The 144,179-nt window shown below is 38.9% G+C and overlaps 3 long non-coding RNA genes across 4 annotated transcripts; 1 reads left to right on the forward strand and 2 right to left on the reverse strand.

Annotated features, from left to right (window-relative positions):
- Positions 1-4,293: 4,293 nt before the first annotated feature.
- LOC120405794 lies at positions 4,294-68,522 on the forward strand. 2 transcript variants are annotated; one of them, XR_005598884.1, is made up of 4 exons: positions 4,294-4,362; positions 39,507-39,648; positions 65,431-65,466; positions 68,399-68,522. It is a non-coding gene; the product is annotated as an uncharacterized LOC120405794 (long non-coding RNA). The 2 variants fall into 2 exon arrangements; XR_005598885.1 differs by lacking the exons at positions 65,431-65,466; positions 68,399-68,522 and adding an exon at positions 40,467-40,668.
- On the reverse strand, positions 42,428-61,716 carry LOC120405793. The gene is made up of 3 exons (XR_005598883.1): positions 61,657-61,716; positions 61,084-61,163; positions 42,428-42,623 (listed from the first exon to the last, which is right to left on the reverse strand). It is a non-coding gene; the product is annotated as an uncharacterized LOC120405793 (long non-coding RNA).
- A 26,016-nt stretch (positions 68,523-94,538) lies between the features above and the next one.
- On the reverse strand, positions 94,539-128,443 carry LOC120405791. The gene is made up of 3 exons (XR_005598882.1): positions 128,298-128,443; positions 116,960-117,136; positions 94,539-96,325 (listed from the first exon to the last, which is right to left on the reverse strand). It is a non-coding gene; the product is annotated as an uncharacterized LOC120405791 (long non-coding RNA).
- Between the last annotated feature and the right edge of the window lie 15,736 nt (positions 128,444-144,179).

Genomic DNA, 144,179 nt, shown 5'->3' on the forward strand with positions numbered 1-144,179 from the left:
AGGCCTTATCCCTTAGAATCAAGAGAAATCTTCTAGTGACTTCAGTGGGCTTTGGATAAGGTCCTATGGCCCTGACTCAGCAAGATGTTTAAGTATGTCCTTAAGCACCATTGACGTCAATGGGATTTAAGCATATAAAGTTAAACACATGCCTAGGTACCACCCTGAATAAGGAAGATTTTCTGAATCAGGACTTTTAATGGTTTTTCCTTTTGTGCTTAATCTGTGTTTTCTTGGTTTCTCTTACTGATTTCAACTGTTCTTTGAACCTTTGTATTTTTTCCTCTGGAAAGAAAACCGGCCTGCACTTGATACAATGTAGCTCTCCTGTTTTTTTAAGGAAGTCAAATGAACATTTCACAGGAGATTACCTTAATTCTTCTGGTATCCATTCTATAGTCAAGTTATATTATTTATTCTAAAGAATCTCTTCACTTCACTGTCAAACTCCAGATACTTCAGCCTCTTCCTCTCTGAAATTCCTTAAGAAGTATTCTCATCTAGCTCCCCAACATTAAAATGTATAACTAGTAAGAAAAATTATTTTTCTGTAAGCAAGTTCAATATGTTTCACCCTGTTCAATTGTGATTTGTTTATTTTAATACATTTTTTTGCTATATCAGTCTGGTGTATTGGAACATAGTTATTTGGCCTATATTGTTTCCAATGTGATTTTCTCCTCAGTGACTCAATGAAATATAGATAAATAAGGTGTCATTTAATATTAGTTTGTTTAGGAGTGAATTATGATTCAGAGGATAACAAATAAGACCTAGATCCTCAGGTGTACTGAAGCAGTGCTTGACACCACTGCTTAGGAGAGAACATAGGTGAATTTCCATCACATTTTTGTCATCCTAAGCCTGAGAGCAGCCTTGGGGATACTCTAGCTTGGTGTTATTATGCCAGCAGGGATCTCCAGAGCTCAGGATGCTCTGGCCATGCCCTCTCTCTCCCCAGCACAACAATAGCAAACCTCTCTTCCTGCCGAGGCCCAAATGAAAGATGCAACACGTAACAAAGGCCAGAATGGAGGGACACAAAATAATGATTCATGCAGGATACTTAAATGTTGTGGGATTTATTCCTTTAGTATCCTCTCTCTACAACCTCAGTTTAATGTTTTTTTTTTATTTTTCATATATATCATTTTCAACCATAAAAGTGAAAGGACAGAAAATATGTGTGGAATGTAGTTAACTCTAACATGAGTGACAAGTCTTGAAATGAGGGAAATTTGAGAGTCATGGGGCTGGGAGAGGGGCAGCATAGAGCTTTACAAATGCCACTTGGTAAGACAAATTTCTTTTTCTCCTCTTAAGACCATGAAAAGGGGCTTAGCAGGGGGCAAGGATCTAGCTGTCAGAGTAGAAGTCTCATAAAGGCATATTTATACTGAGGCCTGGGTTATATATCATGTGTATCAATTATTTGTAATTAGATTTTGATTAGAGTGTCTTTCTGTATGAGAAAGCAAGATCACAGCTGACTTTTTGTATTTTATAGCAGTTTTATTTAGAGTGTCATAACTGAAATGTTGTTTGTTCCATAAGAATTAGATTAAGTTTGCCTCTTGAAGTGATAGGGTTGCCCTCAGATCATGGAATTGAAAATATTTAAGTTCCAAGTGTGAGGTAAGTGTTTTCAGTTCAATGCTCTTCACTAATCTCTGTCTTTTTCTTTTTGCAGACTAAAGAATCAACTGGCTTCTGAAAACAAATTTCACAACATCCCCTGATGTATTTTTATTTATATTTCTTGAATTATTTAATGTCCTGTAATTATTAAGAGCTACTTTCTGCCCATTTGACTTACTTTGTGATTAGTTCCACTGAAACTGATGGGATGATTCAGGGAGTCAGGTACTACTCTTCAAGAACCAAAATGGCAGCCTCTGGCCGGAAATAGTTGATCAGTGAACTCTGATTTCTAAAAAAGGCATCATTGCTTCTCCTTGACCGGAACAGAAACTGGTCAGGGAGCAGATTTTAAAGAATCACAGATCCTGGAGCATGAGCAGATATTTTGAAGTTACATTGATCACAAGCAACAACTTTAGGTCAGTTTCACCATTAACATCAAGCCTTACAATGCCATCAGTGTGTTCAGTAGTATTGTGACAATAGCCATCATTCAAAAGTCAATCCATGTCTATCACAGCTGCCATTAAAACCAGCATTTACACACACAGTGTCATCTGTAGGTAAGTATTGACTTTTAAATACAACCACTGTATGAAACACAAAGGACGCCACAGAGGTTTTGTCCTCACAGGTCTTCTAATAAAAACAGATGTGATATGAGCAGTATGGTACTGAAAGGAGACATTGACATAATTTCTCATGTACAGCAATTTTACATGTAGATGAGTCCCCAGGCCTGCTGCAGGGGCATCTATAAAGCAGCTGTTCATGGTTTCATTATTTATCACAGAAGCAGAATAAGGTAGCAAGTCACTGTTTTCTCTTATAGGAGCTTTATATTTATTTTTTCTTTGTTTTTTTCACAAATCTTAAATAAACATTAACTAGGCTGAAAAATGCATGTTACTCTTTGTGTATGGGAATGCCTAATTGAACCTTTCAGAGTTCACATATAACACTTCCTAAGTAGCCAAAACCAATATGGCCAGCCCTATTTTGCCTTCTTACATCCTCCTGTTACAACTCTCTCTTCTGGCTCCTTGTCAGGGACTTATCTGAATTTGGCCCATTTAATTAATCAGAGTCAATGGCTTTAATTAAAATAATGTGATCAATCATTTTTACTACAGTTTGTAGTGAATATAATGATCAACAGCTGATTGTAACTGGCTTCCAAACTGACAACTCTGGGGCCAGATTTCCTGGTGCATTGTGGCTGCTTTTCACTGCACTTCGGGTGTGATCTGGCTCTAAAGCTACTGTATCAGCCCCACTAAGATCCTCTGTTGCATGGTCCCTTATGCCACTCCCCCTCCTATCTTCTATCAAAGCAGGGGAAAGGGGCATGACTGGTAGAAATGGGGTGTGGTGAAAACACCTCTATGTTGCTCTAATCCCTAGCTGCAGTTTTGGCTCCTTGGCAGCTACTCTATATTTACATTTAGCACATTTGGATTTACTCTCTACAGAGTGACAGCAGGATTAGTGTAGAGCACATACTCCAATTTGTACTTGATACAGGACAGCTGTAAAATAGAATCTGACCCCTGGTGTTCAAATTCAATCAATTGACCTCACTTTATATGTTATATATTTGAGGTCAGTGGGAGTTTTGAGTATGCAAAGAATGGAGGATCAACCCCCTCAGTGAGTGCTCTGGACAGCATAGGTATATGTTACTGGAATCATATGATCCCCCAAAGGCTTTTAGGAACCAAATTGAAGACTCTGAGTGTCCACTGCCTGACACATTGTGCATCCATTTTCACCTATGAAAAGTGGGTATGAAATGCTACCATTTTGATGTGGTAGCATTTTACACTCACTTTGCACGTATGTAAGCAGCTACACAAAATGCAAGGCATTGCTGAATTAGACCCACTGTATACAGCACATCACACCAGTATCTTTACTTTGGACACTGAAAAGCCATGTTAGTGACAGCAGCTGTCAGAAAATATATTGTCCACTACAGTCAATAATATAGAATCATGTCTAGTTTTCAAATAAAGAGAAATATATTAAACATTTTACTATGGCTGCCCTTGAAAACTGTCTTTTGCATGGGCCAAAATAAAACACTAAATAATCAATTTCTCTGTCTCTCAGTATTAATGGGTGCTTTTCACAGTGACACTTCATCTGAGCATTATCTGGACAAAAACAAGGCTATGCGTACATATAGAGTAAAATCTACTTATGTTTTGAATTTTATTAATTAATTGTTATGCAGAATAAGTTAATACTCATAAGGCTATAATCATTCAGCAGTGAAGTTTTTAATTTAAATCAAAGATTTGTCACAAGACATTAAAACTCATCTTCATATTACACCAAAAATCCTTTACCAAAGAAAAAAAGTCTCTGAGGAAACCTCCGATGATAAAACTTCTGCAAGGAAAAATACCCTTGATGAAAAGTTCTCATTAAATGCATCTGGCAGTGACTTTCTAGACATAATCCCTGCTAGGTCTATCTTCACATGAGTTTCCAAAGTGAGACTGGCATAACTATAAGCACACTTTGAACAGCAAACAGGTGAATTAAGTTACTGCTGCTCACCTCAATTAAGTTTAACAAGATCGTTTATAAAACTGGACTCAGCTGTTTTCTTACTTACTTTGGTTCATAAGTGGCTATTATGTCACAGCAATTTGAGTGTTTTTCCCTGGTGGAGAAATACAAAGAGCTATGAGAGCTGCTGTATGTTTCTGAAAGGTATCAGTTTAAAGTTTGTTTTTAATTTTCGGTTCAGAGCATGTTGTCTTGATGTAATGCCTTAAGTGGTGGGACTTCCATGCTTCCTTTGGAGGACAGTTGTGCATCCTAAGAGATCTTATTGTTAGGAAGCTTTCCCTTACTCCTACTTTTGAAGTCTCATTTAAACAACTTCTCTCCTAACCAGGTCTCAATCAAGCCCCTGAGATACCATAGGTTTTAATGCTTTGTGTGTTACTTCCCCAACATTCTTAATGCACCACTTTCAGCTCAAAGTGTGCCTAGTTGACCCTGCTGTAACTGTAGCTTGTCACTCTCATACACCAGTACACTTCTCTTCCCACATAATGCCCGGTGGCCAGCCCACGGTTTTTCTGAACTCCCATGCAGTTGCTAGATGTGTGCTAGCTAGCTGGAAGCCCCAAAGTTTCCTTATACCCACTACATTTTCCATATTGCCACTATATCCTTCCTTGCCTGCTTGACTGTATGGTGTCTACCCTATGCTGTGAGAGCCTGTTGGCTAATACAGCCCTACTTCCCAAATGTTTGCACACTAAAAATAACTTTAGATGGCTTAGATTCCTAATTTTTTTATTTCTTAGTCAAGCTACATCCATTTATCTCCTTTGTCTCATCTTGCAATTCCGTCCATCCAGTCCCCTAATAGCCCCCAATAGCATTCTTTTATATAGTATCTTTCACACCAAGCAAATTACAAACCACTACTTTACAATTACTAAAATGCAGCTTCATGTAGGATAGAACATCCCTCAAAGGCAGCTTGTAACAAAACAATTACACCGTGTTCAGTGTACTAGAAAGCACCCTTCCCACTGCAGAAATAATTTTGCACTTATTTTTTAAGATAATTTTTGGTATTCTTTGGGTTTGATACTGGATTGTCCTTACACTTCATGTAGAAAAGTGTACAAGGTGATTGCATTCTAGCACAAGTACAGATAGAGGATATACAGAGGCAGAAGTTTGGTTATGTGCTAGGAGCTGTCCTCTGCACTGTGGGGTGGCAACTTTCAAGTGTCTTCTGTGCCTGCTTTCTTACTCAAAATGCAAAGGATAAAAGAAAAGTGTGGTGTGGGTGCGTATGAGGAGACAAGGACTTAATACAGTCATGCTAATGAGGCACTTCACTATCAATTCCCCTCTTAAACTTATTCTCTTCTACTAGGCTACAGTAACGTGACATGGGGGCACAGCAGTTCTTTTGATAATGCACAATCAGGTTGCCTTGCACTCTGTACTATTTATCCTATGCTTGTTTCACATCTGTTCTTTGTGGGTTTAAGTTTTTAGCATGTAGTCCTTGGAGCCCCTTTGAGTAGCACATCTGAGAGCGATATTCTGTTAGTCTGTCCTTCTTCTGTTACTGATTCATTTCATGCAACTCCTGTTTGCCCATAAATTCCCTCCTGTTGCCTTCCAATATGGATGAAGATGGAAAGCTCACTGTATGGTGCATATACAGATTTAAAAGGGCATAATTTACTGAGCATGTAGCTACTGACTTAACATCAAGACTGTTTGAAAAAACCTTTGCACTGTTTAATGCAAAGATACAACATTTAGCAACCATGTCAACTTATGTCCAGCTGTTAAAATAAGAAGATGCAAACAAGTTTGGAAAAAGTGTCTACAAAACATTTGGGTAGAATGACAGATTATTCAACAGGTCTGAAAGGGAAACAAGTAAGGCTATGTCTATGTTACGAGGTAGGGGTACAATTTTTAGCTTGCATACACACACATACTCATGTTAGCCCAATAAGACCCAGTGCAAGTACAAATATCAGTGGAGCCATGGTAGCACAGGCAGTGGCACAGTTTAGCAGTGCTGAATACAAACAAGTCTGAACACCATGGGTATATACCCAGCATGGCTAAGCAGTGCCACTTCCGTCCATACTATTATGGTTACACTACTATTTATACTTGCATAGCTTTCATGTCTGCTTGAGCTGGGAATGACACCTCTAGCTCATAGTGTAGATATAACCTAAGATACACCTGAATTACTGCAGGTCGTTTGGTACACTTTTATGAAAGAAAAGCCTTCTATCTCTTAGGGCACTTACCTCTTCTATGGACTCGGAGTTCCACAAGTTACTACACAGCAGACAGAGAGGGAATTGTTTACATGCACATTTAATATATACATGTGCATAATATAAAAATAACCCCACACACAGAAAATTCAGCACAAAATGCTTTAAATGTCTTCCATTTGCTTAAAATGTTCTAACAAACATACATATATGGCTCCCTGTACTTTAGTATCTGAGTACCTATTTATAAGTGCACTTCAATAAAGAACTTTAAAATAAGTCCCTTTTATCTCTTAATTAGAAGCAGTATTGCTGAAAGTAGTGTATTTTTAATCTGTAATGTCCTCTGTTGAGTAAGATTTGCAATGTTTGGCTGTGTGAAGTGATTTGTGATTCTAATAGCTCTGTAATTGTCTACAAGTTTGTGTCCAATGATTAATTTTTATATTTGAACACAAGCCAGACTTGAATTTAAAAGGGCAGAGAAAATGCTTGTGCTAACACTTCTTACTGTTAAAGTAAATGGGTTACATATCCTGTAAGAAAGTAGTAAGTCCTTCTGAAGTTGACAGTTCCGAGAAGGAATTCACTACATATCATAGTAAAGCATCCGCAAGTAAATCTGAAGATATTATTTTAGTAATAAAATCAATAACTTCTGGTTAATAATGAATGACTGCTTGTAAGGTATCTACTACCTCAGTGGATCTCACCCATTACAGATAATTACTTCATTATTCCTTACTATGGGTCCTTTAAATCTATAGGTATGTGACTGTATGAATAGACAAGCCAGTTTAAAAAAGATGTTGATTCCCTAACAGTGATAGTGTACATTTTGCATTCTTGTACTATATAATATATTTCACATGTAACTTGTCTGCACCGTGCACTGCAGTGCGGACTACGGAAGTGTGAACTGCAGAGCTTACCAAAGTGTTGCCCATTAACGGCCCCATGCTGACACTGCTGGCATGAACTTTAAATTTGCATCAGCATAGCCCTCTCTCAAATAGGCCTGGTTCCTTTGTGCAGGGAAGGATTGGGGTGAAGAGAGACTGTACATAGGAAATCTGCCCCTGGTAATTCACTGTGGAATTCAGGTATGCACAGAGCAATGACAGGTGGCAGGGACAAGAATAGGATCAAGACTTCCACAACTGTATAGATCTCCCTGCAGAAACAGGCTGCTCCAGTCCCTGAGGGGCATTAGAGCAGCTGTTTAATATTTCTTTTTATCTTCATCATTCAGTGTGTGGTCCCAGGCCTTATTTACTGCATACTGACAAAACCCTGCACTGAATACAGCATTATTAATTTCCTCCTGTGTTTTTTCTTCGGTGCTCAACATTGTAGTATCTGAGTGTCTCTCAAACATTAATTAACTTATCTTGAAAACATCTCTGGGAGACAGGGAGCATCATTATCTTCACTTTACACATGAGGAAATGAGTTGCACAACCCCCCCCCCCCCCAATTGCGGCTAACATAACAAGTAATTTCAAGTGCCTCAATGATTAGGTGCCCAACTGGAGACAAATAAGGCCTGTTTTCTTTTTTTTTCCCCAAAGGTGCTGAGCTCTCAACTCCATCAGCTTCAATTGTAGTTGAGCACTCAGCTCTTCTTAAAGGTGGGCCCTTGGGGTCTCAGGTTAACACCTATACTTTCTAGACTTCATTTTAATGAAGGCAGAAATTGACATATATTTACCACTATTAAACTAACACACTAGGAGTGGTGAGTGGAATCAATTTAAAGTGATTTTGTTAATTCCTCCATCTGTCTCCTTACATCCAGCTACTACTTATGTGGATTTCTAATTTTTCTCAAAGGGTATGACTATAGTAACTTATGCTTAGTTTATAGGACAAACTTTAACACTAGCTAGCTGACTGCACTGATCTCAGTTAAGATTCTAGAAGACTTGTGAATACATGCAATGTGTCTGATCTGTGCCAACCTGCTCTTGGGTAAGGAGGCTTACATAGGTTCAAGTTTCTAATAATCAGCTGATTATTTCAAAATCTGTATCTCCATTTTCAGAGGAGACCTGCAAGCTATTTAGGATTACATGAGTGAGACAATTACAGCCTGCCACACACCTGCAGCATATGTAGGATCCTTGGTTAACTATTTAAGCAGAAAAATTAGGTAAAGCACTAAAAATATTTCATCAGGAATTTGTGGAATAAAAATAGGCCATTGGAATCACTCTACCCTCTCATTATCAGCTGTCTCTGGTGTTCCGATCAGCTGTTTTCTTCACATGTCTTTTGTTTCAAACTCATTGCTCTTTGCCTCAATTTCTGTTTGTCAATTTCCGTTATATGCTTTTAATTAAATTGCTTGTGAAGTCTCTTCCAGTGTTAAGTAACTGATCATGTCACCAATACTTTTATCCTTTGAAGTGTCTGGAGTCTGTTTCCCATTTAATTACCTATTATAGAATTCTTGAGAAAAATCATTATGAAACTTTTTATTTTTATTTGGAAAAATAGGGAACATTGTGATGGAGTTAACTTATTATTAATAATAATAAATAATGCATAGTATGTATGGCACTCTGTTTCTAAAGATTTCAGAGTAGCAGCCGTGTTAGTCTGTATCTGCAAAAAGAACAGGAGTACTTGTGGCACCTTAAAGACTAACAAATTTATTTTAGCATGAGCTTTCGTGAGCTACAGCTCACTTCTTCGGATGCATAGAATGGAACATACAGACAGGAGATATTTATATATACAGAGAACATGAAAAGGTGGAAGTATGCATAACAACAGGAAAAGTCTAATCAATTGAGATGAGCTATCATCAGCAGGAAGAAAAAAAACTTTTTGAAGTGATAATTAAGATGGCCCATAGAAGGTGTGAGGAGAACTTAACATAGGGAAATAGATTCAATTAGTGTAATAACCCAACCATTCCCAGTCTCTGTTTAGGCCAGTGTTAATTGTATCTAATTTGCATATTAATTCGAGTTCAGCAGTTTCTCTTTGGAGTCTGTTTTTGAAGTTTTTTTGTTGCAAAACTGCCACCTTCAAGTCTGTCACTGAGTGGTTAGAGAGGTTGAAGTGTTCTCCCACTGGTTTTTGAATGTTATGATTCCTGATGTCAGATTTGTGTCCATTTATTCTTTTGCGTAGAGACTGTCCAGTTTGGCCAATGTACATGGCAGAGGGGCATTGCTGGCACATGATGGCATATATCACGTTGGTAGATGTGCAGGTGTACGAGCCCCTGATGGCGTGTCTGATGTGATTAGGTCCTATGATGGTGTCACTTGAATGGATATGTGGACAGAGCTGGCATCGGGATTTGTTGCAAGGATAGGTTCCTGGGTTTCTAAAAGCTCTTAAAATTTAAACTGTTGAGTATTCATCACAACACCCCAGGAGAGTGAGTTAGGATTATTGTGTTGTATGCCTGTTTGCCTTTCTATAAAACAAGAACAAGTGGCTTGTCTGAAATGACACCATGAGTCAGTAGCAGAGAAGGAATTAAAAGTACTGACATTCTCTCAAAAACACTGCAGACCTGTGGAGAAGGATTGCCTTCACCTGGGATATTGCTTTTTAGAGTGACCTGTGTAACTTTAAAAAAGTAAGTAAAAATGGAAGAAGTTCAGAATGGGTGACATAAAATCTTTAGTTAGAGGCCTGGAGAGTCTGCTATGCTAGCAGAGACTTAAAGATTGAGACTATTGAATTTAGAGAGGAGATAAATTGAGCAGCTCATGTTTATTCATTGTCATAATAAAAAAAAGCAGTCATCCAATGAAATTGTAAGGAAGCAAACAGGGAAAAAAATAGTAACTTTAACAGATTGTGTAATTAACCTGTAAACTCATTGCCACGGGATACCAGTGACTCCAGACGTGAGAAGATTCTAAAAAGGAATACATAGCTAATAACAGTTACATTAAACAAGGGGGCAGTATATATATAAGGAAGTGTGTGTGTACGTAACTAAATACAAAAACCCCACCTTATGCCTCAGGGCATAAAGCCAACCATTAGCTGATAGGAGCTTGCATCTTTCTGTGAAGCAGCTGGTCACTGACAGGATACTAAATTACATGGACTTCTGTTCTAATCTGGTATGGCAATTCCTGTGTTCTTAAAAGAGGAGATGCCATATAACATGTGGATTTCAAGAGCAGGATAAGTCCAGATTAAAGCTGTGTGAATAATGGACTTTTTTGGTTCAATGACAATTCTGGAGAGTGGGGGTGCGGGGAAATTGACTTTTTTTTTTACCCAAAACAAATATTTAATTTAGATTTTGAGCATTTTAATGTTTGATTTTTTAAAAAATAAATTTGAATGAAACTTTTAAACATTTCAGATCAAAAAATAATTTTTCTGTTTAGAAAATGTCAAAACAATGTTTAGTTTTCAGAATTTTTTTTACCTGAACAATTTGTCAAAACAGGTATGAATTTGAGAAACATTTCAGTATTGCCGAATCTGAACTTTTCACACCATTTCAGCTAAAGAATGTCTCCTAGTTCTAGTCTTAAGTAGCTTCATTAGTATCAGAAATTATTCCAGATTGATAGCAGTGTGAGAGCAGAATTTGGTCCATACTACACAGGTTATACTATATCTATATATTATTTAGGTCTACTTCTGATTTTCTATCTGCAAATGTAGGCCCTGGTTCAGGAATTAACTTAAGCATGTGCTTAAATTTCATCCCTATTTAGGGCATCTATTAAGTATGTGCATGATTTTAAGCATTTGCTTAAGTGGGGACTACAGCATGTGCCTAAAGTTGAGCACATATTTAATTGCTGTCCTGAATGTGGATGCTTTTCTGAATCAAGGCCTTTAGAAATCTGAAGTTCAATATTATAGCTGAAATTACGAGTGTTACACAGTCATTACTGCTTTTACAATCAGTACTTTCAATTCCTCGAAACTGGCTGAATCACTCTCACATTGCATGTCTTCTCATGCTACTCTCAGAATGATGAGCAATCTTAGAATCATTATTACTGACTGGAAAAATGAAAGGTTTCCAAGAGGAATGTGTTCTTCTACACTAATATATTTTATTTATTAGTGTTAAAAACTTCTGGGACATGTCCTCAGCTTAATGTTAATGGAGATATGACAGTTTATGATTAATAGAGCTCCACTGATTCACAATAGATAAGGATCGGGAGACTCCATATAGGTGTGTGTTCTTTATTAATAATAGAATTGTATAGATACACAATAAATATAGGAAATCATAAATATGGTTGCAATAGTGCTCATATGTAAATGAAGGAATTTGGCACCGAATGTTCAAACTTAGCAAGAAGTAGTAAATTTAATAATATATCCGTCTGATCTCAGAATGGTAATTTTATTTAAGGTCTATACTCTTCTAGGAAGGGAATTTTGATACTAATATGGAATTATGGTGCTCTACTACAGTCCTTATCAATATGAAATCATGTAGTAATTCCTGGGTGCCCATCACTTGTTTCAAATCAGGTCACTTGTGTAGGTGCCTAGGTATGGAGTAAAGAACCTAGATTTAGGCACCCACTCTTGAAAATATTGGTCTTCAATGTTTGATCTGATCTTTGAGTATTTTCATTCAGTTAATTATTTTAAAAATAGTCTATATTGTAAATATATCTTCAATTTTGTGGTTATGGTGTCCCTGATGTTATACACTGTAATGCCCTCTTCAGATGACATGTGTTCATGGAGATGTGTTCCAAACTTTACATAGCCTTAACTGTGTCTGTTGTTCTGACATTATTAATCAGTTCCTCTAATTAGATAAGCTTTATTTTCTATTGATAAGGATTTATTTAAGGTATTCTCTAAATCTCCCAAATTAAATCCATCCATTTTAGATACTCATAGAAGTATGATTAAGAGGAAAAAATATTTTATTCTGGATAATCATAAAAAACACTTTCTCCTTCTGGTATAACTTTGGTCTTCTAAATTTGTACTCTAAAACAATCTCTTATGAAGCATAGAAAGAGAGCTCCTGTTTGATGCATCAAGAATCATGGCTTATATTTTTGTTAAATAATATAGTTTCTCACAAATCAGTAAATACTGATGACCCTGTGACTTTTATGGTGACCCACTAATAACCTCTTTATAGCTGGAAAATATATTTTTCCCCATCCCAAGCAGCCAGATGCCTTTAATCAGGACTGTAGAGAGGGAGGGAGTGATCTGAGAATGGAGTTGCTAGCAAATGTAATCTACCTAGAGATCAGCACAAATTACTTGAGAAAAAATTTCAAGCCTTATTGTCAACATGTAGCTGATTATTGCTTTAAATCTTCAACCCCCTACAAAGAGAGGGAATCTGAAAATTAAATGTGATTGCCTTGCTATCTGAAACATGCCATGTCTGTCCCTGATTTGACTTCCTCTTATGCAAGGCACACTGTTACTTTTGAGTTGGAGGCATAGATAATGGTGGCCAGAAGGCGGGGGAGAGAAGCCTTATTCTTTCACTGTGGTGATTGGGATAGCTCTTGGTTTCCTTGTCTACTGCTTATGAATAAATCAAACCACTCCAGTGCTTGCAGTTAATATCCCCGAAGAATTTCACTGTTAGCCAGAGAGGACTCTTCTCTTAAGAAATCACATTTGCTATCCCTGATAAAGCTGTACTTATTCAGTTGTTCTCCATCTGTCACTTTAAAATTATCTAGGGTCTGATACAAACTAACCAGTCAGTGATTCCTAGTCATGACACTTGATTCTCCTTTCATACATTCAATATTATATATTATTTTTCAAGGATTCCTTCTGAATATATTGATTTAAGTTTGCTTGTTCTTTTTCCCATAAAACCACTGAATGTCATTTGTATACCTTAGCAATTTTAAGAGGGTTTTTTGATGGCTATTTATCTGTATGCTTCTTAATTTCTTATATTTAAATCAAATGTACATTGGCTATCTCCCTTTTGTTTTTCTAAAAAATAAAACAAAAAACCCATGGTATTAACTCTACAATTCCATTATCTGTCTTCAATTTTCTTCTGATGGACAGTTTGTAGTGATTTTTATTAAATTGCCTATAAAAATGTACTTTACTTTTCAGAAGATATTGTCTTATTTTTCCAATTTTTCTTCCTATGGTAGATTTTTAGTTTTCTTCTAATAATCTACCCATTCTCCTATGTTCTTTCCATGTTTGATGCTTCCTATTTCTGTCTTTGAATCACATATTTGTCATGTTGTTTGTCTAAATGTGTAACCTTCTTTTATTAACTTGCAAACTGGTATATGCATATAAAGTTCCAGGGAAAGTAACAGCATCTGCATTATTGAAGGTAAGCTCACGGTAAAACTGAAAGGGCCCAATCTCCCATTCCTGAAGCAGTTGAAAGTCCCACCATTCAATATATAATGGAGCCATTAGGAGGAAGATGGCCTGATCCTGCCAGGTGTTGAGTGGTGCAGAGTGCCCTCAGTTCCCACTTACCTTAGTGAGAGCTGATCACATTGCAACCTCATCCAAACTTCATGGAAATCAGTAGAGACTTTCCATTGACATAAAGGCTTTCAATGAGACACCTAAGTTTCAGCCCTGCAGTATGGGTAAGTAAGCTACATATCAGTATGAGGATGGCAGACTCAGACCTTGTGTATGAAAAATAACATAGATACTTCAGCGTGCAAACAGATAACTAGGTCTGCAGTTACCTGTCCAGGCATTTGGAAATCTGTTTGCATGAGCAAATTTGGTGGGGGGTGAGGAGTGTTGGAGGTTGAAACAAGAATATTTGAATTCTTGCACACCCATTGATTGCATACTTCCTTGAAAACTGAAAAGTAATAAATAGCCAGAAAAATGTCGTCATATCTCAGTGAGGGATGAACATCATTCACATAAGACCAAAAGTTTCACTTCCTTAATGAATTTGCTTCTATTGGCCTGAGGAGCAAGAATTCTGAGGTAACTTCCAGACAAGTTTTACTGCACAGTAAAGTCCAAGCTATAGTACTAGATCATTTTAATGTAACTTTTAAACATTTACTTTTGTTTCATGTGAAATTATTTTAATTTTGCAAACAAATTATAGGAGTATTAGTCATAATACAGCATAAATTATAAAGATGATCATAAGGAAAGTTTTTAAAAAATATTTCAAGTGTAACATCTTGAAAACAGTTCAAAGAATATATCTGGGGCCACTAGTCTTAGGCCATATTAATGTTTCCATCATTTACTGTTTCCAATGACTCGTAATTTTCTGGAACTTTCTCTGTGTAAGATGAGGATTTGCAGATCTAGACTCTGTCCAAAGATTGTTTCAGGAAAAATCTGCAAAAGTAGTTTAGCCATTTGAAAGTAATAGAGATGGCAGGAGTATCAGAGAAACCTTTTTTCCACCATACATTATTTTTTGCAACTTTCTGTGATATCGCTGAGATATAAGTTGTTGAAATTTGGAATGGAAATAGTACTCAAAAGGGGAAATGCCTCTGAGTGGTCCGATGGAAAAGTGACCAAGACATGAGCATCCAAAACCAGAGTCCCTCTTGGACAGAATTTTACAATGCAGGAGCCTGTTTAGGTCAGGTCTTCAGTGAAATGAGGCTGGACTCCAAAAGTCTCAATTCAGTGCATCTTGTTAGTTTCTGAAAAAATCACATACTATGTGCCATACACAGTAGTAGATTGTAGGAAAATGTCTGATATTGTACTAGTTGAGAAACAGAATGTGATCATGTAATCAGACACTAATACTCATGCATAAGGGACCAGAGTTAATGTTGTGTGCAGGGCCGGCTCCAGCTTTTTTACCACCCCAAGCTATCAGCGGCACTTCGGCGGCTGCTCTACCGTGCTGCTTCATTCTTCAGCAGCAATTCGGTGGCCTGTCCTTCCCTCCGAGAGGGACTGAGGGACCAGTGATCGAATTGCTGCCGAAGACCCTTTCCACTGGCCACCCCAAGCATCTGCTTCCTGCGCTGGTTGTGTGGGCAACCAGCATTTCCTGATTTTAGTGCTTAATTATGCATTCTTCAATATCCACTCAATGTAGTACTTCTGTGTGTGTAAATGTTCTAGTACTGTACCTCAGTTACAGAAACACATGTTTATTGTTACTTCCATTTCTCTTACATTTTATGGGCCCCTCACTCAGCATCTATTATAGAAGTTAAGATTTTTTTGTGTAAGTCCCTACAGGCATACTTTATTAATAATGTAGAAGCAGCAAAGAATCCTGTGGCACCTTATAGACTAACAGAAGTTTTGCAGCATGAGCTTTCGTGGGTGAATACCCACTTCTTCGGATGCAAGCAGTGGAAAAAAAAATGTATTAATAATGTATGCAATTTTAAGTATTCTTATCACTTAAAGCCAGGCATATTCAAGTGAGAATTTAAAATGTTGCCTTGCCCATAGTGTGGCTTTGCAAATGACATTGATTAAAACAAAAAGATTATTTAAATGAAATAATGAAGATTGTCAGAGAAAACAGCAGTATATGATACGAACTTTTGTTCTGAGTTGTATGATCATACAGTTGAGACTGAGTGGCTCCAAAACAATAGAATATGGAGCCTTTCACCACTAGGTCAATAGAGTAGCTTGAGTGTAGGCTGAGTGGCGACTGACAGGATTAGATTAATCTCTATTTGCCCCAGGCAGTCTGGTTTGCTCTTCCACAGTGCGGATTCTCACTTGAGGGAAAGGTGGTGATAGAGCTAGCCAGGCACTCCACTGAAGATTCTCCTGGAGGCAAAGACGACCCATGTCTGCCAATAGTGGGGAGGGGGAAAGAGTGAGAGCAGCTGTGCTAATGTGCATGCCAAGTTCATGTTAGCATGCTCAGTACAAGGCAAGCAGCAAATCTGGGTGGGCAAGTGACCCAACATCCCCCACTTGCCACACAGATGTCACCTCTGCCTGGAGGAACGGATTTAGGGCATGGCTACACTTGCAGATGTAGAGCGCTTTGAGTTAAACCAGCCTTCGTACGGTGCAGTAGGGAAAGCGCTGCAATCTATCCACACTGACAGCTTCAGTCACACTGGCATGGCCACATTTGTGGCACTTGCAGCGGCATTGGGAGTGGTGCATTATGGGCAGCTATCCCAGCATGCAAGTGACTGCAACTTGTTTTTAAAATGGGAGGGGTGGGGTGGAGTGTGACAGGGAGTATGTTGTTTGTATGTGGGGGGAGAGAGAGAGCATGTCAGCATGCTGCCTTGTAAGTTCAGACAGCAGCAGACCTCCCCCTGGCCCCCGCCTCTCTCTCTCTCTCTCTCACACACAGCATTCCACAGTAATGGCTTGCATGCCGGCTATCAGAAACGGAGCTTTGAAAGGGCATTTCTGCATTCTAGAGGAGTTCAAAACAATGACAAGAGTGGCCACTTGACTTAAGGGGATTATGGGACGTTTCCAGAGGCCGATCAGAGCGCAGTAACCCAACACCTTGTTCACACTGATGCCCGAGCATTGTAGCCAAGATGCAGCAAACGTTATTCTACTCGCCGAGGTGAAGTACCAGCAGTGCTGTAGCCGCGGAGTCAGAGCGCACTATGTGCCTTGCCAGTGTGGATGGGTAGTGAGCTAGTGCTCCTGGGGCTCCTTTAATGTGCTGTGATTCACAAGTGTAGCAAAGCCCTTAGTTTTTGGTGGCTTGCTATCAGTCCTTCCAGTGGTGGCTGAAGTGGGGATGTGCTGAATCAGTAAATCACCAGCTGGTTCTGGTCTAACCCACCAATTTATTAGGTTCCTTTGATCACCTGCAGGCCCCGGGTGAAGAGGAGGTTAGGACAACAATACATCACTTACACCCTCCCCCATGGCATTGTTTCCATTTGTAAGGGACCTGAATTCTAGCTTATACTAGTGACAGTTGCATAAATCCTGGGGAATTTGGGCCAATACTGAGTGAAATATCCAATTTTCTTGTTAAGACAAATTGACCATGATAGTGCATGTTTCCTGTCACAACAAAAAACAAAAGCCCAAAACAAGCACACCTTTCAAAGCAAAACAATGACCTAGATGATAATTTTAATGATAAAAGGGTATAATCTCTCAGAGACACCTGACAAGTATTAAGTTCTTTCATTCCAGTGACAAGCATTCTTTGCTGTGTTGTTCTAAATTATATTGTGGTACCCAAAGGCCCTAATCAGATGTTGTACCAACACACGTAAAGAGTGTCCTGCCTAAAAGCATTTAGTATCCAAGGAAGAGAAATAAGGTAAAGAAAAACAAGGGAGAAGAAAAGGGGAAATGAGATTCCTTAGGGATACTACATGATTTTTTTTCTTTTGGTGGAATGATGGATAGTGACAAGTCCTCACTGCACCCTAAAATTAAACCCTGTCCATTATCCATTTCCCTTGACTTCTCTCCATTTGGAGCAAGAGGATTACTTCCCTCTGCCTGATCAAATGAGATGGTGAAGGCTCCAGTATATGCCCCTCACTAAGCCACTCTGTGTGCATGTAAAATGTTGTATTTTAAATGGACTTATAGGCTAATATATAAAAGGTGTTTGAGTCCTTGGAAGTAAGTAAGTGTGTGTGTGTGTGTGTGTGTGTGTGTGAAAATACATAAAATTTAGTCAAAATGCTTTACCAATTTTGCCTTCTACTATAACCCTCCAACCTAAGGGTAGGGTGCATGACAGCTTTGTAGCCACTGTTATTACCCTTAGCTTAAATAGGAGCTGCATATCTTGTGCAAACTCCTAAAATAGGTTGTTGAGGACTCTGGATTGATGTAAATGGAGGTCATGACCCATGCCACCCTAATCACTAACTGTTCCCAAACTCAAGCTCATCAGGAAATAACTTTTTGTGGAGGGAAAAATAACTTGTCAGTTTTTCTTCAAAAATTTTCAGGTTCTTATCAAAGAGAATTTTTGGTTTTACATTAGAAAGTTTGTAGTATTTGGAAAAACTTGGGGAGGAGATGAGATTTTTCACCTAAATTTCAGTTGTTTCCAAAAGCCATTTTTGGTTAGAAGTTTGATAGAACAGACTGAACGTTTTCCACCACAGATTGCATAGCCTGTCCAGAGCTGGCAAGGGACACCCCTCTGCGTATGCAAGATGGAAATTCCGTTCCACAAATTTTAAGTTTCAAGACCACTAATCAGTTTTTCAGGCTAATGTACCTGGCCAAGGCTACATTGAATTAAGCCTTAAATCATAAAAGTTAGTTCCATGTGAATCTGCTTCAATTAATGCACTGGACTTTTAGAATACTTTCCTAAGTTGTGTTCATGAATTGAAAAAGTTGCAGATTTATGTTAAATTGTCTCCTTATCTTTTCTTACTCACCCCCTTTTGAAACTTGTGCTTGCCCTTAGTGTGTCTCTAAACTGTAAAATGCACTAAGCTTTTCAAATAAAGTAGTAGATAAAGGAGATTCAGTGGATTTAAGTGGATTTCCAAAAGTTTTTGATAAGGTCGTCATGGCAGACTATTAAGGAAAATAAATAACCATAGGCTAAGGGGCAGTGATTTACCATAGATTAAAATCTGGTTAATGATAGAGAACAAAATCATAGGTAGCTTTCTCAGAGCGGTGAGAAGTTAATAGTGGAGTATCCCTAGGGTTGATATTCAGACTAGCAACAATTTAATGCAGGCTCATTTAACGCTGCGAATGTTCTACAGAGTGATGTTCATACACTTTTTGTTTTCTGTTTGCTACTTGATCTAACATTGAAAACCCTCTTTTGTTCTCCTAAAAATAGCAGTAAGTGAACATCCTCTTTGGGCTGGTCAAAAGTGGCAGTTTTTTCCTTAAACATTTGAATAAAACACTTTTATTTAAAAAAAATCTATTAAAATTTTAATAACCTTTAAAAATTCAGTTTTTGGTGACTTAGTTTTATTCCCTCTCACTCCCTTTCCACACTTAAAAAAATGAAAGGAAAAATTTTGGTACAAAAAAACCCAACAATTTTTCTATTCAAAGTGAAATGCAACAAAGTTTATTCATTTAACTGAAAAATTGCAAAAAAAAGGGGACATTTTTTAATGAAGAAAATTTGATTAAAAATTTCTTCAGCTGAATCTTCCTTTCTCCTTAACTTCAGGGATCCCCTTAGACATACTAGCTGCTTCACATGTGCTCCCTCCAGCTGAATTATACACAGGTTATTACAGAAACCAGTTTTGTGTGATAGGGAGCAGCCATGTTTCTCCATCTTGTATTAACACGCTGCTGGAGCAACATTGTACAATGGGATATCTCAAGATATACTTTGATTCACAAACATCTGATCAAATTTTCTTACCAGATTTTTTAAAATATCTTTTTGTCTATGAAGGAAGAATCACAATGATGGCCGTTGGTCAATGTGCTGGTATGTGAAGGAAATTCCTAGCACTGTTAAGAGAAGTTGTCCTTCTTGAATTAGACCATTTTGTCTGAATTCCCTACTGTATATTGATCTGGAACAGAAAATATACTTCACTGTTGCATTACAGGAACCTAATGCCGTGGCAAGAGCTTAGTGTTGCGGAGTGTCTCCATTTGTAACTTTCTTGCAGTGCTACGTTATCACCTTACTATTAGGCAAAACACAAAGCACTGAAGTTGCAATATTTGGCACTTTTCTCTTTTTAGTGACCAGATGTTGATAACAGGGATCTTGGCTTATCCCTGAGAGCACTGAATGGACTTAATTGTGATTGTTATATAAGTATCTAGGATGTGTTAATCTGGTGTATGTAAGGTTCAGTGGATGATATACATGGAAGCATGAAAGCAAATTGAAATTATGACTGATAAAGGAGAGTTTCTTCTGTTTGCCATGCATTATAGAAGAAACTTTTTTTGATGGAGTTCCAGGCAATCACAGAAACTGAGCAAATGTTTAGTGCCCTGACAAGTCTAGGGGAAGTGGGCAATGAGTTAGTTGGTGAAGTTTGCTGGTGCCTCTAAACTAGTTTTTATTTCTAAAACCTCTGGAAATTGATGAGATTCTTCAAATGGATTTACAATTATGAGTGAGTGGGCAGCATGATGGCAGATGTAATCCACATTGATAAAAATAGGTTAAACTTCTGTTTATTGTTGGGCTATGAATTTGCAGAATCCTTTGATTAAAAGGATTTCAGAGTTATCTGGGAAGTTTAAGAAGACGTCTGTCCTATAAGGGTGCAGAAACAGTAAGGAAAAAAATCAGACATTCATTTAAAATAAATAGTGATATTAGTCAAGCATGATGTTACACCTTGAACTTGAATATCCAGTTTTGGCAATGTTAAGAGGGGGAGGATGAAGATATGGGTCCAAAGAAAGAAAGGTACAAGAAAGGTTATCAATGCAACAGGCCTCACATCTGATAAAGATTTGCAAACCCATGACTACCTAGCCTAGAAAGAAGTGAGCCATGAAATGCAGGGTGGACTCTAAGAGATCAAGGGAGCTGTAGCTCAAAAGTGACTGGGCTGATTTGTGGCCAAATCTTGTATGGGCCAAGGAACTGATAGTCTAGTCTGCATTATTATTCAAGAACTTGGCATGTAACAGTGAAGACCAATCATCCCGGTGATGGTTAGTGCAGCATCATAAATGTTGCTCTAGGATCAGGTTGATTGTTTCCATTTGGCCATTTGACTAAGAATGGTAGGCAGAGGACAGGTGTGCATGGACCCCAAAAGATGTATGGCTTTGTGTCAGAAGCAGGATGGGAACTGGAACCCTTGCTCTGAGGTGATGTGATCAGGAAGCCATGGAAGTGGACTACATTATTTATCCAGAGCCAGGCGGTTTTCCCCTGTGGAGGGTAAACCCATGCAGGGAACAAAATTGATCATTTTGAATAAGTGATCCACAATTGTCAGGATGGTCGCAAAACCACTGGATACTGGTAGTTCCCCCAAAAAGTCCCAGGAAATGGCCTCCTGGGGCTGAGATGGGGTGTCCAGAGGTTGGAAGAGACTGCAGGGAATCTTGGTGTGGGCACACACCTGGCAGGAAGTGAAAAGGTATCTGTTATGGGTTGCATATGGGGCCACCAGAAGTACCAGCACATTAATTGTCAGTTATTATATTGCCCCAAGTGTCCCGAGAGAGTGGAGTTATGATACATTTGAAGATCTTTCAATCACAGGTCCTGGGGGGTACATAGAAGCAGTTCCTTATGAATGTGATCCCTTCATGGATGTCATATGTTTCTTGGTTGATAACTGTCATCTCATCGGGTGGAATTTCAGAGACACAGGCAGAGTAGATAAGCACGAGCAGGAAATTATGGGACTTGAAAATGTGGACTGGTTCCAGACTGGGGCCTTGTAGGCTGGAGCCATATCTTCAGTACAAGGCATCCGCCTTGCCGTGTCTAGTTCCAGTGCAGTGGGCAAGGTAAAGTTGAACTGGAAGAAGAATAAGGCCCACTGGAGTTGCCATGGTTTTAGGGCCTTGGCTTTGGCCCTGCACAGGTACCCAGGATCTTGTGATCTGTAAACACTAGGACTGGCTCCTGGGCCCCTTCCAAATAGTGGCACCACTCTTTGAACGTGGTCTTAATTGCCAAGAGCACTTTGTCCAAGATCTCATAGTTTCACTCAGCAGGGCTAAGCTTCCTCAAATAGTAGGTGATGGGGTGCAATATTTGCTTGTCTATGTGCCACTGAGAGAGGTTGGCCCCAAGCACTATGCTAGTGGCATCTGCTTCCACAATGAAAACTTGTGTCGCATCTGGATAGGTCAATAGCAGAGCATTGGTGAAGGCAAGCTTTATCTGCTTGAATGCAGCTGAGCCTTGGGCAACCAGTGGAACTGGGCGTTCTTCCAAAGTAGGACAGTGAAGGGCTCAGTTTGTTTTGAAAAATTTGAGATGAACCTCTAGTAAAAGTTTGCAACCCCAAAAATTGTAGATCATGCATACTGTCAGGGCTGTCCAGTAGTGTGCAGCCTGGACCTTGTGCAATTCTATCTTGATTCCTCCTGGGAATAGGATGAAATCCAGGATCTCACTTGAGGTCTGATTGAAAAGCATGCTTTTCAAGTTTAGTGTAGAGACCATGTAGTCGTAGTCACTCTAGGACTGTGTGGCTGTATATGGTGTGATGTCCAGATCATGTGAAAAGATCAGTATGTTTAAGTATACTGTTACAAACTAGTCCAACAGGTCTTGCAGCACATCATTAAAGCCCTAGCAACATTCCATCTTTTCATTAGTCAATCCAAATGACATGACTAAATATTCAAAATGCAGTCTTCCACTTGTCCCCCCTCTCAGATCTGGATGAGAATATAAGCTCCCTGGAGATCCAGTTTAGTGAATATGTAGACAGCCCCAAACCTGGTCCAAACACTTAGGTTATGAGCAGCTGGACCTAGTGGTCAAAGCCAGAGTCCACACTCATGAGACAGCAATTGAGTCAGCTGAGTCATGATTAAGGTTAAGATTATGTTGTAGCAGTCATGGTATCTGTGACTTCCAGAGATCTCCATGACATTTGCTGCTTCAGCCTTGGGCTGGTGGGGCTGGAGCTGTCAGGCAGTAGGGGCCCCTGTAGCTCTCACCTGCCTCAGGCAGGACGGGGACCCTGGAGCTGTGATGATGGTAGGTGCTGGACCCTCCCTACTCCCCATTTTGTCAGTTATTATTAAAAGTGAGGGACAGGTCAGAGGCTTCCATTAATTTTTGTTTATTGCCCATGACCCACCTGTGACTTTTACTAAAAATAATTGAGACAAAATCTTAACCTTAGTCATGATACCAGAAGATCAGAAGCAGGAGACAAACTTGATTGGAACTGTGTCTGCCCCAGTCAGGATACCATGGGGTCAGAGGCAGGAGACAAACTGGAGGTCAGAACCATGAATACTTTGTCAGGATGCCAAGAAATTAAATCTGGGAAACAGGAAGCACAAGGCACACAGCCCAGGTGTTCAGACAGCTTCCTGTTCCTGCTGCTGGCTCAAATAGGGCCAGCAGGACAATCAGCTTCTTCGACTCTGCCAATAAGATCTTGGGTGGACCCTCAAATTGGGGCTGGGCTTCATGAGTCCTAGGTAAGAAGTTGTCATCAGGATGCTAGGTGGAGGGTGTGGCCCCATGTTTAAGACCTGTGGGTCCTGACATACTGATATGATCCCCTATGTTCATTGTGGAAAGCTTGCTGGAATCTTAATTTTTATTATTTTCTAGAGCATTTGAACAGCCATATAACTTCACGAGTGGTTCATCTAGTTCAGTAACCTTCTGCAAAAAAAAGCCAGTATCAGATGCTTTAGAAGTATGAAGCTCTAAAAACTTGCAGATCCATGACTTTATCCATTTTTGGACCAGATCCTCATGGATACACTTTGTGAATTGCAATTGTAGGAATAATGCCATACCCTTTAAAAAGTGGAGTACTTGGTATAATTACAGAATGTTGTTGTAGCAATAGACAAAACAATCTCATTAGTTATGTAGTTTGGGCTAGCAATGAAAAATACATATTGCTAATGAGGAATACAAGCAAATATACCTACATCAGTTTGATTTTTTTTTGTACTGATCAGCTACAGATTTCCTGAATAATTGCATCAGGAGAGAAATTAAACCAATTTAATCAGTGTAAGAAACAACTGAAGAAACATAAAATGCAAATGCAATCTGAAAGTTTGCAGTAATCATATCAGGGGAAAAAATAAGAACTCAAATAAACTTTTCACATTAATCCAGTGTTTTAGACACCTGCAAAGATTGTTGTAATGGAATGTCACATTAACACTGATTATGATCATTCCATAATCAAATTTGCCTGATACTAGAAGGCTATTTAAGCACAGCTTAAAAAACATGCTTTAACATCTGAATAGTCTAACTTGTAGTGCAGAGGCATCATCACTTAGAATATGGAGTAATTTGCTCATTTACTGGCATACACAGAAAATTAAGGAATGTTACCACCAAAAATTAATCCTAGAGCTGACTGTTAACTAGATTTTAAACTATAACATGCTAGGCACTTGGCTACTATGGAGATGGGGGTGGGGCATAAAATAGCAAACTAGATTGATACACTAGCACTGTAGGGCTTGATCCTATAAGCCTGCCAGACTTGAAGCTCCTGCTGGGAGTTTTTGTATCTGGAGAATTAATGTGAATCAAGCCCTGTAAGTAACCTATGGCCTCGTTTTTCTCATGTTGAAGTCAATGAGAGCAGGTTTGGGACTACTGGCAGGTAGCTCGAGATGAGCCATGTGGGCTCCTTGCATTCTTCCCAGCTATGGGTCAGTTAAAATTTGCTCTGAATATTTGAAGTACCGCTCTGTACAATATGCTCCTGTGCTCATGATTAGAATTATGTTTTGTAGGATCTTCAGATATTTTTGCAAGGCTTCTCTTATTGCTCTGTTGATTTCAGTGGAATCGGTTATACACGATCACACTTAAGTGCTGAAAATGGCAGTGTTTTTAAAGACCCCTTTCCCTCCCTCCTCCACAAGACTCCTGAAAAATACATGAAGGAAACAACCAAGACTCATCCAAGAACTGAAAATGTTGAACATCAAAACAGTTTAAAGACTGAAATGTTTTGAAATACATTTACTTAGAAGCCTCTTCAGGGAAGGAAGTTGTATTACCCTAAAAAAAATTATTTGAATTATCTTTTGGAAGGAATGATTAAAAAGTGAATGCATTCAGTTTCTGCTGCTGTAAAGGAAAGCTTTCCAAACTAACATTTGCTTGGACCAGTTTTCACAGATAAAATATCATAGGTTATAGCACAGAAGCAGCTAAATATTCATACATAAGTCAGAAAACCTTGAACTGTGAACTCACTCTTCTACCTGTGAAAATCTGAAACTGAACACTTTAAGTTAATCTTACTTTCATTAAATGTGTGGCGATGACCTTTTATCAATATACAGTATATCAATACTTGGCATGAATTTAAATATCAAACACAAATTTTGCATTAAGTGCATGGCATGATCTCTCTATATTTTTCCTGGATGTGCAAATAGCTAAAATAAAACTGATTATTTTCATATTTAATTGAATGGGCTTTCCCTTTCAGAAACTTGATATATTTCAATATATCATGCATAAAAACAGAACTGCACATGTCTTTTGGTTATAAGCAACATAAATCAGAAAAAAAATCAGTGAGGTATTTATATTGTTAAAATTCTTAGACTAGCTCTTCATAAGCAATTTAAAGAGCTGGACACAGAATGTGCTTTTCAAAGGTGCCAAGACCTGATGTGTCAATATAAGTCTATGGGAACTATAAATGCTCAGCACTCCTGCAAATGTGTTTCTAGGGCCCAATGTTCAGAAAGGGATGCCTGAGTTCCATTCTTATGGCAGGTCTACACTAAGGGCAGGGGTCGAACTAGGGTACGCACGTTCAGCTACGTGAATAGCGTAGCTGAACTCGAAGTACCCTAGTTCGAATTACTTACCCGTCCAGACACTGTGGGATCGAAGTCCGCGGCTCCAAGGTCGACTCCGCCACCGCCGTTTGCAGTGGTGGAGTCCCGGAGTCGACTGGAGCATGCGGGGAGTTCGAACTATCGCATCCAGATTAGACGCGATAGTTCAAACTCCGAGAAGTCGAACTCACCGCGTCGACCCGGCAGGTAAGTATAGACTAGCCCTATGTTGCACACCCAAAACTGCATGTGCAAATCTGGGGGCAGATCCTCAGTTATGAGAGTTGATACTAGCTGGGAATCTGAAGCTTGGTGATTGCCTGTGTGGTTGGTTATTAGGTCATTGGTTGCCTGAATAGCTATGAGCATGTGTAATCAATCAAATTGCAACTTTGATTAAAGTAATTGAGGTAAATTCAGTCCCCTCCTCTGAAAGCATGGAGGATATTTTGGCAGTAGAACCAATATAGTAAATGCAAATGTAGAAGGGTAATGCATCCCCTTTGTGCCGTAGATTCCACTAAAAGGGATATTTCTATGACTTATCCCAAAATGGTCCCATTTTTTCATTTCAAGGAAGGGACTTTCTACCATAATGGGGCCGTGATCTCATTTGAGGAGTCGGGGCACTACCTTAATACATGAAATAACAAATAATGCAAATTGAGTCTTTCTTGCTCTCTCCCTCAATATTAAGTGTGGCTCTTAGATCTGTAAAAAAAACATTTAATTGAATTGTTTCTATTAGTGAACTATTATGAGAAGATTACAATTTGAATTGATTTGTTCAAAATTGTTTAACAAATAACTTCTGAAAATATTTCTTGCTCTGTAGCTTGTTCACAAGCACACAGATCACTTAATATCACAATTGGATAGAACACAGAGTTCCCTTGGTATGTTTTTGTGCTATTATAGGATCAGTTTTCTAATGCAAATACTCATGATTACAAAATTGAAATTAGCTTTCCATGAATATTCTGAAGTAGCCCTTGTTTCTTTAAGCATTCTTGCTAGCTAAACTCATTTGCTATAATGCAATATTTATGGAAAGCAAACACATCAAAGGGAAATGATTAAAATTCAATGAATATTTAGTCTGCGTGTGAGTAGTGTACTGTACTTATCCAGCTCCAGTGGCATTTTGAGGATAACCGAAAACACAAACATGGCATTGGACAAAATGAAGGCATGATTCAGAAACAAACATGAAGGGTAAACATGCTTTGATATGTTCTAGTAAATGTGCAAAAGGAGGTGGCAGTTCACCCCATAGATGAAATTTTGATCGTATATGTATGTAGGTATTAGCCCAAATCTTTGTGTCTGGCTGAGCTTTACTTAAGGGGCATGATCTGGCGTGGGGCACAAAGGTGGCTTTTCATCATCTTTGTGGCTCCCTGATACTAGGTGCTGGCCAAGGGCTAGTGCTTATCATGTAGTCAAGACTGCTCCAAACTATACTTGGGTCTCCATGGTCCAAAATGGGCTGTTCTGGCAGCCTGGACTAACCAGAGCACAGCAGGCTGGGGCTGCAAGAGGTGGTAGTGTTTGAGCCATTACACCAATACTACACCTGTGATTCCCCATGCAAAGGGAATTCCAATGTGGCCAGATCTGCCAGCCCATTTGCATCAACAGAGATGAACCATATCACAGAATGGGTGTATTGGTGCCAGATTAAGGAACAGTCACAACAGATTTATGTGATTGTCATACCCCAAGCTATGTTTTACTTTTTAAAAGTGGCTGCAAAGAATCAAAGCAAAAGCTGCAGAGAGTCTGAAACAATATCCCTGGGAATTGTGTGCAAACTCAGACTTCCTGCTTTGGGCAGCCCCAACAGCACCGTCCTAACAGAGGATTCAGTGTATAGCAAGAGAGGAAGAGTGCAGTAGGGTCAGTACACCCACTCAGGTAGTATGCCTCAACTGCTAGGATAAGTATAAGGCACCGCCTCTCCAGGGGAGGAAGAAAGGAGCCCTCTGCCACTGCCTATCTGGGAGGGGGGCTGGTGCCACAACTGTTCCAAGTGGGGAGCAAGGCTGTGGTGTAGACATGGGGCTGCAGTGGGAGAAGCATAGGGGTTCCAAATGATAATGTGCCTAGGAACCTGGATTGACTAGCTTGAGTCAGTTTTAGTTTGTGGAAAAGAAGTAACTAACTATACTTTGAGAAATCATGTTCTGTATCTGATCAACAGGATTAAAAGATCTATGCTCTTATACCACCCTTCTCATTGTAGTATCTGAGAGCTTTCCAGTATTTCATTAAGCAATGTGACTATTATCTGTTGCACGTGGTTTGTTCTTTTCTTCCATCTTCTCCCTGGAGAGACTTGTGTGGAGTGCAGTGTTTTGTTTTGGTAGGGCTTTTGTGTGTGTGTGTGTGCGCATGCACGTGACACAATGTCTTGCTTTTTCTACCTTGCATTTGGAGTTGATGGTGATGAGACTTGTGGGAACTTTTGGTGATATTTTAGATATACTGGGCCTAGGCCACTGAGCTATTGCAAGATAAGGAGCAAGACCTTGAATTTGACTCTTTAATCTATGGGGGCAATAATTTTATACTTGTTCTAGCTCTAGGCATAATAGTGCTGTTGACCACTTTGAACAAATGCATGTGCTTTGCTTTTCCTTTTCTAAAATTGTCTATACGGTTTAAAAAATATTTGCATTGAAGCAGTGTCTGGAGTTCCAAGTGAGACCGGTGCCTTATTGTGATATGTGCAGTACAAACACATAGTAAGATGCAGTCCTGGACTCAAAGAGCTAAGTAGAAAAGATAGAAGATTGGATAATTTTTTTTTATTTCCATTTTGAGTGGAGGAAGAAACTGAAAGATTGTGTTTTGCCCATGTTCACATAGGATGTCTGTGGCAGAATGTGGAACTGACCCGAGATCTCCTGAGTCCAAGTCAGTGCCTTAATGACGACACTATTCTTGGTCCCTTGTTAAGGTTAACTTAGTGAAAGTCTTAGGAAACTGCAGTGCATTTTCCTGGCCTTGAGAATGTTTTAGGTCAGAAGAATAATTTGTTCTATTTTTTTTCCCAACAATTAGATTTAGGCAGAGGTGGATTATGGGGTATGGAGCCCTGGGCCAGAGCAAACCCTCCACCCCATCTGCAGTCTCCTTGCCCCTCTGGCATTCCTGCTGGGGAGCAGGGTTGTAGCATGGGGCCTTCACCCACCCACCCACGTGGCACTCTTGGCAGGGAGCGGGATCAGGTGTGGAGGCTTCCCCTACTCCCTGGCAGGAGCCTGGCATGTGAGGCATAGCAAGACCCCATTCACTGGCAGAAGTGCTGGGCGGGGCACAAGGCCACCCATTTTTTGGGGGGACCCCAATTGGCTGGGGCCCGTGAGCATGGAGCTCATTGGCCCAGTTGCTAATCTGCCACTGAATTTAGGCCTTGAGCAGCAAGTGACTCCATGCAAGTGGTGTAGTGGACTGAGTCTTTAAGAGATTAAATTAAGGCCTATACTAGGACATAGAGGTGGATCTCTGGCTCATACACAGCTCCATAGAAGTCACAAGTCCACCTGAATGGAGTCAGTGGCAGCATCCCGGCCTTAAACAATAAGAATGAAACTACAGTAATCCACATTAACAGTGTGGACTTTCTCAGATTCTGGATAATTATGTATTAGCAGCATCATTTGTTAGACTCCATAGTTCTAATGACAATTAATTGCACATAGACCTGGTCAAAATATGGGAGAAAAAATTTCAGGAAATTCTGAAATTTCATAGCAGAATCCATTCTCTGTTTTTTCATTGAGGTTTATAATATTTTTAACTTAAATCAATTTTATCAATCTTGCTCAAAATTTGCATTGAACCTTTTTATTTTATTAAAAATGTAATTTTTCAGTAAGTGAAAATTACTGAAATCATTATTGAGCATATTTGTTTACAAAAATCTGTGGGTTTTTTTTAAAAAGTGTAATAATTTCAAACATGATTCAAATCCAGACTTTTAAAAAAAAAATTAAAATACTGATAAAAATATTGTGGAAATGTTTTGCAAAAATTATAATTTTGAAAAACTAAACAACTTCATTAAGTCTCTTTTTTTAAAGATCATTTTTTTGCTGATAAATCTGTGAAAATATTGACCACTGCTAATTTTAGTTTTAGTTGTTTGCGTTTGTAGAATGGTATCAATAACTAAAAATCATCATGAATGTCGGCAGGAGAGAAGAAAATACTTCACCACTTCCACTCATAGCCCTGAATTGAGTTAACATGCATTATTCACAATATCTGCTCTTTTAATCAGCAATGAGACTAAAATAATGTGCAGAACTGCAGCTTGAAATGACAGATTGTAAATTTCATCACCGCTGCACTCAATCAACTCATTTTGCACTTGGGGTGCAAAGTGACATGCACTTCTTGCTGATTCATTTGTCTCTTTAAATCTAGGTCAACTTCCAATTTCTGATTAACAAAAACTCAAAATTTCCATCCCCTTTTCTACTTTCTTTTACCTTTTGGAGTGTTTTCCCAAAAGCAATATCAACTTCAAATATTGCCAGTAAGTTTCTGTTTCTGATCAGTTTTTGGCAGCATACCTGCGATGATAATGGGAGGGAGGGAAACTTTCTTCTACAAACCCATGTGAACTGACATACTTTTAGTCCTTGTAGCAGTGTTATGGCTCAGTGACACTCTAATGACTGAAAATTCCTTTGCTTGTGAAACATTTCCCACCATTAAATGGTACTGTTCTTGCCAGCTCCCAAAGCACACCACATTTTTTATAGCAAGTAATAGCCAACTTTTCACCCATACTGTTTCTTTATCAAATATTTTGTCAGCTCCCAACAAGAATCTGGCTACCAATCCTGAGTAACTTGAATTGAATAGAATTTGGTTCTATTGTATATAGTGCCTTTAATACAAAAAGGGCTTTATTATTATTGTTATTATTTATTATTATTTTAAATCTCTGGGCCATCTAAAACAGTGGGAATCAGCCACCCTTCCTGTCCCCATCCTCCTCCTTCTTCAAGTCCATAATGAGCTCTTTTCTGGGTCAGGGCTATGTATGGGGCAGGGACAGGCAGACTGCAGTATTTGCATACATGGGGTGTGCTCAACAACAGCATCAACCTGTTTTGTGGAGGAAGGGAATGTTGTTTGTTTGTTTTCCTGGATAGCAATTATAATTTATTCCCTTATTGGAAAAACTTCACACAACATCTAGACTAATATAAATGAACTGGATATCAGATTTACACTGATGCATTTTCAGACAAGATATTTACCTCATCTATACTTCCCCTTCATTTTTGCCATCAATTCCTTTTTCATGCAAATGTAATTTTTTAGATACCTATTAAAATCCATGGGACTACTGTGTACTTTAAGTTAGGCATGTGCTTAAGCGCCTTGCTGCTGAATCAGGGTCTTACAGTAGAATAAACACCCTAGGGAACCAGCCTGAACAGGTTGGGAGATGGACTTGATACCTAAGAGGTTGTTTCACTCTCTAACTTGTGATTCTATAATTGGTTTCAGTTAGAGTTGGCCAGAAAACAGAATTTGTTTCTGACAGAAAATTTCAAATGCGGGGGATGGGGGATTTCATTCTGAATCAGGACAAAAAGCGAAAAAAGTTAGTTTTTTGATGTGAGGAACAATTCTGAATAAATCCCTTTTGGGAGAACCAAAATGAAATTATTTGGCTTGTCCCCAGCTGCCAAAGTCCCCAGGGAGAGAGCAGCCTGAAGAGACATCTGCTTGGAGATGTTGCTACATGGTAAAACAAGGAGCTGGAGAAGCCTGGGCTGACAGCACACAAGACAGGCTGGCCAGCCTCCTGCTTGCCTAATTTCTGTCAAAAGTTTTGCTGGAATTGACATGTTCCCATCAATACTGAGGGTGAAAACACTCAGTGTTTTCCAATAGCTTTTGGCATTTACATCTGTATAACAGTTGGATGTGACTCCTAGGTAAGAATGTAGACCATACTGTGATATTAAAACTAATAATTTCCCTGGTAATACATAGAGTTCAGAAGTTAAAACTGAGATATAAAGGATCTGTGGAATGGCATGTGATATATCTTTATAAATGGCCTGTCAAAAATCCTTTCTGTGAGATACTTGTGGGTGACTATATAAAATACGTTCAATAATTTACTCAGAATTCTCCATATAATAGCTAATCTGCACATAATACACTTGGAGTAAATTGAATCTTCTTGTGACTTTAGGGATGTGAAAAAAATAAATATTTGGATTAAGTCCTGCCTGTATTAAGCAACATGTTCTAGAGCCTTATTCTGCATTCCCTAGCATATGCTAATTTATATCCACATCTAGAGACATCAGAAGAGGGTGTTGAGAAAAAATTGCATAATTGTAAGTGGTACTTCTTAGATGATTCCTTCCATTTTGGAGGAGTAAATTGTTATAGCTATCAGCTAATTATTATGCAATAATATTCTCAAGCAGAAATATTACATTTTTGTTTTTTTTAATAAAAATTGTCTTGGCTATAGATAACAAAAGTAAGGAAATTTGGTGTTAAGAACGACCTTATGCCCAAGACCCAGGGGAACTAAGGGAAAAAATAATACAGGAGTACTTAGTCTGATTGGCAGGTGTAGCGTTAGGATGGTTTGAGTCTGCCACTAACAAAGACAATCACTGCTGGAGGTGGAGCTACCAGATAGACCACCATACCTATAGACAGTTAGACAAATGAAAAGAATCTGGAAACTGAAAGGAAAAAATTATTTGCAAAAAGACTATAAGGGGATACATGCTGTTTCTGAAGTTATGGGACACTTTGTTTCTAGTTGATGTACTGTGTACTTGTGCCTAGTGAATGAATAGTACCTAAGAATCATCCAGACAGTGGCATGTAGTTCAGATTTAACTCAACCCTATTTCAGAACCCATTCAGGTCGCCTGTGCCTATGGGGTTTCTCAAATATCTTGATCTTCCACTTCAGCTGTTAAATTGTAGTAGGAAGAAATGGTTCATTGCCAGATCCCATGTCTCATAACAGTAACAAAATTTTACAAATCCCTGAATGTCCCTAAATAACTTGAGTCATCTTGAGAGATTGCTTCTCTCCATGTTCTGTAGTGCCTCCGTTGCCATCTGGAAGGTGCTTGAAGAAGAGTACCCTTGGTATGAAAGAGAGCAGTAGAGCTGCTTGGAGAAATTTTGATAATCTAGGATAGATATTTTGCAATGTCTTTCTAAATAATGTTCTTTTATAAATGAAAGGTGAATTATATTTGATAATTGGAATAGACATAAATATTAGAACGTATTGTCTTCTAATAGGCATAGGATGGGATATGATAGATTTCCTGTTAACTTTTTGAATTATAAATTATTTTGTACTGAGTCATCTATTTGATCTCTTAAGTAGTAAGATTCTGCCCAGAATTTCCAGAAGAAATAGGGTGTAAACTGGGGTTATTTATGGATTGTGAAAGTGGTACTTGTGTTTTGTGGATCATGTAATCATTTTAATTTGTGGAGGGGAAAAATCCTTCTTTATTATCCTTCTTTACTACAGAGCCATGGAGGCAGATCTGACCTACACAACTTTAGAACATCTTGTTGTGACTTGTGAACTGACTAACTCTGATAGGGAAGCCCCTGATGGAGAATAAATATAGAACAACATGATGTGCATTTATGGATTACTTGCTCCAAATAAAACCACACTCTAAGATGGTTATGTTAAAATTCTGCTGAAAGACACTAGAATGAATTTCAACACAGCTGGATGGATAGCACCTTCTGTTGCTTTGGAACTTGCTTGTGATTAATGTGGAGACAAAAACAGTGAGACCCATGTGCCTATGAGCAAAGGAAGAAGAACTCAAGGCACTTTCTGCAGCCCATGCAAGGGGCCTGACATGGTGGTTGTCCTATACTCTCATGAATGCAGAGAGTATTCCCTTTCAGAGAATTGTGATCCTCAAGTCCAGGGCCGGCTCCAGACCCCAGCGCGCCAAGCGCGCGCTTGGGGCGGCATTTTGCCGGCAGGCGGCTCCGGCGGACCTTCCGCAGTCATGCCTGCGGGAGGTCCACCGGAGCCGCGGGACCAGCGGACCTCCCGCAGGCATGACTGCGGAGGGTTCGCTGGTCCCGCAGCCCTGGACTTGATGATCACAATGGTCCCCCTTCTGGCCTTGTAATCTGTGAAACATGGCAGCCTTTGCAATTGAGAATCAAGTTGTGTAATTTAACCATGGCCTAACTTGGGGGAAGTAGTGATCGGCACCATCCTATAAACAGCTCAAGAAATCTTCCCTAACAGCCTTGTGTAAAGGATACTGTGCAAACTGTGATGGCACAGCCAGTTTTCTTGTCTGCAGGCCAATGTATGCCATAGCCCTACCCCACCCTATTGGGGTCCCATGTACCTCTGAAAGGGAATACTCCCTGCATTCATGAGAGTATAGGACAACCACCATGCCAGGCCCCTTGCATGGGCTGCAGAAAGAGCCGTGGGACCAGCGCACCCTCCGCAGGCATGTCTGCAAGAGGTCCCCCGGAGCCGCGGGACCGGCGACCGCCAGAGCGCGCCCCGCGGCACGCCGCCCTGCTTGGGGCGGCGGAATTCCTAGAGCCGCCCCGATCAAGTCTAACCTCTGACTGTTAAGGCCACGTTGGGTTGAACTAATAAGTACCGTACGATGGAGTATGTTAACTTCTTGTTATAATTCTGCCTTAATAAAATTTCCAAAAATCCCTGACATTTTAAATATGAAATATTGAGGGTTTTGAAATCAGGGTAAAATGATCCATCTTCAGACAGAACTACATCAATACCACACTTCGCTTAAATTTGTTCTAGTTTAGCTTTTCTTTTGGCAACCCAGTGTGCATAGTTATGTTCCAAGTATTTTCCTCTCCTCCTTTTTTCAGTGTTTGAGATAAACATGCATTCTGGGGATTGTCACCTTTAATTTGGGATGTCTGCTGTCATTTTGTATGTAGGACATATTTGAAAAAATATCTTTCTTTTGGGTTTAGTCATATCTGCCTTCAGTCTCTCTCTAGTGTATTTTAAATGCCAAATATAACAATAACAATTAGAATATAATTATAATTTAAAAAATGCTTTGTACTTGCACAGCTTTCATGGTTCTTAATTCCTTATTCCTTTTCATTGTCCTTTACTGGTTATTTTCTGAAGTATTAGTGTTTCAGCAATCCCCTACCCCAACTTTGTCTCAGTTGCTCTGATGCAATCAATAATCTAGCCTCCCTATGTCTTCCTCCTCATAAAAACTCCCAGTAAATGATAGTGTTCTTATTCTGAATATGACCTTTCCTCTCAGCAGCAGAACTGGCTCCTGTGCTTGCAAAATTCAAATTTCTGTCTGGCTCAGTGGTATGAACTTTAGCTTTGTCTTCAGGCTTTTTTTCTTTATCGTAAGCCTGATAGGCACATTCGTGTCCACAGTGAAGAGCGAGGCTGCCAGGTCAACAGCAATATGCTGCAGACTCATGAAGCTGACTTGCTGACTCTTTGAACAGTTCACTGAAATTATGGGAAAACTGGAGGGCTGTGTGAATTAATGAAATACACATGGCTTTATATTGAAATCCCTCAAAGAAAATGTTACTTTTTCAGACTAGTAGTGAGGCAAAGCTTATGATATTTATTATACTTATAAAATATAAATCAGACTATATCACTAGCCTATTTCTCACTATTTATTCTTTTTGCTCAGCAGAAATGCAGAGTGGTATAGCTGTGGAGACTATACAGGATTTAATATAATATCTCAGCAGCTGGGAAGAATAATCCTGAGACAGGAAACAAAACACCATCTTCGCTGAAATTCTTCTCATATAGGCCCTGATCCAAAGTCCCTCGATGTCATCGGAGTTTTTCCATGGACTTTGGTTCTGGGCCATCTTACTGTACATGAAAGTTTGCAACCTACTTTCTTTGATTTTTCTCTGATAGAAATTCTGGTAGGCTTTATACATACCTGTTCACTGAAGAACTCATACCCAGCAGCTGGAGCATAGGGAAGACATTATTATTTTTATTAGTTGTTAGTTATTTAGAGCCATAAATTGTGGTAGGCAGCTCATTGAGACATGTTCTGGGCCCTGAAAATCTTAAAATCTATTTATAAATTAAGACCCAACAAGTGAGAGCAACAAGACAACATGGGAGGGGAGATATGATTGTTACTTTAGGTGTATGTGCACATCTTGATCATTACATGTCCATGTATAAACAGATCCATACACCTGTATAACTTAAGGATTTAAAATATATATTTCTATTTATAGCCAGAGTGTGCGGGGGCTTCAAAGGTACAAATGGCAGCTAGGTGCCCAACTTCCCTAGAAAAATTCAAGTTAGACATCTAGCTGCCATTTGTGCCTTTGGGAAACAAACAAAAAACAAAAACTAAAAAAAAAACCTCCCCTTAAGGTAACTTGGTACAGAAAGGGATATGTCCACTATTCTGATTCGCCTTCAAATTTGTGGATGGTGGCTATACAGGCCCTCCGATAGGTGACATTTTAGAGCGTTTGAACAGATGTATGAGTTAGGAAGGAGGGTCTTTCAATATCAGTTCACTTCCTCAGTCCATTCTAGGGCACAGGCAGCAGTGAAAGGAGGCAATGAGTCAGGGCATCCCATGAGAAGTTTCCCTCAAAGACTCCACCAGATTTTCAATCGCTATTAAGTGGCTCACATCATGTGATCTCCCCAGGGAGGACAGTGGTGGTTCTTCCTGCCAACACTGGTAAATTCACAGGGAAGTCTACAGAGTCTAATAAAGACCTGTCGAAGAAAAACTCAGTTCTCACTTTTTGTTTGGATGCAGCAAAATCAAATACTTTATTATTTTGCCCCATTCTTAATTGCTCACCAAACTGTGAGACCTTTGGGAATGTTAGTCTTATTCAAAGATGATGGGATGCAGGTGAAGAGTTGGATGAGTTCTTAGCACAGAAATGTTGCACTCCAATGATCTTACCCAGGGCAAAATGTTGACAGAGAAATATAAAACCTCTCTGTGCCATGGAACCCATTCCTTAAATAGGGATTTCAAGGGGGCCATGGGTTAGGGAATCCCTAGCAGTGCATCTACCAATTAAGATGAGCACCATAGGTCCTAGTCCCTCCTGAAGAGGAATTGTTAACAAATCAGACAGCTCTCACTCCCATGGATCCCCACCCCCAACAAATTTTGAAACAATACATGAGCAAAACTACACCGAGTTATGTTTTTCTGTTACATTCCTTCCCTTCCATCCTTCATCTATATATCTTCTTTAAATGGTTAATAACTCAGAACAGTCATTCTCCCTCTCCCCTATGTGTCCCAAGTGTCTATCACTCTGCTGTGCTATATTAATGGCCTGGCTCATCCCCAGGAGATCCAGGATCTGTGAATCTCCAACTGGGCACATCCCATCTCTTACTATTAGTCCCCTACCAGCCTCTTCATGGGTTCAGTATCTGTGTTGGTGGATGGCTTTTAGACTGGATGGTAAGGAGGAAGGGGTGCAAAAGTCACTGGGGGACACACATTTTCCCCTATTTAGTCCCACAGAGAAGTCTCTGAAATTAATGTCTCTTTTATGCAGCGTTCCCCGGGGCTACCTGGGGCCATGATGGCCAGGGAGATGCTGGAGGTTGCAGCTGATACTGAGGCATGAGGCCTCTCTGTAGGTGGTCTAGGACAGCTGTGGATCCTCCAGAATTGGGGTGGGTCCCACACACTTTTTTCATTAGAGTCTAACCTGAACCCTGAATGTGACATGTGAAGGGGTCACCACGGAGGGAATGATAAAGGACAATAAAAACAACACTGATGTGAAGCATGTAAAAAAGCAGGATGGACATAAGGAAGTACCAGTTCTCAGGGATGGCTCAGAGTAGAGGTGCCAGATTATCTATTTTCATCACGATTCTCAGATGTCATCCATGTATTAAGTGAACAAAATCTAGGTAACTAGGGGGAGGAGGGAAGAACTTTCTTAATCCACAGTGGAGATGACCAAAAATCAGTATTCAAAGCTGCTTTTCCCACAGATTTCTATGCAGAATTAGTTTCTCCTTGTTGAAATTGCCTTTGCTTCATGAGACTTGGATGTTTCCATTGTTATATCAGAGCCATTCATTTGCATAAAAATGCTGAAAAGCCTTCTCCTATTTAATAAATAATGGTGGTGCTAGCATTTTATTTGCATGCTCTTTTTAGAAATATTTCAGCGTCTGGTATTTAGGAGAAACACAAGTGTTCTTCTAGTTGTTTTGTTTGCTTTTTCCTATTATAAAATTTCTATAGAGTAAATGACAATGGTGATCAGAATATTAAATTAATGTCTTGGTCTGGAGGGAGTAAACCTTTATATATCATGCAGCTTCTTCAGCCATGGAGTTCTAAGCTTATCTCGTATCATAAATGAGTCATTCCATTCCTTATAGTTCATGTGCTCTTATGTATGAGAGAGCAATAAGAATTATACACAGTTACGCAAAGTCTGCCCTGTACCATTTTATAATACTTCAGCTACATTGGAATGGAAATATACAGACCTGCCATACAACAAAAATGGGGAAATGTCTTGGTGGTATTTTCTTTTAATCCAGATCTTGAAAAAGCATAGCGGAGGATTTATAATCATCAAACGTATAATCTATTTGTTTCCCAATGTTAGTATTCTGAAAGGCACCTGTGATAAACGAGAGGGGGGGGATAGCTCCCTTTTCTGGACACCCAAACAGCCAGTTAGCTATAGAATCCCTCTTGGTAGCTGTTCTCTGCTTGCTTTACCTGTAAAGGATTAAAAAGTCTGACTGCGTGCAGAGGTAAAAGGAAGTGAGTGAGCACCTGACCAAAAGAGCCAATGGGAGGGCTAGAACTTTTTAAAAGGGGGGGGGGGGGGAACTTCCCTTTCTCTGTGTGTTTTGATTTTCTGAGGAAGAGGGGAACAGGGTAGCAGTTATGCTGTGAGAAGTTGAAGGCCAGGTATGAAAATCATCAGAATCATACCTAGAATTGCTTATTTGGAACCCAGATGTTTAATTAAATTAGAAAATGTGTAGGAAGACACGATTAAGTTTATTTTGTTTATTCCTATGGCTTCCTGTCTGCTAACCCCAGATGCTTTTGTTGCTTGTAACCTTTAAGATGAAACCCCAGAAAACTATTTTGGGAGCTTAATTTTTTGAATGGCTCTTTTAAAAATGTATTTTCTTTCTTTTTGTTTTTAATAAAATTTACCTTTTTTAAGAACAGGATGTGGGGTTTTGTGTCTTAAGAGGTTTGTGCACACATTTTTTTAGTTAGCTGAGAGTAATAGCTAATTTCTTTTTTTCCTTTCTCAGCTCTTCCCCGGGGTGTGTGTGTGTGTGAACGGGCTTATGGGTACCCCACAGGAAGAAATTCCCAAGTGCGACTTCCTGGGTTCCCAGGGGTTTTGCATTTGGGTCGTGGCAGCATCTACCCATCTAAGGTCAGAGAGAAGCTGTGAAGTTTAATACCAGCCTGGAGTGGCCAGTATTAATTTTTAAATTCCTTGTGGGCCCCCACCTTCTGCACTCGAAGTGCCAGAGTGCGGAATCAGCCTGCCAGCACCATTGTTTCCATGACAACATATTGTTTCTATGAATTTTCTTGCAAGATCTGTAAAGGAAAAATCAATTATCAGCAGAAAACTGGTGTCCTATGCATGTCAAGAGATAATCAGAGCTTTTTTTAATCCTAGACCAGAGAGATTTTAGATTTATATTGCTTCTTTAATACGAGAAGATCTCAGAGCTCTTCCCAAACTAATCTTCACTGAAGTGTAGGATCCTCTTGAATAGAAGACAGCAATTTGGAAAATACCATAGAACCAAGAGTGGAAGGTAGGTAATCTTTAATCAGGGACCATTGGGGGAAAACTGTACTGTTATTCAAAAGTACTAGAGAGCGTTAGGACCAAACTTTCACCTAGGCCACCATGGCTCCATCTGTGTCAAAGCAGATTTTGTGGGGAGGGATAGCTCAGTGGTTTGAGCATTGGCCTGCTAAACCCAGGGTTGTGAGTTCAGTCCTTGAAGGGGCCACTTAGGGATCTGGGGCAAAATCAGTACTTGGTCCTGCTAGTGAAGGCAGGGGGCTGGACTTGATGACCTTTCAAGGTTCTTTCCAGTTCTAGGAGATTGGTATATCTCCAATTATTACCTATTTCACAAGGCAGCAGAGTTCATGTTTTTTTCCAGACCTCTGATAATATGCATGATACAGTTTACATCCACAATTTGTTTGTACTTATGGTGTGTTTTGCAGGTATATATTCCAGCATTTAAGTCTGAAAGTGTTAGTGTAACTATTTTATGATTGAGTGGCAGTGCATATAAAGTATCAGAGGGGTAGCCGTGTTAGTCTGGATTTGTAAAAGCAGCAAAGATGCATCCGACGAAGTGGGTATTCACCCACGAAAGCTCATGCTGCAAAACGTCTGTTAGTCTATAAGGTGCCACAGGATTCTTTGCTGCTAGTGCATATAAAGATAGGGGTCATATTTTGAAAATGTCCATCTCACTGCCCATCCATAGTAGATCTCCGAATTTGATATTGTCTCTGCAGTGCTCTTCATGGAACTCATTTGAACGTTGGTTCCCATAAGCCCCTATGTATCAAAAGTAATGTTTTGATTTCTGAGATGACATCTTTTTTGCAGTTTAGGTTAGGAGAGGAGAATGTTTTGAGGGAAATTGATGACTAGCAAGACACACATCTATAAGGCAGGAAAACTGACACAATGGATATGGCGCCAGCCTAAGACAAAGGATACTTCTGTTCAGTTCCCACATCAGCCATAGACTTCTTATGTGGCTTTGGGCAAGTCATTTAATTCACCCTGTACCTCTGTAATCAGTAAAATGGGGATAACATGTGAGGGTAAATCTGATTCTGAGGTGCCCAAATACTGCGGTGAGGGCCATATAAATAATGAGTTTGGAATATGCTTCTGTAATCTGTTTAAGGTTTAATGTTTTTAAAGATATATATTTATAGTCTGATCTCCAGCCTAACAAATATTAATGATGGATATTGATCAATGCTTAGTTGATTTGTGTTGTGAATCTGAACATTTTAAAGTGTTAATGACTAACTATACTGTATATGTGTACTCATTAAAAACTTCTATTCTTTCTACATTCAAACATAAATTGAGGGCAGGGCCGGCCCCAGACCCCAGCGCGCCAAGTGCGCGCTTGGGGCGGCATGACTGCGGAGGGTGCGCTGGTCCCGCGGCTCCGGTGGACCTCCCGCAGGCGTGCCTGCGGATGCTCCACCGGAGCCACGGGACCAGCGCACCCTCCGCAGGCACATCTGCAAGAGGTCCCCCGGAGCCACGGGACCGGCGACCGGCAGCGCACCCCCCGCGGCGTGCCGGCGTGCTTGGGGCAACCAAATTCCTAGAGCCGCCCCTGACTGAGGGGTTTTAAAAGAATTACTGGGTTTGACTGTATGAGAGCCCATGAAACACTTTGCTTTTCAGGCTCCCCTGAAAATACTGCTGTATCCATATTTGTATGCAGTATTTGCAATGCTGATTTTTTTGAAAAAAGTCATATTGCTTTATTGAATCAAAAGCCAGCTCTTGGGACATAAATACAGTACCTTTTCTGTCTGAACACATACCACACTCAGTGCTAAGAATGTACAGCATATAAAAACATTCAACATACAAGAAAAAAATACTCAGTTTAGATGCACATGTTCAAGCTTTTTTCCATTAAGGCCCTGATCCTGCATTGAGATGTATGTTAGCATTGATGCCTGTTCCAAATTCCATGGACTAAATACCTACCTGCAAATAAGATCTGCCTTTAATATTACTGTTTTTATCTGATGGTCTGCTCCACTTAAATGCCATAAAGTCATATCTTACGAAAATGGAATACTAGGTAATGAGGCTGCATGGTTAAATGAATATAAATATAGCATATGCATTTTGTAGTTATTCAGTTCTGAATTTGCAGTGAAACGCTCATTATACTTTTCAAGAAGTATCTAAGGGGCAGAACTGATCAATATGTAGTCTCTGATCCTGAAGTTCCTGCAGTCAGAATGATGCACTCTCTGAGAGTCAATGAATTCAATTGGGTTTTGTGTGGGTGGATGTCCCCCATGTATGGATCCAATTGCAGCTCCAGGTTCTTACTGTTCTCTCACTTTCTCTATTGGGTTTTTCTTTGAAATGAAGGATTTTCTGGGCTAAAGTAGTAGCACTCAGACACTATATGACTTCCATTAAGACAGCCAAATTCTGCCCCCATGAACATGTAACACTTGCTCTGAACTCCAATAGAAACATGCCACTCTCACCTAACACCTGAGTTTGGTCCAAAGAGTTTAATGAATTTCAAAGACAGAAAAATGTAGTTTGTACCATTTATAAATTGGAGCTGGCAGACTTCCAGTGATGAGGCTCTGTTTTGTAATTGGCTTGCATGGGACTTTCTTTGATAGGCTATTGTCTGAATAATTTTTTTTCTTAAATATGAATTGTAATTGGAGCAGATTCTGTTTTGCTTAACTTTTAAAAGGCAAATCTTAAGTATCTATTAAAAGTTTGAATATTTTTCTACAGCTCTTTAGATTCATTTTTGTCTTTAAACTTTAAAATCTAACTAGGTGTCAGAGAACACAGATTTTACTCGTTTCCTATTTTTCTTGCCTTCATTCACCTGGATTGGTATTCTCCTGCTTTCTACCCTGCAGCAATCTCCATAGTGGGATCTGTTGTTTTCATAAGTCACATGGCTGAGAGTGAAGCCAACCCTCATAAAAGAAATATGCATTGCCTTCTGAATGGTCCTGATGATGACTGAAAATTAAAATAAATAAAGGATGTGGTGAATTCCATTGCATTTCAAACAAAATCTTGTGTTTTGGTGGGGGTTGAGGGAAGGTGGGCTTCTCTTTGGACCAGAACATCACCATGATTAATGAAGTACATTTTGCTTGTAAAGATGGTAATGACATAAAAAGCAACTAGCTTCCAGTTCTGAAATACCCATTCTCATTGAGGCAGGGCTTTCATTGAGGTCAGTGGGAATTTTGCCTGAGTCAGGGCTTCAGGATTGTTCTGATAGTGTCTCATTTAATGAATTTCAAAGAGATCCCATTTCATGGCCAGACAAATACCTTTGTAGTCTCTCACACTGAAAGTGAAAATACTTCCTGTGCCCTTGATCTGGTTTTTAATGCTTTATTTTATTTTTTTTAAATTTTTTTTAACACTTTAAAGCTCATTCTGCAGGATAACATTATAATTGAAATGAATGGAATATTTTAATTGAGAGGCTAGCATGAAATATATAAAAATGCATTTTAATATGGAAATGGACATTTATACCATTACTTAGTAGGAATAGGTCTATGTAAAGACAAGGGTAAGATTGTTACAATAGCTCTCAGCCTTTCTTTCCTTTATGTGAGCCTGTTTCCTAACAGTACAGGACTTCTAATAATAGTGGCAATGACTATGCTTATGTATCCATCAATTCTCAAGTCAAGTGGGCTTGGGGAAAGTGGTAACACAACCAAAGAGATACAGCCACAATAGTGGCTTGTGTGGAAGATTCCACTCCCCTCCCCTCACTATATGCCAGGGGATTTCAGCAAGCACAGAACATTTTGTGAATCTATGTCCCTTGGCATGGTCCAGCTTTGGAGAGAAAGTGGGGAGGGGAAAGGTGTTCCCCTCTCTCAGCAACACTTGTGCTGTCTTGTTTATGTCCCCTTTAAAAGTGACTGTCGGCTTTGTACATTCCTGCTAGTTGCCCTAGTCTTCAGTCTCAACTTTTAAAAACAACATCACACCAGAACTGAGCTCATATGGAGAAAAAATGCAGTCCTTTTAGAATGCTTTTTTTTTTTTTTTTTTTTTTTTTAAAGCACAGCATGTTTGGCTTTTTTAGTCACTGGCAGTCTCAAGATAAAGCTCTTCACAGAGCTTTGCAAATAACCTTAACCTCCGGTGACCTCTTGCTGAAGTGAGAGGTAACTCATTCACCATAATGACTCAGTTCATTACTTGCACTGCCCCTTGTTCTGAAATATGTGTTTTTTGCATAAAGTGCAGTCCCCACAGTTTGAGCTGTGATTATAGTATTACACAGTGAGCTTTGATTAAAACAAAGGGCCATATTTAAAATAATTAACTAGTGTCATCAATTTTTGATGCAAAAGTACTCAAATTTGTATACAGAGAGTACTTGATCACAGAAGTCAGGAATTGTACATCCACTTTGGGGTTAGTGAGTGCATATAATAATAAATAGCAATTTATGTGTTGATATCAAATATACCTTGAATGTGATGAGTTGTCCCATATTTGACATCCATATTTGTATTTCCCTCAACTGAAAACATTAAAAAAATGCAAAACAAAAATTGAAACGCTACTTATCTCTAGGTAGAAGGCTCTCTGCAGAGGAAGGATGATCCATTGACTAAGGCACTAACCTGAAACTTGAGGGACCTGAATTCAATTCCTTACTCTGGCACAGACTTCCTGGGTGACCTTGGGCAAGTCTCTTAAACTATATCTATACAACCTCCGGCAATGAGCCTCCCAGCCTGGGTTGTCAGACTTGGTCTAGCAAGGCTCATGCTAGCAGTGTAAAAATAGCTGTGTAGACAGTGTTTTCAAGTTGCTGCTCAGGCTCTGAAGCACACTTCCCTACCTAGGCTTCAGAGCATTGTCAACACAGCTATTTTTTTAGAGCTTGTCACAAGCTCCCTAGCCCAAGCCTGTTGGGCTGGGAGTTTTACTGCCATGGGCTGTGTAAACATACACTTGGTTTTGTCTACACAGCAGCTGGGAGTGTGCTTCTCACTCTAAAAGACAGATATGCGCTAGCTCTGCTCAAGCTGGCTCACTAAAAATAGTAGTATAGTCCAGGGTATCATGAGCAGTGGCTCAGGCTAGCCACCTACATACATAGCAAGGGGGACCAGTTGGATTTGTACTCAGGTGGCTTGCCCAAGCTACTCCTGGTTTTACTGCTATTTTTAATGCACTAGTTTAAGCGCATGCCTATCTACCCAAGCTGGGACGCATGCTCCCAGCTGCAGTGTAGACAGTAGCCATCGACTCTGTACCTACATTTCCCTTCTGTAAAAATGGGGATAGTAGTACTTCCCTATCTCACAGAGGTATTGTGTGGATAAGTAAATGCTTTAGATTGTGAGGCACTCAGACACTATATGACTTCCATTAAGATAAGCATATAATAAAAAAACCCTAGGCAAGCTACATTGCAGCTGTGCTTAGATTTGGTGAGTTCTTGACCTAGAGGCGGAGTGGGGGGTTAGAGACAGTGGTTACTATGAGTGAATATAATTTTGAGCATCATGTTTCCCTGTATGTCTTGTGTATACTATTCTTATCACACACTATTCATAACTTGTGAACATATAGATATGAAAACCTGCTCTAAGGAACTCAGTTTGATTTTAGATAGGGTCATGGAGTGGGGGTAACAATGTGGGGGGAAATGGTGTGGGGGACAAAGCACAAGAGTTGGAGATCTGGGGTGGAGTAGTTCAAGGATTGGTTGCTGATCTGCTTTTTAGTTAGTATCTATATAACTGATCCAGCACATGGAGTAAGCAGCAGCAAGCCCTAGGCCAAAACTGTGTGTCAACACCCTGTTCCTGCAGTGAAACAGAAGGGGGGATTCCTGATCCATGTGGTCTGATTATGCCAAAGGTACATTTACTCTGAGATCAAGAATTCCAAGTAATTGGAGGAATAACACAATAGGCAATGCCCTTTAAAGCAAACTCTTACATTCTAGATAGTCCTCAGAGAATTCTAGTGTCATGCAGGAAGGAATTGTTCACAGTTCTGATTACTGCTTAACACTTAAATATGCTGCTGTGGAAGATCAGTGTGGTCCACAAGTGAAAGAGTGACAAAGCCATGGCAGAAATCACTGTCTTCAAAAAGCTAGTATTCAAGCATGCTAGACAACAGGAATTTGAGGAACACTCTTTCTAAAGATCAAAGTGACTGTGTAACTAGGGATATCAGTTTGAAGATTGAATCCTCAACATGAAAAATAAATGTTAGAAAAACAACTGTGCATTCCTTTATTCCTTATTTTAGTTTCTTCTCATCTGTCTTTAATCTGTTTTCTCTCTCCTAGAGAGCTTGTTCTGTTGCTCTGATTCCTTCAGGGTATCATGTTTGCTTAATTGCAAAAATAAATAAATAAAAAAGCTCCACATCCAAAACAATACTTTATCTGTAGTATATTGGCAGCATAATTGATTTTTTTGGTCTGTTGGCTGAAATGACTGATTTTTCAGTTCAGATTGACGTGCAATTATTATGCCCAGTTTTCAACCTTTCCAAAAAGATCAAGCTTTCTAAACCTTTTACCATTTTTTGTTGCTCTCCTTTGGATGCTGTACAGTTTACCCCATTCCTAAAGTATGGCTCCCAGTATTGGAGACTGTACTCCAGCTGAGGCCTCATCAGTAGGGAGCAGAGTAGGACAATTGTCTCCTGTATCTTGCATGCAACACTCTGCTAATACACATAAGAATATTAGTCTTTTTAGCAACTGAATCATTAACTAGTATTCAATTTGTGATTCCCTATAATGCCCAGCATCATGACTGGGATGAGGATGGTCAGAGCAAGAGTTGGGAGTCAGGTTCTGGGAGGTCCGATTCAAGATAGGCCAGAAGATTAACTGAGTCAGGCATCAGGAGTCCAGCAGGGTCAGGGTTGTGCACCAGGTTACAAAAAGAAATTGAATAGCGAAGCTGAGGACAAACCAGGGTCGGAAGCCATAGTCTACTGTATATCGCAACCAGGGTCTAGAACAGAGACAGGCAGGCAATCTGTGGTGTTGCTTGGACAGCTCCCCTGTATGGCTTCCTGGTTTAAGTACTGGTATTTGCCATTCAGGTCCTACTGGGTGGTACTTCCTGCCTAGCCTAGTCTTGCAGGGTCCTCCTGTGGTGATGAGGGGGAGTCAGTGGCCCAAAACCCCATGGTTGCAGGTTCTAGCTCTGCAGGTTCTAAAACCCAGCAAGCAAGCAAGCGGCTGCTTAGGGGGGGGGGGGGGCAGGGGGGGCTGGTGACCTGCCCCGCCATGCCTGCGGCCCGGGGCCGAGCGGGCGGCGACGGACGGACCGCGCCGCCCGCGCGGGAGGGGAGGGGAGGCTGCTCGGCTGGGGCCGGACCTCCCGCAGCAGCCGACCTGAGGCAAGAGCCCCGCCGCCCCGACCGCCGCCGCCGTCCGCCGTGCCGCGGAGGTTGTTGTTGTCCCCGCTTCGGCTCGAGCTCCTCAGTGCATGCGTCGCGCTCGTCCGTCCCCCCTCCCCTGGCTGCCTGCCGGAGGAGGGAACTCAGCCGGGGAAGGGGACCCGCCGCTGGGGCGGCGCAGCACACCGCGCTGCCTGGGGCAGCCTAATTTCTAGAGCCGCCCCTGTCTAAAACCCAGTCTTTTCAGCAATGCTTTTTGTCTTTATTGAATTTTATCTTGATTTCAGACCCGTACTCCAGTTTGTCAAGGTTGTTCTGAATTAATCCTGTCCTCCAACATGCTAGCACCCTTCTCAGATTGGTGTCATCTGCAGATTTTATGAACATACTCTCCACCCCATTATCCAAGTCACTAATTTAAATATTGAATGGTAGTGAACCCAGGATAGACCCCCTGCAGGACCCCATTAGATACGTGACCCCAGTTTGACACCAAACCATTGATAACCACTCCTTGAGTACAGTCTTTCAACCAGTTGTGCACCTATTTTACAATAATTTCATCTAGACTGCATTTCCTGAAATTGCTGATGTCATGTGATACTGTGTCAAAAGCCTTACTAAAATCAATACATCTAGCATATAGCAATATAGAGCATGTCTACAGCTCCCCTTCCCCGCCACCTCCTCCACTAGGCCAGTAACCCTGACAAAAGGAAATTAGGTAAGTTTGGCATGATTTGTTCTTGACAAATTCACAATGGCTATTACTTAACCTTTATGTGCTTGCAAATGGATTGTTTAATAATTTGTTCCACTATTGTTCCAGGTATCAATGTTAGGCTGACTAGTTTATAATTCTTTGGGCATCTTTGTTCCCCTTTTTAAAGATAGCTAGTGTGCTTGCCCTTTTCTAATCCTGTGGGATCTCATCCATCCTTTGAGTAGTTCAAAGGTAGTTGCTAATGGTCCTAAGATTGTTTCAGCTAGTTAGTTAAGTACCCTATGGTGCACTTCACTGCCAATTTAACTAAATAATCTTTAACCTGGTCTTTCCCTATTTTGACTTGCACTCCTTCCCCCTATGGCAAACCCAGGACAAATGGCTACAAAGGGAGGGGTAGTAATTAGTCCCAGGGGTTTAAAAGGCCTCTCCCAATCCACTGAGGAGAGATAACCAGGGGGAAATAAGGTTCAGCTGGAAAAGGGGTTACCAGGGAACTAATTAGGTTCAGCTGGCTCCAACCGCTGGAGACCTTTTTAAACCCTCCCTGGGGTGGAAGTAGGGGGGAGAGTGAGAGAAGTAGGGAAGCTGCCAGTGAGTAGGTGCAGCAAGGCTCTGAAGTCTTCCAGCAAGGAAGGCTGCACTCTGTCCCCAGAAGGGGAGAAAACAAGCACAAGGGACTGACTGAGGGAAGGATTAGCTAGACCCTGTGCTACCAAGAAGGGTTTGCTTTGCCCAAGCCTGTGTCTCCAAGGCTAAAAAGGACTCAGCCTGCTGAGGAGAAGAAGGTACTTTGCCACACCCCTTATTGTTTATTATTAAATGTGTTAAGTATCTGGTCACAGTTTATCTTTTTAGTTAAGACTGATGCAAACCAGGCATTCAACACCTTAGCCTTCTTGATGTCATCCATTATTAAATCTCTTTTCCTGCTAAGTAGAGGACCTATGCTTTTTTCATCTTTTGTTTGCTCCTAGTCTATTTATAGAAGCAGCAAAGAATCCTGTGGCACCTTATAGACTAACAGACGTTTTGCAGCATGAGCTTTCGTGGGTGAATACCCACTTCTTCGGATGCAAGCAGTGGAAATTTCTTGCATCCGAAGAAGTGGGTATTCACCCACGAAAGCTCATGCTGCAAAACGTCTGTTAGTCTATAAGGTGCCACAGGATTCTTTGCTGCTTCTACAGAACCAGACTAACACGGCTACCCCTCTGATACTTGACAGTCTATTTATAGAACCTCTTATTGCCTTTTATGTATCATACTAACTGTAACTCATTTTGTGCCTTAGTCTTTCTGATTTTTGTCCCTACATACTTGTACTATTATTTTGTACTCCTCCTTAGCAATTTGTCCATATTTCCACTTTTGGAAAATCAGAAAATTACCAACCAGCTTTATTTTTCTTTTTATAGAAGGAGCTTGACAATTATCTCCCACCCAAAAGAAATAAAAGCTTTCCCTTTAAAAAAACAATAAAACAAAATGGAGTAACTTGCAGGCACCTCATCATCAGGCTTTATTACAAAATAATTGATATTTTTTAATTTACTATAACATGTCTGCAACAAAATGGCTCTCCAGCTCTACTCACCTACATTCCTCCAACACCCCAGTATTAGGATGCAGGTTCATGATATAAACCTTTCCTAGATATAAAAAGTTCATGCAGCTTTCCTAGATATAAAAATTTTCAACTTCTGGCTACACCTGCACTAAGGTGTACAAATTGCTCCTAAGTGCTTGGAAGGACTTGTGTATCCTATATACACCCTACAAGGTTAAGATTTGTACTTCCTATCAAAACAAATAAAAATGTTTTTCAGCAAGGTGTGTAGCTGCAATGTGTTTCCTGTTCCATGAACCTTTCCATCCTATCCCAGCAGATATTGGTCACAATCTTTTTATAGCAAGATTAAAATGCCAAATATAAAATACTAAGTTAGATGCTCCCATGCTTCATACTGTTTCTGTACTTTTTACATGACTGTTTATTACAATTAAACACTGGATTTTTTGGCTAGTTTATTTTTTAACAAATAAGCAATTTGTTTTCATTTTAAGTCAATTGAAGTTTTATTTATTTGCCTGATTTATTATATACATTCTTTGCAGAGGCATGGAATGACTGGTGATGGTTTTTATTGTGCATTTTATGTGACAGAAAAGCTACAGTCTGCTCTTAAATCAGAAAGAAACACTGAAGCATATAGTATATAGAGGGGTGACATTACTAGAATGTCAGAGAGAGAGAGAGAGTCCCACAGGCAGTCTAAGCATGATGGGTGCTGGAAGCACTCCCGAAGCTAATCTCACAGATGTCACTGCTATAGAGGTTCATGGAATATATGAATTTGTCATTTGGGTTTTGTGTTTTGTAAACACACATCTCAGTTTGTGGATGTGGGTATCTCCGATTGCTTTTAGGGACTGAGAAAGAAAAATATACTATAGCATTACTAGGAGATTCAAGTACAAGATTTGAGTTTGCTGCAGTGAAATTGCCTTGGCCTCTTATGTGTGGAAACATGCTTTCCAGTGCAGGTAGCTAGACATGCACCAACTTCACTTGAGCTAATGGGCTAAAAATATTAGTGTAGCTGGGGATAGCATAGACAGCAGCTCAGGTTAGTTGCCCTAGTATGTGCCCAGGGATCTGGGTGGGTATGTTTCAGTGTCTGGGTCCAGCCATCACCCATGCTACCCCTAGCTACACTACTATTTTTAGCATGCTAGCTCGAGCAGAGCTAGCATAGATAAATCTACATAAGCTGGGAATTAAACCTCCCACCGCAAATGTAGACCTACCCAAGGATGTGATGTAGTTAGTGACCCACCATTATATAGTTACTGAACCATGCAGAAACTCCACATATGATCAGTGAGGGTGTAATTTGCATAATTATTTTAAAATAACTTTCAGTATGTAAAACTTTGGCTACGGCCCTTAGAACTCATCTCCATAAATCTGTAACAAATATAGCTGCCTCAGTTTCTTGCCCCTCCCCACTCTATTACCTAACATCTTCCTTCCTTTTTACCTTCTTATTGGTTGCTTTTTACTCCTGAGGAAGGTTAAAGTCGTCTGCACACATACATAAGTAATTTCTTTTAAAATTAGTGTTTAATTAAAAAAAGTTTCCTCATTGAGCTTCAGAAACAGAGATGAATGGGGAAGGGGATGTAGTCCAGTAACTCTTGCACAGATGCATGTTTCACCTGCTAACTAAATTTGGACTCGTGAAATGCTAACTTAGACATGGTGAATGAAGGTGGATGATGGATGATGAGTGAATGTGAGGTGGGAACAGAGAGCTTTTAAAATGCATGTATTTAAAATAAAATTATTCCCATGTGTAGAGTGTTACCCTTCCTAAGCAGTAGGTGGCTCAGAAGAGAGAAGCCTTTAATTCCTCCAAGGTAAGTGAGAGGCATATTGGCAAACAAGTATAGGAAAGTTTGTTTTGCTTCTGATTCTGCACTATTTGTCCTTCGTGTAAAAGAAGGAGTTGACCTTTAGACCACTGATCCTCTAATTGACTCCATGATCCTTTAGCCCTATAAAGAGACCCATTGAAGTCACTAGGGACATGTGTGGATGTGAGACCAATTACAAGATGGGGACCTTTCTAAGCACTATAGTTGACCAACATAGGCTACTTAAAAAAAACAAAAAAACCCTCTGGACTCCCTCATTCCCCAACACAGCAAAATTTAACCTGGAGATCACACAGCATGGAGGACTTGCATCAAAAACCATTTGAGGGGGTAAGTTAGAATATCAGACAAGAGTACAATGTCCATCTAATTTGGTGATGTCCAATGTTCCTTATATTGCAGAAGACCCAATTTGCAGGCAACTGGTACATGTTTTGCATATGTCAGTAAGCTAAAAACTAACTGCAAATACCAGAGCTCATCCATTATTTCAATTACTCTTCCCTAATCACATGTATACCCGTTTTTAAATGAAAGTAGTACAGAATATAAAATGTTCTGATCAACAATAACTCTGCTCTCAACAAAGCTTTGTTATGCTACAGAAGAACGGTAAATACTGTTCCAACAATTGTTTTGAAGGCACCAGTGATTCATTGTGTCACGAAAGCTCAAGGGCCAGAATGTTTGGCTATTCTTTGCTTCCTCAATAGTACTGGAACTGTAAATCACATCACCAAATTATAGAACATATCAAAGGGCAAGTCATTGACTGTATTTGTTTAAATTTAGACTTTATCCAGCATCAAAGTAATTCAAAGTGACCAGCAGCAATGTGGGTTTTCAGAGTAGCTTGTGCTGAACTGGTTTACTCAATGCAGCTTGCATGTCAGAATGCTGGACAACATTATGTTGCCTGCAAATATTTCCTTGTTTCCCTGACTAGCTCCAAGATGACGCATGGTTTCTTCTTGTGCAAAGATCTACATGTTGCTCTAGGGCAAATACTAAAATTGAAAAGCTTGCCATTGGTCCTGTCTTTAGCTCATTACTTCAGATTTACTCATAAGAAAATAGGGAAGAGGAGGCAGAATTAGTTGTATTCTAGGTTTAATAATGCAATTGAAGGATTTTATATACCTTCTGATGACCTATATGGTTAGTGTCAAAATCTAGACTGGTCATTGCTCTGTAAAACCAATTGCAATCCTCCTATATAGAAGATATTGGTTAATCTGTGCAGGGCATGGAAGGCTCACCAGAAAATTAGAACTAATAACACTAAGCAGTACAAGAAAGGCATAAATAATGTTTGTAGTGTGTTATGTAAAAGCAAAAATAAAATTATCCGCGGTTCATAACAATGAGAACAAAACTTATAACCTTTTCGCTTCCAGACAAATCTAAGCTATGCAGTCTCTGCAGAACATGAACAGAAGTGGGGAAATAGTTTTCACTTTCTAATCCTCTACAAAAACTCCCATTCTAGTTCAACTTTTTCACAGAAGATACTTCTTGGGTTTTCACATCCCTCTCTGAAATTGCATGAAGTTGGTTTTTTTTAAGAAAGCACAAAAATCTATCTCACTCACACAAGAATTAGCAATATATTTTGCATTATAGTTGATGACACTTCTTTCATCTCTTTGCCCAGCCCTGAATTGTAGCATCCTGGAACAAATCTCACTCTAAAGTGCCTTGCTGTAAGCAATTGTCATGGTTGTAGACCTTACCTTTAAAACTTTGCATTTCCCTGAGACATGTCCTAGAGTCAATGGAAAAAGGACTTTCACATATGAGGGAGAATACCCTTTTAACTACAGCTGCCTCGCTGAAATAGTGGAATTTCACTGTATTTCAAATCTCAGATACTGAATCTTGTAGCAAATGGATTCAATGAGACTAGTTAGTGTAAGAAGTAAATTAGAAGTACAACAGTTATCAGTATCTGAGCCTATATAGATGTTAAGAAGCTGAAAGATAATATGCTTCAATGCTTACATGATACAGATTTTCAGAGATTTTTTTTGAAGATTTTTCTCTAGGGCTCTTTAATTTCTCCAGTGCTGCCAGATTTGAGGGCATTGAAAAGACATTTTAATCTGGCAGAAACTTTTGTTCCAGGCACCTACTTACCATGATGAAATGCCCAAGATGGAGAGAGAATAATTGGTTGTCATTAGTCTGAGTCTGATAGGTAAGGTGATTGTAGGTTATGCAAGAAAGATGTAATAAGAAAGCATGTAGGTCAGTTATTTGAGACTGTTGCCATGAGTAACTGGCTTAACCACATTTTAAAATAATTGAAGATAAACAGAAGCTGGTTTTATCAGTAAATATAAGAATATTACACAGAAACAAATGAAAAGCAGTATTTCCAGCACTTTGCATGGAATTTCCAAGAATAGTCCCAAATCTTAGTTGAATATAATACAGTAAAAATGTCTATAAAAAGTCATAGAAACCTTGGGAATAGGTGGTTGTGTCAGGTTGTGTTAAAATAAATGTTCCTCACAGCCATGCAACTCCATTTGCTTGTTAGAGGGGTCATGGGTTTACATTTTGGAAGGCAGTAATCCTAGATGGGGGAAATAAAATCCAGTTGTGACAGTCTTCCTGAACCTGTCAGTCAATTTTATAATTCCCTCTTAGCTTGATCAAATGAGTCCTGTCTCTTTAAGGGAGACAGTGGGCTGGTGCCAGGTTGATACTTTAAGCAAGGACAATTAACATAATAGGTGGTCACAAATTGGGGATGGAGTGAAGGAAAGCTTTCTTTAGAAATAAGATGTGGAAAGTGTACAGGAAAACAAATTTTAAACTACTTGTTCAGTGCAGTGATTCCAATGGGGAGAGTGGCTTTGTTACAAATACAACAGGCATTCACCTATACAGACACCTGGAATATACTGTTTTGGGGGCTTGAGGACTGATGATGAGTCAGACACAACAGAGTAATGAGAGAAGAGTCATAGCACTGGGAATCGGGTGTGGGAGGGTGGGTGGGGGAAGATGACACCTATCTTCAGATTGGAAACTGTGTCTGACAGGCAGCCAAACCTGAAGGGGGTCTGTGACACAGGACAAGCTGGAACACAGAGACAAGTAGGTATTTTAACAACATGTATATAGGTTTGAGAGTTATAGTATGCATTACATAGCTACTCCTTCTTTTGTTTAAATCTGACAATTTGCCTATATTCTTAACGTGTCCTGTTTCAATACAACTCCTCTGATTTTAGGCTTTGTTTGGAGGCTTCAAATAGGTTATGAAAAACCTTTTAACCTAAAAGATTGAGAAGGAAGGGTGTCTAGGGACCACTATGCTCAGGTTTCTCAATCAAATGGACTAGACTAAGGGATCCTCTGACATATGGCTTGTAAGGGCTGTGCTAGGCTAGGGATGGTACTGGTTGCATGCACAACATCCACTTCCTTCCATGAAAGTGTCACAGATATTAATCTAAGCCTCTATCCTCTTTCCTCTGTATCCACCAATGGCGAATCTTTGGATTTTTTTTCAGAGGTGGGAATGATCTGGGCCCCCATGATGCATAAGAAATACCTCGTGTGACACTGATGTGTTTATATTTCACTTAGCAATTCTATCTAGTAGCTAGGCACTAAATTATTAGCGTACATTACTGAAAGACCCCTTATGAGATTCATTGTAGTTAGTAACGTGTCCTCTTTACTGGCCTGGATTTATATTTCGTTCTGTTTGGATTGGGACATCTACATCAGCAGCCGTTCACCTAGAACAATCCTTTCCAATTCTTGTCCTTCAGGCCTTTCCGATATGACATCCACATTTTCACCTTCTCTAGCAATACACTTTGGCACCAGCACTAACCTGTCCTACACATCTATAAGGTTATCTTCTTGTTTGCCATGCCATTTTATAGAACCTGCTATGTGAGGCTCTTGAAACACTTTACAAACATTAACATCCGCAACACTCTGTGAGAAGGCACTAGTACCTCCATTTTACTAATGGGAAAATGATGGCACAGGTGAAGTGATTTGATCAAGGCCACATAGCAAATCAGGGACAGAGCTCAGATTAGAACTCAGGAGTTTGATTACTAATCCTGTGATCATTCCTCTACACCATACTGCATTAATGCTCTTTTGGCCACATGGATCCAGTTGCAGGATTGGGATTACCCTTGCCAAATCACAAGTTTTAATGCTACCATGCCAGTTAACTTTGCTTTTATTATTATTATTTTGGATTACAAAGCCCCAAAGAGATTACAATATAAGGCCATGATCCTACAGATGCTTACTCCCAAGCATAGAGGCAATGGGAGTGAATGGGTTAAATCATGGTAGTAAGGGCTAGATTTACAAAAGGAATCAGGATTCTAACTGCCACCTGACTGGCTGGTCTACATCCAATTTCTGTAATGCTTTGACTATATTGGTTGAGAAATCAGTATAATTAAAGCAATACAGCCCTTAGTGTGCATGTCGTTATCACAAAGGTCCCAGAATAAGCTACTATGGCATAAGAACATTTGTACCAATATAACTACATCCATAGAAGGGTTTTTTATGGTTTTAAGTATCTGTTTCTAAACTGATATAGTTAAAATATTACAAAAATTACTTGGAAACTTTCCCAACCCTTGTCTGAGGTTGTAAGAGGAAGATGAGATGTGCACAGTTGTATGATTATGTACACATTGCTTCCTGGTTTTAATAATTGTTTTATTGATAAAAAAATCAGTTTGTTTTTCCTTTTTGCTCCTGTCATAGGGTGTGCCTGCCCTATAGGGCCCCCTGCTGATTTAGTGTTGCACTGCACATACTCCCTGCCTCAGTTTCCCTTCTTAGAAAGCCAATAACTCCAGGAACTCTTGACGCTTGATTAAAAAATATGATTCTCGGGGCTGGTTTCACTATAAAACCTGATACAAAAAAGTCCCAAACATAGTCTCCAGTTCCAGTTCTCCCTCTTCTCAGGCAGCACCTGCTTTCTGCTCTCTGCAGTTTTCCCAAGAAACTTTCCCCAGTCTGCCGACTGACTCTCATCAGGAATTTCCTCATTTTCATCTCCTCGCTAGGTTGTTCCCTGATCTTTTATAGCTCCCAGGTGTGGCCCCACCCTCTCATTGGCCAAATTGGAGCACCTGCTCTGGCACAGGAGATCTGGACCTATGTCACTTACTATGTCCAGCAATCCTGTGACAACTCCAATGTGTATTTGTTTTCTTTTTCTAAAAAATCTTTAATCTATTTAAAAGAAGTATAAGTTTGCATTGAATTGGGTGACTTGAGATAGAAAAGGAATTGGGTTGGAAAATGAGCTAAATCTCCAGTTCTATAACTGTATCCATGTGGGATCAAGTGTCTGCCCATATAGAGCTGTGTGCAGGATGTGACGAGAAAACATAGATTTTGGATAGCACAGGTTTGTGAGAGATGGTATTGCAGCTTAACAGACTATATCCCCTAGTACTGATCAGGCAGCATGATAGCACATACCAGCACTACAGCCCTCTGGTTCACAATAATTATTTGGAAACCCATTTGCTCCAAAATGAAATCATTCTACTTTAAATGGATTGTTAAACGTTTAAGCTTTGTTTTAGCTACTTCTTGTAATTAATGATCAGTTGAGCCAAAGAGTATAATCTCTGATACCAGGCTACTGCACCCCACCATGTTTTCCAGGTCTTGCATGCAAGTGTCGATTTCTTGAAGAGATTGAGTCCATGTTTATTTCAAGCTACAGGAAGGCCTCATAACACTAATGCTCTTTAGTTATGATTTATGAATGCATTATATTGATTTTTGGAATGTCTTGTAGATCCAGTTAATACATCTCTTGAGATTTCATAATAAATGATGTGGAGTCAGTTATTGAGTGCCTTGAGGTAACAAAATCCCAATGAGCTACTTACAAGACTTAAAGGTTTATTATAAAAGGAAAAATGATTCCTGTAAAATAAAACCCCAAATTGCTTCCTGAACAAAAGTTCGTGTCCATGTATCACAGGGAACAATTCTGCCCTTTTAGAGACATAATCTAGATGTCCTCTCTAGACCTTAACCATCTCTTTTATCTGTAAAGTAATTCACTCAGTTTAAGTACATACATTTCTGCAGAGATTCTAGAACATGAGAACAGCCATACTGGGTCAGACCAATGGTCCATCTAGCCCAGTATCCTGTCTTCCAACAGTGGCCAATGTGTAACATTCAAAAGGAATGAACAGAACAGGGCAATCAAGTGATCTGTCATCTAGTTCCAGCATCTGGCAGTCAGAGGCTTTTGTAAAAAGCTGACTTACACATGGAAAACTAAGCAACAAAGAAAACTTAAACAACAGGTATGTAAGAATAAAGACTGTAGTGCTGGTATGTATCAAGAGTCATCATGGTCCAGAGAATAGGACAATGGCCTGGCAGTGAAGTGACTTGGGTTTCATATGTGGTTTTGCCACTGACCTGCTGTGTGACTTTAGGCAAGTTACTTTGCTTCTTTGTTCCTATCTTTCTTTTCCCTCCTTTTGTCAATTGAGATAATATACTCTTTGGAGCAGACCCCAGAGTGATTGAGCCTGAATCTTAGTTACAGCCTCTAAGGACTAAGATAATATAAATAATTCTGCACCAAAGTTATCAATTTGAACAACCCTGATTTTTTGGGTACATTTTGATCAAGATCTGGATCTAGACTTTGGGCCAGATCAGCAATCTAATTCTGAGTGCAAAAGACTCTTTCCCAGTGTCAGTTCATTTGAGGGTAACTTGTGAGAAACACTAAATCAACTTCCAAAATCAATTTCCAGCATTCTGAAAGAAAATAGGACCCAAATCTATGTATTAAATATAGCCAAGTAAGGTATTCAGGAGGAACATACAACAATTTATCTTCAAATGTAAAGAACTCATTGCACAGCTGAATCCGTAATGATCCATGGTCTTGCATAGAATGAAGTTGCTACTGTGTAGAGACGAGCTGTGGATGTGGGATATGGCCTCGGCCTAGCTCACGCATCTTTTCTTGTCTTCTCTCATCTTCAGTGGATATTTAAATAGGATCATTCTTCAAGGAGTTTTTAATGCATAATCATAGACTGTCTATTTTTACCTCTAAGTAAAGTTTAATTGGGTAAAATGGATATGAAAAAATTCAGCATCAAAATCTGTTTCAAGTCAGCTGATTCACTTATCCCTAATGCTTTTTTGGGACCAAGGCATTTTGCAAAGTTTGGTTCATGAATGTATTTAATGAGTGCCAAGCATCAAGGACCCAATCTTATGTGGTCCCCTCAACTTCTTTTAATGTGCATGAGAGTTAAATGTTCAACACTTCACAGGACTGGGCTCCTGCTCAGGCTTCTGTGTGGGGATTCTTGGGATGAAATCTTGGCCTTATTGAAGTCAGTGGTGAAACTCCTGTTGACTTCAGTGAGGCCACAATTTTACACTCAGACATTGAAGACAGTAGGCACCCCATTTACTACCTGCCATTAGTTTTAACAACTCTCCTCAGCCACTGTCCCCAAATATGTGTTTCAAACAACTAAAATGAAGTCTCAAAAAGCCTTTCAGCCTTTCAGAAGTAAGTCTGGAATCTAACGATTTAATAAAACAATGATGGGATTAAATATTTCAGTGAAAATCCAAACTATGGGCTAAGCCCTATAAATCTTCCTCATTCATAAGTCTATTTCCATTCAGTGGAATATTGACCAAGTATAACATGGCTGTCTGTAAATATTTGTAAAAATTTGACCCTCCCTGTAAATATGCCCCTTTCTACAAAGAAATGACTTTCTCTGATGCTGTAGCTTTCAGAAATGCACTGACAATAACAATATGTTTATTTACTTTTGCACCATGTGTTCAACAGCAGGAGCATTTCTACATGTAAATAAAGCTGGAAGAGCAGTCATGAGTCATGAAGTCAATGTTATCAGAATGTGATTGAGTTAATTTACTGTGCTGTACTAGTGCATAAATGTTAGGTGCTGTGGATATGCTTAATCTCCAAGAGGGATACAACAAATAAAACTGATTTTTTTCCCATTCAAATAAACTGTACCAGTTTATACATGTTTAGGTTGTTTGCAATAATGGAAGAGGTTCACTTCATTTTAAAATACTAAATGGAGAGTTTAACCAAGGCAGTCTTAGTCACAAATATTGAGAAGTTCCTTGCACAAGATTTTTAGAGAAAAAGTCCTTTCCAACTAGAGAGACCATTTCTATTACGAGATCTATACATTTTGTTTAATTAATACTAGGCATCAGTGAGGTCCAATAATAGAAATAACCATAAACTCATTCATCTGTGCTGTAGCTTGAGTGGTTTTGTTTTTATATTAGGATGTTGCTATATAATTTTGAAAATAAACTCTCATATTTTCATGACTTAAAACATTTGTTGTACTATCTACCTCACACTGGCCAACTTCTTGTGGCCAAAAAAAAGTGGAATCACTATTTGCATAAATCACTTATGGATGGTGCAAGAGCTTCCATCTCTCTCTCACTTGGTGTGGATGGGAATCTCAATGTCATGGACTGTATTTTCCAGCTTAAAGGGTCAAGGGCAGGACGTGGTCGTGAGAGATCCTGGCAGTACATGAAATTGGTTAATGCACCTCTCTCCCTGGCGAGGAGGGTAGTGCTTAGGAAAGGTTCCTAGTGGTCCAGGGGTTACTGGTTCCTCTCCCTGCATGAGGATAAGTGGTGTTCCATTCCCCTTGCTCCCCTTTCAGCTTGTCCCTTTCATGTTAGACAAGAGAGGCTGGCTTGGATAAAACAAATAGGACAACATGGGTGGAAAGGAGAGAATGGGTTTGGGGGGAAATGGCAAGTGGATTTTAAGTGGATGTCAGTTTGCAAGGAAGTAGAAGAGAGAAAGTGAAGCTGGAGAGTGTTTAGGACTGAAAAGTGCCATTTAAGATTTTTGAAATCAGTCTTGGATCCCAGGGGGATCCCAGTATATTTGATAACAATAAGATCAATTCTGGGTTCAGGTGATCAATCTTTTGATCACTATACTCTACCTCAGTCACAGTGCATTTTAAAATGTTTAATTATTATAAAGGCAATTACAAAATTAGAGCATCTAAAATGTGCTGGCCACTTCACTAAAGATATAGAAAGACAATATCTGCCTAAACAGCTTAGAGTCTAAATTCAAGTCTTGCTATCTAAATTGGATATAACAAAGAGAAGAGATCATTAATTTATCACCCATGAGAATGGTGAATTATACTGCATAAAATTAATCATTTTTCTCTGTCCAGCATTTATATTTTATTGCCATCTCAAATAAGATAAAATAACTATGCAGTAAATCTCTTAAATTTGTGTATTCTGCTGCATTTCAAAGCTCTGAAATAATTGTATTATTCATGTGTAATTTATTTACACTCACTTTACAAAGGAGATGAATTTGTGTAACTATAAACAAATGTTATATTTTGCTTTTTTAACCTGAGATTTGTGTTTGAGGCAATCTAGAGTTTTATGTTAATGGCACAACCAAACAAGTGTGCTATATACCTGTGAAAGTGATCCACCAAGTGTACAGAGTGCTAGGACAGAGACACTGACAGAGATGGAGCATGTTTACAATCAGTCTCTTTAGTGTTGCAATTTCCTAAATCCCCACAGTGTTTTGATGGAAAGCAGCACAGCGTACAAGAAGCACAGTGATGTTTATTTCCCCCAACGCTCTGAAATAGCTTGTAATTAAGGCTTGAATGTCTGAAATTACATTTAACTAGCGTCAGTCTGAAACTAAGATCTTAAGAAATAGATTAATAAGAAACTGGAAAAATAAAGATTTTAAAAAGTCCAGATTCACTTGAATTAAACTATTTAACAATCACTAACATAATGCAATACTGACTAATTGGGACTTACTTAGATTTGAACTTCTCACAGATTACTTATTACTCTTCCTCTTCCATTGCAGCCATCTTGCAGCCTTCCAATCTGACATTCTGGGGTACAAAAGTGATGGTCTGAGTCAACACCTGCCTTGAAACCTGTGGTGCCTCACAATGCTTTGTGTGGTAGCTCCCAACCAGGGACCCTCACAAACAATATGTAGGTCACACTGAGAGTCTGTGTATAGCTACAGCCTGCTCCAGTCACACTCTGGTTTCCTCCAGCCTTGGTTACCACTTGCAGGGTGACCGAAACACACTCCCAGTCCCAAATTTCCCCCCAGATGTGTGTTCTGCACTATGTAGCCTTCTCCTGGACACTTCAAGTATTTTAGGTAAGTTGCCCCTTTAGGAAGATCAGTATACAACAGTTTGCTACTTTAACTAAATTGTATGGGTAACTCCATTTAAACACAACACTGGTTTTTTAACTACAAAGAGTACAACTATAAGGCATTGAAATAAAAAATAGTCACAAAAGAAAGATAAAATGCTTTCTAGTGCTAAAACTTAATGAATAGGACTTAGTTCAAGATAAAATTCTCACCAAATGCTCACAGCAACAGGACTGACCCAATTTCAGGTCAGCATCTTTCCCAAAGTAATATGGTTGCTTCTTTTGTCTTAAGTGAAAGAGAGAGAGAGGGAGAGAGATGTTGAGGTGTTTTTGCCCCTCACTTTTATAGTCCAGTCCCCCTTTAAATGCATTTTCCTGAGGGTAACCCCTAGCTCATTCCTACTGTGTGGTTGGAGTTACGGGGTCTCATGGTGAAAGAGGTTTCATGCTTTTTGCTAAGATGCAGATCTGTTTTTCTGTCCCCCCTCACCCCCATCCTTGCTAAAAAATGATCACTTGTTAGGTGATTGCCTATAAGGTTGAAACCTTTTTGTCTTTGAGAAACATGTTACCCAGACATGTTTGGTAAACACATTTCAGACCTAATTCCATTTTATGTTTATAACTTTATGTATAATGTTTCTACACACATTTCATCATATTATTGACCAGTGAGTTATTAGTTTTCAAATGAAACCTCACATGGTATATTTTGTGCAAAGATCATTACAATACTGTGCAGGGTGTGAACAGAGGGATGCATTCCATCACATAATCTCTTTCCAATTGCTTTTCTGCTAGCTCACACTTGCAGTCATAAGGAAAGCTAGTACATACTTACAATTACCTCTGCCCTATCACCTGCTTCTATTGGAATGTTGCAAGCATGCAGTCAAGTATCACCAGGAAAGCCCATCAATATAATAAATCATACTGTGTTGGTTGAATATTTTATTTTAACTTTCATTATAACATCAGGTTTTTTTTCATATATAGGACCAACTCTTGAAAGTCTCAATCAATCCTTACTCAGGGCAAATTCTTAGTTAGGATCTGGCTCATGAAAAGTCACAGCAGATGAGAGTCTTCTTGCAATGTGCTAGGGACATTATACTTATACATGTGAGAGAGAATATGGATGAGGTAGTATCTTTTATTGACGCAACCTCAGGTGGAAAGAGAACAGAAGTTAGTCCAGCAAGATACTACCTTGTGTCTCATACTCTGGGGTCAACTCGACTAGAGTGACACTGCACACTTATAAAATCACCAGTCTTAACCTGTGTTGAAACTTGGATAGTGGATGGCTCATAGGCAGGGGCGGCTCTAGACCCCAGCGCGCCAAGCAGGCGCGTGGGGCGGCCCTTTCCCGGGGGGGCGGCATTTGGCTCCGGTTGAGCTCCCGCTGGCATGCTGGCGGCAGGTCCACCGGAGCCCGGGACGAGCGGACCTGCCGCGGGCATGACTGCGGCGGGTCCCCTCTTCCCGCGGCTCCGGTTGAGCTCCCGCAGTCATGCCTGCGGCAGGTCCGCCGTCCGGGCTCCGGTGGACCTGCCGCAGGCATGCTGGCGGCAGGAGCTCAACCGGAGCCGCGGGAAGAGGGGACCCGCCGCGGGACCGGGGAAGGGCGGCGCAGCGCACCGCGCTGCTTGGGGCAGCCTGATTTCTAGAGCCGCCCCTGCTCATAGGTAAAAGAATAAAGTGCTTTACATCTCTAGGACACTGGTTTAAACACAGCTGGAACAAATTAGCACCAATGTTAACAGTCTCACCAGAGAAGTCAATATTTGAATTGTCCTAGCGACTGAATGATCCTTTCACATCTGGAAGTTCTCTGAAAGTCTGTAGCAGGATGGGGAGATGTGAGAAACCTTGCAGCTGTGTAAAAAAGCTGGGGGAAAAAGTTAGCTTTGGCTGATGTTAGATTATACAACAGTAGCAACTCATAGTCAGGGCCGGCTCTGGCTTTTTTGCCACCCCAAGCAAAAAAAAAAGGGGGGGGGGGCGCCAGAGCGGCAAAGCAGGGGGGAAAAAACAGCGCGGCTGGGGGGGGAGGATAAAAAACGGCACGGCTGAATCTGCAAAGCAGGGGGGAAAAACAACAGCAAAAAAACACGGTGCGGCCGGAGCGGTAAAGCGAGGGGGGGGGACAAAAACAAAAAAACACGGTGCGGCTGGAGCGGCAAAGCAGGTGGAAAAAAAAAACCTTCAGCACAGCCGGAGCGGTAGGGCATGGGGGAGAAAAAACAAAAAACAAACAAACAAAAAACACGTCTGGAGCGGCAAAGGGGGAGATGGGGGGGACAACGGCGCGGCTGGCAAAGCAGGGAAAAAAACGAAACAAAAAACCCTACAGGGCGGCCGGACCCAGGCTGCAGGGGGACTCCCTGTGCCACAGAGTGCGCGCCTGGTCTAGTGGGGGGGGGGGGAGAGAGAAGGGGGGCGGCCAGTACTTCAGCGGGGAGCTCACCCCGCAGCCCCGATTGCCGCGCCGTCTGCTGGGAGAGCTCCGCGCTGCTCCGGTCAGCAGGGAGGGAAGGACGCAGGCTGCCCTGCCGAGTTTGCTGCAGGGCGCTCCCCTCCTCTGCGCCCTACAGGGCTGCCAGAGCAGCAAACAAAACCAAAAAAAAAAGCGTCAGTGCCGCCCTAGGATTGGGCAGAATGCTGCCCCCTAGAATCTGCCACCCCAAGCACCCAGCTTGCTCAGCTGGTGCCTGGAGCTGGCCCTGCTCATAGTGCATGCTGTTGTAACTTGGAAATACTGCTGTGGGTCAGATTATACAGTGCTTTTTAGCAAAATAAATGATACCTGAAATATAGATTCTGAATATTCTCCTTTCGTAAGCCACTGCTTCCTAGAAGTGTGCTAATGCAGAAGTATTTTTCAAGAGCAAAAACATAAACTGTTTTTAAACATCTTTGTCCCACTGCCTATCATTCCTCAATTTCAGTTAATCTGGCAGAAAAATCACAAAATCAATAAGTAGTGCAGCATTTTATTCTACTGATCATAAAGCCTGAAGCTGTGAGCAGCAAATGTCAATCAGGACCAGGATAGATGATACCTTATTGATTTATTCTTAATGTATCTCTTCAGGGGCAAACACAAGCAGCAAAGAAAGAAAAATGATTGTGGCCCAGAAAAAGAACATTGAAGAGATGTAGAACATGCCTTTATGTAAAGCCACGGTCCATTCTTTTTTAAAGCAACTTCATTTTACCTCTGTTGAATATTACTATATGTTCAAAAGTTATTCTAATTCTGGGATATTTCAGAAACATAAAAATAAAAGCCACACCTGTTGCAGAAGTACTAATTTTACATTTTATAAAAAAAGAAGCCATATGTTTGTGAAATACAGAAGTCCCAAATATAATATTAGATTTTATGTTCTGGAATTCAGATCTGAAAATTCTCCAATGAGTCATGGTTGGGGATGGCTTTGAAGGGACTACCACTGCTTCCTTTAGAGCAATTTCATTGTAAAAACTCTTTCCATACAAAGAGAGCTTTTTTTTTTAATGGTAAGAAAAAAATTGAGATTATTTTAAAGACCTCGGGTATTAATGGAAAAAATTTTTTAGGAAAAGAGACATTTTCCTAAAATGACCCATGTCACTTTGTCTCCAGATGAATACTTCTTGCAAAGGTCTATCATAGACTAAAGTTGCCTTTCCTTTGATTTCCACCAGTGTTTCAAATTTAATATTTTAGGGAGCAGCGTATGTAAAAGAAAGGGGAGTTCAAAGTCTAAATTTTGAATTTTTTATGATTTTAAGTTTGTTTTCCATGTAATGGTTTATTGGTTTGATCTGACTTTGATTTAAAAAATATTAGCTCTTGTTTCACATTTACCATTACTATCTTATTAAAAAACAGGCTCCTGGGAAAAAAATAAATAGAAGAGAGTCCTGGCATTATATCAATCTACTGTCATTAGTGCTAACCCAATTTTCACTTTGTTTCCTCCTGATGATCACCAGCAGTCAACACATAGCAGCAGATGCTGCATGAAAGAGGTAAGGTTGTCTGTCAAAACCATACATTTCATTAGAAAAATGACACTTAGGAGCGTGGCATAAAAAAATCATGATTTTTGGTAACTTCTTGAATTTTTACAAATTTGGCTATATATATACAATATGTGCCAGGTAGTAGAATATGAGTGTGTGACCTGGATTTTTAAATGGTTTAAAAGTATTAGTTGTTCAAGCTTTTTGCATGGAATGTTTGTAGTCATAATGGATGTTTTGCTCAAACGAATGTAATTTTGTTTTGCGTTTTTCTATAAATTTGCAACTTTTGCATATTTTGCTATGGCAAACAGTCATAATTACAGATAACGAATGAACTTAATACGGGAAATCTTGAACCCACTCAAGGTTCATGGGTACAAAATTTCTAGATAGAACAGACTCTTTTGAGGCTGTTACTCCACATACAGCCTGTGCCCTTCCAGTAGTCTAGGAAGGTGAGAATGAATGGCAACCAAGTGACTTCCTTCCATACGTAAAAGGCAAACAGAAGAGGGAACAGGAGGAACATGCTGAAATATAGCAAATTACTACCACAGGGATGTAGTACCTGTCAGTGCTTGTGCCATTGAAAGTTGAATGTCAGTGTTGTGTTAACTAATGAGAAAACTGCAAATTGGAAGTTGGCTCCAGCCCTGCAGCAGGGTTTTTAGTAATGGTAAATATGGAGTGGAGAAAAAGAGGAAACTTATCACCTCACTGCATATGCAGAATGTAACAGTGGTGAGAAGTGCAAAAAATCCTACATTACAATGTTGGGAATCACCTGGTGGCTACTCCTAATATCCATCAAAGTGCAGCCAGATGGTTGAGGAACTGCCCAGAGATTGTACCTCTGGATAAAAGGATGTGGCCTGTGTCTACAGTGGAGGAAAATTGATAAATCTGTCTAGGGATCCGCTGTGAATTATCTTCTCTAACAAAAAATGGCTGAAGGAGCACAAAATATAGTAGTCAAGGGCTGAGTTAAATAGCTCTCCATATATGCAACATGACTCTGCTTTTCTCTCATGTCTGTAGCTGACTGATGGCTGTTGTCTGCAGCATTTCACAAATGTCACCAAATATTCCAGTTAAAAAGTAGATGGTAGGGTGAGTGGTGTGGGGTGTGTTGTTTACTGTATTTAACTCTCCTCATGCTGCTGAATTTTGGATTAAAATTTTATAGGCAGTTGATCTTGCTTTAGAAAGGAGCAAGAGATTAAATTATACTGAAATTTCTCCTCCACCATATTCCCCAAGAATAGGCTTTCTAAATAGTAGATACAGCCATCTCAGTTCAAAAATTATGAATCACCCCCCACCCCAAAATCATGAGATTGATCAAAAAACATGTTTTTAAAATCATGGGTTTTGGTCTGGCTTCATGAATGTTGTACTGAGGAAACTGTTTTATTCAGTTACCTAATATGTCAATGTTCACATGATTATAAATCAAATTTCATAACTTAGCTTTACTTAATATAGCTTCTGTCAAAATTTCAATAAATCCAAGAAGCCCAGAAATTGTCATGCACAGTTTCTCATATACTACCTTTGATCCAGCACTGATTCACATTTCTACAAGAATTTCAGGTGCTATTACTTACTGAATCTCAAGTATAAAATAGCTCTGCCAAACATTTTTTGTTCTGATCCTGGAGTCTTCAAGTCACTGTCACTCGCTTAAATTCATCAATGTTCTTTGTAGTATGACCTTTTGAAATAGATTGAGAACAAACTTTGTTAAAGATAAATGAATAATTCACAGTGAATAATGTGATGAATTTATTCTTTCTGCACATGCAATGTGCTCACAGAGATTATGATTTCCATGACATATATTACTTAAATTTACTGAACAAATATCACTTCAAATATATTTTATTCTTTGGGTTGATTACTAATACATATGTGAAATCCAAGTAGTGTTGATTTTGATTTATCTGCAATGTCATATATTGTAGTAAGGTTTCAGTTTCATCACCAAGTAAGTACTCCTGGTGGAAACTTAATATCCACTTGCCACAAATATTCATGTGTGTAATTTTAACACTTGTGCTAGTAAATCTCAGTTGCTAAAATGTTTGTGGAAAGTGAACATACATGAGCAGGACTAAATCAAATCCATTAAACATTTAAATATGCATTTACAGCAAATAGTTTGAATTATTTGCCTACTTCTGTTTCTTAATGGTCATGTTTGGTAGATCTGCCATAGTGATGATCCCATTAACCATGTTTTTATGGCATGATGATGTTAAGGGAGGCTTCTGCTCCAAATGCGTTGGGATAGAGACACCTCTTTATCAGCATCCTCCTGTTACACCCTTTTATTATCCTCTCAGATACAACAACCTGATTTTGAAAGCTGGGAGGTGAAGGGGGGTAATGTAGGAGGGAGGAAGGCTTTGGTGGTGGAACAAATTTTGCAGAGAAAGGAGAGAAAATCATTCCACCCTTCCCTTGTTGGACAATCATCTTTTTCCTCTTCTTGGATGAAACATCAAAGCTCATTGTTGAATGTATAGTGCTTAAGGCTTGTGTTAACTTTAAGACTTGGATCATTCTCTGTTTAGAGTTCAGAAAGAGTCTGAAAAATTCATGGTAGATGCATCTTGAGCCACATTGCAGAATCTAATGGTGTTGAAAGTAGTTTTGTAATTAAGAACCCACTTGTCATGCTAACTCAGGTCACTTTTGTTGTTACTTTAATTTCTTCTTGTTGGACCTGTTAGCCATCATAGTTAATTTAAAAGAATACTTTTCTAACTGAATTTTGGGAGACAATCATTAAAGAAAAAGGCAAGAAAAACTAATATTTATCCTTCCATGTCCCCTTGACTGTTTTATCCCAGTTCCAGAACTTTTACTTCCTGGGTTAAGTGATCTACTTTCTAGCTACATTGTAAGCTCTTTTCTTTTTTCTCCTTCCCAGAGAGAAATAATGAGGACAGGGGAAAAAACAAGAATAATGAAGAAAATAGTCTGCCAGACAAATGAAGGCAGGAAGATTCCCTGAATCACCCATTGATTTATGTTCAGAATAATCCTCCTCAAAGAGCTTTTTTTTTTTTTTTTTTTACAGAGTAAAGCTCTCTTCCCTTTTGATTTCTGCTAAAATATTTCAGGATCTCATTAGTAGAAACAGCATATTAAGGGAAGTTGTGGAAATTAGTGATAGGGCAACTGAGAACTCTCAACTTTTTTTAAAGTCTGTTTTTCCATAGAATGGTTTCTGGACATTGGAATAGTAAAAATGTTTTATGCTTCATATTTTATTTCAAAGAAAAATATTGGAATTTGGATGCAGGAAAAAATAAGGTAGTTAAAAAAAAAATGAGCCAGGGCAATTCTAATCAGAACTAGCTCAATTTTCACTTTGCGCCTGATCAGCAGTCTGAACAGAGCTGTAGCAAGGAAGATGAAAGCAGAAATATTTATGAATAAAATGTGGGTGAATTTCATTCTGGAAATCCTGAACCCATCCAGATTTCATGCTTTTAAAATTTATAGGCACAACTGACTGTTCCAACTTTTGAGGTGGTTATACAAATTTTAATTTTTTGTAGGCCTTGAACTTAGATATTTAAATAAGTGACTTCCCACAGTACTGTTAATGGTAATCAGTATATAACAATGCCAAGCCCTGGCATACCTGGATTCAACTCCTACTGAAGGTGATAGGAATATGACTAAATTCAACTACTTATCTCAGGGCTGAATTTGGCCATACACAGGTAGGAATATGTAGGTGAATGGAATGAACTTGATGCAGCGAAGTAGCAGCAGTGAGTGGTGTTTCCATAGGACATCACTTGGAAAGCCGATGGTAGCAATAGTAGGGTTCACATTGGAAAATGCTGCTTTAGGCCTGTGGCATAGCTTTGCAGTAATAGGAGGAGTGTGAATTGAAGGAAAAGAGAAGACCTGCATATAGGCAAAACAGAAGTTGGAGAGAACATGAGGGAGAAGGGAAAGCTTGAGGGCAGAGGAAGGAGATTTGGATGCAGTGACTCTTTTGGGCCTGGCAGCTGAGAAACATGTCACAAGAGACCTAAGGAAAAATGTGGCACCAATACAGAATGGTCTGTTTTCCTCAAAAATTTGAAACAGCATTTTAAAGGAAACCAGCTGTAGTAGAGTCATCCTGCCATTGGGGCTATAGGATTGAAAATATTTTTTTTCATACAATATGATTCGGATCTTGTTTCTTCTGCATAAAGAATAATATCTTCATATTCAAGAAGTTCTAAATATTTCAGAAAAAAAATTATAGCTAATCTTTTTTATAACAGTTCCAAATTAAATAAATGATTGATTTCCTACCATGGTACATTTGTGTTCTGAAAAGAAGTAGAACATATTTGGATGTAGTCACATTGGATGAGTTGAGCGAATGTTGAAACAGAGTATTACATGAGGAAAACCTGAGTCAGTTTCTGTTCTGTTACATGGTGTATAGCTGGAGTATCTCCTTTGACTTCCATTGAATTCCTCTGGGTTTAGATTGATGTAAATTAGATCAGAATTTAGCCCAGTGCCGTTCATTTATCCAAAATTGAACTAGTTTATGAGGGAAGGATTCACTCAGATCTTGCAGAAATTGTTTGATATATACTTGATATTTGTTTTAGTTTGGCATTTACCTAGTGAGAAACTACACCCTCATAGTCCTATATGAGCCACACACAAAAAAGTTGTTTAACATGCAGCTAGTGCTTAGCACATTATTTGAACTTGCCCATCAATCATTTATTGTATCACAACTGAAATAATATAATTGTGCAATGAAGAGGACCATGGTGTCATTTGTATGGGCGGTGAACAATGTTGTCTGACTTCCTTTCCATTATTAGGGAACTATTCCCTTAAAATTCAACTCATGTTTCAGTTTTATTGCATTAAATGTTTTTTGCTGACAGTGCTGCAGTCCTGTATTTTCCCTAGCTGTCTGTTCAAAACTTCAGCCAGTTTGGAGCAACATTTACTTAGCAAATCTATACATGGCAGATTGTGTATTACAAGAAGAGATCTACAAGTATGCATGCATTCTCTTTTTAATGGTCCTTGTTGCAGTGGAAAATATCCAACTAAACTTTTAACTCTACTTTCAGAAAAGGGAGAGATTTAAAGGAGAAGTTTGGCTGATTGCAATAGAAATTGTTTTAATGTAATGGTTTTCTGTGTTGTCTTTAAATCTTTATAAATTGCTATGAGAAAGTTGAGAGCTTTCTGTTAGTATTGTCTTTAGTTGTGGAGAGCTTTTTATATGTGCTAAAGCTGTCAATAATAAACCCATCATTATTCCAGTAATGGAAGCACCAGTTAAGTGTCACTGTGAAAATTTGGATTTTAAAGCAGAGAGGGGAGGGAATAGATTTTTATCTTTGAACTTAAAAAGGTTGAAGGATTTCTTTTCTCCATTCCCACCCCGCCCCCCACACCCCCCAAAAAAATTCTCCTATGGGCTAAGACCAAGATTGAGTTCCCATATCCTTGATCTAGGAACTAATTTAATTCACACATTTGGGTTAACTGGATGATGACATCCTGATAACTGATCCACATTGCAGTATTGCCATTATTGACCATGAGCCTCCATCACCAGTACTGAGACAATATTGTTGGAGACATTGTCATATCTAGTGTTCAGATGAGAGACAAATAAACCTGTATTGGTTATTCTTTAAATTGTGAGAATAATGGAATCCTTCTGAGAACAAATGGTGCTGAGACATTTTCTTCAATGTAACTGATATGTTAGAATGACTTATTCAAGAAGACTCATTGTAAATTGAAGTGTATTCTTTTAGTACTTCAAATCATTTGGGTGATATTTGTTATATACTATTGCATACTCATGAAAGTTTTTTGTTTGTTTGTTTTTTGTTTCAAATTTGAAAATATCCACCTTATTGGATATCCCATTTGGAAATATTTTTCATGCCCTTTTTAAGAGTATTTATGGGACTTTATTAAAAACAAAAGGCTCTTTTCATGTGAGAACTTTCCACACATGCACACAAGCTGGATTGATACCTAAGACTCTTAGGATTACAAGGAGCCATTACAATCTGTTTTGTCAGTGATCCATGAAATGACTTTGGAAACGTTATGATTTTTCAAGTCAAAAACCCAGTTTTTAAAAAGTACAGAAATTCAAATTATTGGGTAAAAGTCACATGCTTTCAACATTAGTAGGCACATCAAAATGTACCTAATATAAAGTGAAGATTTCCATTACCAGATAGTTCTCAAAGCCTTCTATTGGAATAAACTGCAATTTAAATGTAACAAATTTCATAAAGGAAAACTATTGGTTTTAAATAATGCTAAGGTTCAACACAAACTGCCAAAAGTAGGAAAATTAAAGTTTAAGGCATGTTTACAGTTATTTAACAATGCACAACCAACTGTGAATTATGTGTGAATTGCAGATGGACAAAAGCAAACTGAAAAAATGGAAATTTAAAGTGGAGTATAACATTCATACTGCTCTGAAAGAAAGGAATAACTAGTGTAGGAGATGAGAGCTGAGCATCGGTCTAAACTTCCATGATCTTGCTTTGGTCAGTTTAAATAATTTTGTAATATAAACGTAAGTATAAATTCATTTAACAAATTACTCTCCAAACTTGAAAGACAGAGAAGGTGACCTAAATTAATCTCATGTGAGCAAAAAATTTGCATCAAACAATATAGCTTATAAATTTAATCTTTCTGGTTACAGAATAACATGAGCAAATCACAATTTCTTTGAATATATTTGTTTAAATATATATGAGAAATACTTTTATTCTTTAAACTTTGTGGCATGATCCTACATATTCAATACTCAAAATTTCACCTGTGTTGTGATTAGTCAGATAAGTGACATGGTAATTCTGCTCTCTGACTAGGATGAGTGTTCAGAGTGAATACACACACATACACATTTAAAATCTGATTTCCAAGGATGTCTTCTAACATAACTTCACCGCAAATCAAAAATCTGTCAGCAAAATTTACTCATTTAAATCATTCAGAATGATCTAGTTATAAAATACCTTTACAATTTGTACATTAAGAAACTGCTAAGTCAATTCATAAAGCTTTATGGGAATATCCAAGACCCAACCTATTGATTATACATAAGTCGGCCAATGAACACAGACTTACCGGAGTTAAAATAATCTTTACAGCTTTTCCTAAGGGAAAAAAAACAGATTTAACAACTTATTTTGTTTATATAGATTCTCTTGTGAATATCATTTTCTTGAGCAATGTTAAAGGGAAACATGATATAGGCAAGCAGCATATATATCATCATGTAACTGTAAAATAGGATATAAGCTGAAACATGAGATGAGAGCTTACAGTAGGAAGTTATGAGATAGTATATACTTGTATAAATAACAGGTACAGATAAAAATATTTTTGCCACTTAAGTTCCCTTTTGGTTTCTAAGTTAGTGTATTTAATAAATCTTTTGGGAAGGAGATAGGAGTCAGACTGCATACCATCAGACAGACTGAGATGTCCAAATATGGTTTCCTCCTTTTCAGCTGGACATCATTAAAAGGAATACTGAGCTATTTTCTGCCCATGGTGGGATTGTAGGAGCATAACTGAGGAAAAAATTTAGAAGGTTCAAATATAGCTGGGTTTTTTAAGTGAAAAAATACTGATAGCTATAACCTGAACACAAACTTTTATAAAACTACATGATTCAGTGCATAGCTCATGAGCATACTGTAATGGATGGAAGCCAACTTAGATGATGATGATTTGAAGGTTAGTGGCATTAAAACAGCTAAATAAGAAGAGAAATATGGGGCTTACTCTGCAACCTGTACTCACGTTGCATTACACTGAATGATGCAAGTAGTCCCACTGAAATAATTCTTTCAAGATATACATTAAGCACACCATTACTGTAGTGTCTGAGCATATAAATGGTTAAGAGACTTCGCATTGCAGCATCGTGTGTGATGAAGGAAAGTAGCATTATCACCATTTTATACAAGAAAATTATTCTTTTATAGGGCTACTAGTGTTATTTAGTGGGAGGGATGGTTGAGAATTGGGCCTTGAATTAGTAGGTAAGTGAGATAGTATAATCTTAATACAGAAGTGGTGATCATAATAATGAGATGTTCAACAGTGTGAATGAGGACTGGAATTATCTAAGCTCCAAGTCTGTGCCAGTGTGTGCAATTGATTTAAGTACACTGCTCCCGTCCCCCGCCATTTTATTTTATTTTATTTTTTTGAAAAATGTCTACTAAGTACATATTTATTTCAAAATCCAGGAGTTGAGCGAGCTGAGGCTCAGCATCTGTGGTCACTGACTGTGTGCTAAACTGGAATTTCCAAAAGGGCTTTTGTCTATTGTCTGTTCTTCAAGACAAAGTGTTCTGATTCACACTATTATTTTGTAGAGAGACCATTTTAGATTATGTTCTGCAAGGTTAACAAAAATACAATCTACAACAAATCTATCAAGTTGTAAATAAAGAAATGCCCTAGCAAATTATTCAATGGTAAATTGTATCACATTCATGCTGAACATTGTATTAGAGTTTCAGTTGCTTATTAAATGTACAGAACAGGAGATATATCTATGTGTGTGTGTGTGTGTGCATCAAGCAAATTAAACCAATTCAGTCTATTTTGCTGTCATTCTTTATAATGAGATTAGATGTGAACTTTGCAACTATGTGTGTCATATGTCAGTTCTGGAAGAGAAGAGCCTATTTCCATAATTATTTTTTTCAACTCTAAGCCTGTTCAGTTTTACTTTATTTTTTATTTTGTGGAAGGTCACAGATTGTGCTTGCTTCATCATTGACATGGAGATTCAACTGACACAACATCACTAAGTAGAATGTATTAAGTATCAGCACAAATCTGAGAGTATTTGGGAATTCAATTATTATAAGAGTGGTAAAGGAAGGCCTAAAATAATATCATGAAAACACCAAAGCATCATGTATTTTGTATATGTAAGATATGTTGCAGAAAAAATACTTGTGAATGCTTTCATACATTTTTAGACACTTTTGTGAATCTAGCCACCTTTAAAACTCAAGTGCCTTAATTATCATAAATCTCAGCTATCCATGGCCCGAAGGAACCAAAAAAAAAATGCTCCATGTCTCTGGTGTGTGGGATATGTTGATCAAACCAGCAGAGGATGAGGCCCTTTGGCCACCAGTTGCCCATCCCTGGTTTATAGCATAAAAGACAAACAAGTGGGAGTGGGAATGGATTGGAGATAATAAGGTGACAAAGGAGAGCTGTGCATGCCATGTTTAGCTACTTAGGAATAGTGATCACAACTCACATTTGCCTAGCTATTATCGAATGGCAGTTTTCAGTTTGCTTCAGGGATTTTTGACTGAGAGTTTTTCCTGCATGTTACGGTGGCATGAAACATAAAGTATTTGAAGACAAATGGTAGTTCACAGCTAACTTATCAAGTTATCAAGAACCAAAAAAGGCACAAATCAAATGATTTTCCCTTTTAGTAGATCACCTTCAAGTTCTGACTGATAGCACATATGATTTTGTGCAGAATGCAGTCACCCCCACTTATGTACCAAAGAATATCAGTGCTGCCAGAATGAGAAGGGGACACTTTTGCATATTTTGTTTTCATGATCTTGTTAGTAGCCTACTGCAAAGAGTTATAGATCATATTCATGTTTTTCAAATCTTAACATTTCTCCAGACATTGAAGTTTATTTCCTGCATTTTTAAAATGATCCTACAAAAGGAAGGGAGGGAAATTGATATTTGTTTTGGTCTATGACTTAATTATGAGACAGAGCATCTATAGGAAAAAAAAAAAGGTATACAGAATACAGTCAAAATCTGCATGTACCTGGGATATTTTTTCATGTTTCATTTTCTGTATCAGCTTTCATTCTACTATCTGTTTCCATAAATGACCTTCAAATGTCAACTTAAAGCAGGTACAAAATATTTTGCATCATAGGTAATGTCTGACTATAACTGAATCAGGACAGAACTGTCCCACTCTTCCCACAAACTTAATCAAAACATTGGCATGCTTCTTTTTCCTCCCCCCACACTCAGCAGTCAACAGATCCACTCTGGATCAAAACTCACACCTCATCCCACCTTTTTGGCCTTAGCAAAGATTCCCACCCACCACTGCCTCAACCATGTCCAACACTTGCTCAAGCAGAATTGCTCATCTGATGCACCCACTTTTTCCTTCGTCCCCCACACATTTAAATAAAATGTATTAAAGGTATTTTAAAAGTTCTTGGTTCTTTCACCTTCACTTAATTTATTAAAAAGCTAACTACCACTTTTAGCTTCACCTGGTAATTAAGTGCCAATATAAATAGTTCTATAAGATCAGGTTCAGTAAAATAAGAAATGCTGATACCAGAGTCTCTTACTGCAGCAAACTTCAGCTTTTTGTCTAGAATGTTTCTTGTAGTCTTATTTAATTGTCAGTAACATGAAAAATATTTCATGAATTTCATTGCCCAGTGCAATTTTACATGCAGCAAAGTAAATATACAATTGTTCTCAACTCTTTTAGTGTTCAGAAATGAAGCTGTTGCATGTTACTAAACTGTAGTTTGCAGAATGCTAATGTAAACACTGTCATAATGAAATATGGAGTTTGTTTTGGCTTAATCTTCTGCAAATTACACTAGCAGAAGAGCTGCAGTTTATCACTGTAAACTAGATTCCTATGTCATCATGAATGTTCCAATAAACATATCCAAACCAGATTTACCAACCTTGAAAAGTTCTGGCTATAACTATCACTCAAAATCAAAACTGAAAAGAAAAGACACGACTGACTACACTTGGACTATGTGGTGGTTAACGTTCTCTTGAAACCAATGAATTGTGTTTTGGTGACTGTATTTTAGAAACTGAAGTACTGATCCGTCTAGTACAAAATTCCAGTTGAAATAAATGAGCTCCATTCATGGAGTATTTGCTGGAGATGGGGGCACAAAGCATCTACATAATAACAAGTCAGAAATATCATCTTAAATTGGGACTATTCATTTTGTCTGTCAAATGAGAGGCTCAAATTCTGGAATGCTGTTTCAGAAAAAATATGATGTCTATTAAATCCTATGTTTGAGAACATATCTGATGTAACTTCATTACCAAAGGGAGAATGGACAAATATGCTTAATGATAGTCCACTATTAAAGCTGTATGACTGGGTTACAGTCACAGCTCTTAGAAACTACAGGTGGTAAGAAGATATGGGCAGTCAGATAGGATTGGTCTTCAAAGTATTGTTTATATATTGACTTCATGGCATGTGCAGAAGGAACACTAACTAGTAAGAAATCACTCGACTTCTTAATTTTCCCCCCCATTTCTTACATTTCCCTTTGCTTATTAAGCACAGTTTGGTTTTAATTCTGCAGTGCTGTTTTTATGGATTTCTGCTGTACCAGTCACTTCATTTTCATTAAAATATTTGGCAAATGAGCTTTTGACGTTTTCCTCTGTGTAGAATTGTCAATTCCTGATTTTTAGCTGGACCTGGAGATCTCATAAGAGTTTGTCTCAAGACCGTTCCAGGTTGAGCCCTGTTCCTGCACCAGGATCCACCAATGCAGATCCTTGTTCCCACCCTGGCCACCCAGAGTTCTATTTGAGTCAATGTGTGAAATCCCGTTCCCACTGATGTCATTGAGAGTTTTGTCATTTCACTTAACGGGGGCCAGAGTTTCACTCAATGAATTTGTCTGAGTAAGGACTATATAAAAACAGAGTAAGGCCTTAGGATTTGGCCCCTGGCTTTTTTGCTGAAGGAACAAGGCATATAGGGCTAGATTGTCTGCTGACTAATGGCAGCAGAAATGGGAGATTATATGTATATTTTGTATTGAATGTTTTGTATTGAATGATACACTTCCTGGGAGAATGATTTCAATGACTTATACTATTTATTTTCAGACCTTTAATTTGAACCAAAGTCTCTTATGATTTGAGTCAAGTTGAGCACAACTTAAACTATAATTCTGAAAAGACAGCAAATATGTATTAGTAGAGTACATTGGGAAACGGCAGTAGTAGAGAATGGTGTGATATTTTTACTGGAGATATTAGATGAGTTAAGATTACAGTTCACATCCTGTTTGTTGTTGGGGAGGGAGGTAAATTACACTCTAAATTGGGAGGAGGAATTACCTACAATCAGTCTTACTTTAAAAACGTACTGTAAAAATTCACCTCTAGTGTGTGTAAACCATTTTAGAGTATAGATTTATAGAATGCTCCAGATAATTTAATTATAATGTTCCTGAATGCATTAAATTCCAAGACTCTTCAGTTTCTGCTTAAATAAGTTTCATTTAATAATACGTTCGAATACAGGGACAAATTGTATGGATCTCGCAATGTAGTCTCTGATGACCAAATAGCCTTGATCGGAAACTCAAGTGAGCTATTTTGTTTGAGCTACATCTGTTGCAGCTCTATAGATCTGCCAGAGGGGCATAAGTGAATGCCAAATCACACTGAAATTGAATATATTGAGATGCCTTAATCTCTGAAACCTCAGGTTCAAATCCAAGCAGGGTCAATTTATGTCTTTATGCTTCCTAGACATAGTGAATATATTGTGTTCCATACGGATTACTTAATGTGAATCTTTAAAATGGAAACTTTTTTGAAAAATATCTGTGTGCTCTAAATTGACAAAGTACTTTTCCAAAGAGCAGAATAGAAAAAGTTTTGTGGTTGTCTCTTCAGTCACAATTTCTCCTTTCTCAATATTGTGCCGTGTGTAATTCCCAATAGTAAGGATTTAGGATTTAGCCCACAGAGTAGTGGTTACATGGTTGTTACATTAATATACTGAACAAAATCTAGGTATAGCCAATACAGAGTTTTCAGACAATCATATTCTTCTCAAATTCAAGCCAAACCTTAGTGGATCAACCAAGCTTCTGCTTGTTTGCTTTTTTTCTCTCATAGTAATAAAATAAAGTCATTAAACAGTTTTGTGAAATATAGATCTGAACCAAATCCCTGCTTTTAGACATGGAAGGTAAGAACATTCTGAATCAAAAGAGGTCACTCTAGATCTGAATTTTGCCACTGGTCCTATCACTAAAATGGGCCAAGCATAGAACTCCATTGCAAATACCATTGAAATGGGATAAAAATCAAGACTTCGCAGCTCAGGCTCATGCCTAGTTTTATGTTTTACCTACTGTGGTTTTGATTAGAACCTTCGTCCATAAATAGTCCTCTTGAGGGAGATGGGATTGCTTGCAAAGTAAGATATAACACTCAGCAAATGAGGGAGGCAGAATTTAGTGCTCTGTATTTTGGAAACTAACAATTGCGATTAAAAACTTTTTGAGTAATTTATCAATGTAGATGCTTATTTCTCCAAAGCACATTGTGCAACCTGACATTGTAATCAGGGGCGGCTCTAGACACCAGCGCGCCAAGCAGGCGCTTGGGGCGGCCGTTTCCCAGGGGGGCGGCATTTGGCTCCGGTGGAGCTCCCGCCGGCATGCCTGCGGCAGGTCCACCGGAGCCCGGGACGAGCGGACCTGCCGCAGGCATGACTGCGGCGGGTCCCGTCTTCCCGCGGCTCCGGTTGAGCTCCCGCAGGCCTGACTGCGGCAGGTCCGCTGGTCCCGGGCTCCAGTGGACCTGCCGCAGGCATGCCGGCAGGAGCTCAACCGGAGCCGCGGGAAGAGGGGACCCGCCGCGGGACCGGGGAAGGGCGGCGCAGCGCTCCGCGCTGCTTGGGGCAGCCCGATTTCTAGAGCCGCCCCTGATTGTAATTTAGGTCTTTCTGCAAAAGCAACAGAAGGGCTATTTTTAGCTTGCTCCAAAGAAATAAAATGTGGGAGACTTCCTCATAGTTATCACTGTAAGTAGTGGGGGGGGGAAGGTTTACTAATGTACAACAAATGAAAAAGACGTTGTATAAGGAGTGATTGACAGCTTTGCTATTACAAATCATTATGTCAGTTACACTATATTGCATGGGTGGTTTGTATTTGAATATGTCATACCATACAATGATGGTGAGTATGAAGGTCTGGTAGATAACACAAGTTATATTCATTTCAGAATGTTTGTGAAACCTTAGCAATTTTGTATAAACAAATGTAGTTGGTGTTTCCCTTTACAGTGCAAGAAAGAATTTTCGTTATTTCCTGTTGCAGTATATTTGTTGCATTTAAGCCTGGATCATTAGGCATGCAAGGGGACTCCTCTGAGGTGCATCTGACTCTGCAGATACACAAGCATGTGGGGGTGTGCTTCTCTTCCTAGGATTCTGTTGGGTGGAGCTTCAAAGGATTTTGGCTGGTGAGGGAGCAGCAGGAAATTGTTCTGATGCACCATCCACCATTCAGTTCACAGATTTCCAAGAGGAAATCCAAGAGAGAGTTAGTCATTCTTGAAACACCATTAACTGCTGCAGATTCACTTCCATGGCTGCTGCAAGGGACTGGTCACACATTCCCTTCTGAAATAACTTGAGGGAGGGTAGGATGGCTGGCAAAGGAGTAAAGAAGGGGCAACCATCCTGCAGTAAGGTTCCTATCCCTGAAGAATTGGGAACACTCTTCCGTAAAGATTTCCATGGAGTTAGAAGTTGGCACTCCTTTCCAAATATATACATATCCAAATCTCTCCCACTACAAATAGCTTCTTGAAATCTGACTGGGGAGCCTCATAGTTTGCCACCACTTTCTAGTGTCTTGATGCAGTATCAGTGCAACATTAACATGTGTTTGGTGTGCATGTTCATCTTGGAAAATATAGTATTATTTTACAGATACACAAAAACACAGCAACAGCAAAACACTTGATCAATGCTGACGTGAAATGAAAATATATTTTCCTTCTATTCTTGTGGGTGGGGCATGCAGGGGCAGAACAACCTTTGTATATTCTAGAGAGCCACTCGGATCTTCACAGTCAACTTTCTCCTACCCTATGCTGAAAAGCTAAACTTAATTCACAAATGGAGGTGGGTGGGAATCTGGATTAATTCTGGGCTGGAGTTTAGGGTTCAAATCTTGGGCCAAATCTGAGCTAAAAGTCTGTGTTAGAGTCTAGTGTGCCAACATTTTGTGAGCTGTTCTGATGATATTTCAGTCCAAAAAAGGGCCAAATCTTGTGAGAACAGGTGCTGTTGTAATTTCTGTAGCCACGTGTGAACCAGAACAAAAAAAATGTCTTTTCAGTTCTGGATATGACTTGGAGTCACATTGAATGGGAAAGTCTGCACCCAGGGGCTGGAATCACTTTCTTCTTCCCCTCCCTTAAATTTTAAAAAGAGTTCAGATGAAAGACAGTTCCAGTTTGGCCCATCATTAGAGCTGAATTTTCATATGATTGCTGGATGATTCATATCATTCCGGATGATGACATATTACCATAACAATCAGTCCAAAAGTGCTGTATGCATCTCTGTTTCAATATTCTTGTCTGGAAACGCAGCTTGTAGTATTTTAAAGGTTGTACATACTTCTTATCTAGGATACTCATTGCCGTCTGTTAGAGTGGCATTTTGCCAACTCAACAAGATAGAATTCTAGTTTTAGTATAACATAGGTGCCAGTCAAACATGTACTAAGAAGACACAGCTGGAGAATTCAGAAAGTGACAAGTTTCCTGGAAGAAGTTCCACATGATGAAAAAGTTACTAAAGCAGGCTCAGTCACATCTGTTGACACCTACAGGCATTATAATATTAGCAAAATCCTATATCTTGTGTCCCTTCCTTGCTGCTTCAGTTCTGGGAAATCTGCCCAAAAAGAAGAAAATGTAGGTATAGTTAATTAACCAGAGATAAGCACAAGTAGAGAAGGTCAAAACACACCTGACATATGTTTGAAAATAACCTTTACAGCAAGTAAGTAACCTGGTTTGAATACAGTCAGCTCAGGGATTAAAACAAAATTCACTAATACACTTGGCTTTTACCATCAGACTAGAATAAATAAATAACTGTAAAACAAAAAACGTAGTCTAAAACCACCATGAACACACAGCCTGTGGATCTCCATTTAAGAGCTTATGAGGAGATACCACCCGACCTTGAGAAAGCTCTAAAGGGGAAACCAATGTGGGAAAGTTTTTCATCACTATGGGTCACTTTTATATGACCTGCCTTTTTTGGGCATAAGCAGTGCTGTGTTGACAGTCCCATGTGCTTATATCAGGATATAGATATTGTAAGGCTGAGAAAGGAAGATGAATTCTCAGTCATCTCCACCAATGAATATGCATGGAGTTGGGGAGAACTTATTTTCAAGAATCACAGAAATGCTGATCCCATTCAGGAGTGTAGAGCATTTTATACGCTCTGCCAAAACGAACAGTGAAATACATGTTGTGCTTTCAAGTCTTTGACAAATCATTATGCTTTCATTCAACCCTACGTGAGGAAAGAAATGTGTCTGGGGGAAAAACCTCAAAAAAAGAATTTGAGTGTTGAGTCTTTTGGCTTTTCAAGCGAATAAAAACAAAAAGAGTGCCTTCTATGTGAGTTCTCAATATGCTTACAAGCATTGATTGATCAAGCCACACAATACTTACCTTAAATACATTTGAAAAAAATATTTTACAGAAGGGAAAACTGAGGCAGAGAGAGGTTAAATGACTTTATCAACGTAATGTAAACAAGACTGTATAAAAAGATGGGATTAGACCACACCTTTGTCTCCCTGTCCTGTGCTTTTTCCACTGTTCCTCCTCTGTTAGAAAACAGAATTCTACAATACTATGGAGTTAACTTTGTACTGCAGAATACATGAAAATGTAATTAAAGCAAACTGACCTACATTGGACAAGCCTACATTAATACAGAACATTGTTTTGGAAGGCAGGCACTAAAAATAAGAAAAAAATGAATTAACATTTGATAGCTGACAGTTTGCGTCTTCTGTAGCTATTCATTGTCAAAATGTTTATTTTTTTTCCCTGTAGGATTTAAACATGTGGCCTATGAATAAAATGAGCCCTAAACATTTGACTAACTTTTCATACGTATATTAAATCTTTGCAATTGTGCTGTTAATTACTTTTGTGTATCACTTCCTTCTACACTAGATGCACACTATCTGATTGTGCAAATATACTGCATGAGCAAATGCAGTTGCAACTTTTAAATAATTGTTTAGCTCATTTAGATCACACTTGTCATAGACTTACATAAATCACTAATATGAGAATGCTAAATAGTTGTACATTTCTTCCAGTTTATCCCATAGTGATGGAATAACTTTTTCACAATACACAGGATTGTGGTAGCAGATGCGAAACTTCATACTTACCATTCTTACATCCAAGAGGTTACTGAGTACTTACTATGACCCAGGGAACCCTTGGTGCAAACCAGATAAGGTCTACATAGGGGTTTACAGAGATTCATAGGGTCCAGTATCTACTTAACAGTTTGCCAGAGGGTAGCATGTAAGCTCTCTTTGGAGAATCAGTAGCATAATGGTCATCAAAAAGATTGTAAAATGGATGAATGCATATTTAAGGAAGTACATATCTATAGTGAAAACTATGTTCTTAAGGTATGTGAGTTGAGACAGGTTTCCCAAAGGTGATAAACAGGTTCTATTCAGGCAGGGAGAAGTAGACACTTATCTCTCTGATGGGCCAGTGTGCATCTCCCAGTGTAAGTCTATTTGCATTACTGATACTGAAGTTAATGAAGATGCAGTGAATTTGCATGCAAGAAGATCTGCAGTAAAAAAAAAAAAAAAACCCACAGGTATCTTGTTTATAAATAAGATGCTGGATTTTGGGGATATAACTGGGGGATCTGAGGTACACCCAGGATCTTTCACCAAACTAGATGAACTGTCAGTATGTTCATCTGAAGATAGTCACAGCCAACCTGGCTGGAAAATTTCCCAAAGGCTTTGGGTGAGCTAAACTTCATTAGACAAGACAGTATCTTAAGTCTAGGTTCTAGAAGGCATACTATGATTTTGTTACCTGTAAACATTTTTTGCCAATACTTTTACTTGCCATCACTTTAATCTCTATACTTTGTTAAATAAACATGTATGTGTTTTCACTATAAACATATGTAAGCGCTGTGTGTTTAAGCAAAGTGATCTTAAGGGAAAGTGGTAAGCTGGTGTGTATTGCTCCTTTGGGAGCAGTGGATCTGTGAATTCTGTGACCGGGGCTGGTAACTCCTAGGGGATGTTTGGAAGGCTTGGGGGTTGCAGTGTGCCGATCATGAGCCTGTGTAGCCCTGGAGGGGAGCATTTGTGTTTCCTGTGGCCAGTGGAGTCGGGTAGCTGATACCTGGCAGGCACAGACAAAGCTTCCTCACACTAGGGGCAAGTGGTAGGAAGGTGTGTGTCAACCTTGTGTACCCCTTACCACATATAATTTTATATTTTAAGGCCAGAAGGAGATGTTACCTCCTGTATAGCACAGTCTATGAATAGGGCTGGTCAGAAATTTTTCAGCAAAATGTAATACATGATGGGTCACTTGCTGGAGGATTCTCCGCACCTTGAGGTCTTTAAACCACGATTTGAGGACTTCAGTAACTCAGACATTGTTCCAGGAGTGGGTGGGTGAGATTCTGTGGCCTGCATTGTGCAGGAAATCAGACTAGATGACCATAATGGTCCCTTCTGACCTTAATTCTATGAATCTATGACTAAGCTATTTCATCAAAACTGGGCAGCGAGACTAGCTATAGTCTGGTGGCTGGGACCTTGGGCCGCGGAAAAATAAAGTCCCTACTGTGAAAGTAGAATGAATTATATTGTTAAAATAAGAATGGATTAAAGAAATGTTGTATGTACCTTTAAGCAGAAATAAGAAATGTTGAAATACAGGTGCCAGGAAAAGAAACATTAGGCATAAACAATGGTGCTAATGGCGAAACATTAACAGAAGATGGGTAATAGTTAGTAAGGAAATAAGATATGCATGCCTAGCCCAGGTAAACTTATCTGATTCCGCTTCCTTTGTTATCTTGTTAAGTTCTCACCCTTTTATCTGTATAAATAAGATAGTTTGTGTCTTGCATGGTGCTCACATTATCTGGGTGTTATTAGCAGAGCGCTGTGCTAATAAAACAGAGTGGTCTGACAAACTGTGAGTCCTGAGTCTAACTTTGACACTACAGTGCCACAGATTCAGATTTGGAGCGGAACTTTTCATCTTAAATCACTTGGAACTGGAAGGAGCAGGGACTTGAACCTTGGTCTCTACATTTCAGTCCAGTGCCCTACTCACCAGGCCATAGAATATGGCACAGACACACACTGGTTTCAATACAATTCCCAAAGCAAAAGCTCAGGCTTCAATCTGAAAAGACACTTTGACACCATTCTTTCTGCTAAAATGTTCAAAAGTTTCCCTCCCCCAATACTGAAATCTCATAAGTTGTTGCAAACAAGGGAATTCTCGTCATCCTCCAGTCAGCTCAACATAAACCTCACCCATCAATTTCTGCATCAAGCATATAACTTTTTGTTTGAGCTATCGAATATCTTTTAAAAAGATATCAATGGGCTTAAAGTTCATGGAAATTTAGTGTGTGCAACACTTTACAGAATCAAGTCCTACATCAATAGCTTATACCTTCACTATACAAGATACAACTTTCTGCAGAAGATATATTTCAAAAATGGATGGAAAAATTACTACTGTTACCAACTCCTGTATAATTTTACTATCATATGTAGTTTTCAGCATACTAAGAAAATAGTACATATTCATAAAAACTTGTTTTATTTCTGCCAACGTCCGGTAAAATGATCAGCAAGGAACTGATATTTTACAATCTAATTTAGTTATACTTTGCTTCTCTTAATATAACATATTTAGCATAACATATTGTGTTCATCCATGCAACCTATTGATTCATGTAATCTCTTTGAGGATGGCATAATTCATTATGACATGAAGAAATAGGCCATGAAGTTTAATCGTTTATTTGCACAGCATCAAATGTTCTGAAGCCAATTTTACTTTTATGTCATTAACGATTCGTTTCATGTGAGACAAGTAAATCAGCAAAATATCCTTTTTGAAGATGGAGTAGATAGCAGTCTATTAGGAGTTAGGGGCATCCAAACAGAGAGCAGAATATTTCCCATTGCTGCCAAAAGAATGTAGTTTTATATTTCCATTAACCCTTTAAGTGACACGGCCTTTAACATAGTGGCAGGCAGTATAAAACCATTATTGTAGATATGGTATAAATCACCAGTTAAGTAGTTTTAACTAAACCTTCACCCGTATCATGGATTCCTTGCAGACAAATTCTTTAAGTAAAATAAAGATGGTTTTATGATATTTACGAAATTTATGTGAATTAATTTAAACCAAGATGTTAAAACGTATTAAGTAAAAGAGCACATCACAATAAATCTTATCACAGAGTTAGTATGTAGTGATAAATATATTCTAAATTCTACTGAGGCCGTGATTTTGGAACTAAAATGTACCTATGGATCCTTAATACAGATCTTTGTGAATTTGTCAATAAAGTATTGGAAACTTCAGTTAACAGTTTGACCAATAATAACCATAAAAGTTAGAAATATAAAATGTCAGTTCTCAAATGTTTCACTCACATACACATCTATTAAACCAAGTATACTGGCAAGGATTTAAAGCTATTTCTAGTTTCTCTAGGTACTCACTAGCACGTGTAATGATAGTAATTTGTAATGCTATTCTTAGTTTAATATAAATTCTTCTCTTGCTCTAACCAAATGTTAAAACAATGAAATTATTTAGTTTACAACTCCCAGTTAAAGGATATTCCTCTTGTCGTGAAACCGACAGTTTTTCAGATATCACAGTGGAAGCTGCTGGACAAGCAGCTCTCTTGAAAATCTGTCCCTAAATTATCAATCTCTATTATAGTATAAAACACACCTTTAAAAAAGAGGAAAGTTCCACTTTCAAAAGAAAACCAGTTTGAGATTTATGGGATAACTCTTTCAAACATTAATATTCTCTTGTGAAGCAGAGTAAATAACTTTGGTTTGCAGTATCCTAGATTAAGGCCTAGCAACTTTTGTATGCATAATTGTTGAGTCTGAACTTTTGATGAGCTTAAACTTAACCCAGACTTGATGTCTCTGTCTGAAACTTTTAATCAAAGCTCTGACCTGCGAACTACTCATGACACCCCCCCTCCCCTTAAGTAGCCATCTCCCCTTTTGTCTTTTTAAATTTACATTTTAACCTGTTTTATCCTGTAGAATCTTGATTAATTATGCATGACCATTATGATCTGTTAATCACTTTGTTTACTTCTGTGTATAAATATTGATGCTCACCCCTAATAAACTTGCCACACTTACTCCGAAGCCTTTTAAGCTAAGGATAGTGTGAGCCCGTTGATCAACGAAGTGGTGTCTCTGACAGATTGTGTCAGATTGTGAGCCCCATACCAACTCCGCACGAACTCGGGTGCTGGAGAGGTGAGTAAGGACTTGCTTTTTACCTAACATAATATTAACCATTGTTAGCAAAGGCATGTAGGAAACTGAGACTCTCAGGTACTCCAAAGGTAGTTGCAATGCAATGCTGAGCATTGCAACACCTAACCAGTGGATGCCCTTCAATCTAATGGAATCCCCAACCCAGAATTAGGTGCTCAGTTTCCCCATACAATGAATAGGGAGAGTCAGGCATCCAAGAAAGATTCTCAGAAACCAACAAATTAAGGAGGGAGTTTCCTGGAATGGAATGCAGAGGAAAGTGATGGGGCTTAGGGCCCACTCCTCAAAGGTATTTAGGCACCTACCTCCAATTAGTTTGAGCCTCCAGGTGCCAGACTGACAAGGGAGGGGACTACTGCTGCTGTGGATTCAGTTTGGGTACCAATCAGCTTATTAGCTAATGGGTAATATCAATTCTTATACAGTTTTGAATATGCTCACGGGCAAAAATGTAAGCACCAATGACTGGTTAGGTGAGAGTTGAGCAGTGGTTTTGAGAACATTCGTGTGGCTAAATAGTGTACTTTGGCACTTAAAGTGGCAGTCAGGCACCTAACTACCTTTTGCAAATTTATCCCTCAACTCTCATAGACTCCTTTGAGAATCTCAGCCCAAAATAATATTTTATAGGTATGATCACGACATAGGTAATGTGCAACATTTTCAGTGAATACATCCTTTTACTCCCTTATTTTCTTTTTACTGTTTGTTTATAATTAGGTTAAGAAAAATCACAATTCATTATAATAGTTTATTTTATATGAAATGCAACCAAGGACATCAGCTGAAAAAAATAACTCATTAATGCTTCTACATAATGTTTGATGGAATGTTTATATACCCTCACTGACAGACTGCTGGTGAGGGAACAACTCACTGCTGGCTATCCATTTAGTCCCAGTAAAACTTGCATGCTTATTTAATCATTACCATTCCCACATATGTTATACAGACTGCATGTAACAATGTAGTCATTTTGTACTTTCACATTAACTAAAATACCTGTGTCTATCAGTCTTATCTCTTTGAAAATATCAACACGATATGCCATATGTACATCAAAAGTATATTCTGTTAAATGATTTTAGTGAAACAGAAAATACAAGTCTCAAAAGAAATGGATTGCTGGTGTCCTAATGTATAACAAGTGCATTCTGCTTCAGAAATTGCAGAATTTCTTAACTGATTTGTAAGATTGGTTTCATTCATAAGCAACATTACTTGTGAAGAACTGATTAATTTCTGGGAGTGCGTTAGGTATATTTGGTATTTAGGAAACATTAAAAAAACTGGTAAATGGTCTGAAAAATGTGGTAGCAATCTTTCATAGCCATTCACCTCTTGCAATAATGTATTTAGTATCAGAAAGAATCCTAAAAAAATATACCATGACAAAAGGAATCATTAGAACATAATGTGAGGGACTCTGGAAATAAACATTCTTGTCTTTCTACCAGAAGGGAGGGAATGATGAGCAGATGTTTGGATAGTACAATTGACTGGATTAGGGAGTAATCAAAACTCAGGGAATTTTCCTCTCAGCTAATCAGAAGTTTGTCAGGTTGGAACAGGCAGGGGAGCCATGCTCCGTGAGGAAGAACAAGTAGGAAAGGCTGAGGCAGTTGTCTGCTGCACCAGATCACTGACAAAGACAGAATGCCTCTACTTGAACTATAGATTTACAACCCAGTTAGCCATGCAATAAGTCCTGCACCTGGACAAGCACTCAGGAAGAGACTTCTGCTCAGAACTAATTAGAGTGCTTCATGATTTCCATAACTTACATTAATTCTTTTTAACAAATCAAGATTAGTGTCTTTCTGAAAGATTCTAGATCAACCAATAAGTTGTGGGCTTGATTAAATATTATGGTCTGTGTTATGCATAATGATATATTTCAGCTTTAATTTAATATAATTATTAGGAAAACTATTCATAGATTTTAAAAAAGGATCATGTTGATCATCTAGTCTGACGTCCTATATAACAAAGACCGTAGAACTTCCCCGAAAAAGTCCTATATCGTATATTTTAGAAAAACATCCAATCTTGATTTAAAAATTGCTAGTGATAGATAATCCAACATGATCATTGGTAAATTTCTTCAGTGGTTAGTTACCTTTATTGTTAAAAAAGTACCGGTATACCTTATTTCCAGTATGAATTTGCTAGCTTCAACTTCCAGTCATTGAATCGTGTTATCTTTCTCAGCTAGATTGATGTGACCACTATCAAATATTTGTTCCTCTGTAGGTAATTATAGACTGTAATTTGTTTGTTTTCTTATCCTTTCTGATGGCTCTTCTCTCAACCCTCTCCAATTTATTTCCATCCTTCTTGAATTGTGGGTACCAGAAGCAGACACATTATTTTAGCAGTGGTGCAAAATACAAAGTTTAAAAAAAAACCTCTCTACTCCTACTCTCAACTTCCCTGTTTATACATCCCAGGATTGCATTAGCTCCTTTGGCCACTCTCTCTCACTGGAAGCTTATGTTCAGCTGATTATCCATGATGACCCCCAAATCGTTTTCAGAATCATTGCTTCCCAGGCTAGAGTCCCTCATTCTGTAAGTATGGCCTACATTCATCATTCTTAATGTATATGTATACATTTAGCCATATTAAAACGTATATTGTTTGCTTGTCCTAAGCTTACAAGCAATCCAGATTGCTCTGTATCAGTGACCTGACCTCTTCATTATTTACTCCACCCCAATTTGTGTCATCTGCAAACTTTCAATGATTCTACATTTTCTTTTAGGTCACTAATAAAAATGTTTAAATAGTGTAGGACTAAACCTGGTCGCTGCAAAATCCCACTACAGACACTTGCTTGATGATGATTCTCCATTCAGAATTACATTCTGAGACCTATTGGTTAGCCAGCTTTTAATCTATTCAATGTGTGCCATGTTAATTTGATATAATTCTAGTTTTTAATCACAATGTTGTGCAGTACCAAGTCAAATGCCTTCCAGAAGTCTATTACATCAACACTATATCAAGCAAATTTGTATTCTCATCAGGAAAATATATCCAGTTAGTTTGACAGGAACCCATATTGATTGGCATTAATTATATTACCCTACTTTAGTTCTTTATTAATTGGGTCCTATATAAACTGCTCTTATCTTTCCCAGGATCAATATTTGACTGACAGTTCTATAACTACCAGGGTAAAGATGGCTGCTCAGTTCCAATACCAAACTGAATATTGTTGAGGGCTTTACAAGGAGGCTTGTCTTGACTGAATAGCCATAGAAACCAGAAGTGTATGATCAAACCACAAAAGCCGCTTTACTCTGGAATGCCCAACTTCTGAACAAACTGAAAATATAAATAAGGGAAGACACCAAGAAAAGGGTGACCAGGAGGACTTGGAAGATGTGAATAAGGAGCAGCTGAAGTCCCTGGGGTTATCATCAAGCTATTGGACCCAGAGAACATATAAATAAGGGAAGACACCAAGAAAAGGGTGACCAGGAGGACTTGGAAGATGTGGATAAGGAGCAGCTGAAGTCCCTGGGGTTATCATCAAGCTATTGGACCCAGAGAACATGGGTGAAAAGGGGCTGAAAAACCTGGAGAATCAGAAAAGAGAAACTGAAGACCCAGAGGATATTGTCATAGGGACCTGGGTGGGAGTGTCAATGAGATCAGCTGCACAGGAACCCAGGTGGTGTCAATAAGGAGCAGCTGGGTTGTCAAACTGGAACCTGGAGCATGTTGAGACAGGAGCAGATGGGAGACTTAAGGGCATGACCAAGTACAAAGAGCTGGGGGTGGTGCTGTTGATGTGAACCCATAACCTTAATAAGCTTATGCAATGTGCCTCATTTGTGCTCTATATTACTAAACATAGATATTAGTCATCTCCTTCTTTACCAAGACACTGCAAAGAACCACAGAATATTTTTAAGGCAAGCAACCACTGCATTAAATAATAATAATAATAATTAATAATAATTAATAATAAAAAAAAACCCTCAAAGTTTCTTGCAAACTTGTAGCCTTTCTGAACTTCTTGTGTGTCCTGTCAGGAAGTTGTAGTTAGCCTTGATTCAGAGATTAAGCTAAAGTAATTGCCTCAATCCTTGACGCCATTGTTTTAATCATTGCTTTTCAGCTTTTTGCTGTTGCGGGTGGATATTGTCTTAGCACCGCCTCATATGATGCAAAATTAAAGTCATGTCTGAGACTAGTTTTGTGGTCATATTCCAAACATTGAAAACACTATTTGTAGAATAGAAAGTACTAAGAAATCAGATGCTTGATATTTTACACTTGGTAGCTTTTATTGGATATGGCTTTTTGTGTCATCAGTGTTTTGTAACAAAATCTGCACTTAAATATCTAAATTATATCCACAAAAGATTGCAAGTTCACAAAGGGATGCCAGGGTCTGTCTACTTTAATATGCTGTGTTGTGGTCTGTTTGAAAAATAAGCTGTAGATTGTTACATCATACCTTCTGTCATATGAAGTTAATGAATAAAAATGACATGATGCTAAAGTTGTCAGATTAGATACAATAGCTGTTTTTCACTGAAATTCAATCTGAATGCATTGGAGTGGACAGAAACAAAGTGCAAAAGCAGCTTTCTTCTTACACTGTTAAAATTCCTAAATGCATGTCTGTCTTCAAGGCAGTTTTTATTTGAGAAAAGTGTAAGATAACACATACTGGGTTTTTATGGAACATTTTCCTCTAATACTTGGCATTGTTTTTCAGTATGATAAATCTGTCTTGCTTCCCCCAAAATCTGATTGTTCATAGCATGCTCTTTTAAAATATCTCTGATTCTTTCCTTTGTAAAGTACTGTGAAATCTCTGCCTAAAAAACACTATATAAGAACCAATTATTAATGTTATTGTTTAATTTAATTCTTTCTTAGCTAAATGGAGTGAAATACAGCCAGCTGAGTTCTCAGGATGACTTCTTACATAAAGGAACACTTAACTTTTTTCAGACTCATCAGATCGGAGTACTAGAGTTAAGTAAAAAAAAGTCACCAAAACTTCTAATTTAATTCCGGTGGTCCCAGTTTTCAGTGGATTAAGTATTTCCAAACATATACTTGGAAACACACACACACACACACAAAAAGGCTTCTCTCTGCCAGAAGATGCTAAGATGACTTGCATTCTTATTTTCTGAGATCACATTGCTTGATTCTTATCACACTTAACTTCATTGTAATCAAACAGGGTAAAATTATCCCTGTTCTCACCAGTGTGAAAGCAAAATGAGGCCTATAATCCTGTTTAAACTAATTATTGTGTATTTTAGTGTACAGTTGTCTGATCTAAATTAAAGTAGCTATAATCTTAAAGTAGCTATGTACTTTGGCTACAGTATATGACTTTCTCAACTTGTCCTGGAGCTGGCTGGAATAGAAAAGAGAAGAATAGCACTGACCGAGGAAGTTTAAGAATATGTATATGTATTAGAATATGTTCTAAAATAGTGTGAGAGTGTTTTGGGGAGCATGGACAAGTCCTGTTTTTAATTTATTTAAATATGGATTGTAATCAACACAGTTTTTGTGCAGGTGAGATGTTGGAGACTGTTGCTTAGCAAGGATCATTCTCCAACTCCTGGGGCTCACCCACTTTTTTCTCTGCAACTCCTTGGATGGCTGATCATCATTGAAGTTGATGGGAGCACAATTGGTTCCATATTTTGCGGAGGGGACTTAAGTGGGTACTCTGTGGCCTTTTTCCTCAATAGGTTTTGCCCCCCAATTTTCTATGCATTTGACTCCCCTCCATATCATCGAGAAGCATGGAGAGGGAACATAGAGAAGAGATACAGAATTTTATCCACTAAAGTAACCATGAACAACTTGAGATGGAAAGAACATTGTAAAAGGTAATTTAGATCATCTCCCTCCATCACAGCATGATCGATATTTCTAAATTAGTAATAGATGGATATCAAATCCATAAATCCAGCCTTGAGCATCTCCAGTAAATGTGATTCCACAGTCTCCCTTGGTAGCTTGTTCTACTGTCTGCTTTACAAATATTTAGTCTAAATTTTCCCTGCTGGATTTTATTGTGACTTCTTCACAAGGAGGACAACATTGTCAGCATAGAGTTGTTTGGTGAACTCTTGACCAACTTTCATTACGATGCATAGAATGACAAGTCCTAATAACCATTTGAGAGGTTAGCAGAATTGTGCCAAGGCAAGACCACACACCTGAAGTGTGCTCTAGCACCGGGAAGGTGTGAAGACCTTCCCCAGATTTAGCAGAACATCTGGAATGCCAACTCCTTTCAGTGCAGTCCCAGGTGCTGACTTGTCAATCAAATAATAAAAAGCCTCTTTGAGTTGATATATGCCAAGTGAAGCAGACAGTTAAATTTTGGTGCAGCTCCTAGGGTGACCAGACAGCAAATGTGAAAAATTGGGACAGGGGGTAATAGGAGCCTATATAAGAAAAATACCCCAAAATCGGGACATCTGGTCACCCTAAGCTCATCTGATGTTGTTCTTCCCCTCCAGCTTCTAATAATTAATCACCCAACAGTGAAACCTGAATGCTGTGGATAATGTCAGTTAAGGAGTAGGTGCATCCTACCATGCAGAACGTAAGTAAACTATTTCAGCTGCTCATGGTCTTTGACATCTCCCTGGTGAATTTCAGCCCCAAATTCCAAGGTACCATCCACACTATGGGGTTGAACCTCTCTTGGCAGAAGACCAAGGTGCAAAATCTCAGAGCTGTGCCTCCAGAACCCCCGTTGCAAGTGTGATCGAGTACCATGGAGAATCCTTGCACATTTATCTACCTAGGCTGCAAGCAGAGCTTGAACAGATTCAACCACCCAAAAGTTTTGGCTAATAGATGTTACCACCTCCTGTATGAAGTCCATGTCTCACTTATGGTGCAAAAACCTCTTTGCGCTGAGACAAAGTTCAGGATCTATCAAACATGTACTACCTGAATTGTTATATAGTCAGAAACCTGGATCCTCTAACATTCAGACTTGGAGTGGCTAGAAGCATTCCATATGCTCTATCAGCACCAAATCCTGACCATAAAATTGTTTGGGTTTCGGAAAAATGTCAGAATCTTTTAGATTTGGCCATCCTTCAATCACTCATTATATTCAAAGAGGGGCATAGCATGCTTTTCGGTTATGTCGTGAGGAGGGGGGAAAAAAAAGGACTCACCACATGGTGCACTGAATCTCTATTAATGAATGAAGGGATGCACCTGACTCTACCTGGTGCCACCTGCTGGAATGCCACAGAGTTTTCTGGATTTGCAGGATTAAGCCAAATCTGAACTTCACTGCAAGAAGCCTAGTGTGACTTCATCAACCATGGTCACTGTGGCTGTGTATATTTGATAATGATTTCTGTTTGTTCATTATTTCTTCTGCTTTTGTGAGTTCATGGCTATGTATACATAATGTTCCATAAATTGCTATTTCTTATAACATAATTGTACATGCAGCATATTCACTGTTGTAATGAACTTAAGGTTGAGAGGACTTCTGATTTTTTTCCAATTGATCTTTAATGAAAGGACTGGAGTTCTTTTAATGGTATCTGATGAAAATGGATTTATCCAGTTCAAATTCGTGCTTTTTATAGACCTGAATAGCAGAGTAATGGAGACCATATAGTAAGCAGCATGGCTGAAAATCAGTTGTCAGAGAGAGTAAATGAAATTTGACATCAGATGCTAATTAATGTTACCAATGTCACATTTTCAGGAGTAATACAAATAATATGAAAAGATAGTAATGTTAACTTTTACAGCAGTGGCAAATTTGAAAGCTTTGTCAGTGAAGCACATGTATTTTTTAGAAAAAGATTTAATTCTTTTCTAAACAGCAAAATAAAATGATGGGTCTGCAGAGAACACATGAAATAATATAGCAAACAACAAATGAACCAGGCTAATGTAAAGGTGTGGAGGGCACTTACTTATTCCATTTTAGGAGAAGAAGCTGGATGGTTTTGTGGAATTATTTTGTGCATATCCTAAAAATGAATTAAATTGTGAATAATCACTATCTTTTCATCTCTGAATTTTTCCATGACCAGTGTGTCTCAGATCCTTCTGAAATGAATATTTATTTTACATATTCATATTCTTTCCAATGTATAAAGCACAAAAGGACATCAATACTAGGCTCTGAGTGTCCTTGGCGATTAATTAAAAATACAATGGAACAAAAATTTAAAAAATGACAGTAGAATGCCAAAAGACTTTCTCAGCACAAACTATTATATAGAACTCAAATCTCTTTTGAACTCAAACCCAGTATGGCCACTCTTATGTTAGCTTATATTATGTTATGTTGACTATATAGATAGACTTTGTGGTCTCATCAACCAGATTTGTGCTATTTTGTGCCAGGAGGTGGGGAGTGAAGGGCTCCTCACATGGAATGTCTTATGAGGTCATTTAGATCAAGAGAGCTCCAGTTGGAGTGCCTACACTAATCTTAACTGAACAGTATTGCATAGAGAGAAAGCGGGTGTTTTAGGTAGTTGGGTCCCAAGTCATTTAGACCTTTGTAAGTTTAAAAACACCTTATTATTTCATCTAGTATCAGTGACCAGGATACTGCGGGTGGTGCCTACTGGTTGGTTCAGGCATCAGGAGTCAAAGCCCAGGTTCACAACCTGAGTCAGAAGCTAGATGTCAGAGCCAATGGTCAAATCTGGAGTCAGAGATCAATAATCGGAGCCAAGGGTTAGTATGGAATTACCTGAACTGAGGCCAGGTGGGCATAAGACAGGAGCAAGACTGGGAATAAGCAGGTGCTGGTGCTGTCTCCACCATGGACAAATGCTTTAAACTGCTGCTGCTGGCTTAAGAGCTGGTCTGCTGACCCTTCCAACCAACCAACCTGGCAGGGTAACCAATTAAGCATCCTACTAGGGGCTAGCTATACTCATAAATTTGCGTGGAGACTGGCTCTGATGCAGGTCAGATTTCAGATTGGCATTGCTGCAAGCCCTCATTGCTGGTACCTAGAAACCAACAGGCAGCCAACAAAGATGCCAAAGCACTGGAGTCATATAAAACAAACAAACACCTGCTTATGAGTCATCAGCAAAAGTTGAACCTAAGACTCTCAAAACAAAAGCAGATCCCTCTATCACTTGAGACAAAGAGATAACTTCATCAGCTTGCAGCTGTGGTAGGCTGTTGTCCTTCAGTGAACCGTCACTAGAGGAGGAACACAGCACACACTTTACATGTTTGTTGCTTGTTTTCACATGGGCAGAAACAACTTAACAAGAAGGATGCGTTTTGCACCATCTTCATGGTCCAAGTTGATTTTCATGTCCATATAGAGTACATTGCTGTAATATCTGCATCCAAGAAAAAGTTGCCTCCTTTGGATCTTATACCTAGAAAAAGAAATTGTCCTGATCATTTGATCCTAAATAATGGTAAACTTAACTAGTGAACAACAGATTCATGTCTTAGGGGGCCAATAGACTGCAGTTTCTTCACCCTGCCTTCATACAAATGACTCAATAGTCAAGTTGTGAATACAGTGCAGGAGTTTTAACTTGTAATCTATAATCTTGTGCTCTTATCACTAGAGTTAACTCATTAAATGAAATTAAAATTGAGGGAAAAATAGAACTTCAAATATGAAGATATTTGTTTTTTAACAGTATCCTTTACTGGAATATTTTGTCCAGTATTAGGGTCAACACTTTAAGAATTAAGTTGAAAAATTGAAGAGGACGAAGAAAAGGGTTTACAAGAATGATTCAGGGTCTGGAAAACATGACTTATTATGAGAAATGGGAGGTCTTTAAAGGAACTCAAACTATTTAGTTTATTGAAGAAAATATTAAAGGTGTCCTAATCACGGTCTATAAGGACCTATACAGAGAGCAGATTTCTGACAATAGATTTCTTTAATATAGCTGCAGATACAGGCATCACAAGATTTCGTGATTGGAAGTTTCAGTTAGCAACATTTTAAATGGAAATAAGATAATTTTTAAATTAGTTAACTGTTGGAACATCTTACTAAGGGATGCTGTGGTTTCTCTATTACTTGAGATTTTTAAATTGAGATTGGCTGTCTTTCTAGATATATTCTTTAGTTCAGTGGTTCTTAAACTTTTCAATATTGTGACTCCACCTTGCAACAGAAAGATTCAAGAACCTTCTGTGTTTCTAATCCATAAGAAAAGGAAGGGTAGATGTGACCCCCTAAAACTTTTTCAAAATTATTTTTAGGGTTCTGAACCCTCAGTCTGATAAACTGTGCTCTAGGTCAGTCACAGATATTGGACTCCATTCAGGAATTATTGGATTAAAATTCTGTGGCCTCTGTTCATAGGTCAGTTTAGGTTGCCATTGTGGTTTATTCTTGCCTTAAAAATCTATGAATTTGTGCAGTCTTTGTGTGTAGGGGAGGACGGAGGGTTGTTTTCAATGCAAAAACATGAGTTCCATGATTTGAGATTATATTTGTTTAAAATTCGTACTCATCCAGCAGACACTTCAGGCTCCATATCTTGCTGTGTGGACTAATTCTGAAAATACATACTGTGCTGTATACCTAGTAAAAAGCACTCTTTAAAGCTGTTCATGCTAGTTTGGTGCACCCGGAAAGTCAATTTTTGTCCCTCTTGGATTATTTGAAAATGCAGAGAGCTTAATTCTGTTGTGGCAAAATATGCAAGACTATATTTTATGTAACTGTTAGGTGCAATAAATGTCATTGACTACGTGAGATACTAAATGACAATAATACAAATGGTTTAGATACAACCTGAGCCAAGCAGAGTACGATTTTACCCCTCTCCTTGGTACTGACTGAAAGTAGTGTTTGGTGCTTGCTCACTAGCACCATGTCCTTCCTGAGATACTGCCTTTCATGCATTCTACATGTTGTGCATGTGTCACTCTGCAGAACCCTGCATAAATCAAAGACAGCACAGCAGGAGAGACCTCGTAGTGAGAAAAAGCACAGATCAAGTAAAATGTCATAGAATTCTTAGTATTTGAAGTGTCCTTTCTGAAGGAATGAAAGGATAATAGAAGCCTATCATTTTTACAGTCTGCTTCTGCAACATGAGTTTTACACTGCTTCTTGGTTTTAGAAGCTCCTTTTCACAGTGTCTGTATTTCAGTGAAGACGTCCCCATATTGATAAGTTAAGTTATTTTTTTGACATAATCAAAAATGAATTTCTACCAGGAGAATAGTGCTGCGGTAGGCACTGTTATATTATTTTGGTGGTTTAAGAATTGCATTCCCTTTTGGAAGCCTTTGTTCTAACCAAAATCACAAAGACTTTTTTAAAAAAAGTTCAGGTATCTATGAGAAACAGGTGGATGTTTATGTACCAAAGTACCACATCCACCAATAAATAATTCTTATGCACATTCTTTCAGCTAGTGGCAAAGTCTTATCCCCACAGATGAAGCAACTATGCTCCATTTCACTCATTATCCAAAGAGGTCCTTGTTCTTTTGGATTCACTGAGCTTTAATAGGTCTAATGGACTCAATTTCCCACCACGGTTTTCTCTTTCAAGCCCAGCCTCTTGAGATACATATTTCACTTTTCAATCCATGATTTCTTCATCTCTCTTGAACCACTGCAGGATCCTAGGTCTATGGAGCAAATTGACCGAGGCCTCTCTTATTTTTCTATGCAACCTAAAGCATATAATGTATCACTCATAGAGGTGACATACATTTTCCTTCATGCTACTGTGGAATAATGTATTCACACTACCACAGGTCAGCATGACCTTTCTCAATGCCTTAAAATAGGTTGATGTGACAAAGGAAGCAGAATTACCCATCATGCCACAGCAGCTGTTAGAGGAACACATCACAGCTGCAACATATGTCACTTTTATTTTTTCATGATAGTGTGCCAGCCATGCATTAAAATAAGACTATATTCTGACAAGCTCATAGAGATGAGTACAGGTCTTGAAACTGGTATTCATAATCTTATTCTAAGGTCTGATATTCAGAGTTTTTCCCATTTGTATTCAGAAAAGGCATGTTTTTAAAATAGCACAAATGATAAGAAAAAAAATAATAATGTAGAGTGTTTTATTGACAATTAAGTTAACCTTAGATGTGAGCAATATCATTGCCTATATCAAGGCTGAGCTTGAGGTATTTATCCACAGATGATACAGTCTAATAAAAATTCTGACAACAAAAGCTAAAGGGAAATATATTGGAGCCCTTTCATGAACTCCTCCTGCTTACCCATGTGCAACATGAAAGAAATAAAGCAGATGGTTTAGTAGGGCCACTGTTGCTGGTAACCGTACTAGTAACCGTCCAATTGCTGGCAATGGTGTGTTGGTTTGACTAGCCAGCCAATGTCCCAAAAGCATCCCCACACAAATGCAACATATATATTTCAACTGGTTTCCACAGATGACCCAATAGAGCACAGACAAATAAAATCCCAGACTGAGTCAGAAGGAATTAAAAAAAAAAAGGAAGGCAGAGTAGCAGTCCTGTTCCCCTCCAGTCACTGATGCAGAAGGCACTGTTTACCGGAAATAAAATTCTCCAAATGTACAAAGGCATCCACATGGTCTGCAAGCTGAGGGAGAAAAGGAACCTTGGAATCCTAGTGCTCTAGACTGCCAGCAGCAATAGAGTTACTAGAGGAACAAATGGACCAGCTACCTAGCATGTTGCTGGCATCCCCAGGTTCATTGTTGCTGGAGACAGCAATCCCTAAGTAGACATTGCCCAAGATAGCCACCCATGACTATTAAAATCATAATATTCCTCATTGTCCAGCCAGAAACAGGGTGGACTTGGCCTTCAGTCTGGGAGTGGACATTGGGGTTATAACAAACATTCTACTCACTTGGTTTGACCACTAACTTATCCAGGTAAGGAGCATGGCTTTCCCTACATTGCACTAGAGAAGTGAACCAACCAAGCTGATTTAACTGTGAAAGCTCCTGAATTTATCTAGCTTTCAGTATGCCTTAGAAGAGAACAGTATCCAGCCACAAGTCAATGTGCTGACAAATGGGCAGAAAAATATGATTACTTAGTGAGCAAAGCTATCAACACCTTAGTTTCATTCCACCCCACACATGCCCTCCACACCAACCAAGAAGTTCACTGATACTAATTAAGTCAATTAAGTATAAAAAGAGAAGATTAAAATGCCAGTGCATAAGACCTACTTCAATTTATCAGCATCACAAAGACTTCTTCCAGGAATATACCACCATGGTTAAAGAAGACAAGAGAGCCTTCTACTCCTCCTCCATCATAGCCAATAGAACTAGTCCACATAATAAACAAGCTAATAAACCCAGACTATGTAATCCAAACACTGAACTAGATCACCAATTACTATGAAGAGTTCTTATTCTACTTTGCAGAAGGAATCAATTGAATTAGAGCTGAATTTAAGGCAAAACCAACTGTTCGATATCAACTGACATTCACCATTTTGCTATTCCATTCCTGACACGGAAGCATAAGAAGCCCTGAAAAACATTTGAGCCAGGCATCTGTGAAAATAGATCCATGTCCCTTCTGTCTGCTAAACAGCACTGCAGAATAACTATGCCCATTGCTAACAAAAATCTTCAATGCTTCCTTCACAGAAATGAACCTAGTGACCTCAGCCAGCAGGCAAGAGGAAGGCCCTAAGGATTCCAAATTACTGCTATCTGCCATTTCCTTTCAGTTGAATGTCTGGAAAGGAAACCTGTGTCTCCAGAGCCCTTTGAAAACCTCTTGGTAAACTAGGTATTTTGGATAAAGTAGCCATTTCATACTCTGCATGAGCAGCTACTTGGGAACTGGGCTACATATTTAAGAGAGAGAAAAGTAGCAACAATAAAACAATGGAGCCACAGACTATTGGAAAAGGGGGGGAAGAAACAGTGATGTACTTTGTTTGTATACAATGTGTGGGAGGCATGTAGAGTAGAGAGTGGATCCAGTGTGCTTATCTGCACGAACACCCAATTCACACTCTTTGGTCAGACTTCTGGAAATGCTCTATTTAACACATTGTATTACATAATAACTCCCATACTTTTACTGTATTCACCAGTTCCACTCGGGACTTGTCTATACTAGAAAGTTGTACTGCTTTACCTATACTGGATAAGTACAGTTATATTTCTAAAAAGGTGTTTTATAGCAGTATAGCTATTCACATACAGGGAGGGCAATAACTACCTATACAGGTCATCTTTATATCGATATAACTGTGTTCACACTAGTGCTCTTACTGGTATAACTATTTAGACAAAAAAATCACACCCCCTAACTGACATAATTATACTGATACAACTTGAAATTGTAGCTCAAGATATCATTTTAAAAGAAATGGCTCTTTCCCCCTCCCCACCCCCAGCACTTTTTAATCAAATAAGTAATTATGCTTGCCTTGGCTTCCCACACTTCTAGCCTTCTCTTGGTAGCTTTACACAGAAGTGGCAATGTATCACTAAAAAGTCTTTTATTAAACTGGATAAATAGCAGTTCTTAAATTGCCAATTACTTGTCAATGAAAGGAAATTTACTGTTTGATTTTCACAGTAATAATTACTTTCAAATGATATCAAAGGGTTTCCTGTACTCTCCCCGCCAAATAGTATATTGCTACTTCAGACTCTCATACCTGATAAAGCCTTAGAAGAAGTCATAGGACTAAAAATGGTTTCTGTAAAAAGTCAATTTTACTCATTCAAATGTCAATTTCACAGCTCACTAGTTATTCCAAACGATATACTGCTCGGCTGAACTACATTTGTACACAAGTATTGATTCTTTGAATTTCAAAAAGCTGCTTTGGCCCACTTTTCCAGATGCTTCCTCGGTTTGATAATGAATTTACAACACAAATGGCTAGTGGAGGATTGATCAGCAGGTAGGGAATAGTTGCATGATCCTTCAAGTTAAAGCAGCTTATAAGGATATGGTCAAGGTGTGTTTAATTTTTAAAAAAATATATTTTTTTTCTTTGCTGTATGTATGAACTCCTTACTGGGAGCTTGGAAATTAACTTCTTTCCTTTCTAGTGTTTTCATTTTAAGTTCCATGGAGAATTTCCTCTGTTTTTCGTAGGATTGCTGATGACTTACTAGGGCTGAAGTGTTACTTCTCTCTTGGAGGGGAAATCCTTTGAAACCCTAATCCAACAAAACACTTAAGCACATGCTTAGCTTTAACCACATGGCTAGGCCTATTGACTTTAATGGGGATAGTCACCCACACACTTGTGTTTTGCTGAGTGAGGAAATGAATAATTTGTTCTGAAAAATAAACTGCATATAAAGAATTACATGTTCTTTTCAAACAGAAGTAACAATATAATTAGTCCAAATTTTGGACAAACCAGCCCTGACAACATCTTAAGAGCTGCAAAATGTTGGCGTAAAACATTTGATTGTTCAGTATAACAAACATTTTACATTTGGACAAAAGCGAGAGGCACACCCCATGTGTTAGGCACTGTACCGTAGTACAGTAGCTTAATATAAAGTCAGTCACTTTATGCCTGAGTTATATTATAAAAATTACCCTTTTTAACTTTATCAGAAATTAAAACTGTTCCAAGTGTTGGAGGATGGGTGATACTGTGAACATTAGTTGCATGAAAGTATTTGAAAAGATCTGAAAGCAATTAACCTCTTCAGTGGACCTTTTCTGGACACCACCAAAAGTTATACAAACCTGCCGCCCATCCTGCCTCACTTCTGCACAAGCCAGCAAAACTGTCAGAGCACACATCATTGTGGGGATGATGCAGTGTGTGTTCTCCCTTGCATACCAGGAGCTCTACAAGGGACTGGGATCCTTCTGGGATAGAACAGTTCCAAATAACCCCATTACTCATGGCTTTCTGCAATTTGCACAACTGGCCTTATGGCCTCTCCTTGGCAAGCCAGGGACCAAAATAGAACCATCGGACAACCTACAAGCACATCAATGGGACCCCTTAAAAGACAAATGAGTGCAGACATGCATGCCCCACATGGAAGATTTTTGGTTTCTTTGATGCTTGGATTACTAGGCAACAATGGGTTTGGGAGTGCCATTTCAAAATATTTCATAAATGTTTGCAAAAATTAATATTGAACTCACTCAAACATGAAGGGGTAAGCGGTAATTTTGCAAAATTCTAGTAACTAAGGCTTCCTTCTGAGATTCACTCTTTATGTGAAGGAATTCTGCCATTACTTAGTTCAAAAGCATTAATATAAACTCATTTACATTTTCTTAATCTCATCAAATAGTGATAATTTTTAAATCATTGCAAAAATAATTCAGTGTATATTTATGAATAGGAAAGATATTTGGTAACAACAAGAATAAAATGGTATCTCACATCCTTCACACTTTTCTCTGGTAGAGGCCCAAAGTCCAATGGGCCCAAGTAATTCTTAAAGACACACACATACCCAAGTGATATGTACAGATATCATGATCTAGTACAAAGTGAGTTTATAATGTACTGGATTCAAAGTCAGTGCAACTTGGTATGTGGTGCAATTTACTAATCTGTATCTGTCATTAGAGCTGATCAGAAGACTTATGTTAAAAATGAAACTTCACGAAAAACAGGATGTGGTAGAGAACTGTGACTAGTTCTACTATATCATCCATCCATTTAGATAATCTATTAGAAGAACTTTCAAGTCTGCTCCTGATCTTTAGTTTTGAGTTAAGCTTGTTATGAGTTTAACTCTGAATTACTACATATTCATCAATACAAAGGTTTTAACAACGCTATACTTCACATAGTGTAATGTGAATCTATGGATAATCAACCATTTGTTGATCTGAATATATACGCTATGGACATTGAGCTAATTATGTTGGCCTGACTGGAAGTAGTTATCATGTTTTCTAAAAGTGTTTGAAAAATGTTGCATTATGGTGTCATGTAAAGACAATGCAAAGTTGTTACAAAATCTGATTCTTTAACTGCTGATTGATATCATTCCCCTCTGGAGTTTTGTTGCAAGTGATTGACAGCCCATTACAACTTAGTTAGGGCCTCTGGAAAAAATATTGTGGGTAAGGAGTGGGAATGGGCTAGCTGGAAATAATTTTATATAAGAAACATTTTCCAGTAGGGGGGAAATGTCAAGAGAGTATTATGGCTGCATGGAAATATATAGAAATAATAGCAGGAGCAACTTCTCTATTTTAACCCCTGCATTACAGTTGTTTATAACTAGAGCTGATTGAATTATTCATTGTGAATAATGTTTTGGAATCAAATGGCTTAATTTAGGCTTGTACAAGATGAATTCTCCTGTATTGAGCAGCAAAGAATCCTGTGGCACCTTATAGACTAACAGACGTTTTGGAACATGAACTTTCGTGGGTGAATACCCACTTTGTCAGATGCAAGTAGTGGAAATTTCCAGGGGCAGGTACATATATGCAAGCAAGAAGCAAGTTAGAGATAACGAGGTTAGTTCAATCAGGGAGGATGAGGCCCTGTTCTAGCAGCTGAGGTGTGAAAACCAAGGGAGGAGAAACTGGTTCTGTAGTTGGCAAGCCATTCACTCCTGTATTGAGTTATCACATATAGGTCTATAGAGTAAGGTATTTAAGCATATGTCTGAGTTTAAATGTGTGAGTAATCCCATTTTCAGTGGAACTATTCCTGTTTAAAGTTAGATGCATGTTTATATACCTTGCTGAATCAAAAATATAGTATATCTTTATACTTTGATTAGTAAGTAGTTTAAATGTAAATAGGTAACTATTGCATAGTTGGGCTGAACGTTCCTAGATCTTTTAAGATTCTGGAATAGAACCATAATCACCACCTTCATAATTACATTTCATTTTGCCATCTGCCTTGAAATATAAAGTGGAGTACTGAGCCCTTCCCAGTAGGCTAGAGCATTTTTTAGCACAGTTGTTTTAACTGGCTCTCAAACTCTTATTTCCACTGTTAGGCTGTATAGAGACATGGGGCAATCCTTCATTGTTTAGGGGCGTTGGTTTCAACTGTTCACACTTTGTGTAACTGAGAACTGAAAGGGCACACAACTTGACCAATTTCTTATTAATTTTTAGTTAGAGACTCAATATACATCAATACATTTCTACTATAACGCTCCCAGAACACACTTGTGTGCTAAGGATGAGTTCTGTTTGAAACCTCCAGAACTGTTAGTTCTGAACAGCACTCACAAAAATGTGGAGTTCTTTCCTGCATCTAATGATGGCAAATGACTTCCAATCTAATCCTTAAAACTAGAGTTGGTCAAATTATTCATTCATTGTATTTTCCTTGAACTTCTTTTTTGGATTTATTTTAAATGATGTGTGAATATCATCAGTGAATAATTCTTGATGTGCTGAGAAATGAAAATTCTGCAATCAACATACAATTTGTGCTGTCTTAGTTAATTACATTGAAGTCTGCATGATGCTGTTTCCATTCCTTGATTGGTTGATGTACTTAATAAAAAAAAGTATTAATTGCAAATTGAGTGTACAATCTGAAACTGTATTGATGGCCACTATTTGGTATTCAAACAAATCCAGAAAAACTGGGTTTGTCAAATTGTATACCATAGTCCAGCAAAACATTTAAGCACATGCAGGTATTTCTATTGAGTTAGTCAGGAAGGGTCTTACTCTATAAGAAGTTGTAGACTTCAATTGTTTGTTTGTTCTTACATTTACAATTCTGGTGACTGATGAAATAAAGGAAAGTTTGGAGGATCTCATTGCCCTATTTTTACTCTTTTTATCTCCCTGTGTGTTTTACTCTAACTCTATTTTTCTTATAGGAATCTCCCAAAAAAGCTTATCTGCCAGAATTCAGGCTTTTGTTTTTGTTTTATTTTGTTTTTAAATCAGTGCTACAGTTTTTCAGAAGACTACAAAATCGGGTGCCTTTTTGCATCAGTAGCTCCATTCCTTACAGCAGAAAGTATGGTTTCCTCCTCTTGGGCATAGAGGGACATATACCAGGGCTTAAAAAAAAGTGCAGTGATGTATAAATGTGCACCGGAATATTTAAAAAGTGCACTGACCTTTTAGAAGTGTGCATACTAGTAACATCAAGTGATCTGTGGAATTTTAAACACTACTTAAAGTTACCAATGCTGCTGCCTAATCAACAATGACATTTTGAATTGTTTTTGTGCTAAGTTGCCTGAGAATGCATCTCAGCCATGTGATAACTTTCATTTGCAGTGATGTCAATGCTGGCACAAGAGCAGTAGTAAGCAAATATTAGAAGAGAAAGGTGAAAGAGAACTGAGGAAATGCCACAGGTTTTTTCCTTCATGAGTATTCAATCCCATAGCAACTTGATTCCAACAAGACTAGTCTGCAACATCTCCTGCTGTGTAATTTGCCAACAGATTTTCACAGATTTTTTTTTAAGAAATGGGCTTATAAATCCTACTTCTGGTTCTGTTGCTGATAGGCTAATATTTCTATCTCCCTCTCTGCACTTGTCCACCACTTTCCATTGCTTTACATAGAATCATGGAATCTTAGAACTGGAAGGGACCTCCCGTTTGTTCAGATCATTTTGTTTTATTTCTTTCTTCTCCTGTTTGCCTGCAACTGATTCATATTTTTGATCTTCCATTTCTATATGTAGAGATCTTTAAGTTAGACACCATCACTTGCAGTTCCCTGTTAGGTTTACAGTATTTCACGCATTCCTATAGTCTGTGAACCCAAAACTGAAGCCAAGGTCACTTTGGTTTTGTCCTTGTAAAACAAAAGCTTATATGAAGTTCTCACAAATCCAATCCACATCTTCCTGAGCCATCTCTAATTAAGAGTGCTCTCAACTAAGTACTTCCTAGGAGAGTATCAGAACTAATACTATAATATGCTTTTGTTCCCTGGTGTATGTGTATAAAAAAAGTTCTGTTCATAAATTCAGTACATTTAAGGAATAAAATAATGATGGAAACACATAACAATTTATAGTGAAGAAACATGATTGAAATCTGAAACTGAAGACATTTCATCTCACTCTGGGCTTGACTGTGGAGTTACCACAAGTTCTGAGTAAGGTGTAATATATAGTTGTGCTGCCTCAAGGGCAGGCTAAGGAGCAAATTCTGATTCAGTCCCAATTTGGTTACAAACCTTCCCTTTCTTCATCAGGCTGGGATGGGAGGACATTCTGTGTCAGCCCTTTACTTCATAGAATCATAGAACTAGAAGGACCTCGAGAGGTCATCTAGTCCAGTCCCCTGCACTCAAGGAAGGACTAAGTGTTATCTCCCTCCTCTTTGTAACAATCTTTTTTGTACTTAAAAACTGTTATCATGTCCCCCTCTCAGTCTTCTCTTCTCCAGACTAAACAAACCCATTTTTTTTCAATCTTTCCTCATAGGTCATGTTTTCTAGACCTTTAATAATTTTTGTTGCTCTTCTCTGGACTTTCCCCAATTTGACCACATCTTTCCTGAAATGTGGCAATCAGAATTGGGCACACTACTCCAGTTGAGGCCTAATCAACGTGGAGTAGAGCAGAAGAATTACTTCTAGTGTCTTGCTTACTCTACTTCTGCTAATACATTGCAGAATGATGTTTGCTTTTTTTTGCAACAGCGTTACACTGTTGACTCATATTTAGCTTGTGATCCACTATGACCCCCATATCTCTTTCTGCAGTACTCCTTCCTAGGCAGTCATTTCCCATTTTATATGTGTGCAACTGATTGTTCCTTCCTAAGTGGAGTACTTTGCATTTGTCTTTATTGAATTTTATCCTATTTACTTCAGACCATTTCTCCAGTTTGTTCAGATCATTTTAAATTTTAATCCTGTCCTCCAAAGCACTTGCAGTCCCTCCCAGCTTGATATTGTGTACTTGAAACACTACTCCCCACCTCCCCCGCAGGTTTAGCTCACCTGGTTGGTATATCTGGGGGTAGAGTCAAGGCTCCACACATTCCCTGTCCATCTGCATGGGAGAAGAGGAGTAGTACCAGCTCTACAGAGGAAGCTCTTTCCTCTGCACTGTGACCTGCCATACCTACACAGGTGTATTGGGCAAAGACAACCTTGCTCCGTGAAAGCAGTGAAAGTAAAGATTGTCACTATATACTCAGATACTACAATGATGTACATAGATTGTACATTTAGATATATTATCCTGACCTTAAATTCTCCTATGGTTCATAGATGAACTTTATAACAGTAAACCATGTTAATTAATTTTTCAAAGCAAACTTCCATTTAGATTCTTCAATCCAATTAAATCCAGACTTATTTCTCTGGTGAGACTTTACCTTTGGGGACCCAGGTGGTGTCCAGGCTTTTTCTTATGGGAGTCCTTTACTTATTTCCCTTCTGCAGACGATAGCATTGATTGACTGATATGTTAAAGGCTACACAGAGCAAGAATGATCAGATAGTATCACAGTAATCCCCCATTCTCATTCTTGTTAATTCTTTTAATTACATGCAGTCACTTTGTACAAAATTGTTACTTTGCCTTTATACTTCAGGTTTCTAGATGAATGATAAAAGGTCCAGTGAATATATGTAAGCATTTAGACTTTGTTTTACCCTTTAGCTTTCTTTCCCACTCTGTTTATTCCTCCTCTGAAATCTATCTCTGTGGATTTCAGAATCAGTTGCTTCACAAATTAGACAGATGGCTACAGTACATGTGTACTGCATATTAATTTAATCAAACAAAACTAGTGCATTAGCAAATCAATAAATTACATTAGTACAGATCTTGTAAATTGCATCTTCCTTTTAGTTGGCAGCATGTGTATGACTGTGGAATTGATTCTAGACATAAGAATAAACCCTTTAAAAATATATGGCATAAAGAAGGAATATTTTCCTTTCTGTGTGCCGTATTGTCACATCTGACAATTGTTGCAAAGCTTTCATTAATGATATGACACATAAAGGAATGACCCACCAATTTTCTGGTAACAAATTAAAGAAATACAAAATTGTTGTAAAGGTAGTCCATTTCTACAGTGACTATATCAACTGAAATGAAAATGCAGCTATATATATAATAAAAATGAATGTTAAAAGAAAACTACTTGTGTAAGTAACAGTCTTCATTACCAGAGGGGTAGCCGTGTTAGTCTGAATCTGTAAAAGCTGCAAAAAGTCATGTGGCACCTTATAGACTAACAGACATTTTGGAGCATGAGCTTTCATGGGTGAATACCCACTTTGTCAGATGCATCCGACGAAGAGGGTATTCACCCACGAAAGCTCATGCTCCAAAACGTCTTTTAGTCTATAAGGTGCCACAGGACTCTTTGCTGCTTTTACAGTCTTCATTACTATCACACAGGAAGCAGTCTCAGTCACTCGGATTCACCTGGGGTAAAATGTTGTCAACTCTCAGTTTTATCACCAACTTCATCTTGGCTGGTGCTGGAGCTAGTCGTGGCATGAGATAAGAAGCTTCAGTCCTTCCTGAAAAACTTGCCTCAGATTGGCTGCCTTCATTACTTCCCCGCCTCTTAGGTAAGAACAGCCAATCAGAGTTTCTACTGGAAGATGGTGGAGCGCTTCTCCTCCATCACCTCAGCCTTCAGGAGCAGAAAGTAGTTTTCAGGTATGTAAAGGAATAGAGGGAGCAGCCAACTCCATTTGCACAGGATGGAAGGAAAAAGAAGAAAGAGCCCAGCTCCTCAGGGCATATCTGCTCCCTCCTCTTCCTTCCCCTCCTGTGATCAAAGGATCAGCTCCTCCACAGCTACACACCCCTCCCCCTCCACACACACACTCCATCTGGGCAACAAGGCCTGTGAAGGTACAGAGGAGGGTAAAGAAACTACTTTAACTGTCCCCCCACGTGGGGGGGGGTGGTGGTGGTGGTGAAGAACACCTGGAGCTACAGGATGAGCAGAGGTGAGCCTGGAGGGCTACCAGGGGCATAACTAATTGCTGGGCTGAGGGACAGGTAGATGTAGAGGGCAAAGTTGATGTGGGGGCTGGGATGCATAATTAACTGCTGGTTGGAGGATGCAGCTGAAATAGAGTTTGGGGGTTTGAGGAGAAGCTGGAAGATTTCCAGAGTCAGGCCGGGAGTGAGAGCTTTTGCAGCGGGGGCTGGAATCTTCTTACCTTCTCCCAAATGTATTAAGTAACTGCCACATACAGAGTGGCAGTAGGCAGGGGAAATTTAAAAAATCAAAAGGTAGACTTAAAAACACAATATAATCATTAAAAAACAGTCATAATGTTTTGGGGTCTGACTCATGCCTTCTGAACTTTTGGAGCTGGCAATGCTGGTAAACTGAATTGGATTGGCTATGTCCTCCTGAAACTGACTGGCTAGGCCATTGAACCCAAAGGCTGAAATGTTCAAGCACAAATTGTGAGCTGATCCTTCAACCCTTACTTGAGAAAGCACTCCATTGACATTCATAGACCACTCATAACCAAAAGAACTACTTGTCTGAATAAGTGAGTAAGGGACGTGGGAGCAGGCAATGTGTTTGCAATTTTGATTGACTAAATGAAAAGTAGTGGGGACTTGCTACAGTTTATATATAAACACTCTCTCACACTTAAGTTCATTCTTAAGCAGAGTCCCAGTGCAAGCCCTATGGACTTAAATTCCCTAAAATTGAGATTTAAGTGGTGGATAGGCCTTGCAGGTAGTGGGCCCCATTTGAACAAAGCTGTGTTTCTCGTTATGAAGGTTGACCATCCATTTGTTCTTCACTTATATTCAATGTACTGGCTATTCCCCTCTTAAAGAGTATCTTTCAAAGAAATAATGAGGCAAAAGTGGAACATCCAGGTATAATATCACAACTGGACATTAATGTTTAGAGCCAGCACTCCCAGGAATGAGGAATGATGTAAAAACATGTGGACCTACTTGCACAAAGGGTGCCAAGATGAATTTTGTTCTTGGTTTGATCTGGCAGAGCTACTCTTTTGAATCAGGACTGATTGTGATTCCCAGTCTTGGCAGGGTTCTCAACGTATGGACTGGATTTTTCAGATCTTACTTATGTGAATATTCGCAGTGATATTTACATTCACAACTTACTTCCACTTGTAACCTGAGTTAAGTTTTTTGTGTTTATGGAATGGATATGCTGCTGAAATGATAGACTCTAAAGTCACAGATGTGGGAAGCAGGTAGGTAAAGATTCAGGATAGCCCTGTATGTAGTTTAGCCATAAGCAGTCCCCAAAATAAATCCCAAAATTTGTTATGAATCCCAGGGATTAATAATTCTTATTTTGATGATTGATTGTGGAATAATTTCTAGAAGATTAGTTGCACACCCTTCTGAAAAGTCCAGACAGTATGGCACTATCATTCATCAAATAAAAATTTTGTGCTTACTTCACCTGATCTTTTTTTTTTTGAATGATAATTTTCAAAAATTCTCATCTTTCTCATTTTCATTCTACAAAAATGTTCAATACTAGGCTGTCAAAGGAACTGAGCACATACACTATCAGCTTGCAGAAAAAAATTGGCTAGAATTAAATTTACTATTTCATTTGTAATTCAGCCACATACTGAATGATTATCAATAAATCTAAATTAATGTAAAGGCTTCTGCATTGGAAATTATGGAATATCTATAGCCATGCTGTCTTCCCGTTTTAGTAACTACCTAAATAACGAGATAAAAATTAATTTAATACATTCAAGAGTTAATGCTGTAATGTCTTGAAATCTCTTCATCCTCTTACTGTCACTTGTATAATTCTTAATACCTAATATTAAATTTAAGATAAAAATGCACTTTTTGTAGTGTGGCCCATACGGCCATTGTCTCTTATCCTTTCTTCACACGTGACTCATGAGCTCAGTTTGTTGATACTGACAATTACATGAAGAGCAGTTGGAATGGAGATTTAGACTTGGAAATAGATTTGACTCCTATAAACCATGATCCATTGATAAACTGTGAAACAGACAAATCTTGAATAATGCTCAACAACTTTTAAAACCTTTCAATCATCCATTACTTGAGATTAATCATTTTTAGTACAAAATGGCTTCTCTACCTTATTAAAACTCAACTTTATCCAGTTTCTTATTTATCCATGAATGTTGTGTGGGTTTTTGTTTGTTTGGTTTGGTTTTTTGCACTTCTGGCTTTACTGATTTCCTTGTCACCCAGTAATTCTTCCAGTCAAGATATCCTGAATTTTGATAGAATTAGCAACCAGTTCACAGTCCTTAATGGATTTGATAGAGTTAGAAATGGTTACAAGCAAATAAAGTGAAAAATGCTTCTAGAAAACTAACACTTAACAAAACTATCGTCTTGCTTCTAGGTAAGATTTTTACCACACTTCCCTGCAGCAAGATGGCTGATCCCCCTCCCCTGGTCAGGATTTGTTCCAGAAGACATATGATTGGTTCCTTTGTCTTGTTAGGTGAAAGATAACTTGGGGTACTTTTGTGGTCCAGTGAACCTTTAAAATGGATTATTTTGAAGGTCACCCTTCCAAAGTAAAGTTCATTCAAGTTGTAAAGAAAGACACACAGAATCTGGTGGTGAAGGAAGTTCCAGGCTGTTTTTTTCCCCTGTTTCCTCAGTCTGCTTATAAGGCCCAGGCCACTAATAAATCCTTACCCAGCTCTACACCCTCTAACAGAAGGTACTCGGTCAGTCACGCTACAGGTGTGGAACATGACTCTAACTGGGGTTCTTTTCCCTTCTCTAGCAAGTGATGGGAGCTTACCCCATCACGACAACCTTAAAATTTTTTAACATAGAGTAAAATCATGATGCCATGGCTCTTATTTATTTTTTATTTTTTTTAACTCAGACTTTACTCCACCTACTGAAATCAATGGGAGCTCTGCATGAGTACAGAAAGAGTAAAAAAATAAATGAGGACCTAATTATTTATTTTATCCTTTTTTGGTATGGAATTATTCTTTTATTTCATATTTGTAGCAAAAAGAACTTTGGACGCAAATCCCATGATAACATTTCTGATATAACTGTGTAAAATCAAACTTTACAAAGTGTATTTGCTAAAATGAAATTTCAGCTATACTCCTGAGGGTAAAACTGGCTTTCCTGTGCTAACTGTTTAGGGCCTCCTAGAGCATGCACACAATAGGTTTTGATATATTACGGAGAATAGTAAAATGCTGTGAAATAAATTAATCTTTGTGTTGGCAATACCACCAGCCTGAGCCGCAGAAAGCTCTTTACCCAGTGCTCATAAAGAGAGAGATTTATTTTAGAAGGCATGGTTCTCATTGTGTGTGGATACTGTGCTATTTTGCAGTGTACTTTAACTACTGTAATACTGCATGTCAGAAGTGAACTGAATTATAATACACATCTAGAAGGCACCAAACCCCTACATGGCTAGCAAAGCAGGAAAAGTCCCCTAAACTCTGTAAATCCATGAATTAAATTGCACTGCTAGAAGAGGGCCTCATCCTCCCTGATTGAACTAACCTCGTTATCTCTAGCCTGCTTCTTGCTTGCATATATATACCTGCCCCTGGAAATTTCCGCTACATGCATCCAACGAAGTGGGTATTCACCCACAAAAGCTCATGCTCCAATACATCTGTTAGTCTATAAGGTGCCACAGGACTCTTTGCTGCTTTTTTAAATTGCACTGTATTTTTCAGTTCTTCATCAGCAAATACTCCATATAACATACCCTGGTGTTAAAAGATGAGTCCATGCTTAAAATATCAGTAGAAAGCTGTATCAATCGTCTCTTAAATAAAATGAAGATAATTTTGATAATTTTCACAGCTTGAAACATGTAATCTTTTCCCACACAGCAGTAAAATAATAGCAATATTTTAGGTTTACACAGAGTTGTGAAGTAGATGATGAGCAACTATCTGTTCTCATGCCATGCTGACGCCACTTTGGGACACTTAAGGAAATCACATACCTTGCTTTCTTATTTCCAAGTGTTAAGCCTATTAATAAACACAAACATTATTTGTATAGAAAACAATCTCTTTTCATCAAGACCTCTAGTTAGCAGAGGATTTTTTTGATGGCTTCCTCCTGGTTTTTGTGTGTGTGTGTGAGAGAGAGAGAGAAATCAGGTAAAAATTATTTCTGATGTGTAAAAGGCAGTTTATTTTGATGAGTTAGAGTGATTCATGAGTTTGTGACTGTGGATATTATATTCTATGAACATAATGTTCATTTTTCATGTTTGTTTCCTTATTTGTTTAATAATGATCAACAGAGAAGGGCATTTCTTGGCACTTACATACTGGCAGTCTACTCTGTATTCTTTGCACACCTAAAACTCCTGTTTAAGTCAATTGGAGCTAATGGTGCCCAAGGAATGCAAGATCAGGCACTTAAAGAAGTTGAATTTACCTATCCTGGAATCATCGTTGCTGAAGCACTTTGAAATCTATGGTTAAAAAGTGTCAGGTACAAAGTACTATTATTATTATTATTTTTCATTATTGTGACAATTTGAGGATTCTATGTATAGCTTATGAATTCAATCTGATACTGTGGACTTTCTGTGTATCTATCAAACTACAAACTCCACTCTGTAAGGCTGGTGTGTCTGCTGCCTTTGTCTCCATCTTGGACTGAGATTCCAAGAGATGGTGACACAGGGCTAACAACTGAGGGTCATTAAACCTTGATAGTCTTCTATTCAAATGGAAGTCACCGTGGACAAAGTAGGTGGCTAAAGAAAGCGGGGAGAGTTTGCTGTGGGAGCCTGATGAGACAGGAGACCTTGCCTACCTGAACACAGATTAACTCACTATTTCTTTGGGAGTCTGAGTGAGGTGCATGGCATTCAGGCATTTGTTGTTTTCTAAATTATCTGTGAATCTCTTGTGTCATCTGAGTAAAGTGTGTGTTTGGCTTACAGGCTTTGAAGAAGGATTTGTGACTATTTGCTTCAACTATCACATATCCCTGAAGAGGTAAAGTGTAAAGCAGAGTGCCTGCATGGTTGGAGCTCTGGGAAACAGCATGTTTAAGCAACTGAGTAGTCTGGGGGATCTGGTTCTAGTCTCAGGGCTTGGGCAGTTGGACCATGGTATCTCAACTCTCAGAAGCGGCTGCTAGAATGAGAATTTGTACCCCAAGAGTGTACTTAGAGAGCCAGAGGCAGTGCCTGGACTCTGCTCATGTTCAGGAAAGCTCAACACATAGGCCCAGTGTGTAGGACCCAATCAAGGCACTGTGATGAGTATCTAGAAGAGGGAGAGCTTGACCAGAGCTGTGACATTGACAATCAGTGTGAATCAGCTAGTACCATGTGACTTGCAACCATGTAGCATGAATTAACAGCAAATACTCATAGCAACAACTTAGAGAGCAAAACATAAGCTAAAATGTGTTCTCACAAACTATTTGGGGGGGGGGGGGGAATAATGTGCCAAATCAGTAAAATCTGTCAGCTATTTTTGGATTACTGATTAAGAGAACATGTAGCTTGCTCAAATTATTCACTGTGAATATCTGACTAGTTCTAGTGATGGGTTTTGGCTAAGATGGATTGGCTGTACAGTAGTTTCTCCAGGACTTTTGACGATAAAAGCTGTTGTCCTTGACTATTTTGGCCAGGTTTCTGATGAATGTATTCATGTTTGACTGTGTTCTCAGAGCCTTGTCAGTGGTGGGTCTAACTTTTGGCTGCTTATAACAAGTGTTAGGACTGTGATGCCCTTATTGGAAAGGCATTATCAGTGTAGTGTCTAGTGAGAGGAAGGTGCCAACTATGCTTAAATATGCACCCTGCTTAAAGTGCAACTTCATTCATTTTCATTTGTCTTTTTTAATATAAATATATTATGCTAAATGTACTCCCAGACTCCTGTTGATGTAGAAGTCTACCTTTAATGGGATTTCTATCTCAAATGAGGAATTAAAAAGGGGAGGGTTAGTCTGTGAATTTTCAATGTGTAGAAGGCTTTAAGTGAGGGTAGACCCCTACATTAAGAATCCATCTCTTGGCCTGCACTGCTTTGCAAATACAATTCATTCTCAAACACTTGATTTTTGGAGAAGATAGTTTAGAAGGCAGAGACTTTGCAATTCTACATGTATTTGGGCACATAAATGACACCCTGAGTATCCTGGAATCTTGGTTTAGCTTTTCTTTGGATTAGAGACAACACTTTCTAGGTCATGAATCATCTCCTAGTGCTTTTAGATCAGGCTCAGGTATCCATTTTTACCATGCTAGACCTTTTTGTGCCTTTTGATATGGCTGAGTGTAGACTTTTTCTTCATTAATGAAGGAATATCCCAGATATTTTCTGGAACAGGCCTTTGTGGGTGCTAGTTACACAGAGAGGGTATGCAGAATAGTGCCCTGTGTGCTTTGGCTTTGAAGATAATTTAAGAAACAAAACAAAACGTATTCCAGCAAAAAAGTATTGTATGTTTATGTTCTGAAACACAAAGAAAAACAGCCATCTGCCTTAACCCTCAAAAAAAGATGGAGAGGGTGAGGGTACTCATCTCAAACATCAGAGTTAGTTCAGAGGAAGAGAAGCCTGGGAGCTGTTGGGAAAGGTGTTTTGGAGGAAGTGTGTTTTGTAAATTGGGAACACAGGAATCCTGACTTTTTTTTTTCCCACACTTGATCAAGAAAAATAGGACACAGACTTCATTTCTCCCTATACTTGACTTAAGAGGCCCAACAGAGGGAAATCAGCTTGAGATAATTTTTTCTCCCTGCTGCCTATGAGGGTCAGAAGGAGGTCAGATGGGGCATCATATTCTCCCTTTTACCCCAAGGATCTAAGGTAATGGAACCAGGAAGAGATGGGGTCTACAGAAGGCTCAAATACCTCCTTCATCTTCACCTCTCATCCTACTTGAATAACCAGCACATGCAGAACTAGCTGCGGGTTGCTGCTGCCATCAGCACCAGAAAAGGACTGGTATGTTTCCAGAACCAAGAGGTTCAAGTTCTGCACTTAGCTGCAAGCTTAAGGATGTTATAATATCATCCCTAACGATAACTGCTTTAGCAATCAATCAGTTTTCCATTAAGTCTAAATTACAAATACATTTTTTCACATTTTGAACACTTCATTTACAAGCATTAAGCACTTTCATACCTGTCACATTTCAGGCTTTGGACTTAGGGTTCTAGCAACTTGTACTTCCTCCAATGGTGATTTGCTTTATATTTCATTTCCTTTTGTTTATAGAATTTGTGTCCCAGTGCTTGAGATAAGCCTCTTGTCTCAGTGATTTAACTTCTGACCTGATAGAACATGGATGTAACTTGTGTTCTAAGGAAGATACAAAAGACATTCAAGTTCAAGGTATATTTAAACTTGCATTTGTGCAGATTTGTTAAGACAGGTGTGCTTCAAATACAGTGTAATTAAGGAAAGCAGCACAGAGAAAACCCTATAGGCATTTACTGTTGCCCATAGAGTTTATTGGCTTTCGTTGTCTGTTTTTAATGCTTTTCAGTATATATTGCAAACCTACGGTAACATCAGGAACGAACCAAAATCTCTTTCAAATTGCTTGACTACAGAGATGTTTAGGATGCAATTAGATATGCTACATGAACAGTGTAGTGGGCTGAAAACAGGCAGGTTTATTTATGAAAATTAATTTCTGGCAGTATTATATTTCTGCTCCACTTTCAGGTCTCTTCTATATTTTTCTACTGATATCTAGATATGTTACAATAATACAACATACACATGCCTTAGAGTGCTCCAGTGATGATTTCAGGTTCATTGGAGAAGTGCAAAATAATGATTGTGCCTTCATTCCTCTGCTGCACACCCTCTTGTTCCATCCAAGTTACAAGATAGAGTATTGAAAATGGTAGTAATGAAAAACGGTCATCTTGAATAATAAACACCATGTGGTGAAGGCATTTGGCATTCTTCATTGGACAAATCCTTAGGTTTTTTTGTGTTGATGTCATAAGTAAATATGTTAGAAATCTGAATATCACACACAACCATTTTCTCCCTTTTAAAATAAATACATACATGTTATAGGAAAAATTATGACTGTGGATGGGTTTCTTCCATACCTGGAACTCTTGGGCAGGAAGCAGTCAAATCTTTGCTGCTTGTTTTGCAGGAATGCAAGATGGGAGGGCCAGTCAGTAATGCCAACAATGCATATCATCACAGAGGGAATGTACATGGGTGTGGTAGATTATTATGACTCCATTTCCCTCATCCACCCCCCACATGTATGCTGACTGAAGTGTGTATGTTGGTATTACAGCTGGTTTGGAAAATAGTATTGTGAAAAATTTTGAAGAGGAGTTTTTGGTAAAACTTTCTGGCTTTTTGGTTGAAAACCCAGAAAACTTGGAATGAAATCTGGTGGAGGGCTTTTTGTGAAAAAAATTCAGTCAGAAAAAGAAGTCATTGTTTGGATGTGTGGAAATCAACCATCTCCAATTTGGTTTTTACTAAGTATATTGAAGAAAGGTAAGTCCCTGCTTTAGAAGTATTGGATGATCTTAGAGGATTGTTTGGCTGCCTTGTGACAATATTTTGCCTCTTTTTACCAAGTGTGAAACATATCTGTCCTTAACATATATTATTTACCATGCTTTGCAAATATCCTGCTTGATACAATGGAACAAGCAGAAACACTTGGTATGAAAAAGACTTCCATAGTACTTTTTTTTTCCAAAATAAAATATCAAAAATAAACTTTCAAGGTATCATACAATGGGAAACATAAATGTTTCTCCATGAGAAGGTAGTGTTTTTAAAATCTCCTAGAAGATACAATGGAGAATTTCAAAAAGAAATTATGTGATGGTGTCCTCTTGGCATTGTTAATTAATATGTATCAGATGGATGTCACACAAAAGGTACTCTGGGATCTCAATGAGAAACAAATGACTGTGGTTCATTTGTTATCTTATGTGTTCCCAAGAGTCAGCTATGGGTAAATATCTGCTCATGCCTTTCAACAGTTGATCATGGCTTATGTGAAATGTGATTTGGTCTCAGTCCATTTCCTAGAGGGTCTAGATCATAATATTCCACCCCTCTATTATGTTTGGCAGTAACTGGCTTTTATTGACTTAACAGATGTGGCAGTGGTGGTGCAAGCTTCCCTATGTTGATTAGTCCCTTACACCTGCTGAGTCCCCATAAGTGAGGTACTAAGCAGCATAAGTAGGTGTGTTAAAATTTGGTCCTAAGAAGCCAAGTAGGGAAAAATGCACAGGATACAAGAATTATTTCCCCCCTGTTTGGAGACACAGGTCTTTTCAGACAGATATTACTTGATTTTAAAAATGAGTCATAGTAGAGATTACTATGCAATAAATAATAATATAGATTAAAGCAATCATATACTTATTTAAAAGCTTAATGAATACAAAAATAATTGAACCACAGTAGAGGAGAGAACAATAATTAAACATTGCAAAAAGAAACAACTGCAAACATGAGGGTGAATACACCCTCTCCTCCTACTCACCTAAGGTTTCCAAAGTAAACATTTAAATGTAATATTCAAGGGGTAGTACTCTGAACTGCCATGCTATAGTCATTGGTTTGATTTCAAGTACTGCTCTTTCTTGCTCAGAGAATTAGCCCCAGTGAGAGTGTTATAGTTATGTACTTTTGCCATGGTAGGCATGGCTAATGTTGCTTAGCAATGAACTTTATGCTTAGCTAAGAAGTTACAAGGCACATCCTATCTAGTCTCACTCAGCCACAATGAGGGCAGTTGTGTAGCACTTTCATGTCCGGTAGATATCGAGTGAAATAGTGGGGTATGATGTGCAGAATGACTGAAGGAGGAGTAAAGAAACAATCATCAACCCAAAATAATTCAAAATTAGTTAGAGGAGCTGATGGTTGAAGTCTTTACTTTTTATTGCTTTACAAAGGTGCCAGATACACAGATTTGGAATCTGAAGTTCTCTGTCTACAGAACAGGTGCTGGATAGGCAGCAGCAATACAAACTTGTTCAACACAGTGTCTTAACTCTGACCCAGAGGGATCTCTTTATGGGTGAGAGGACAGTGCAATTCTGCACCTTTCTGCTCTAACTCCTAACAACCAGTGCAGTGATGTCAGAGACTAGCGAGCAATAGAGAGAGACAAGAATTGAGTGAAAACAAATAGAGTTTGTGTCTCAGTGGTAGCTAGGTACTGGATATTAAGTGGCAGAAGAAGTTGTTTTACCTGTACTGGGGCTGCAGGATTGTTTGATATATTAGCAAAAAGGGAAAGGTAGAGAAATTTGGTATAAAGAGCATTTAGAAGGACACAAAGATATGACTACTTCATTCACTAGAATTAAGTTTTGTTTTCTTTTGTTTAATTCTAAAAAGCAGACTAGTGCTAGGTGGAAAAATTTTCACCAAAACTATTTTTGATGGAAAATGGGATATAGATTGATATTTTTTTTGTTGGCCATGCAACTGCCATGATGCACTGCTTCCTCTCACCACAAGGGGAGACGGTGGTGTATCATGGGAAGCATAGTCAAACCATGGAGTCTAGCCATTCGAGGAGAATGGGCATCCAAACTACAGTTCCCATGAAGCACCATGGCAGTATTTCAGAATCAAAATATTTTGAGTTTTGGCCAAAATATTTAAATCTTAATTTTCCACTCAAAATTTAAATTTTCTGTTGGGTTCAGAGGGTGGAGGAAAGGAAAACATTTTCCGATCAGCTGTATATCCAACATGATGAGCCTTATTTTCCACTGCCATACACTGAATTGTTTTTAGTTACATATTTGCACCTGATTCTCCACTGCCTTGTAGTTATTTACAACTATGCAATGTGAGGACTTGTATTCATAAACAGTTTGTGGCAAGCAGGGCAGTAAGTCACCTTGCGCTAGCCTGCCACACACTAAGTGTTCATGTGGATCCTGCTGCAAGTTCCACCTTGCTTGGAAAAAGCAATAGATTAAAGTGTGCTCAGGAACTCTCAGCAGTGTCCACACTAGCTTGCTGTTAACTAAGCGGTCATATAGATAAGCTCTGGGACTGAAATGCTACCAGCAGGAGAGTCATTTCAGAAAAAAAAAATGGCAGAGGGAGCAAAGTTGTATCAACCACAGAACATCCTCTGTCCCAAACAGCATCACACACGAGAAACTAGGAAATTATTGCTTTCCTAATGACCCTGGGCAAGTCTGGGGGGGCAAAAGATGTAAGACATAATGGGGCATTTAGACCTATGAAAAGTCAGGGGGTTTGGAGTGGGGAGAAACAAATCAAGGATGCGGGGACACTTTAGTCTGTTGCAAAACTTTCTCAAACTATTTGTTTTGATGTTAGTTCATAGGAAGATATTTAGCTACAAACAGTTCTGACATTGTTTTAGGTTGCTTTCTGCATGCATGCACCTCTCACATGGATATTTAAATCTGATCTAATAATGATTAATAGAAAGGGGGGAAACTAAAAGAGAAACACACAAGTTCAGCTTACTAAGCATTTAGTTAAACAACTTCCTGCTTCCTCGCTAACTCTGCATTATCTCTCGGCTCCCTCTCAAAACCCTCTTTTCTGAACCTTCTGTAAATTGTTACTTAAGATTTTTGGCTTCCCATCTGTTTCTCAAATATTATCTTGTATGCCTTCTCTTAGTACTATACCTGCCCCTAGGCCCATTCACTCACACTTGCTATTAAAATTGATTCTCACATTGTTGATTGATGTTAATTCTGAAATTCTTGGACAGAAAGCATTATAGAAGTACAAAATATAATTGCCATTATAATAATTTGTACTTATATAAAAAACTTTAAAATCCTCACTACACTCCCGAGAAGTAGGTAAGAAGTATTACCCTCATTTTTTTGTAATTATAAAGTGCTTTTGAATTTCCACATATAAAAGTGCTTTACAGGCATTATTATCTCCATTTTACAGATTGGTTACCTAATGTGCATAGAGTTTACTTTGTGAGCTGGCAAAAGAGGTGGGAATGGAACCTAGAACTTCTGCCCCTATTGCTAGAGTATCCCACTATTAATTTAAAAGGGCCAGAAAAGAAAGGAAAAACAACTGTCACTCAGCAATCACGGCCCAGCCCTGTCTTCCAACACCACCTGCAATGTCTGTCAATGAGCTTGTGGCTCAAGGATCGGACTCTGCAGTCACCAAGGAACCCATGAGTTGCAGAGAAAGGCAGCAGGTCCAAAACCCCCTTGCCTGTGATGAGTGGCTTATGCTGCAGTCTACCCCAGGGAGCGGGGGCTAGTTGGTGACTGGCAATAGCCTATGACTGAGGCGAGGTGGGGATAGGGGATGGGGTTTCCCTGGGGAAGGGAGATCCTAAGAGTGAGGGTAGCACTCCAGATAATGAGGCACTGGAGTCCTAGGAGTGACACAGGGGCCAAGTGGCAGTGGGACACTGGCCTGCAGAGGGTGTTCCAAGGCTGGAAAATGAGCTAATTCCCAGGACACCGGCAGGAGGCACTGCAGGGGTGAATCCCCTCCTGCTACAGGGTGACATTTATGTCAAATGTTTTACTTTCAGTTTCTGAAGGGACTCTGTAACCTATCTGATCAATATTACAAGGGTCGTTTTGTCTATCTTGCCCAAAAGTATGCTTTTTTACATCCCTTGCTGGGCATTCACATTTTATTTATGGCCTTTGTCTTCTTTTGATCACCCTTTGGGAAACAAATGCTCTTTCTTCTGATTTTAACTATACAACAAAGTATGAACTCTGGAGTCTTGTATATCCCACACCAGTAAGGAAATTCATAGTTATGGATGAAATTCCCTCCTTTCATGACTCCTATACCTGTACAAATTTTTACAGTAGTCTGAAATTAGTTCGTTTACATAATATGTTCAGTTTAAAAGAAATATATTGAGGTATATTGTACTCTGTTTGAATTTCTTGTTTTGGTGACTCTAAGCCACATTATTTTAACACACATATTCTTATGACACTTTACAATAAGTGAATGAAAGCAATTTTGTTACCTTCTTAGTCAGTGACCAAAGATTTTTACCCTTGAGAGTAAGAATTGAACAGCTCTGAAGATATTGCATAAAGCTGAAACTATTTTTTTTGTTCTGCTTTAAGTATTTGGTCTCTGTAGTTGATACCATTGCCTCTGAAAGCCTCAGTTATATCAAGAATGAATTTCACTCTCTTTCCCTTGGAGCCAGCCTACAAGGTGACTAACATTAGGCTTGGTCTATACCCAGTTTTTGAACTGATTTAAACTTTTGATTAGGGGTGTGATTAAACCTAAACCTAAACAGTTAAATCAATACAATACAAATCCTACTGTGGATGCAATAATATTGATATAAAGGTATGTTATTGGTATTGCTTATTCTGCTAAATTTATAGGAATAACCAATATAAATATAAGCACATTTATAGCAGTTGTACTGTTTTAACTGTACACCTTCATTGTGTCAACAATGCCTTAGAATCTCTTCTTCTGTGGGTCATTTGGGAAGAAAGATTGTGTTTTCTTTTAGTGTTCCCCCTCACCATGTATTTTCTTGTCATTGTGTGTCAACAATTGACTACCAAAGAAAATAGAAATCTACTACTGTTTCAACCGAATAAAACCACATCAGAGTCCCAGGAATAATATAACATAAAATTGCATTCCTGTATTATTTGGGAAAGGGATATACAAATGAATTTAAAACTATGGGAGCTCTGGAGAGTGCTCTGTAAAAGGTTGTTGAGATCTAGTACAATTCAGAGGGCAAAATTAATCTCTGGTGTAGTTCCATCGACCTCAAATGCGAATGATAATGGAGAATCACTTAAGTACACTTTATTAGGTGCCCAAAAAGGTGCTGACAACTGAGGAAGAATGCCATATTGGTTAAAAAACTGACCTGGTTAGAGGGGAAGTGAAGGTGATTATTAAAAAAAATGTAAAAAGGGGACGTTGATAGCAATGAACATAAATCAGAAGTTACGGATTGCAGAAAATTGATAAAGGGAAGCAAAGGGACACAAGGAGAAATCTATGGCTAGTAGAGTTAAAGATAATGAGGAGTTTTAAAAAAATATGTTGCGAACAAAAAGAATTATGATAAATGGTATTGGTCCATTTACTAGATGGAAATGGCAGAATTATCAATAATGCAGAAAGGCAGAAGTGTTGAATAAATATTTGTTATGTTTTTGGGGAAAAATCAGGTGATATAATCTCATCATATGATAAAACTCCATTCCACTAGTATTGCTGGAAGATATTAAACAGACGTCGCTAAACTTTTAGGCAGGTCCAGGTAACTTGCCTCCAAGAGTTTTAAAAGAACTAACTGAGGTGCTCACTGGACTGTTAATGTAGATTTTCAATAAGTCGTGGAACACTAGGAAAGTTCCAGAAGACTAGAATAAATCTAACGTTGTGCCAATTTTTAAAAAGGGTAAATAGAATGTCCCAGATAATTGTTGTCCTGTCAGCCTGCCACTGATCCTAGAAAAGAGAATAGAGCACTAATATATGACTTGATTGGTCAAGAATTTGAGAGTAATGCAAATCAACATGGGTCTATGGAAAATAGTTTGTGTCAAACTAACGTGATATGATTACAAGTTTGGTTGAGAAGAGTAATAGCATTGATGTAATATACTGAATGTTTGAGTTGGTACTGCATAACTTTTTGATTTAAAAAAAGGGAAGATCTATTTTATATAAAATAAAGCTGGTTATGGGATAGCTCTCAAAATGTAATTGTAAATAGGGACTTGTTGAACAAGTGTGTTTCTAGAGGGGGCCTTCAGGGATCGGTTCTTGGCCCTACACTATTCAATATTTTTGTCAGTGACCTGTAAGAAAATATGAAATCATCACTGATAAAGTTTGCAGGTGAGACACAAATTGGGGGAAATGGTAAATAATGAAGAGGAAAGGTCACTGTAATTGAGCAATCTCTATCACTTGGTAAACTGCACATGAGCAAATAAGTGTTTTAACCCAGCTAAATGTAAATATATACCGTACATCTAAGAACAAAAAATGTAGGCCATACTTACATGATGGGGACTCTAGCCTGGGAAGCAGTGACTCTAAAAAAGTTTTTGGGGTAGAGTTCTGAACATGAGCTCCCAGTGTTGTGATGCAGTTAAGAGTTTTTGCAAACCAGTGATGTATAAACAGGGAAATCTTGAGTAGAAGTAGAGAGGTTATTTTACCTCTGTGGCACTGGCATGACTATTGCTATAATACTGTGTCCTGTTCTGGTGACCACAATGCAAAAAGGAGGCTGATTATTCATTCTTTTGGCTCTTCTCCAAATTAAGGATTAGAAAACATGCCTTATAGTGATGGGTGGAGCTCTTTGGGTCTATTTAACTTAACAAAGAGAAGGTCAGGGTGACTTGATTACAGTCTATAAGTATCTACATGGGGAACAAATGTTTGATAATGGGGCTCTTCAATCCAGCACAGAAGGGTATAATGTGATCCAATGGCCAGAAGTTGAAGTTAGACAAATTCAGACTGGAAATAAGGCATAAATTTGACAGAGAGGGCAATTAACCATTGGAACAGTTTATGAAGGGTCATAATGGATTCTCCAACTCTGACTGTTTTAAATAAAGATGAAATGTTTTTCTAAAATATATTCTCTAAGAATTATTTGGGGGAGGTGTGATGGGTTGGATTCCAGAAACCCCTTTTGGGACTGCCACCTGATGTGCTTAGACTAGCTCTGAGCTTGTTTTCCCTGCCAGCTTGGGACTTCAATGCCCTGCCTGGTTTGAGCCAGAGACACTAGCTTGCTACAAACACAGACCCAGGTCTGCACTACGTCCCCCAAAAGCTGCAGGTTTAACTGAAAACAGCTTAAGAAGTGCTCCTGTCTCCAGCACTCAGATACCCAACTCCCAATGGGGTCCAAACCCCAAATAAATCTTTTTTACCCTGTATAAAACTTATACAGGGTAAACTCATAAATTGTTCACCCTCTATAACACTGATAGAGAGAGTTGCACAGCTGTTTGTCCCCCCCCCAGGTATTAATTAACCTAAAGTATGTATTAAGAAGTAAAAAGTGATTTTATTACAAAAAGTAGGATTTAAATGGTTACAAGTAATAAACAGAACAAAGTGAATTACCAAGCAAAATAAAATAAAACACGCAAGTCTAAGCCTAATACGGTAAGAAAGTGATTACAGATGTTCTAGTAAGTTTCTTTTACAGACTGGCCTCCTTCTAGTCTGGGTCCAGCAATCACTCACACCCCTGTAGTTACGTGTCCTTTTGGGGTGGAGAGGCTACCTCTTGAGCCAGCTGAAGACAAAATGTAGGGGTCTCCCAGGACTTGATATAGTTTCTCTCTTGTGGGTGGAAACCCCTCCCTCCCCTATGTAGAATCCCAGCTACAAGATGGAGTCTTGGAGTCACATGGGCAAGTCACATGTCCATGCATGACTTAGTTCTCTACAGGGATTTCCCAGGAAAGCTCAAATGTGGACTGGCATCTATCAAGGTCCATTGTTCTCCAAGTACTTCCATTTACTTGACTAACCCCTTCACACTATGTTGATCAAATCTGCCTTAAGTGCATTCTACAGCAAACACTTTGAATACAAGCATAGAGCCAACGCTCATAACTTTAGATATAAAACTGGTACATGCATACAAATAGGATGAATACATGCAGTAGAACATAACCTTTGCAAAGATATGTTACATGGTGTATCCAGCATAAAACATATTCCAGCCATGTCATATTTACATTCATAAGCAAGTTTCTATAAAGTATTATGGGGTGCAACGTCACAGGAGGTACTATGGCCTGTGTTTTACAGCCGGTCAGATTAGAAGATCACAATGGTCCCTGATGGAATCACTGATGATTCAGGACCTCATTTCTTGTGAACTTGTAAAGGTGAGCGCATGCCTCTCCAAAGCTACTTGTATGATTTTAACCTTTATGTAAATAAGCAAGGTTCTGTGCAGGTCAACTTGAAAGAAACAATCATAACAATTTCCTACAAAAATATTTTCCCTATATCTTCAAATCACTAGTAATTTAATCAGCAAAGGAAAACTCAGTGATATTTAAACATTCTCTAAATAAACATTTCTGGCATCTGTTTTCCAGCTGCTTCAAGTTTCTCCATGAAACAGAAAATTACATACTACTTAAAGTACAGAATGACACAGATTGAAGACATAGTCTTGCTCTAGGGTGTTCATATCAGCTAATCCTATGGTTTGTGGCTAAATTATGTACCCATAACAATTGAGGGCTGTTAATCAGGCTGGAGAATAGCTGCCTAGATTGGTAGCATTAATAATCCTTTTTAGTTCTCCTTGAGGACAATCTTAGTAGCTTCTATAGCAACTCAGAAACCTCCATCTATTTACACTGTAGAGGTTTGATCCAGTAGTCTTTAATTATATAAAATTCCCATTGGAGTACATTGGATTTTTGCCTGAGTAAGGACTGCAGGATTTGTCTTTAAGGCTATTAGTATGTTAAATTACTGTGAATTTAATTTAAATAATTTTCTACTGATTGTACCTTGCTAAATATTAATATTCTAATGTGATTAAAACCAAGAGCAGCTATTTTTTGAGAAATAAGTCACCCCCATCATAAATTTCTATTTGGTCCACATTCCATGCCCAATAAAAGCCTACTTTTATTTGACCTGTTCAAGGATTCAGTCTTAATTTTTTTTTTAATTATTATTTCTCCCACATTTCCCCTGTATTTTCACTAAAAGTTTGTTGGTCTTTCCCACCTCTATACCACTCCTCCAGCATGTCTCTGAGGCGCCTAACCTCTGGCCAGTAGATCTGAGTTGACAATTCCTTGTAGGGTTGTTGCCATCAGCATCAATAAATCCAGCTGTAGGGGTTGCTATTCATGCCAAATTATCTGTCCCATTTTCAAAAAATTGAATGGACTCCACCTCCATAGCCCCAAGCCTGAGACCCAATGTCTCTCTGAAAATATCCAAACCTCTTATATGGCAGCTAAACATATCAAGAGTAGAAGAGAACTCAGTCACTACCTTGCTAAACTGTTGAGCCAAAATTAAAGTAAAATGATTCAAGAATAACTTATGTAGTGAAAAACTTTTCCCATTGTTTAAAATTGTGTACTTCACTATATAATTTATATGAAGTAGCACACATTTCAAACCCCACAAATATATATATCTATATTAGCCATTTTATTCGTTCTACAGCTTGAGAGAGAGGTTTCCTTCAATAGTGTTGTGTTTTTCCTATCCAAAGAGCAATCATTTACCTTCAGTCAGAATTGGTGGGACAACTACTAAACAAGAAAGAATAAAAGTAAGGCAGGGTGCATAATCATATATCTAGCAGGCTGCATCTGAATACAAAACAGCAGCTATCTCTGCAGCTCTCCGTTTAGAAGTGCCCTGGACAGAAAGTAAGTCATGATAGATACAAGCAACATGCATCACAGAGTGAAAACTAAACACAGTTTACATTGAATCAACTTACCTGTGTTCCCTACAGAAACCAACACTGAATAACTTTCTCCTTTAGCTAATTGAACTCTAACTACTCATGGTAGTGAGACAAAGATTTGGTTGCATTAGCAAAAGTAATGTCGGCTTCAGATTTTGAAGGGTTTGAGCCAGATCCTCAGCTGGTATAAACTGGTCTACTTCCAATGATTTCAGTGGAACTATGCCAATTTGAACCAGCTGAGGCTCTGGCCCAGGTGAGATTTACTTTTAGTTTTACATTTTCCCATCAGTTATTTTACTTTATCTAATGGGGAAACAAGTCAGATGTATTTACCATGTAAACAAAACTTCAAAATATATTTATAAATAATTATAAAGACACAATCCATATCTATAAACACAAATACATTACAAATAGTTGATCTCTAAGGATCTGATTCAATGCACATTAAGAAAAGGGGAGCCTTTCAACTCCATCTATTGACTTTGGATCATCCCTACAAGGTGGAGTCAAACAAGGCACAATTAGGGTTTAGCATGGTCTTTTAGTTTCTTATTAAGAAATCCTGTGTGTGTTTGTGTGTGTGTGTGTGTGTGTGTGTGTGTGTGTAAACTAGGGAGGAAAATCAGATGGACTGAAGTATTAATGAAGAAAAGCTACTGATCACAGCACAAATTTGTGTTTTATCTCTAATGGACCCTGTCACCTTTTAGAAGCCAGTATGTCAGTCACATTTTATTTATCCGGTATGATATGAAAGGCAGATTCATGTTGTCCTTTGGATTAGACTGGTTTTACAAATATTGATGTTCTGAATTTTTAAAGGTTTTAAAAACATCTATTCTAACTCATAGAAACATCAACATGAAAATAGCAATTAAAGTTTGATATCTGTTCTTCATCCTTCTCTTTATGATTTGACTTTCTGTATCTGTCATTTACAAAAATATAGCAAGACACTTGTTAAATGTCAGTCTGCAGAATAAATGGCAAAAGGAAAATAACATTTTTGCCTCTTTTCTTCCATTTCTTCCTTCACATTCACACCAGAAAACCTGTCAGATCAAATTCTTTATACCACTCTTCTTCAATTGCATTTTTGTTTCACTCCTCCTGATTTTTATACATTACACAATTTGATCTAAAACACTTTGTTTTTGTTTTTTCCCATCCTTTACACATTTTATTCACATATTACAGTACCTGCTGGGTTATTGTTTTGTTTTATACATCTGTATGTGTCTTCTCTGTTATTACATTAAATAAAGTAGACAGGCTGTTGACAAAAGTGAAAAGAGAAAAAGCTGTGATATGTGGCAATGTTTTGCTGCTACTAAATGAAGAATCGCTTATGCATTTTTTTTCAAATTCCAGTATTTGGAAATGTCTAAAGACAATGAGAGTTGTGGTGGTGGGTGGCGGGGAAGGTGTCTTCTATTGCACCTTTATAATCTCAGACTCCGGTGGGGTCTCTGTGTGGAGAATGTGGCTCTAAATAAATAGACCTCCCCATTTTAATCATGTTGCTTTTGTTTTGTAACTGTGACTGCAATGCTGGTGCAGTGGAGAAGAACTGTTGACAATATTTCAATTATGCATGATATAAGATATACCTGAGTTTTCGTCTGGATCTCACTATAACTCAGAGATCAAAAGCTCAGGCTCTTTTCCTTGAATAAATAGCATAAATTGCAGAGACAATGAAGAGTTGACCCAAGAACGTAGTAGTATAAAAAGACTCCATCCATGTATTGGTGTGAAAGATACCTGAACACTAGGCCATTGTCAGGCAGGCTAAAGCCATGTCTACACTAGCACTTACAATGGCAAAACTTTTGTCAGGGGTGTGAAAATGTCTCCCGCTGACATAGCTACGGCTGCTTGTTGAGCTGGTTTTATGATGTTGACGGGAGAGCTCTGACAGCAGCCCAGCTCTATCGGTAGAACTGTGCCGCTGTAAGCTTGTAAGTGTAGACATGATCTAAGATGTGTAGATGTTTGTAGAGGAGCATGTTTTAAAACTCTGAACAGGCGGGGCTTGAAGATTTCAGACATCACTCTCTCTAAAATTGACTTTGTTCAGAGCCAACTAAATCTTTTTCTTTCCCTTCTTTTGTTCTGTTACATAGACTTCTTTCTGAGACAGGAATGAATAGCAGTGGTTTTCAAGCACAGGCATTTTGGATCAGGGTACTCTACAGAGAGTTGATAATTTTGAATCTGTTGAATGTTTGAATACAGTGAGTATTATGTTGACAGTGATAGAGATGAAAAGGTAGGTACAAAGGGAGATGAAAGTGCATGAGAGTTTTATGATGAAACCTTGTCAGTGCTAGAGGCAGAACATGTTGGGGGTAGGAAATGACGGAGGAGTTGAGGAGAAGATCTGAAGAGAAACAGGCAGAAAAGACAAGTAGAGGTACGAATTACTGGTTCATGTGAAGGAAAAATCAGTAGTGCAGAAATGGCCAGCAATATGGATTAGAAATCAGCTATTTTCAGTTAAGTCTCCTTAATTTTCAATGTTCTATCTTACTGAAACTTTCACAGGAATTTCTTTATATTTAGTGGTGAGGATATGAGAGCTACATCTACCCATTGTCCTTGTCAGAAGAGTTGTACCTGACATAATGCTTTACCAGGAGCATTGACAAAGAATCCTTAAGCGGAATCACTGATCTACCTACTTTAAAATTAGCTTCCATGGCTTCTTGTAGACTGTGGACTAAAGAATATTTTTTAAAAGATAAACCCCCAGGTGTAGTGCAAAACACATATTTTCTATATGTCACAAATTGAACCCTTGAAAGGAACATATGCTGTGGTACAACAAAAAAAAACTAAAAATGATACAATGTTAGTTCAAGTATGACTTTAAGATGAATGGATGAACCCACCCGCGCGCGCGCGCGCGCACACACACACACACACACACACACTTACTTTCCAGCTTTCTTTGTCCAAAAGTGAAGTTGTATGTTGTTGATTATTTGTATTGTAGCACCTAGAAATCTCAGTCATGGATCAGGACTGCATTGGGCTAGGTGTAGTGCAAAACACAACATAGACAGTTCCTGCCCCAATGATCTTACAATATAAGTCTGTGACAAGATCCAACAGATGGATACAGACAGATGGTGAAGTGCCAGGAAACAATGAAACAAAATTTGTCAGCACGGTAGACGGTGGTCTCAGCACACCAGGAGCCTAACCACTGTCAAGTTTTTTTTGTGGGTCTCCAAGCAAAGTAGAGTTTTAAGGAGGATAATGAGTTAGTTTCATGTTATGGGAAGCTTCTTCCAAGCATGAGGGGCAGCATGAAAGCACAAAGGTATTTGTCTGAAATTTTAACGAGTGGACGAAGGTGACATCATGGGCTGATTGGAAGCAGGAGTAAATAACTTGATGAGAGATGATAAATAGAATTGGGGTGGGCTGTGATAAGAGGATATTTTTTCCTCCTGAGAAATAATTTGGAAGGAAATTTATAATCATGTGCACATTGTAACAAGAAGGTATAATTACCTACGTCCCCAGAGCCTGCATAGAGCTGCATAGATTGGCATCTTTAAAAAGTATTTAATGTTCACTATCACTGTTGGGAAAAAATATTGAATCTAATTCCCTTGATGGTTCTTTTGCAAACTTTATCTCACCAATGCATGTTGCTGAAAGTGTTGAATTAGAAGGTTATTGCTTCTTGATGAGGTATCATGGCTCCTTTTCTTTTCTGTTCTTAATAGTTGTCTGGTGGCTGCTGCAGTTTTCTTGTTGTTGTATCCTTGGGGCAGCCGGTGTAGGAAGCAATCACTTGAGACCAGAGAGCATACAGCTAACCCAAACCTCCATTTTATTTACAGAGACAGAGAGCTCACTCAGCCGGTTGAAACCGGCTGAGCTATCCCTTAATAGTCTAACTCAGTTGCCATAGTAACAAAACCCATGACAACCAAATACACAACATATTCCTCCCCCCAAATAAGAACATCCCCTAAATAAAACACACACTAAACTAGAGAAGGAGGGTAGACTGCCTCCATTCCCGGCTAAACCCTGGGGATTATTTTGCCCCATAACCGTGGGTTCACCCTAACTAAAGATCCAGCCGATGAGGAGGCCTTCTGTCGCTAGGTGGATTACGGCGAACTTCTGGTGTTGTTGCACCCGAAAGTACTAGGGGCTCAGGGTCCGCAGCACGAATAGGTGAGGAGGTGGTATCAGCTCGTGCTGGGCAAAGGGGTATCTCAGCTACCGGCAGTAATGGAGGAGAACAGTCAGGAACAGGTGACTCATGATTCGGTGTCTCACCAGGAGGGGTGAAGTCAGACCCCTCAACTGCAGATGGGTCCTGAAGACTGGCATGACCTGGCAACAGCTGATCTACATGTCGCCGCCAGGTAAGATTCTCTGCAGTCCGGACTGTGTAGGAAACAGGTCCTGTTTGAGTGATGACTGTGGCCGGGACCCATTTAGCTCTGGAAGTATAATTCCGAGCCAAAACTGGCTGCCCTGGGCTAAAGGTTCGGTCTTTTGCTCTGGGTGCCCGTCTGATGACTTGATATTGCTGCTGATGTTGCACAGTTTGTCTGGGTTCAGAAGGTTTCAGCAGATCAAAGCAAGTGCGCAGCTGTCGTCCCATCATTAGAAAGGCTGGGGAAGCCTGGGTCGTAGCATGAGGTGTGTTTCTATAGGAAAGTAAGAAGGTATCCAGACGCTTTTGAATGGAGTGTTGTCCCTTTGCTGATTACAAAGCATTTTTCATTGTCTGCACAAATCTTTCAGCTAATCCGTTGGTGGACGGATGATATGGTGCTGACGTGATGTGGTGTAACCCATTTGCCTTCATAAAATTTTGAAACTCCTGAGAGACGAACTGCGGTCCGTTGTCGCTCACAAGTTGTTCTGGCAGACCAAAACGACTAAAGAGTCCTCGTAGTTTTTGGATAGTACTCTCTGCAGTAGTGGACTGCATTATAGAGACTTCTGGCCATTTAGAATGGGCATCTACTGCCACCAAGAACATGCTTCCTTCAAGGGGGCCAGCAAAGTCAACGTGAATACGTTGCCACGGGTTTTCAGGCCAGTCCCATGGGTGTAGGGGTGCCCACTGGGGTGCATTTCTTACACCCTGACATGACATACAAGCTTTTGCCTTCTCTTCAATAGCACTGTCCAATCTAGGCCACCAAAAATAGCTTCGTGCAATTTCCTTCATGCGCACTATTCCACAGTGACCGGAATGTAGCTGTTCTAACATCTGTGATCTCAGGGGTGGTGGAATAATGACACGCGTCCCCCACAACAAACAACCAGATTGGACCGATAACTCCGTCCGCCTGGACATGTAGGGAACAAGGTCGGGTGAGACCGGAGAGGTTTGTCGAGATTTTCCATGCATCACCAGGTCCATAACTTGGGATAATACTGGGTCAACGCGGGTTGCCTTCTTTATCTGAGCAGCAGTGATGGGTGTATTCTCTACCTGTTCAAAGTAGAAGATTTCCTTTTGGGCACTATCTTGATGTTTGACTGGTAAAGGCAACCTTGAGAGGCCATCTGCATTGCCGCAGAGTGGATTTCGATATTTGATTTCATATGTGTGTGCAGAAAGTATCAATGCCCAACGTTGCATACGACTAGCAGCTAATGGGGGAATGCCTGTCTAGGGTCCAAAAATTGATGTCAGAGGTCGATGGTCTGTAAGAAGAGTAAACTTTCGCCCAAACAGGTACTGATGAAACTTCCGAATTCCAAAAACAATTCCTAATGCCTCACGTTCGATTTGGGCATAGTTAGTTTCTGCTTTGCTTAGAGTGCGTGAAGCAAAAGCAATAGGTCTTTCTTCTCCGAAGGCATAATGTGTGACACGACCGCTCCCACTCCATAAGGAAGCATCGCAGGCCAATTGCAGGGGTAAGGATGGATCAAAGTGCGTTAGAACTTCAGAATTTAACAATGCATCCTTAGCTTTGTTAAATGCAACATCACAGGCTTCAGTCCACTTCCAGGCCTTGTTCTGCCCAAGGAGCTCATGAAGTGGTTTTAGCAGTGTGGCTAACTGTGAGATGAACTTTCCATAATAGTTCAGTAGTCCTAGAAATGAGCGTAGCTGGCTTACATTTCGAGGTGGGGGAGCCTCCACAATAGCTTTAACTTTTGCAGGGGCCTTATGAAGACCTGCAGAATCGATGATGTGTCCCAAATATTCAACAGAGGGCTTGAAGAATTCACACTTGTCTTTGCAAACTCGTAGGCCATACTCTTCCAGTCTTTGTAGGGTAGCCTCTAAATTCTTTAAGTGATCCTCTTCATTTCTTCCAGTGACCAGGATATCATCCAGATAGCACTGAACTCCTGACAAGCCACACAAGATCTGGTCCATAGCCCTCTGGAACAGGGCGGGAGCCGATGTGATTCCGAAGGGTAGGCGACAGTATCGATAAAGCCCCTTATGAGTCACAATAGTCAACAGCTCTTGGGACTTTTCATCGACGTGCATCTGTAAATATGCTTGACTCAGATCAATCTTACTGAACTTTTGTCCCCCAGCCAGGCCTGCGAAGAGGTCATCGATGCGGGGAAGTGGGTATTGCTCTGCACACAACACTGGGTTGACAGTGACTTTAAAATCACCGCAAATCCGGAGAGAGCCATCTTTCTTCACTATTGGAACGATAGGAGTCGCCCATGAGCTATGGGTAACTGGTATTAGGACTCCATTGGTGACCAGGCGCTCCAGGTCTGCTTCAACTTTTGGCCTGATGGCATATGGCACAGTTCGGGCTTTCAGATATTTTGGTGGACTGCCAGGTTTAATGTTCAATGTCACAGTGATTCCCCTCATACTTCCCAAATCATCTCCAAAAACAGCAGCATGTTTCCTTAGTATAGGGGTTAGACTGGTTTCTTCTTTAGTCATCCGGTGCACTTCTGCCCAGTTCAGCTGAATCTTCCCAAGCCAAGACCTACCCATTAAGGCTGGGTAGTCACCTCTCACCACAAACAGTGGCAATTTAGCCGCCTGTCCATTGAGCTCCACCTTAACATCAATAGTGCCCAACATGGGCACAGCTTCACCTGTATACGTCTTCAGAACAGTTTTTGTTGCCTTAAGCAGAAGATGCTGTAGCTTTTCCTTATACACAGTCTCCGGAACCAGCGAGACAGCTGCACCGGTGTCTAGTTCCATGCGTATAGGTTTGTCCTCCAATAAGGGGGTTACCCAGTATTCATGTGAGCCCGCTGCCAAAGACAAAACATGCAGTGGCACTTCCTCTTGTGAGGAGGTGTCACCTTGATCATCCTGGGTCTGCTCTAGGGTATGCAAGGTTCCTCTTTTTGTTGGCCAGACCACAGGCCTCTTTTTCTTTTGTTTACAGGCATACTCAATGTGTCCCTTTTTGCCACAGTGTCAACACACCAGGTCCTTACACCAGCATTCTGATGCCTGGTGACCCAGCTTACCACAGCGGTAACATTCTTGACTCTGCACCGTTTTGTGGGTCAGTTCTTGTGACACTTTTTGCACCCTAGGGGATGCACCGATGTATTGTGCCTCCCTTGTAGCCAGTTCCATGGAGACAGCAATATCAACAGCCTTCTGTAATGTAAGCTGAGCCTCTGTCAGTAGGCGCTTCCGTATAGCTTCACTGCAGAGGCCACACACTAACCTGTCACGCAGGGCATCATTTAACATCTCTTTAAATTCACAGTGTTCTGCTAGCTTTTTTAAAATGGCTACAAATTGTACAACTGTTTCATCTTCCTTTTAGTCTCTTTTGTGGAACCTATATCTTTCAGCAATTACCAGTGGTTTTGGGGAGAAATGAGACCCCAGGATTTCCACAATGTCACTGTAAGATTTAGTCTCAGGCTTAACAGGGTGTAGTAAGCTGCGTAGCAGAGAGTAGGTTTTAGCCCCTACAACAGTTAAGAATATTGGCACCTTCTTCGCTTCTGTAATGTCATTTGCAATACCAAAAAGCTCAAAACGCTCAGTATACACATGCCACTGCTCTGTATTCTCATCAAAAGCCTCCAGGGGCCTGGTCAGAGTAGCCATGATTTTTAGTTTCACTTTCACAGTCAGTGCAACAAGCAGCTTTTTTTCTTTGTTTGGTCTTTACCTTGACTTCTACTTCCTTCTGTTACTGGAGCAGCACCAGGATCCCATCCTCGTCGCCAGTGTTGTATCCTTGGGGCAGCCGGTGTAGGAAGCAATCACTTGAGGCCAGAGAGCAGACAGCTAACCCAAACCTCCATTTTATTTACAGAGACAGAGAGCTCACTCAGCCGGTTGAAACCGGCTGAGCTATCCCTTAATAGTCTAACTCAGTTGCCATAGTAACAAAACCCATGACAACCAAATACACAACACTTGTAGAGATGAAGTAGAACAGCTGAGTTTAGAACAGGGTGCTGCTATTGAATTCTGCTACTGAAGTTGAAATGGGAACAGAGTCTTGTTTTGCACCTTCAATTCAAAAAGTTTTTATATTCTTCTCCTTCCAGTGCCTTACCAAAAGAGAAAGACACACCTGTTTGGGGGTTGGCTGGAATCAGAATATCAGCTGTCTCCCTTTTTATTGGCTCAAGACGTTCATGGGCTGGTCTTAGTTACATCTTCAGCTCATGAACATGCAGTTTCTTAAGGCATATGCAACTGAGTTCTGATTGCCTTTTTTTTGGTCTTTGTGGCAGGAAATTATCAGAATGTTTTCAAATATTAGATATTTAACACTTTCTTTATCTAGTCCATTTGCTGAGATCCTTTTTAGTTTCATCAGGGTTCAGTAGGAGTTGAAATTCTGTTTCAAATAAATCCAAACACCCTGATGTCATATATAAAGGTCTTTTAACTTTCAAAATAGTCTTTTAAAACTTAAACTATTTTTAAAGAGAATATTTAAATAGTCATCCAAGAAAGCATTGTCTGTCCTTACTAAGCTTTGACCATTTTTCCCCCCCATCTTTGAGTTTGGTAAGAACAAAGCTGGGAGGTATTTCTAACAAAGAGAAGGACCAGGATATCATACAGGAAGATCTGGATGACCTTATAAACTGGAGTAATAGTAATAGGATGAAATTTAATAGTGAAAAGTTCAAGGTCATGCATTTAGGGATTAATAATAAGAATTTTAGTTATAAATTGGGGACACATCAGTTGGAAGTAACATAGGAGGAAAAGGACCTCGGAGTATTGGTTGATCACAGGATGACTATGAGCCGTCACAATGTGATATGGCCGTTAAAAAAGCTAATGCAGTTTTAGGATGCATCAGGCGAGGTATTTCCAGCAAAGATAAGGAGGTGTTAGTACCATTATATAAGGCACTGGTGAGACCTCATCTGGAATACTGTGTGCAGTTCTGGTCTCCCATGTTTAAGAAGGATGAATTCAAACTGGAACAGGTTCAGAGACGGGATATTAGGATGATCCGAGGAATGGAAAACCTGTCTTATGAAAGGAGACTGAAAGACTGGCTTGTTTAGCCTAACCCAAAGAAGGCTGAGGGGGGATATGCTTGCTCTTTATAAATATATCAGAGGGATTAATATTAGGGAGGGAGAGGAATTATTTAAGCTTAGTACCAATGTGGACACAAGAACAAATGGGTATAAACTGGACACTAGGAAGTTTAGACTTGGAATTAGACGAAGGTTTCTAACCATTAGAGGAGTGAAGTTTTGCAACAGCCTTCCAAGGGGAGTAGTGGGGGCAAAAGACATATCTGGCTTTAAGACTAAGCTTGATAAGTTTATGGAAGGGATGGTATGATGGGATAGCCTAATTTTGGCAATTGATCTTTGATTATCAGCAGGTAAGTATGCCCAGTGGTCTGTGATGGGATGTTAGATGGGTTGGGATCTGAGTTACTGCAGAGAATTCTTTCCTGGGTGCTGGCGGGTGAGTCTTGCCCACATTCTCAGGGTTTAACTGATCGCCATATTTGGGGTCGGGAAGGAATTTTCCTCCGGGGCAGATTGGCAGAGGCCCTGGCGGTTTTTCACCTTCCTCTGCAGCATGGGGCCTGGGTCACTTGCTGGAGGATTCTCTGCAGCTTGAGGTCTTCAAACCACAATTTGAAGTCTTCAATAACTCAGACATAGGTTTGGGGTTTGTTATAGAAGTGGATGGGTAAGATTCTTTGGCCTGCTCTGTGCAGGAGGACAGACTAGATGATCATAATGGTCCCTTCTGACCTTAAAGTCTATGAGTCTATGAGTCTAAGAAGATGCTTAAGCATTGTCAGATAACTAATACCCCTATTAATATTAAAACTCAAACGGCTTCTTAGATTAGCCATGTATAGCATCAAATTACTGTGCTATAAAACATTCATGTTCATAAAACATCTTCTAATCAACATAACTATGGCATCAGGAGTTATTATACGAAACTTAAATTTAAATACAAAATATCCGCAAACATACATTTCAAAGAAGATTTTACCATGTTAAGCATTTAAGGAACAACAAGGTTTTCACCATTAAAAGGAAACACAAGTTAGATAGAAGTAACATTCTGTAAAACATTTTTCAACCATTGATGTTCTCCTTAAAGTTAAATGAATGAAGATTTTAGTGTTTATAAAAGAAATCACTTTTAATAAGGATTCTTGTATCACTCTTTGTGTAGTTTTTAATTGAATGTTTTTCTTTCAATAGGGAAAGGATGGAAAGCAGCCCATTTTTATTACTTAGTTTCTGGTTTTGATTACAGATTCTTCAGCATCAACTCTCTTGAATAGAGAATAGATTTCTCTATACAATCTGTTACACAACTAGGTCTTTTAAAATGCAAATATATTACAAAGTTTGTTTTCCTGAGATAAAATCATATCTATATCAGCTGGTATCTTATACAAGAAAATGTGTCCTGTGTTTCTTGATAAGACACTTTTGGTTGGTGTGGCTTTAGCCCAAAGTGATCTTAGACGTATGATCTGTCATTTATAGTACACTTACAGCTTGCAACTAAAAACTATCAAATATTTTAAAACAAAGCACAAATTACAGTGACTAACATGGATATGCATCTTTCAAAATATAGTATAAAAACCTTAAAGAAGGTCAAAGAAAATAGATGTTATAAAGCTGCATTTCAGAGTCTGCACAAACACACAGGTAAAAAAAATGTTACTTTCCTCTAACACATTAGAATCTGTCATGTTGACCGATAACAGAATTTGTAGGGATTTCTTAAAATGTAGTCAAAGGAAAGGCAAGTTCGTAATAACATATTAATAAATTGTCATTTTCTTTAATCATTTTTGCATCAATAACGTTTACCCCCTACACTTCGCTGGACTATTTGTGGGCCAGATAGTTTTGGCTGCAGTAGATGCAGTATTCTGTATGAATTCAACTACTTTAGTGCAGCTGATGGAAGTGTTAAGACCTTTGTTTTCATGGATGGGAGTTTTTGAACAGATTGTAAGTTACAACTGAAGAGTTCCAACCATTTATTAAAATAAATGGTATAAAAGATGTTACATCAGCTCCTTAACATCCTGTTATAAAGAGATTAGAGGAAAGATTTATCCAGATTCAAGCAAGTATCTAGAAAAAGTATCTTACAACACAAGATTGCAGATTTTCTATTGGCTTACAGAACTGCAATACAATCTACTACAAACAGATACTTGCAATGTTGTTTATGGAATGTAATTTAGTTTCTTGCCTGGATTTGTTTAAGTCCAGTGTAAAGCGAGATGTTCTAAAGAAACAGTGTGAGCAAATGGCCACAAAAAGTCATTCCTGGCTGTGCAGAGTTTCACTTTGGAGACAGTCTTAATAAGAGACTACACAAATAATTTGGTCCTCTATTTTATGGGATAGAAGTAGCCTCAAACATTTATGGAGAAGAAACATAAACCAACTTTAAGGTGGGTTCTGGAGGATATCTACACCAGAGATGCCTACTGAAAATATTGAGCCTACAATACAGCTATAGGCAGTGACTTCTGATAGTACTAGTGGACCTCATCACAGCTTCTATTCCAAGATTTCCTGTTCTGTAATGTCAGGATGAAGTTGCTGATCCAGGAACACCAGAAGTACAGACGCTGTTCCAGGTACTGTTGTGATGCCTTTGAGTCAATTATCTGTAAGCTCTTTGGGTAGGGGACTCTCTTTTTGTTCTGTGTTAATGCAGCTCCTAACACAATGGAGTCCTGGTCCATGACGGGGGCTCCCAGGCACTACAATAATACAAATAATAATTTCCCAAAGAAGTCATAAACCACCTCTGACACTTAATTTGTAGTATGTTGTTGTGTGTGTATATATAGTGATAGCAGATTTGATAGTAATGCATTTGTAACATTTTTGTCATTTACATTAAGGGGCAAGGTATAGGAATACAGTTGTTTCCATTTAACTAACCAGTGAGATCTCCAGTGATGCTCACCACATTCTGTTTTTGAAACCAGAGAGAGTAATAGTGTGTATATGTAACAAGGCTATTTGGTTTCTTCATTTTGTTATTGTTATATAGACACAAGAAGTTAATCTAATAGAGGTCTGAATACCTGAAACAGGATTGATAGCAGAAGCTTTGCAGCATTTGATTGGTGTTTTTTATAGACTCCAAAATCAGTGCTCCCTAGTGCTCAGGGTCAGATTTAGTGGTGTTTTGAAATAAATTCCACCTGGGATACCATTATAGAAGTGACACTCACAGGTGCAATTATGCTTCAGACTTATCTGTCTTCCTCATAAAAGCCACTACTTACTTCTGTCCCATTACATTTAAAGCAGTATATGCCTGCTGGTCTGTCAATGATGTTAATAACTTTTCTGCCTCTCACTGTGATAATAAAAGGACATACTTTTAGTGACATTTTCGATGGAAGGGAAGTGAAATTCTAAAGCTTTCAATTTGGTTAGGGGAAAGAAATCTACTTAAAACTCTCCATTCTCTAACCTCATGTTGGACATTATAAACTAGTCCGACTTTTGGCAAGAGCAGCTCTTAGCCTATGGAACCAGGTGAATATCAACAATTCAGTTACCTTCCACTCTTTTTGTGTACAGTAGTTTAATTATTTAAAAATATAGCTTATACCTAATTACTCTGCAATATTCAACATCTGAAATACTAAAAACCATTGTCTTTGGATGAGAGTGCTCCTTCTATCTCATATTTCTATATTTCTTTTCCTGTATTCTTTATTATTAAAATTACCTCAAAACGGGATCTTAATTTAACATCTCATCTGATCCTACTAATGCTGGTTTCTCCTCCAAGTTCATTGGGACAAATTAATCCCTAGTATAATGCCACTGAAGAAAATGGAATACAGTCAGACCTGAGCTTTTATGACACATATATAAATACTTTTCCAAAAGGGATGAGCATACAATTGCAGAAAAAAAAGAAAGGCACACTCCTTGCCGGAATATTTGCCATTTCTAGAACTAAACTCAAATTAAAATGAGCATTTTAATGTATTTGAAATGTTCTGATACTTGTTTTTGCTTCTAAATTACAGCTGTGATTGGAGACAGAATATGTCTATGGATTCTGGATGACCTGACCCACAAGGCAGGAGAAGTTCTCATTAAATAGGGAACTTTCTGAGGCTGATTACTGGTTTAACTCTATCCATACCACTCTGAGTCTACCTTCTATTAATTTAAATTATAAAAGGACCCTTAAGATGGAGGTTTTATGCTTCATTCCACAGGTCAGTAGCTGTGGAAGCTAATTTGGGCTGTAGAGAAGCCTCATCGATTACACTTCCATTTTTTATCATACCTTTTGATGTAGAGGTAATAATAGGGGTCTCCTACCTTTATAAGCAGAGGTTGTGCTCCAACCCTGTTCACTGTTAACAGTGCAGGTTCTCTAGATCAAAATGCAGGCCACCTCATCACCAAAAGAAATCTTCAGTCCAGTTGGCTCTGTCCTCCACCTGATGGACATCCATAACAAATAATACGATTTGGAGTCTCTAACTATACTGTCCACCCGTGGGAGTTGCTTTCGGCTATATGGCTCCCTACTGAGTGTTGATCAACCAGCAAAGAATATCCCACGTGTCTTAGGAGGCCAAAAATGTTCTGCATGTGTACATAGTTGTAAAGGGCGCAGACTCCTCCGGCGGTGCCTCCTGCTGGTCATCTCAGGGAATTATCTCATTTTCCAGCCAGGACCGCCCTCTGCAGGCCAGTGATGCGCTACCTCCCAGGACACCGGTGCCCCTTTAACTAGGTGCTGCCCCACAAGCCTGGGTTTAGCAGGCTAATGCTTAAACCACTGAACTATCCCTCCCCCCTACAGACACTCACAGATTTTGAGTATTTTTACTAGGGCTTGCAGAACATAAAACGGTGCAAATTCCTTCGGCATAATTACTTTTAATGGTTACAACAATAGATCAAAACAAGAGTTCCTAAACCAGCCAGTAGGAGCAGTTAAATTTTGAATTTAAAAGCTTTTCAAGGTTTCTTTTGACATTTTTATTTTGAGTTGGTTTGTGCAGACAGCAGATAGGTAAGACAGATGTGTACTATTAAACTGAGAAGTGGCATTATTAGAGTATAGAGGAACATGGTCAATAAATAATTTTTCAACCTCACATAACAGTTTTTCAATTTTACTGACACTTTCTTCATAGATCAGTAGACTAAAATCTAAGGACTTAAGGAAACATGTCTGGTTCCCCGCCTTTCCCCAGTAAATCAGAGAACAACTACATTAGGGATGCCATTTTCTGTTCTATATCACTGCCTCACCCCCTCAGAAAAAAAAAAAAAGAAAAAAAAAGAAAAAAAAAAAAGCTTCAATAAAACACACCATTATTGATTACTCCAAAAAATGCATTACTAAACTGCAATGGTCTACAAATCAAGCAGCACCAAAGCCATGGGTGGGCTGTAGTTTATTCCTTTTTTTAAATTTATCTCTTAGGTTCACTCTTCTGATATATGTGCCACCACAGACTGAATGCAAAATACAACACTGACACAAATATGACAAGAAAAAGTTGGTATCTGCCTCCCTGTGTAATGTGCATTATAGAAAGGAAGTATCTATATTTTTATCACTAACTGGGCTGTTGAATAAGGCAGCTTCCAAAATCTGAGATTGTCCATATCATTTTTAGAATATACAATGTACTGGTGACCACCAGACAGGGACAGATTTAGGGGCGGGTGAATTCGGCGACCTCGTGGGGTGCCAGGCTTGGGGGCAGGCTAAGGGTGCTGATTTTGTTAGAAACAAAAGGGGAAAAGAATGTTTGAAATAAAATGTTTCATGTATTCCATATGTGAATTCATTTTTCACTATCCTCCTAGAATGGTCTGAACAACTCTACTGGAAAAGGCCTAACAGAACTGTTTATGAACGTTTTGAATGAGACTAATATAACACTTCAGACTCGCCATGGTCAAGGCTACAACAACAGCAGAAACATGAAGATGCCATCGCTGTTGCCAAAGAAATGGCAGAAAACTTAGGAGTTGAGCCTGTCTTCAAGGAAACTCATATTCATTGGCAGAAGAGACAGTTTGGTTATGAGGGCAAAGATGATGGAATGGGATGCTCGGAAGAAAAATGCAAGAGGGAGGGTTTTTGCTCACTCATGAAGATGTCATCAATGTAGTGTAGATAGAGAAGGGGCCACCCAGTGTTGGTGCACAGTTCAATTTCTTGATGTTAGTACATTTCAGTTATTCTTAAAATTAAAAAGTTTGTATAAGCTTAGAGGAAATGATTTTTTTTATTTTCATATATATGGCATGAATAAATACAGATTTACAGATCCTACCATGCAAATTTATCATTTTATATGACAGGGATAAATCATCCAAGTAAATTGTGCATCACAGTCATGAAATGAACTACTAATGTAATAAATAAATAAGGTATTCAAAAGTTTAGCAAATGGAGGGGACACCGAA

The sequence above is a fragment of the Mauremys reevesii genome, linkage group 5 (assembly GCF_016161935.1).
Source record: "Mauremys reevesii isolate NIE-2019 linkage group 5, ASM1616193v1, whole genome shotgun sequence".
NCBI classification, from domain to species: domain Eukaryota; kingdom Metazoa; phylum Chordata; order Testudines; family Geoemydidae; genus Mauremys; species Mauremys reevesii.